Source organism: Antennarius striatus, chromosome 10 (assembly GCF_040054535.1).
Source record: "Antennarius striatus isolate MH-2024 chromosome 10, ASM4005453v1, whole genome shotgun sequence".
NCBI classification, from domain to species: domain Eukaryota; kingdom Metazoa; phylum Chordata; class Actinopteri; order Lophiiformes; family Antennariidae; genus Antennarius; species Antennarius striatus.
The window spans coordinates 6910898-7053254 of record NC_090785.1 but is presented as its reverse complement, the minus strand read 5'-3'; the positions used below and the strand labels follow the sequence as shown (position 1 = coordinate 7053254).

Below are 142357 nucleotides of genomic sequence, written 5' to 3'. Positions count from 1 at the left end.
AATCAAACAGACAATAGATTAATTGCAAGAGAACTTTTCTATTTAAATATGTGTGTCTTGAAAACACAATGTCAATGCTGCGGCATTGTGGGCTGCTTCTTGCTCCGTCATGCCTGTGCATTCAACGCTGAACCTCCGCCTGCGAAACAGATGGCAGGGAATAACACTGTTACCCACCCTGACATTGCTGGGCTAGGCCTCTGCCACGTACTTTGCTATCTGTCTGTTTATATCAGCTCTGAAATCCCCCCCTTATCCTCGCAGAGCTACCATCAGATTAGGAGACGCACAAGAGTGAAACTGACTGGACAGCTGAGGCCCATTAGACAAACCACAGGCTTGTATTTTATAATGAGTTCATTTACGCCGATTCTTTAAGTGGCCTGAGCAGGTGGGCCAGGCAGGGGTGTTTTGGATTCAGGACAACGGGACAGATGACCGCTGAGCCAGACCCCATGTGAGTTATTGAAGATCCAGAGAAGGAAGTCAAGTCTGCTTATTCGATGTCAGGATTTAAACTATTAAAGCATTTAACTAATTAAGAAGGATGAATTAGTCCTTGGACTAAGACCAATTATAAATGCTGAAATACTTCAGATTAGAAAAAGATTAAAATGTACTAATAGAGATTTGAACCCTACTGAACCCTCTGCCGCACAGTACATCGCACAATCTTGAGGGCTCATTGTAAATATATTCTCATAATTACTTTTTTTTGTACGTGTGTTTAGTTTTTATTTAGTTTTTGTTTTTCTAGTTTTGTATTTATAAATTACTTTATACCTGAACCTTTTGCACAGAGTTGGCGAAGAATTTTTGTCATACACTTGTGTATAATGACACTAGAGGGATTCTATTCTATTCAGATTGAAAGAAAATAAACATCCTTATGCCCAAGATGACATTATATAATGAAGTTCAGGGTCAAGTTGTACACAGGAATAGCAGAGGCTTGTTACAAATAGTATTATAAAAGGCCTTTTATGCATGACACCCTGTATTATTTATTATCTTGCATTTCATATGTGGTATGTGTTGAGTTTGTGTTACTACAGTTTTAACGTTTACAATGTTAACAGCATGTCAAAGTTCTATATTTTAAAAATGGAAATCATATGTATAACTGACTTTAGTAAAGAATAACAACAAAAGAATTCTCAGCCTCCTGTTTCTGTTTTTAAGTTTCACAGCTTGACTGTTTTGTTCTATTATTACCATTGATAACCACAGTGGGCAACAATTTCTAATTCTAACGTATGTCGAACATGCAGTATATTCATCAAATATCAAATTATGAATTAATCGCTTCACCGGATGGTTAAATAGGGAAATGTTTAAAAAGTGCATCAATGCAATATGCAATGATGAAAGGATGAAATATGTGACTGTTGTGTCTGTTGCTTGTTTTTCTTGTATGTAATCAAAATGTTCCATTGTCAAGAAGGTGACTTGTGAGAAAGTCAGAGTAGCCAAGTGACATTTTCCACATTTCATTTTTCTCTTGACATTGACTGGAGTCCCTGTGGAGTCTCATATCCCCAGGGGGAAAAAAACAAACACTACTGGTGATGCAGTCCACACCTGAAAACCCTCTCAGTCAGACCACCAAAAGGTGCCCTTGACCAAAAAAATGTTACTCCTTTTATACAGTATAAAATGTCAGAAAGGTATTGAGTCAAGAATAATCCTCTCTGCCTCCATCAGTAAACCAATGTGCCTTTTTCTACAGGTGGCTCCACATCTGGAATCTCCAACGCCAGGAGAGCGTGAATCCAGAAGGGCAGATGGATGGATGGATGCGCTGTGGCTGGGGGAAGACATTACTGCTCGTTCACGTCCCTCTGGAGGAGCCCGCCTATTGAGCCCTTAATCCTTGGCTGCTTCAGGGGTCATATGTCACCTCTAGTCCATCACTCCCTCGTCTGCCATGCCATCACGCGCGCGCACACACACACACACACACACACACACACACACACACACACACACACACACACACACACACACACACACACACACACACACACACACACACACACACACACACACACACACACACACACACACACACACACAATGTCTGGCAGACCCTGAGAGACAGATTTGTAGTGATGGTTCTGGGTTAGCCATGCGTGAGAAGCCAATAGGATGTTTTTATCTCCAGGAGAGGTGCACTGACAATGGAGTGGTAACCTCAACAGGTCAGTCAGACTCATCTGCTCTATCTGCAGCTTGCAGCATGTCCTTAAATGATGCAAACCCTGGAGAGATTATTTAGAGGCCACAGTTTTCTCTCCACACATTTCTGGCACAAAGACTTCCAGAAAAAAAAAAATCTTAATTTACTTTGTTTCCCTTTTGAAAACAGATATGCTCTTATCATTCTAATAAGAAGCATGGGAAATGTAAGAACCAATTAAGCTTTTAAGGAGAGTAAAATATATACAGAAAGATGAGAAAGATTCATCAAAATGTCACCAAGTCAGGTGGGAGTGAAACACTACAGGTCTTGAATTCTGTAAAGAGCAGAACCGAGTGATGATAAGCGAGAAAGTGTGTCATCTTCCCACAAACAGCTCTGACTCAATGCTCTTTGGAGATAACTTTACTTAGATGAAGCATTAGCTGCTGATGAGTTAGATGTAAATGTCAATGATGGGGATAAAAAGTTTGCTTGTCACAGGAGGGGTTTTTTCAAAACTTAATATTCACAGGAAGAAATCTATCTTATGGTATTTATATATCATTGCATATATAGTTTATTAAGCCTATAAAGACTGCAGCTTGGCCTGTGAGTATATTCTTTTTAATCATAGTACCATTCATAGTGAGTCAGAGACAGTAAAAATCCATTTTTGCAACATCAATTGTCCAGACAATTTGCAAAACCCCTCTACAGAACGATTGTTTAGATAAAGCTTATATGATCAAAAATTAGGAAGGAGTTGTTATGATAGTTTATCTTTAGTTGGTCTTACTCCCTGCAATAGGGAGTCAACTCAGGCCTAATTTAAAGACCAATTTGCATTTAATTAGCTGACTAGATTATTTTGTGGCCTTGCAGATAAAAAGTCCTGATCACGTACAGTACATGGGGTGGGAACAGGGCTTTCAGAAAAGCCCTTCAAGTTTTATATTCAGAAATAATTTCATACAATACAAAGATACCTGCAAAAGTGTATCTAATGACCATTCATGCACACCAGGCTTGTGACAATTATTAGATTATAGGACCATTGTCTTATACTGCATGACATTCAAATTAAAATACTCCCAAAATTTCAAAATGTGTGTTCTTTTACACATTTACGGTCTAAGTTCAGCACACAGCCTGTGGGCGAAGTTAATGAAGGATGATCTGGACAAGTTTTTTCACCATTCCTCTTCAACCACAGTTTAATTGAAGTAATTATTCCACATACTGGTTCTTCCCAGTTGCCTCACTGAGAGCTGGGCTCCATTCTGGGATCATGCTGCACACAAAAACTTTATCAGATCTCAAACATCAGTTTAAATTCAGCACATGTAGTTGTCATATCATAAAATGCAAAACTTAGGTGCACAACAGCTGTTAACATAGACGCTGAGGTCAACATTGCCTGTAATTCATTAACCAGGTTAAATTTCCACCAGTAGTTCAGGTTAATGTCTTTGTTTTTCTTCTACGAATGGGTCACGTCATAGGGCCATGACGATGTAGGGAAGGAAAAGACAGCGTCTTGAAGGAAACGCTCCGTCTCGGCATCATTGTTTCCAAAAATATCTGTATCTGTTCATTTACACAAAAATACTGAATTTCCAAATATTTGGAAGAACATTTTTAAAAGGTTTCCCCTACAAAAAAATGACAAAGAATTTCAAATCATAACAAAGCTCAACTTACTGATGTGAGACATTCAAACAGTGTTGGCCACAAACAAATACTGTGATGCCCTCAGACTACATGAATTATGGCTGTTGCAGTTTTTTTAAAGGTACTTACAGTGGTATTGTGGGTTGATAAAATACACATATGATGTTGTTGAATTTAAGCCTTTACAGACAGTGTTTGTCAATAGAGATATATTGGAAAATAACATTTACCACTTTTACCACAGCAAATATTTGCAAACAGCACCAGCACATAAACATTGGAATCTACTTCATTATAGCTTCCTAAGGCAACATTACTGTAGTCCAGGCGTGAGCAAACTATGGCCCGTGGGCCATTTACGGCCCCTTAGACCTTGTAATCCAGCCCATCAAATATCTTGAAACTATATCACTAATTTTATGAAATAAATGCAGTTGAAAAATGATCTTTATAATCAGCTTTGCATATAAAACACCAAAACCTTTTATATAATGGTTTTACATGTTATTTGCATGAGATAAATAAACATTCCATCCGTCAGCTCCTCAGCTGGCCCGCCTGTCAAATTTTAGAACTCTGTGTGGCCCACCAGTCAGAAAGTTTGCCCACCCCTGCTGAAGTTTCATGCCTGTTTGAGGTGAACAGGACAATTCAGGGGCCAATCAGAAGTCTGCTGGGACCAGTGACCCTCTGGCATCGCCCCTGGATCCGTCTATTAGGAGTAGAGATTAAATACACCTGAAAAAACTATTGAGCAACAAGTGAAAGTAATCAGGGCAACCACAGAGAAATATGGTATAGACATGAAGTGTGAATAAATAACATCAGAGGACGATTATAAAATAAAACTATTTTACTTTGATTACATTGTGTCTGTGTGTGAAACTAAAGCTTAAAGGAGACAGTACTTGGTGAATAAGTAACTATTTTCTAACTAATTTCTGACTAATAGAAACATCATGTTTCGACCAGTTACTGAACAACACAGCAGTTCTCCAGCAGAATCAATCTGTCTCTGGGGAATATGAAAGCCAGCAAAGTAGTGATGAGTGAACCAGCTGTCCTTTCTTGCCTCTTACAACCCATGCTGAAGTGCACACAGGCTCTATTCTCATCTGCCTTTCTGCTTGCCTGATCTCCTTCTTGTTTAACGTGACTCTGCTCGGAGGAAACAGAGAATCTCACTTCAATGTCTAAACATGACACATTCACTCTTATCTGTCTCCCCCTCCGGAGTGTACAAGATACTGTCTTGGGGAAACACAGAATTACGTCAAAACAGCAGAAGTACAAAAATAAGTTATGGGCTTAACAACCCTGGGATCCCTTGGAAGTGTTCAGTGACACATGAAAAAGATGACAGTTCTCTGTTTTCTTTTACAGCGGGGAGCTGCTCTTGGCCTGTGACCTTTGAGATAATTAGTTTTGTTTGCAGGTAGTGAATCATTTTTTCATTCCTTTTTTTTTTTTGGCACAACTGTGGTTTAATATCTCTCTACAGCTCTGTGACTCCAACAGGAAGTATCGTCTTACCAACTCCTCTCTTTTGTGCAACAACGTGACACACACATATCTGCATGTACTCTATGAGCAAAATCATACACCGACATCCTGCTATTACCATGAATGCAGCTGTTGTTATTTTATCCCTTTTGGAATTTGTCTCAGTAATTGCAGTGTTGCCCAATACCTTCCTGAATGTCAAACCCATATTCAGATTTTTTAATTGTATAATTTCCAGAAAATTACATATTTTTTGGGGTGTTATTTTTCCGTCTCTCTGGGTTACAGTGAAATGTTCTGTTCAGGAAGTTCCATCAGAACTTTAATGCAGGTTATAAATCAGCAGTTCACGGCTGGATTATGGAAGAACATCTTATGAAGCAGGAGTTTGGAACACATCCAACTCGTGAACAAAGAGCCTATATCTCTTCCTCTGTAGAGCAAATGTTTTTATTACAGTAAACCCTCGCGCATTCCCGCATCAACATGTGTGACTTCATCTCTTCGCAGATTTTTAGTAGATAGTCACGTGATACCGTACGCCATTCTATTGGCTGATGGCATCCCCAAAGTGCGCTACGTTCCGTGAGTCTTGGACTTCCATGAGACACAAAAGAGACACACATGTTTAAATTACCGTAAATAATAAGATTAAATAGTTTGTCGCTTTATCGCGGAATTTGTTATTTGCATTTGGTCCCCGGAACGCATTACCACGAGTAATGAGGGCACACTGTATACTATGCTTGGTATTTTCATGGTTCCTACATGCTTTCCATTTTAAAATTTCTTAATTTTCCAGACTAAAATTTCTAGAATTCTCTGTAGAATTTTCAGATCATATATGATATGTTTATCTCCAGTACATGTGTCCCTTTACATTTGCTATGTTTTCTTCTTCTTCCAGGAAGTCACCCTCACACTGCAACCAAAATTTAACTCTTGTTTCATAAAAGTCCTTTTTCCCCTCCTCTTCTTTCCGTCCCTCTTTCTAATTAGCTGTTAAGGTTTAGAAACCAGTCAAGTGGGACTTTGTCAGTAATTGGAGAATGCAGTGACTGCCTTCAGCACCACCCTGAACGATGCACTGGGGAGGCTTCCTATGGAAAACTCAATAAGCTCTTCGCACTTAAGTCTAGTCATCACTAGGACTTTTTTTTCTCTGTACTGTGCACTACTTGTTGGCAATACCATAAGACAGGCAAAACTAATCAAATATAGACCTTTTCAAATCTCAAACCTTCATTTTAAATAATCAGTTTATTTCCTACTGCTCAATTTTATTGTTTTATGTGGGTCCTTTCATTCTCATATATTAGAAGACACACCGACATTATTTCTGTTCATTTTTTTTTAGATAATCTGCCAATAGTATGCCTACAACCAGGAAGGAGTTCCAACTAGAACATTTTGGATTCTAGAAGTGACTTAATTAGATACCATTTGAAATAAGGCCTGGTGTCTCACAAAGCAATTCTATATTAATAGCATTCCAGGACAGCACATACATAAGTGAAGGTACAAATAACATGCTCAACACAGGGAATTAGATGATAAAAATCTATGATCTATTTTATATTGTAGGTCTTTCTGAATGGAAGAATAAGTGTCCAACTAGCATCAAAATTATGAGTTTAACTGCATAATGCTCTACAGGTTTACCATACTGGTACATTCATGATGAGAGGGGGTGATCAATCACATCTCATTCAACAATGATACACAACCTGAGAGCTCAGTCACATGTTTTGGGAAATTCTGATGCTTCCTTTCCCTTTCTCTGCAGTCCTGCCCTAAGGTGTAGTCACGGATAACTCATGTTTACTCAATGAAATGACCTTTCTCATCTGCAGCTCTCCATTCTTAAATCAACCCAATGAAGTAATAACCCTGTTTTAAAGTACTGCTTTATGGCATTTTAGATATCAAAGTTCTTTTCCCTGATGGATCATTGGTCCGCAGGATGGAATGTATTATTGAAAGTGTTCATAAATATAACATGTATGATATGGAAACATGCCTTTTGGTGTTTGTATTTTAATCCATTTACACCATTATTTTATTCAATAATGGCAAGATCATCAGTCCACTGATTTCAAAATTAAACTTTGAAGACATTTTCTGAAAACCACTATTGTTTCTTTTGACATCCAAGAAAATATTTGGTCCTTTGAGAAAGTCGTTGCTGGCAAGTAAAACCAAAATGTCAAAATAAATGAGCAAACTAACCCGTTCTTTCACTGCTAACCCTCGTTGGCTGACATTACGTCAAGCCTTTAATATTTTGAAGACCTTTCTTGAGCAGATTGACCTTATATCTGTCTAACCTTCCCTGCTTTGACAGAGATATTGAGTGGACTACACTTGAGTAATAAAGGGCATTATACAGTGATGCCCCCATCCCACTTTAAAGATTATGTGCTTACCTCAGGGTCCACTGGGTACCAAAGTGAGAGCATTAACAAAGTGTTAATTGCAAACATGGATTCGGTGCCATGTCAGCAGAATGACAGCACTGCAGCTACTCCGCAAACGTCTAACTCCATCTGGCTGACACAGGAAACAGTCTGCAGATTTCGTGTGAAGGCAAAAGATGAAAGGGAGTTGAGTATAAACTGGCTTTCGAACATTTGTATTATTCTGTCTCTTGAGATGTGTCAAACGTCTGTAAAGTGAGTTGAGGCCTCCACTCTGTAGAGGAAAAACATCCCATAGGTGCTAGTGTTGTTCTCATGAGTGGAAGTATAAATTTCATCCATAAGATTCTGCTTCTGCAGTGCAGCTCATATGGTATGACAACCAGACCACACTATGAATCATGACTAGTTGGGATCATTTCCTGATTAAGAGCCCCAAAAATTCGGATCCCTCACACACCTGGTAAAGCACCCTGAGAGTCCTGACACACAGGCGCTTGGGTGACATTGTGATGAATGGATAAGTGATGAAACACAGAGGCTCCATGACCCTCCAACAAACAGTGCCTCTGCCCCCCAAGAGGAAAAAAACGTATTACATCCACAAACTCCAGCCTTGGATGGATGTCAAAATGATGTAGCGAATTTACAATGAGGGGTGCACGATGCTTGATTAAGTCTTGTTTCTCTCACCGGTGCTGACATTTTCATGCTGGTTATTAAATAAGGGTGATGTTCAAACTTCCTTAAAACAACTGAAAATGTTGTAATTCAAGATGCTTTTCACCGTCTATACACTTCCTCATCTGCCGTCATTGCAGGAAAGGAAACAGATGATTGGCTGCTGAAGGGTCCATGTTGACCAATTAAAATGGCAAGAGCAATGATTCAGCTCATCCTCATTTTCCATGGGTCTCACAACACTGTGACTCAGCTCAATTAGTGTTCCTCCTAGATAGCGAGCTCGTGGCTCCTGTTTCCTGTCAGGACAGTTCCTTGTTCAGGCGCTGACCGCTCCACGTCATCAAAACACTGAACAATTGATGTGATGATGCAACTCTAGAAGCAATGCTGCCTTAAAGAGTGTAGACAAAATATTTGGCTTTCACGCTAAACATGATTTAGCACTCTGAGACTGAGTTGCATCCTGCACAAAGCAGTGAGCATTTGTTTAGTGAATGAGGCGCAAAAAGAATGCTGCTTATAGAAAATGTCCATAATTCACCAGCTCTTTAACGGCTGCCCTTGGTCTACTACATAATGCTTAATGAGTTAGGGTGTATTTAAACAGGAGGGTCAACCCAGTCACATTAATGCAGCCTATTGCTGGTAGCATTGAACCACGAAACCTGACATTAATCCTGAGGGTAATGTGGTCCTTCCTGTGGCTAATGAAATCTGAAGCTTTTAAATGGCTGCACCTAACGACACTACCTGACAGTTTTTGAATTACACAGCCGTGACTGCTGGGACTGGACTAAATAGCACACAGATGGCCCACACCAAAGTTTTGTCCACCCACCCCCATTATTGTTCGCCCTCTGGCCATTCGTATTCGCTTAACCATTAAAGGGTTATAAAACATAATTAAACAGCAGGAATGTCTATTGATCAGTAATAAATACATTATAGAATAATTATAAACAGTTAGCCGTGAATAAGTTTAGGCCTGACACATTTACAAACCCAACTTATATAAACTGAAATCTGTGAAAATGTTTTGTGAACAAATTAGTACATATACAGCTATATCAATAAAACATTAACACTTTTTTAATGCTTTTTCTTTATTGACAAAGCAAGTGCAAGATTTAAATCCTCATAAATATTTTTAGATGCGTACTAATTTTATATGATTGTTATTCAACAGACAATTCTACACCCTTGTTGGTCAATCGTAGCAAGGCTTGTTTACCATGTTGTACATGTTACTATTCCCTTATTCCCCTTCCTGTTTTTGTTTTGTTAATGCGTCATAGCTTGCGTATATCGCACATTTTTTAGTTATCTGAGTGCACGTGCATCCTGTTGCATGTGGCACAAAAATGACACATCAACAACAAAAAATTAATGACATAATTAATCATCAAGTATTCTTCAGGTTTCCTTTTTTTTTAACATTAAAGAAAAAGATTCTTGCAGACACTTACAGGTTCTCCACCAATAGATGCAAGAAAAGAGGGAGTCTACTTCAGGTTTTCTTTTCTCATGAAGCTGTTATATTTTTGTGTTTTAATAAAATCAGATGTACAGCATACATAAAATGTATTTAGTGCATACATTTGCACCTCAGTGCTGCTTGAATAAAGGTGAACTTTATTTACTCCATTTGAAAAGCTGAATGACGGAATATGTGAACTTGATCATAACCTACATGAGTAATTACTTTGTGATAATAACAATATGTGGTTCTCTTGCACCAACAAATGATTGTTTTGAATTATCTTTAGTTATGATGCCAGAAAAACAGCCTTTTCCCTTAGAAAAACTAAATATATTTCTCTTGAGGACAGATCAGATTGTCACAGCTGGGCACAAACATTAAATTTCAAAGTACATAATTGCTGATTTGATTGCTTTGAATATATGATGCATGCAATCATTCCAAAACAAATAAATCAATTCATTTAGAAAGTGAAACCGCAGGGAGAGCTGGCTCTCTTGGACTTTTTCTGAGGTTGTGTCACAGTGAATTAACATCTGCAGAAAACAGATCAGACTAATTTCCTTCATGTAGAACGCAAAAAGCAAACCATTCCAGCAACCCACAGAGACGCGCTGCAACTGCTGCCAAGTGACACAGAGCAGAAAAGTGACTTAATATGGGTTGATAATGTGTCACAAAACCAGAAAAAATAAAACTTATTCGTCACACAAAACATGATATCAGGTGGGTAATTTTTTCAACGCACAACTTCTTTTTCTAGATGTCTATAATACTGATCCTTACCCATTCTCTTCACTAACATTTCTAACAGCTGCCTCTCTGTCGTTGCACTGTATGCTCAAACATGCCAGACTTATCTGAGCTGAAGAGCCTCACACAGTGGGGAAAGTGTCCAGATAATGAAGGAGCACAGATTGACTACTCATTTGATCACAAACACGTCAGGACAAGAAGGGCAAAATTCTTCACCCACCCTCACTTAAGTCAGCTGGCGAGGCGATCAGACTGTCCACCTCATCTTATTTAGAATCATTCTCTGTTTGTCTGCTGTAAAATGCATCATAAATTCCCTCATTGTGTTTCTTCCCCAAAGATTCCCAGTTAAAACTATAATGTATAACTTTAAAGAAACACCATCTAAACTCAGTCTGATGAAGTCCGATAGAAACACCAGACAGACCTTGTGAGTTTTCCAAAACACGGCCAGTATGAGTAGGAAGAAAAATTACTTTATTGTAGGCCTCTTGACATGCAAACTCACTTGAACAAAACTCAGGCATGCCACACACTCCTCCAACACAACAACCTCCATGCCATTACTTTCCTCCTCGCTCCTCCTTGCATGCTGGATAGACTGCTTCCTGCACTGAACGTTGGCATTAGATGTAAATTGAGGAGTGAAGGAACATCAAATATAGATGTAATTCTTAGGTGGATTGTGCTGCCCAACCAGACGGCCAAATCACTGTGATAAAGATGACAAAGTCTGTGGGTTCACATGTCGCATTCGTTGTGTGTGGTAAGGGTGTAATGGGAATGTTAGATGTCTCCAGCAGTTGAGGCGTCAATGGAGAACACAGCCAAATACTTCTCAGAGAAGTCATCAGAGTCACACCCCAACACTTTATAGCTTAAACAAGCCAAATGAGCAGCGAAGAATTGCTTTAATTTGAATCTACTGGTCACTTTTCAGGTGTCTAATCACTAAACTTGTCTTTTTCGTCTTTCAAAGTACTTTCCTTGTGTCTTTCTTGTATCCTATTCTTATCAAATTAATCATTACTTATTCAGCTTCAGAAATGTCATATTTATCTGCTGATATTGTAGATGTCCTTTCAAAATAAAGCTTCAAGAAATACTGTAGTAATTTGTTACCGTGGAAATGTGTTCATTGTATGCCGCTCCATGTTGACATCACGGCACTAAAAGGATTAGTGGCAGTGTGAAAGGCTCTCTGGCCTCCAAGTGTTGATATGCTGGAGTGGTTCAGTGTGTATATGCATTCTGTGGGTCGGTGGGGAGAGTTTACACTAAGGCATTTGTCATTTGTTGGGATATGTCAGATCTAATGCCAGAAAAACTCTGCCAGTCACTTAGTAAAGACCAAATGGCAGGAACTGTTCAATTGACCCCAAACTTAACATGAAGAATTAAGAGCAAGAGAGTTAAGAAAATGTTATCCTTCCTTACTGGATAACACATCTGCTTTAGATTTATGGCTTTTGTGTATTCATTGATAAAAATTACGTGAAATACAATTCCCAACACAGTTGCTACGTAACCAAAAGAGGTCAGGCGTTCACTACGAGAAGACAAGGTTCCTTCAGAGACGTCCATTCATCAAGTGCTGCTAACACACCAAAAGTACAAAGGACAGCATATCTTACGCTGGCTCAATTTCCCTCTTTGTTCGTCTCTTTCTTGACTCTTTTCTTTAAAACTCTTTTCACAGTCGTATTTAACTTCTTTCAAATGGTTACAGAACAATGAGACAACCATATTTCTTTCTCTCTTCTTTTTTTTAAAATGGAATGTAGAATTTGTTGGAATAGAAGCATCAATAACTCTTTCACTATTTTAACTTATCTCTCCACGCCATCTATAAATAACATGTCCTATATGTATCAAGCAAGCTAAACAAATAGAAAAGAAAAGGAGCAAAGAGGAATATGAGCTTGAGCTTGTCTGTTGCTCTCCATCTGCATTTCATTGGGGTATGTATAAAAGCCTGTTTAATGGGTCTCAAAGCTCATGTCGAGAAATGGCCTTCATCTACCCCAACCGAGGCAGGTGGGGACCAGGGTGGCTCACATAAAACAGAAACAAATTATGCTCAGGATACTTGAAGTTCCAAGTACACCATTAAATATAATGTGTCATTAATGAAGTCGCCTTTTCTTGCCCTGTTCCTCTTTGTGTTCATCAGAACAGCAGCTGGGGAAATAGTCACCAGATCGGTTTAAACTTTATAGTCTGCACTGCTATGAATAATTTACTTTGATTGCACATATCAGAAAAATAAAAAGAGAAATTTTGAAATGCCATGTGGAAACTTCTCAGAAAAGAAAGAGAATTCCAAATGTGGAAGGTGACAAGCCATCAAAGAGAGATTTTACTGATAGATCAGCCACAAAAGAAAAGTAGCTTCAAAATATAGCCTGAGTTTCCATTGTTCTTTAAGCTACCCTCACTTTTCTTACAAACACCCACAGAACAGAAAGAGTCAGTCATGAAAGTGTTCTCCAATCATATATATATTTAAAGGGCTATTTCCACCATCTTTAAGAAACACTGCAACTTTACCCTTTGTACCTTTGTACTTTTCCATAATGTATTAAACTATTTACTGATGATGTTATAATTAAGCTGTCTCTTTTGTTCCAAGTCTAACCTGTCATAGTTTTTTCTTTGAGGATAAGGTTGGGAATATGATTCTGGTTCATTCATGGCAGAAAGCATGCTCAGTCACAAAATACACACAATGACCCCCAAACATCTTTATAATATACTATATGTGGTTTTAGAAGCCTGGTGACATGGTGGCATTACTATGCTAATGCTGTTAAGTCAGACTCACTCTCCTGAGCTTTGTTATATATTTTTTTCCTGTTTAAGTCCCTAAGAAATATTGTGTTTCCTTATTATTTCAGTAAAGGCCCATGACAAAAATGAACAAGAATATAAGATGACACAATTATACAATTATACAAAATGCATTATCATAACTTCCAGTAAACTACTGTTTTATGAGGCTGTATTACTTCATCAGCAGCTATGTAAATACAATGTGGATGATGCCAATTTTGACTTTCAACATTTGCAGATTCTATTGACATTAGTTCATTGTTTGGCAGTATTTCATTGTTTCAAGTGCTGACATCACCAGATCTTTGACCTGGTGAGATTCCAAGTTTTCCGATTAAAAACACATCTTGTAAAAAGTGTGCAGCCAAAGGTCAAATAAAGTTGGACCTGCAAACCAAAGATAAGCTGAGAAAGGCAAAAACCATGTGCGGGCCAGCTCGGAGAAACAGCTGGGGCTCGAAACGTCCAGTGGAATGACCCTCTCCAAATCTGCTTTACTCATTAGAGTGCATCCTGACACTTTCTCCCCTATGCAAACACTTGCAGAACATCTTCAGTCTTTCCTTACAGGTAGTGGTCGCCCATTCATACGTTGTGTCCCTTTAGTCTATCTAGGACCAACTTAAAATGTTGCCAATTTATCATCCGGGTTTGAAAGCCTTGCCATCCTGATTCATTTCCCTTCTTTCTTTTATCTTGATTTATATCTAGGAATGACAAAGAAAATTATCTCCAACTTTAGCAGTCTGTAAGTTTCTTGTGTCATGTGACTGGCTGCACTTTTGATGTTTAGTTTGATATATAAACAGGTACACCTTAATAAATGAAATGAATAAACTGATTACTTTGGTTGTTTAATATTTAGTGGTGTCAAGTTTGTTTATAAATAGAATTTGACCATGAGCCTAAGATTGGGAATTAATGCACTCCTCCATTACTATGCAAAGTGAAATACTGCTTCAAAATGTAATTCTCTAGGGTCTCTGTATGTGGAAGTTATGGTGGAAGTACGATATTTGTTTAGCTTTGGAGTTATTGTGTTTGAAGAAAGTCGCGACAAGCCCAAAAGGATAATCCGGAGGAAGTTTTAAGCACAAAGTTGGACAAATGGAAACATGCTTCTATAGAAAAAAGGTTTTCAGAGTTCATGATCTTTTGGGGGAAAAAATATGAACCTGCTTTCAGAGGAATGACTCTGTTGCCCTAAACATCCTGCAACTTCAGAGTTTTGCAAATAGTTTAGTAACCTGAGTTATGGGCAGTTTCTGATCTCCACCTCCTTCCACACAGCATTGTGATTTTTGAAATCCTTTCAAATCTTCTTAAAAAGTCTGTCTTCTCCACTAAGAGAAAAAAAAAACCATGCCTTTGAGACCAAGACGCAGCATGCAGAAGCTCTTAAAAAAAAAGCATCTATTGGGAACAAATCATCCATTTCCAAACCCCACACCATTCTTCGTTCAGATTAAACCTTTGATAACAGAAACAATATTAGCGCAGATGAGAGCTGTTATACACTTTGGATACAACACCTCCTCTGCTTGTTTTGACTTTGTTTGATCCCATGTTACAATAAAGGAAGAGTGGATGATCCTCAGATCTTTTGCATACCGGGAAAAAAAATCCTGCAGAAGAATGATGCATTGAGAGACCAGTTCAGTATCTTGTAGTGCATCAGCGCGTGCAAAAGGCTGGCACGCCTCCCCTGACTCCCCTCTCTGCAGCACATACCATACAAATTCACATTAACAAGTACGGCAATGTTGAAGGCAAGGAGTCAAAGTCAAGTCTTGGAATATTAAAGTATTGAAGAGGCGCTCAGCACTAGCGATGAAATATAGGGGGGGTTGCTATCACCTGCCACCTGGAGAAACCCTCTCAGTAGATTGTTAATGCTGATTAAAGAGCAGAGAGTACAGAAAGATTCAAAAGACTTCCCTTATTTATTCTTCTTCAATATCTTTTGAGAATCTGTATTTGGCAGGCTTATGAGGGTGTTTTCTTCATGCTTTTTGGGTTTGATCATAACCTTGCGGTAAACCAGACTGACAAATCTACAGTAAAAAAACAAGACCATTTCATTATTTGGAGACTTATTCTGTGATGTGAACAAGATTTTTTTGTTAAACGTACGTCCTGCAGGTGCAGCAGAATATAAATCTGCTCTCACTTCCGTAAACCTGCTAAAATAGAAGCCACCTGACAAGGATATTATGATTAATAAACGTAGAGGTGAAGAAAACTCCCTGGAAGTAAAAAGTTGCTTTTTTAAATCCAGGTGGTTACATTGAACTGTCATCACATAAGAATCTTTCTCAGATCTTCCAGCCTCCAGAGACTGATCAGCCATGTTGCAGTAATTTTAGACACAACTGAATGAGAACCATGCAACAACACAGCACGTAATCCCAGGGTAAAATTTGTCTGGATGATTCAAGGGAAAAAGAGAGAAAGAAAACCCTTTGAAAATCCATGATATTACATTTTTACGTAATAATCTATTTGCTTAAAATGTCATCACTGAGGTTGAATCTGTAGCGGGAAGACGCGGGTGGGGGGGGTGGTGATGAAAACTTAATTTGTATTTATATTATTACTGATGTATAAATGGTTTTTCTCTCCAAGATGACAGTGCTATGATGTGAAGGGTTTGTGATTATTCCCATTTCATGACTGCATTAGATGAATAAACTCCAGCTGGTGTTCAAATTTAGAAATGAGCAGACCTTCTGTCTATCATAACTTCTTCCTGAAAAGAAAGCATATAATAACTCACTATGTCATCGGCACAATAAAAATGCTTCTCAGAAACTGTTTCAGATAATTAACTCCTACATTTCACGGCAGAAGCAAGGCTTTGTTTCGATGATTACTAGAAACCGCATTCATGCGAGTAGGAAATTTCAGAAAATGTGTGGCTTCTCTAAGGCAACACAACAAAATGAAACCCACACACTGGTAGAAAATTGCTGCTCTATCTTCCAGGGGGGTTTTCATAGCTGAATCTCCAGTACTATTGATAATGTGGCGTTTAAATGCAGTTGAAGTAATACACAACCAAGCTTCTGATTCTTGATATTTCATTATGTGAAGTACAGGGTGCCTGAGGGGAAGATCACATTTGTTTAACGCTTCAGACGAGCAACACACAGCTCAGATTCTCTCTTATCTTAAATAACAGACACTTTGAAATATCTTTAATGAAGATGACACACTTTCTTTTCTCATTGCCGATCTCTAATTAGCAATCAGGACCTGGTCTCACATTGACATTCTGCATTGACTCAAGCTGTTGACTCTTATCTTGATGAAGGTTTGATTTGTTTTCCATTTTAATAAAAGGTGCGCCGCATCTGATTGACGCTCTGGAAATGGAAGCAGAGTGGAAAGTATGGACTCTTAACCACAACACAAGTGGCCTGCCACTGTTCAGTCAGCCATCAAAACAACAATACAAACAAACATCCGCAAGTGTAATTAGCATGACACCAATCAAGCGCTTGAAATAGACTGATAAACCGGCAATACATTAATTGTGAATACAGTAAATATTGCGGCAAAACCTTCCTGTGATCAGGGGCTCAATTTAGCCACAGCTGAGAGGCCACCTGTTGATGATGTCTGTCCTGCTATCAGGGGGATATTTTTGAAAGGGACGAGTGAGTCAAAGGAAATGCGAAAAGACACCTATTCCATCATCTGCAGTACACTTATCACTGGAATGTCATGTTATTAAAAACTCAGGAATCAGGAAAAGTCGTCACCAATGACCGAATCCAGACATAGACCGCATTCTTTTATTCAAGCACTTCCTGTAAACAGCCAAGTGTTTCCTGTGTTGAGGCTCATGTGGATGTACTGCTGCCGACCGATTGTCGTTGACCGTGTCATGTTGTTAGGTCTCGCTCCACTTACTCGGACTGGCTTACATTCGCGTCTGAGCCCACAGTTCAGTCATATATTCTGTAGAAGCACCATCTGTTACGTTTGTGTCACAGGCTTTGCTTCAAGCTAAGACAATTAAAGCTAATAGAGTGCAAATGTTTGAGCCTCTACCACCAACTATAAAATATCTAATAGATACGTATAAACATGAGCACTTAATGTCTGGAAAATCTACAGTCGTAAATGATCGCGTGTAGTACCTGGATCGTGGATATTTGTCTCAGTTTTGAAACCCACATTAACTGTTAATTTAAAGTAACTCTGCTAGCAGCAATCCCACATTACTTTGAAATTATTCCTGAGTGCGCTGGTAATGGCGCTATAATCCTCTCTGTCTCTCATTATGCTCAATTGGAAAGAATTGGTCATGCTTTCTGTCAGTGATCAGTGAGCACCACTGAGAAAAAGCTGTGAACAGATTCCTTTAAAGGCACTTGGGAGAATTATCTTTCAGCTAAAAAAAGGACAGGCTTGGATAAGCATCTTTAGCCCCAGAGGCTTGGCCACCCCTGAGGTGAGAGGATTTCTTCTCATGAAGCGAGGGCTTCAAGTGCCGCATGTAAAAATGGAAGGTGCTCTTGTTTGTCGGATCTCAAGTGGGTGGCACAGACATGTTGCCCTCTGGGTCTCAGGGCCTTATGGAGACAATGGACAGGCTGTGTGAAGCTGAGCAGCAGAGTCCAGGGTCACAGGGCCCCTTTTCTCAGGTCTACACCACTAAAGTGACTGTTTAGTGACAACACATAGAAAAGAGGTTCTGTGGAAGAATATGTTGTGTGTGTGTGTGTGTGTGTGGGGGGGGGGGTTGTGTCTCGAGGTTGTGACCAAAGGCAGTCCATCCATCATGTGTCACTCCAGCCCTTTGCGGATTCCAAACTATGGGTCTAACGTGAGCAGAATATTGAATAAAATATCTTTTTTTAATGAAGTGATATATTTCCTTCATATATTTTGACATGCTGTGTAGGATTTGAATACATCATAAGTTCTTCAGAGATTTGTTTGGGCAGATCTTTAGACTTCACATAATAGGGCAAAGGATAAAATGTCGTAACAGGGTGAAGTGTAATGTCTCTTTTCAAATTTTGCGTGCATAGTTTAAAACACATAAAATTTATTACCCCTCCAGAATAAATGTCTTCTCAAGTGGGGATATAGAAAGTCGTAGCATTGATGCTGCTTTATGGCTAAACGCGATAAGGACTTCTTGTACCTACTTATAGTTCTCACAATTCACATCAAGACACGTAACATTTCCTGTTTATTGTGCAATAAACAAATGAAAAAAAAAATTCATCTGATTTATGTCTCAGCCATGCAAGGGACGTAGTTTTTGTGTGGCTTTTGTTCGGCCAAAGAATATAATCTGAGCAGCAAAATAAAACAAATGACTTCAGGGCAGTTGAACAAATAGTTCAAGAGATGTGATCAGGCAGAGTCTGATAAGTTTTTTCCTGCGGTTACTCCCAATGCCACGGACACTAACTTCAAACAGTGCGGATGATTTAAGTCATACCTTCCTTCCAGACAGGGCTGCCGGAGCCACTGAGGTAAAGAATAGCGATGAAGAAAAGGACTACACAGCTGGCGTAGATACAAAAGCAGGAAAGCATGAACCTCATCTCACACCTTCCCTTCTTTCATCTACATCCCCTAATAAGCTGGTATTTTGATTCCTGGATTCCTGACAAGCTGCCCTGTTTGCGATTCAAAGACTTTTCAACAAGAGCATCTGTTTGGGTATTATCATAAACCTGCATGCTCCCACACCCTTCACCTCCTCACCCCCCCCACCCCCCACCCATCAACCCCCGTTTGCTATCTTCCCTTCTCTTTCCTCTGTGCATGTGCACTTACATGTTTGTGGAAAAGGGGAGGAGATGGTGGGTGATGATGAGGAGGAAGAGGGAAGGGTGGGGGGCCAGGGGGGGGCATTTCCATGGTCCACAGTGTCAATGATACATAAGCCACATGACCAACTAGACACACACACACCGGCAGACAGACCTGCAAGTGGACTTCCAACACATTCACAGCTCCACTGAACTTGGCTCACGTTGTCGTTTCTCTGACAGAAGAAAAGAAGACACACATACACACACACAGCCACACACATATACACACACAGCCACACACAGACACACACACACACACATGCACACACACCTCTGTGGAGGAGCTCAGATAGAGACGTGCCTTCAGTCTTGGAGTGCTGCTGTCGCACACTGATATACAAATACACATTTAGATAAATACACAGGCAAAGTCAGGCAGCCACCACACACACACACACACACACACACACACACACACACACACACACACACACACACACACACACAAACACACACACTCACACACACACACACACTCACACACACAAATTCCCACAAATTGACACACTCACTTCTCACATACACACACAGGGTGCAAACAGTCTCTCTCTCTCTCTCTCTCTCTCTCTCTCTCTCTCTCTCTCTCTCTCTCTCTCTCTCTCTCTCTCTCTCTCTCTCTCTCTCTCTCTCTCTTCTTGTTCGCTCAGCTGCTCTCCCCCTTCTCTCTCTCTCCCCCTCTCCCTCCCATCCACACACACACACACACACACACACACACACACACATACACACACACACACACACACACACACACACACACACACACACACACACACACACACACACACACACACACACACACACACACACACACACATACACCCACCACTACAGTATATCAGCGAGTGACTAGCAGAGAGCCAGAGGGGAGTGCAGAAATGAATGTGAAGATCCTGACGCTGGTGATTGTGCTCTTGGTGTCTCTGCTGTGTTCTGCCAGTGCTGGTGAGTACAGGAGCGGCCAGCCCTGTCGCTGGCCGTCTCTTTCTGCTTTCTATTTCTCTTTCTGTTTGCCTTGGGCTTGAGCAGGCAGCTATAGTTGATCAGTTACTCAGCATGGTTAGCTTTGTGTGGGCTCTAAAAGGCAGGAATATCAGCACCTGGCTGTATACAGTACTGCACTGCAGTGGTTATACTGTCTGCTATTCCTCTGTCAGAGCTGTTATGGTAAACTTGAAGGTGGTTTTCTAGCTTACCTTCATCATTTTCCTCCCTGACTCACCTTGATTTAAGCTAGTGAGACCTGGAGATGTTGATGTTGATGGACATTCATGTGTGGAGCTATTCCTTTAGATGTGCTACACCTATGGGTGACTGTTGTGGCTGTTATGAAATGTAAGATATGCATGGCACATGTTCTGTGAGGTGGCGTGAACCCGACAAATCAATGGCTTGATGTATTCCATCGTAGCCAAGTGCTGTATGATTATTGCATGACTGTGGTTGTGCAGCGGGGTACGGCTGTACCTATACATGTGTGTGTGAGCCTCCTGTGGTGATGATAATGAGGACTGTAATTGTGGTGCACATTGATGAGGGGAACACAGATCCCAGATGCACGGAATGTCTCGTGAGGGGCTCAGTCTTGATGACTTGTCACAGTAAATTTCCGTAAAGTGCTGCCTGCTGCATCTCTGGAGCCATTGTTGAACTGGATATTAATTCCAGAGTGGATTGAAGTCATCTAATATTGGAACAAAATATTAACTTGGGAAAATATGACAGGGGCAAAGCATATTCCCTCCAATGGGAGCAAACGGACTGCGAGCAATGGGGTTGGGGGGGTTAGTTTGGAGACCGGTGAGCAGCCTGCAGATGTGATGCAGGTAACATTGTGGTGTGAAAAAACAACAGTTAGGCCTGTGTAAATGTCTGGACCATTCTTGGGATTTTCACCTACCAGCTGACACCAGTAACTTAGCCAACACGCCGGCAGAAGCTTTGTTTATAGTTAAAACACGTGGAAGATGCTGCTCAGCCTATAAAATGTAGAGAATATAAGATGCAGATTGTGTTAAGATCATTACAAGGTGTTTTAATAGTAAAAAAAAAAAGAAGATAATAGGGTCTGTGGTTTAAAGATGCTGCGCAGACTTTATGTTTGGAAGATGCTGTCCACTCTGTGTATCGATCCACGGCCACAGCACTCACAGTTCCCATGCTTCCCAGCGCATTCGTTACAGTGACATGCTATTTTAGTCTGAGGTTCTCAGCACATGAGTAAATGGGAAGCAATTATCTAGCATCATTGTCAGTGTCGGTTTTCACACCCTGCAAGTGGCTAAGCATGTTCCACGCCTGAGAGCCCACCGTGCTACACCAGAGACGGGAGAAAAACAAGGCTGCTGTGCCTCAGGCTTTCATGGGAGATTATCCCTCTAAGCATTGTTTAAGTTGCACCGTTTATGCGCCTCTGTGTCGCCCGGCTGCTACTGTAGTGTCAAAATCTTCATTGACAGATAGAAAAAGAAAGGAAGGAGTGAAAGAGAGGAGGGGATGCAAGTGTGTTGCGGCGTTGGTGGGTGTGGGGAGGGATGCTAGCTGGAGTGTGTCTGCGTAGCACAAGCCTCTGCTACAGTATGCGCTGTCGCGGGAAGGTGTCGGAAGAGGCTCTGCATGTAGGCAGTGGGTGTGAAGCCTTTCATCTTGAGACAAACGATTTTCTAGTTCAGTGGGCTCTCTCTCTCTCTCTCTCTCTCTCTCTCTCTCTCTCTCTCTCTCTCTCTCTCTCTCTCTGTCTGTCTGTCTCTCTGTCTGTCTGTCATATCTGTCTGTACATGTGTGTCTGACAAATACAAGAGATACCCTGAAAGTGAGACGGAGGGTGATGTGTGCGTGCACTTGCAGGATGCATTGAATATAGAACTACATCGGACTAATTTACATCAGGGAGTGGAAGTGTGCATGAGTCTTGATTTTATTTATGGGCGCATTTGCATATTAGCAATAACTCGTAATGCAACAAGCAACCCTCCCCATCCACCTAATACTACTTACAATGTTCATTCAGTACACTAAAGGATATACCATGGCTTTTTCGATGTAATATTAGCATCCTTTAGCAGCACTTCAATTACCCATCTTTGAAAGGCACTCTGACTCAAGAGTGGGCTCCAGCTTTAGACATGTGGTATCCATAATTCATTTCCAGGCCGATCACTCTTCCTACTGTGTAACTCTCTAGACTGGTACATAAACAGTTCTTATTCTCAAAACATTGTCATATGTGACACAGCCTGTTAGAAGATATCAAAGCTTCATTTTTTTTTCTTTTCGCTATGGAAACACCTCGCCAATTTTCACCTAGGGACACACAGGATAAAAACAAAAGCACAAAAGCATCTGGCTCAGACACACACATATACCTAGCTCTAAACACACACACACACACACACACACACACACACACACACACACACACACACACACACACACACACACACACACACACACACACAGCCTCACCTGTTCAACTCAGACCCGTGTGTGTGTGTGTGTGTGTGTGTGTGTGTGTGTGTGTGTGTGTGTGTGTGTGTGTGTGTGTGAGAGAGAGAGAGAGAGAGAGAGAGAGAGAGGGAGAGAGAGAGAGAGAGAGGGCCACGAGGCCCAGATCAGTGCCATTATCTGACATAGGAATCGTCTCCTCAGGAAGCGGGGGTGATTTTATGAAAGCTGTCAGCAGAGCTATTATTCCGTATTAAACTTTGATGTATTGTTGGGGCTGGTTGCACTGCAGGCACCATAATACATACACTGTGCTGTCCGCCTTGTTCAACCAAATGTTATGGGTCACAGGACACTCAAAAGAGGAGAGCTCCGACACATTCAGCCACCCATTAAAGCAAATGGAGGCATTAAAAAGCCACTAGCTAAGCCTGATTACTTTGTTAGCAACATCTATAGAACTAAATCAACCAGTAACAGGAAGCTTTAAAATGTAATCTGGGGTTTTCTAATGTAAAAAAGGTGTTTGTAACTGTGGACATGATTATGGTGGCCGGTGAGTGAACAACAGCAGCTAAACTTTTCCAGATGCCATGGCATAACATAGTAACTATAGGCAAACATTTGTGTCAAATGGGTTCAGTGGAAAGGTTATTAAGGGATTACGGAGAATCACAAGGCCTTTCCTTCTTTCCTTTTTTTCTTGTGAGCACCAACTGGCTTTGTGTTGCTCACACACACAACAAAACACACACACACACACACACTCGAACAATGGGTCAAATGAAATACATTTTGTTACTGTACTTCTTGAGTTTTCAGGTATTTTCAGACTTTTTTGATTTTTCTTTCCTATATTTTAACACAGACAAAACGCTCCTCCTCACATTTGCAGAACAGGCTCGTCCCTTGTCAAATAATTTTTGTTTTTGCTTTTCAACATCATGATTTCAACCAATTCCAACCCAGATTGAAGGGATGATAACAAATAGATGGTCCATTGTTGTATCCATCAATGACAACTCAGTCAAGAAACATATGAAAGAAACTCAACCACGAAAACAGATGTGACATTGTGATTTCTGACCTGAGGTTCAGTATGGTTTGCACAAATTGCAAAAAAAAAAAAGATGTCCCTTCAAAGGCTACTTCTTTATGCAGTATTTTGAGTAACTGGACTTCTTGAGTTAAAAATGCTCATACTTTTACAACCTCTGTGGATTTCTTGACTTTCCTCTTCATGCAGGAGACAGTGGCAGCTGCCTACATTATCTCACACACACACACACACACACACACACACACACACACACACACACACACACACACACACACACACACACACACACACACACACACACACACACACGCACACAGCTTCAACACTCTACTGCTCTTGATTTTTTAACCCTAATATTTATGTTCATGAATTAGTTAAAGCAGAAATTTCTCTGCAGTTATTTTATCTACAACTTGTGAATCAAAGCATGTTTCTGTAATTACATATAATTACTATGATAACACATAATTATATATAACCTTTCTCCGTTATAAGATTTAATATACATCGCCCACTCCTTTAATTTGATAATCTGTTACTCGGTTTACCTGTAAATTATGATGACATTTCTTGAAAAGATGTTCTGTGATAACACATTTTATATCACCCAAAGAGAGCTTAAGGAATGGCACTAGATTGTTCTGGAGTGGGTGGAGGTTGAGGAAGAGGTTTAGTGAAAAATCACAACTCATTTGGTAGGGATATAAGGCTAACCTTTGGGCTAACACTCCCTGGAGATTTCAGCTGTTGAAGACTTTGGCATATGTGACTGCTGGGCTGCTGTAATGTAATTCAGAACTCTTTGAATGAATAAATCTACTCACTTAGGCATTCCCTTGAGAGCAAACGCATTGAAGGGGGGAGTAACAGTTGGGCCCAGGGACAGAAAAGTAAATGGGGGGCCAGGAAGAGAGGCTATCTGGGAGCTCAGAGGTTGTGTCAGCTTCCCATGGTGACGGAAAAAACAGCCAAATCTAAAAGCAGGTGATTCGGTCTTTCTTAAGAAAATCCATGTGTGTAATAATGACACTTCGCTGTCATGTAAGTTAATCTGTTCAGTTACATGTGCTACAAGTTAGATGCAAATTAAATTCTGACTCTATTATGATCCTTACATACGCACGTCTGTTCCAGTCCAGATCCCACTTTGAGTTTTTGAATACAACTTTGAGGTTTGGGCAAAGGGGTCGCAAAGGTGTGGAGGGGGGTCCTGTGTTAACCAGACCCTATCCTCAAGCCTGGGGCGCTCCTTACAACTTAATTAGTGCCAGACATTTTTAAAAACCACTCTGTTTTCCACCGGTGTCCAATATTAAAGTGATTTATGACTCTCTTTTTGCACAATAAATGTTAAATTTATAATGGTAGCTCAAGCAGATCAGATTCATGATCAAGATCTGAGTGGACATTTTTATTAACAGGCTGCCAGACCATAGAATAAATATTGTGGTCTTTAGGAATGCAGGTGCTTTAATTACTTTCATGCTCAATTTGTAAGAGCCAAGACTCGGAAAATATGACTTCTACATATCGCTTTAGAGGTGACATTTGTGGTAGTCACTCATACATTATCAGTGAAATTGGTCTGTAAATATATAAAGGAAATTTTGTAAATATAATAAATATTGTTTAGGTTAATGTCACATTATGTGGTTTCAAATAGACAGCCAACTCATGATTTTATTTTAAAGGCTAGAAAACTGGTAATAGTAAGATCTCTACCATCTTCCACAGATGTGGGGCCCTTCTGTGACAACACAGAAATCATTCACAGCTTAAATTATGCATTATTAATTACACTAGCTCTGTCTTTGATCACAAATGTTATTCTTCTTGGGAAAATATTCCTCAGATACAAGTCCACGCTCAAACACAGGCTAATCAAATGATCTGCCGCTGACTAGAAGCATGGACTGTTTCCTGGATCAGGAGGAGGCCCCTCACTGTGTCCCTCTGTCTCAGACACTGTTCACCAGAGGCCACTCTGCTCTCAGGGCCCCTGAACACGAACAGATGTTTGTGAAAATGGAAAAAAAACAACAAAAAAAACTGTATGGATTTCATAAACATGCATTCGCACCACCAAAGCTGTTAAACCTAAGAGCTGATGAAAACCTTGTAAATGTACAGGGTCATTAGAGACTAACATTTTACTGACTTACAGCCCAGAGCAGCTGAATCTGTCGGTAAAAATGCGTCCTGAATTTTATGCCTTTACTAAATATATAGGACAGAAATGATTACTGCATTTCATTGCACAACTTAAGCCAGAGTTGTTTATATACACACTGTTTCACTATAAAATTGACAATAAACAATTTATACATCATTTATGTGCATCGTTGCTCGTTAAATCATTCAAAATAAACTTAAAAATAAAACGACAAATGGAAATTTAAAAGATAAGTATAATTTAATATTTGACATAAATGCCCCTGACACAAATCCCCTGTGTCTTCACATTTTTATTATTAATTTATGTCCATCTGATATTATGTTATATACAAATTATATTTTATCATTTTATCATTATATTTTTCTAGTTTGCCAAACACCTTCTTTTAGCTACTGCTTTCAGAGATGTCAAGTTAATGTGGTTGCTTTTGTCACCATCTCGATTCTGTTTTGTGGTTCTAAATGTTCGTACCATATGTCTGACTGACCACCAGTCTATCCATTTATGCTTTCCTTGTTGGAGCCATTCTTCTGTTTTCTCTATTGAGTTAAATGTTCTAATGCAATGCTAGTTTTCCTTAAATAGTACTGTAGCGTATGAAAAGCTGCAGTCAACCCAGCGCAGTGACGTCTCTCTCTCTTTCTTCCTCTCTTTTCTCCCACATCTCAAATTGGAGAAGGCATTCAGGTTCACAGCATGAGGGCAGTGATGACACAGGAGAGGGAGGGGCTGTGTTTCACATCTGATTAACGTGCCCATGGAAACTGATGGTTGGAGCATCCTTTGCCCTTGACATACAATCTCTAGAGATCAGGGCAACAGTTGGTAGTCTTACCAACCTACAGTACCGGCCATGAGCAAAGATTGGCCAGAAACAAAGCAAGCATGTCTTGAAGCCATTTTGACACCCACAAGAAAAGTTGCAAGTAGAAATCTCCCTTTTTATTTTACATTTTCTTCTCTGCTGCTCGTTTTCACTACGTTCTAACCTGCAGTAACCTTGTAGACACAAATTCATCTCTTTAACTGGAGTGGGATTGTGAATAAACCAAAAGGCAGTCAAGTGGCGAGGAGAGTCAGTGGATTCATTAGTTAGTTCAATGCAGCTGCGGCCCTTTGAACTCACACTACTCTGATCATAGCAGAGTATGAAGTCTCAAACATCATTTCATACACTCTCTAACTCAGGAGCATATATAACACCACATTCTACAGAAACCTGAACCTGCAGAAAACTAGCAGGCAGAACGGGTTGTTTTTAATTTGTTCTGAACCTTCTGTTAGGCTGGGGGCAACTTTCACAGTGGGATGGACAAGAGGTTACGTTTTCAAGGTTGCAGTAATGGGAACAACTTTTCATGCACTTTGGTTTCCTCACAGGAGATTGCGTAGACAAAGCCAGCCTTCATCTCAGCCACAAGCGTAGCATTATCACAGAACAACAATGCTGCATATCAAACACCCCAAGAGGAACACTCAGAGGCCAAGTCCCATGGCTCCCAGAGGAGGTTAAAAACACCACAGACGCCGTGAGATTGTAGATTCATGCCTTGCATGAACTAAGTTCATATAAAAATGTCATTAATTATGTTTTAAATGCCTTTCTTGATGGCTGCAATGGTAACGTCTTCAGAAAGTCAGCAAGTACAGTAATTGCTATCAGTTTCTGCCAAAGCCCAGACTTACTGGGAGGCAATGTGATGAGCATTCCCTCTGACCCTAAATACTGGATGACATTATCTCTTGGAACTGCCTTTTTAATTAGTTAATATTCAATATGTGATGGATGAACGTGTGTGGAGGCTCGCCTGCAGCCAGCAAATCTCCAGTATGATGAATGCACTGGTATTTGTTTAGATGCTAACAAAGGATCGTTTGGCTTGTTTCTGGCACAATCAAGACATTTCATGCTTGGCTAAATAATCCTGATCCCCTAATGTGCTTATGCAGTGGGACGCTTCTCTGCCCATTGCACGTCTGTGTCTGACTGAGTGGGTTAGCATGTCTGTGGTAATGGCATGCTATAGATGGATTCATTAGCTACTTTTAGTGAATGAAGGAAGGATGCACACCATAGAGACAGCAAGCTGACTCCTCCAATGTCATGGTAATAACCATGGATACATTCATTAGGGTATTTATTCTTGCTCTCTCCCACTAGCAAATATTAAGTTATCCACAAGGATGCTTGTACACGCACACACACACAAACACAAATGCGCATAATACAATACGAAATCCTCCCATGTGGACACAATTAATGCTCTTATCTATAATTAACTGCATGACTAGCAAATACTACAATGACAGTCTTGCTGTAGAACAGGACAAGAGAACATGCTTTGACATATGATGTTAGAATCAGATTCAGTAGAAACTGCAGTATGCAAATTTCACAAATGCTTACAGGAACAATTAGGGAGGGCTCAGTGCCAGTGAGCTGAAAGTGGCACTGCACGTTAGCATTCTAGCTGCTGTTTGACAAGTATAATGTTTGTTGTGTTCTTCATTAAGCATTGATAGCATGATAGCAAGTACAATGTAAATGTAAATATAATAATATTTGATTGTAAAGCATGTAAGTTAGGTATTTTGACCTCATAATTGGTATGGATGAGCTCAAAGTAATCATTGGAACATTGGCTGAGACAGGACACAAAGTATTGACCTGTGAAAAAACCTGCGCTCATCATTTATGAGATTTTTGATGCAAAATTGTGAAATAGAATCCCTTTCTGAGCACAAGGGCTTCATTTCTCTCATTTCAATGTTAACCCCTTCCTATTATTCCAGCTGTTTACACATTAAGCAAACTGCAGCGAGCAAGATTATTTATTTAAGTCATGCAGGACAGTAAACAAACAAGTACAAATTAAATGCTATTGAGATGTTCAGCCATCAGAGAGAACTGATCAATGAGATTGTGCAAAATTGATTCATAATCAGCATGACTATGAGCGATGAGCAAACACGAGTCAACACACAGATAAGATTCAAGAGGACAGCAAATCAATCTGCAGCAACACAGAGAAAATTAAACATATCAAGGATTAGATTTTTGGTGGCCATGCTTGAGTGTGTGTGCTTACGTTTGACACAACAGCCCTGCGCTGGCGTATTGCTATAGTTTCATCTCTTATGCCCTAGTGGCAGAAAAACAATTATGCTGTGGCTGCATTTACAAGTGCAGACATTTGTTATGTGGTCATTTTGGCAGGCGGTACACACAAATCAGCTTTACAACTTTCAATAAGCAGCTCTGGTCCATTTGCCACGCTGTCTGTGTTTCTGCATTAACACACAGCGCTGTGATAAACAGTTTCCTCTTGCCAGACATGAGGGCAGTTGATGAACTTGGTATTAAACCAGAGGACAGTCATTCCTCTTCTCTGACTGGATAGACAAGTGCTGGAAGATGCATTTCCCTCCGGACTCCACTGATGGACTGTTGTAGAATCAACAAGAATAAGCTGTCAGTATTCCACCTTCCGCCGGGCCATAACAAGATGGAGAACCTCCCATTTAAAAAAGACAACGAAACCGATATCAACTTAGGAAGCGGTGCTGTAACTGGGCCAGGGAGTTAGGGAGCAGTCAACCAGTCATTACTCATTGGTTTGGAGATGGGCCAGTTTGTGACACTATAAACTATTCCCTCCTCTCTTGACCACTTCCACTTTTCTTCTTGTCATTGAGGCACCAACAGCTGAACTAGGCATTCCTGAAATTCTGACTTTATTAAACTTAAATTAGGAAATTACTGGGCGGTGAAATAAGTACAGAAAAGGACTCTGAAGTCATAAATTGAGATAAAGTTCTTATTATTGCAAGACATATGCTATCCTGGTATTTTGCTGTTTTACCAGCTCAACACAAACACGAACATTTCTCATGAGATAAAATCAAATTCAGTACCACAGAGAGTGAACCAAATTTCAGAGCAATAAGGTAGCTGCATTATCCAATGATAGACTTGCCATGGAAACAATCATAAAGGGCATCTAGATGCAACAGATGCTGCCACATTTAATCTACTGCATGTGAGTTCCAGTACAGATGGATAGCAATGCATAGCCGGCTCTGACATCTGTCACATGGCGATGCTTCCTCTTGCGGACAGAAAGAGTTAATCTATACTTCCAGTCTTATCGCTGGTGGATGGTTTATTTTTAGCAGCTTTCATTACACTTTTCTATCCTGTAGTCAGATTGCATCTGTTGAGATTTGTCAGGAGAGATCTTCTGTGTTCAAACCCCAGTATTGTGCAGTGGTGGACAGGAGACATCTTAATTGTATCATTATGGACTTGGGTTATGACAGCCTGAGCCACCCAGAGAGGAACAGCAGATGAGTTGCATGAGGGAAAATGACTTTACCACCTTGCATTGCAGTTGGAGTATGTGTTTATGAGTAGTGGTTCAATGTAATAACACATGTTTGCAGCACCTATTACACCTACTACACCAGCACCTCCTAACTACACAAGTGCCCAAGGCACTTATGTAGTTACTTCTGTTATAATGGTGACAACTGACATATTAGGATTCTTTAAAAAATGACTTGTTCCATCGTCGAGTGAGAATTCAGTCTGAAACCTCCTCACTTATAGGAAGGAAAAGCCAACAGTATATTTAGGTATGTAGATGTTAGTAAGATGGCAGGATTTTAACAGTTCCCAAGTTTTGTTTTCCATATGTACATGTCTATCCAATATCATATGATCGATATTATTTGATTTTTGATATCAAATATCCAATATCATGTTGGATTTGAACAGTTAGAACAGCTAAACTTCTGGCTTCAGATATCCAGTACAATAAGAAACCAGTCAGTCTTGAGCATATCACCACCCCAGATAGTGAAGAATGCAAAATGATTTTCGGGAGAAGAAACAGAAGCAGGTGTTTCCTCAACTACTACTAGTACTACGACTACTACTATGAGTACTACTACTACTCCAACACTGGACTTATAACAAATGAGCTGAATGCCCTCGGACTGTGTCAATGTCCGTCTTTCATTGTACCGTATATCTGGAACAATAACAAAAGGATAATGTGCAGATTAGAGCTCTTTGGGGTAAAGATCTGCATTAGATGTGGAAATATGCAGCACAGACTTTCCTTCCTGCAAATGAATTAGCCCACTGTTCATGCACAAATGCAGTGTGTAATGTGCTTGCAGAAGAAGATTAGTGTGTAGATGGAACTTGAGAGGGTTGGCATTTAGGGATATATATACAGTACATTGAATACATTCAACAAGATGTCTTGCTCTGTCGTGCATAATTTAAGCATGAAGGATAGCAACCTTTCTCTTTGTTCTCTTTCTCAATGGAAGGCTGTTCCTTTAAAAATATCTTTAATGTGCCAGAGCTGAAGGTCAACAATTAAGACTGCAGAGAGACTTAGCCTTCCTCCTAATGGCGTTTTGAATGTAGCCGTTGAAGATAGTTGCCTTCCATTCAAATATAATTGATCTTGGCTATTAGGGAAGCATTTTCAATCAGATGATGTCCCCGGGTGCAAAACTGTTCATATAACAGGCTTTTGTATCACCACTCCCCCACAAGTTAATAAATGAACTGATGAAAAGCAACTTGAGGACCTAGGGAACCTTGTAAGCTTGTCAACTTTTGCTTTTTCACATTCCGCTATTCCAAACGTCTGCAGTCAGTGTCCTAACTAAAGCCCTCGTAAAGTGAACGAAGGTCATTCCCTTGGGAATTCTTTGAATTGTGCCAGTGTCTCTGAGGAGAAGAGGCTGGAATGTCATGACCCTCTGTGAGTGATGTCAGTCAGTTGTATGTCAGGAAACACCCAATGAGGATTTGTAGGTCTTTGTGAGAAAGGGAGTTTGGCTCTGAAGACATCTAGGAAATACTGAAGGGATCATAGGACTTTCAATCAGAGTTTGAAAGCACAATCTTGATGATGTCATAAACGTTATTACTGGTTGGTCTTGACAAATATTTATCGGTTGATGCTTGTGTTGTACTGACACTAATACAACATCATGTCGGTTTCTAATCAATGCCTTTTTATGCTGTCAAGTTTGTCAATATCATTGGGTTTTGGGTTAAACTTTTTGCCACTGTTTTGGCTTGGAGACGGGGGGTTTCAGGGGAGGGGTGTGCTATTTACATATTAGCAAATGAATGACAAAAAAATCCTGTCTTGTCCACTCCTGTCCTGTCCTGTCCACTCTGAACCTGACAAAGACAGGCTTTCTATGTGGAAGCTTGCTGGATTAAAGTTAACTTGCAATTTACACGGTCTAACAGATGATAGTTGGAAGTAGCTAATGTCAGCTGTCATAGCAAAACTAGCTAATAATTAATAACTAATGATGGCTTGTATAAGTAAAAACACAAGCAGGGAAAAACAGACTTTGTTATCTTTTGGGAGTTTCAGATGAACTATTGAAAATCATCTGTATGCATCCATGTCAAAGACTTGTAGTTTCATAGTTGTAGATGCCTGGCATTGTTTCAGTTTAACGTCACTGGAGATAAGTAGAGTCATGAAGTTTTATGAAATCTCAAATATTAGGAAATAGTCAATATTTCATAATGTCTCTTGAAGTCATTTTTCCTGTAAGAATACAGTGGCGTAAAATACCTCAAATATATGATCGAATTAACATTCTAACCAAACAGCCACTGGATTTTTCATTAAAATTACAATTGAGACAAATTATTCAACATAGAACTGCTTTGGTTGCATCAAATATTTAACAAATTGTATTTAATGATATAATATGATATGATATTATATGATAATATAACAAGCTATTAGGGTATTAAATGATAGCAGCAAACTTGTTCTTTCTTAAGTGAAGAATTATGCTTAAGATCATCCATGTCAATCCTATGCATCACCATTTTTTTCATGCCTTGGTTCTGTAATTTTTTATGTAATAAAACATAAAGTTAATTTTTGAGTAATCCTGCTGACAAACATTCACGCTAACTCAAGATCAAAAGACAACTCGTATTAGTAAGAATCTCCAAGTAGGTCTTTCAGTTGGTTGGAGGTTGAAAGGGCATTGAAACACTTGAGGTGGACCAACCATTTGTAAAAAGGGGGGGGGGGGGCGCTTAAAAGGATCAGGCCACCATTGAAAGATGACTGAAAACATCTGGGATTACTCTCAAACACACTTGTACTCACAATTACCCAAAACATTCACACACATCCTCCAGGAGGCACACATCGCTATTAAACTAATCTAATCTTGGATCAAACACTGTGACGGGATGCACCTCCACAAGGTCTGGTGGTGAGCGGTGTTTGTAATCTTGAGCGAGAGTGACAGAGACATGAGACATGGGGTTTAGGTTTCTGGCTTCAGCCGGGGTTACGTCTATCTGCTGTGTTGATTAACTGTTGTGCTGGGTGGGCTTAATGAGGCCCACACACACTGTCTCTCTCCTACACACACACTCTATACTCGTCCCTTGTTTCCTCATCCATTACCATTGTTATCATGCAGCGCTGATGGCCTTAGCTCATAATCAAATTTTCATACCAGGGATGAGAAGAGGGTGTGAAATACCAATTATCGAAGAGTGTTTTTTTCGAAGGGGGGGTCTAAATGGTCTTTCCTCTATGCCTGTCCTCTAGGTCCCATGGCCTCCACGGAGCATGGCAGAGAAGTGGAAGAGGTGGCTCCGGTGAGAAAAATGGTCCAGCAAAACCCTGTAAGGGGCGGTCAGAGCCACAGACCATCCGGCTGGAAGAGGAGACGCCCACGGCCACGTCTTTCCCACAAGGGGCCCATGCCGTTCTAGAGCAAGGTAAGTTTCTTGCTGTCAGAGGTGAAAAGGCACTCATGAGAATTCATCTGGCAAAGCGTACCACTAAACCTGTAATAAAATAGTCAGCATCACACAGCAAAAGGCTCATACCCTCCGTGGATTCTTTTGGAATACAATGTGCTTATCTTTGCTGCGTTTGCTCATCAGTCTGACTTTCTGTTCAACTTCTCATTAAGTTAGAGCTACGTGTTTCTCAAGAGAATATGAGCAAAAGCACTTTTGGATATATTAATTCATAGCTATTGCTGCTGACGAGTGAGGAAACAATTTCATCAAGGATTTTTTTTTTTACTGAACATGTTTCATTCTGAAATACTTTGTTGGCAGAATCAGTTCAGATGCTGTCAATGATGAATAAGAAACTCAAATACTTAAAGGAACTCTGGAAACTCTGTTAGTAACCACTGCAGCCAGACCAAACTCCAACATGAGGATGTTATTGTTGGCACAGAAAAAGTGCATGCCTTAACAGATTATTTTCTGTTATTGGACCTTTGCCTACCAGCTTGCATGCCTTTTAAGTACGGCAGGAGCTGCCTGTAAGGCTACGTCATGAATTTCCTCATACCGGGGATAGTTGTACTTAAGTAGCAAGTATCTTCCTGTACATCTGATAAAGTCAATAGACCCCCTCCATCTTTGTGTGTGTGTGTGTGTGTGTGTGTGCGTGTGTGTGTGTGTGTGTGTGTGTGTGCGTGTGTGCGTGTGTGCGTGTGTGCGTGTGTGCGTGTGTGTGTGTGTGTGTGCATGTGCGTGTGTGTGGAGTAGGATTTCCTTCTGGCACCAATTTCTGAAAAAAATGATTTAGTTGCTTTCAAAGATTTATGTAAGAACTGCTTCATCCAAAATGTGAGGTAATATTTTACCTTTCAGCTCAGTTAACTAGTCTTTATCTAAACAGAATATTAAAATAGACAGAAAAAACAAAAAAAACAAGTCAAGGTACATTGAGAAAGCAAAACATATTTCAGCAAATTTAAAAACTTGAGAAAATTTATAGCAGCTAAATTATCTCTTCCAATTTGATGATGTTATCACAGAAGTGTAATGAAGTCCCCCCACGAGGAAGTCAGGAACCCACGCATATGTTTCTCCAAGACACCGCGAGACAGGAATACTCAAAAAGACACAATATCCCAGCAGGAGGTGCGGACCATACAACACTGACCTGTAAAGGGCCTCTATAATTTAAAGCCAAAGTGAGAGGAGGCTGCAGCGAGAACGTGTCAAAGCGTTCTTCAACCGTCTGAAGGATAAGGGATCCAAGAAGTGTGGAAATTATTTTCTCTGCAGCCAGACAGTTTTGGAATCTGCAGTGTAATATTAATCATTATTGTTTTGTTTTGGGGTTTCTTTTTTTTTTAATGGGTTAAACTTATTTTGAACTCAGTCCTACATTGTAAACTCTAGAGGGTGAGAACGATAAATGGAGGACCAAGCCAAGGCAGTTAGCGCTTAAAGGACAACATGAGTCCTCTAACTTTCCTCCGTCTGCCAAAAGAATGTGAGAATCCTCTCTGTGAGTTGAGCGGTCAGAGCTTGTGCTCAGTGCCAGAATGCTGGCCACACAATATGGCGAGCTTCAGGAAATTGTGAATCTCTGTAAAAGTGAAGGGCTCAGTGAGTCACTATGGTGTCTCAGCAAACACCTCTTAAACCACGATCACACACTTAAGTTTTCCTTTTTTTTCTTTCACTTCCCACTCAGTCTCCTCTCAATCTGGTTAAGTTCATAGTTCAATGAATTCAAGGGTTTAAAACGTTATTTCAACCTTTCAAACAAGCTTCGCGCAGAATTCACTGCAATTAATTCCCTTCTCTGTGATTTGGCTTGTCCATTCTGGACTGATCCATGGCGCCACAACATCACCTCCGTGTGTCTTCATGATGTTCCACAACAATTACAAGCATGATGTGCGATACAGCAAGCATGAAAACTGACAATGTTTTACTATCTCCCCATCCCCTATAAACAGAGTTGGAACAAACTGACACACCTTTACATGTTCATTGTTTTTAGAAAGAAGATGGGATGGAATAAAGGCAATCAAAATGCTGTCTGATTGCAGCTAGTAACAATGCTACCAATCGTCATTGAGTAAATGATCCAAGGAACTAAAAAGTCTCAACTTCTTGCCTATGAATGGTGTGTTCTAACTGGGAGACTCAAGTCTTCACAAGACACGATGTCTCTAACATCAATCCATCTTGGCTGCCTCAAAAGTCTCTGTTCTTCCTCACATGTCATGCTGTCTTCAGTTTGAGCTGATGATGGGAAAAGCACCTCTGGAAGTTGCTAGAGAAGCTTTTTGTTTGATCAAAGCTAGACTTCAATCGAGACATCCTGCTGAGAACTGGTGAGATGAGTGTGCTGTATGTGAATGTCATTATTGGCCCAAACTAAATCACTGCACTGTAGAGAATCCAAACTGTGATTGATTTTATTGTGCTCATCCACCAACTGTACGGTGATTAGCGACATCGCCCCATTTCAGTGTCAAAAACAGCTCATCCTTTATACCCTGAGACACCTGAGGCAAAGTGATTCAAAGACTTTTCATCATTACACATTCCAGATGTTAGCAACCCTGAGAAGAGAGATGGCGACCTAGGTCATCCACTTAGAGCCTCTCAGTAGACTTGGATCTGAATATGCAATTAAAAGTCTTGGATCTAAGCCTACCAATGACAGACTAAAAGACAACAGGATATTACAGATTTAAAGCCATGGGCAATCTATGAATATCCCCTTGTGGTCCTGAGTGTGAGCTACGTGAATGAGTCTACTGAACGATTTGCCATCCAACAATGGAACAGTGCTACAACTCTTCCTATATTTTTACTCTCTGATGTAACATGCAGGCTGCAGCATTGACATCATTCTGTGAACAGGAAAACATGAGCTACAACAACAAACAGCAATGCAACACAAAAGATGCAGAGATACACCATACAATTCACAAGGAATTGCGTGACCACAGAAATATGCCATCTTGAAACAAATGCAGGCTGTTTTTATTGAATGGACTGGTGTTTCTGCACTATACATCTTGACTGCACTACTCATCTGGAATCTTGGGAAATTATCAGCGAACAGAAGAAGATAAAAGCTGGAGGAAGATAAAAGGTATCCTCATTGTTAAGAAGTGTTCCAGCGCCCTGAGCGCAGTATAATGTTGGGCTTGTGTTGTGCACAGAGATATAGAACTGTTTCACTTCACTCTCACGCACTTTTCTATCAAAAACCAAGGAATCTGGTTGGAACATGTCTGGAGCAACCTTTCGTTGACTGTTTTCTAGTAGTACAAGCGCAAGATAACATCAAAAAGAAATCTCATACAGAAACTCCCTGAGGGTCATCCTTATTGGAACGGAAATTGAAATGTCTGCAAGAATCATTAAACAATTCTTTGGAAACTAATAACACATGCTGATGACACTTGTTTTGTTGTTTTTTTCTTTTCTTACAGGCACTGCTTTGAGCGCCTTCCCCCGGGTTCTGATTTCTATGCTCTTCCTTCACCTTGGGGGGGCTTGCATTGAAGGGCCTACACTTGCCCAAACCTGAAGAGTGATGTCCATAGCACCTGCTGGGTCTCCAAGCAACTCTGTCCACAAAAATCAGGACGAGCCACTCATCCTCAGTTCTAGGAGGAATTGGGGACAGGGAAGGGGGGTTGGGGGGTAATGGAGCCCGTCCTATCAGACTCTGTTTCTCTGTCTTTCTCTTTCTTTCTCTCACTCCCTCACCACTTACCTAACTTTGTCTCCTCCAAAGGTTTTTTTTTTTTTTCTCAAATTTTTTTTCTACCATTTGCTTTATAGAGCCAATCCATAGCAATCTCCTTGACTGTCTGACACATTTTGCATGACATGTGGTGGAGAGGGATCCTGGTCAAAACAATCCGAGTCTCAAAGCATCTGTCACTTCTCCATGGTGTGGTATTCCCATCTCTCAGATCCAAGGTTACTGAAGCCACTGATTTAATTGCTGTGTAGCTACTTAATGACATTGAAAGTGGGAGAGAGGATGCTGATTTTGATTTTGGAAAGCGTCAGTTTCAATATTTGACAACAAATATTAACTTCACTTGTGATACTTTGGATGTGTGCTGCGAAAAAGGAATAGAAAGTTTTGTGTTTAAAATGGTAGAGCAAGGAACTTCATATTAAATAACATTAATCGCTTGATTATCATCATTAATGGTGCTTTGTGTCTCCTAATGAAGTAATATTGGGCTGAAAAGAAAGCACATATTGTAAAAACTATTTAAGTGACAGAATAATTCCTTCATTTGGGAGATTATTATTTTATCCAAAGCTATAGAGGTGTTTCTGAACTCATTGACACATTGTGGGGTTTACTGATGCACTCAAGGTTACTGTAACACGTCTCACCTTGGATGAGTCCTTTGACCCCAAATCCCAATCCCAATCCTGTCCCCAATCCCTTGTCTTCTCACCACGCTGCTGCCCTGCGCAGCTCTACACGACTGTTAACTGGCAGGGGCAGTCTGCTCCACTGACAGGCTGCCTTGCCTTTTAATGAAGTGCCAAATAATAACCTTCTCCACAATGCTGCCAGGAATGAAGACATGAAAGGTTAGGAAAAACACATTACCTCTCGTTTGAAGTCTGAATACGCTGACACGTTATGCATTTTAAATTTCTGCAAACAGAAATCCCATGTGATACAATGTTGGCAACGACGACAGTTAAATTAGACCAAAAAAAATATTTCAAAGTGAATATCAGCTCAGTTAATATACCACCACGATCAGCCTACCACTACTTAAAGTGTTTTAATAATCAGCATAAGGCTGGTTTGACCCTTTGACCGATATCTTTCACTAATGAAATGCTATGCCTTTCCATCATACTGGAATATATTACTTTTTGTTTATTTCTATGTTTAAGTATTTTAATTTCTTTTTTTTCTCAGGGTGCTGTCATAGTGGCATGAACTAGAGGAGTCTATTTTGTGCATTTATTTAACAAACACAAACATTCAGTACATTTTAAACTTATATGAGCATATTTTCATATAGTGTATCTTTACTCTTCCTTTTATGTATTCACCAATATAGCCATTCATCCAGACTCAATCCTTTCTAGTCACATCACATTGGGTACAGTTGCCTTTCTAGTCCGCTCGACCGCAGCACAGGTGGTCGTGGCTTTGATCATTATGCTCATTAAATCCAAGAGTTAATCTTTCTCAGATGGATCTCCCCAAGGCTGGCCAGGGCCACTTAGTCTGAGCTCATTGTTAAATTGGTTTAGACTGAAACCACACCCTTCCCCCTTTCCAATCCTCAAACCCCTGTAGATTCAGCATGGAACCATGTAACATACTAGGACTCTAACCTGTAGAGCAGCCACCTTGCAATTGTTCATTGTGTATTAGGTGTGCGGAGCAGCTTACTAGTTGTTGTTGTTTTGTTTTTTTTTGAAGTGATTTAAATTAAAATCTGAATTAAAGGAAATGAAATTCAATCATCAAACACTTCTATTTCAAGTCAGTTACGACCATGTAAACGACTGGCAGGTTAACCTAGATTCCAACATCATTTCCCTCTCACCATGTCTCATGCAAATATTATAATAAGGGTAGAGGCTTCTACATCCCAGCATGAGGAGCTTTTATTAAGAGAGCATCTAAAAAATCACACTGGCAATCCACCAAGCCAAGATCATCCTGATTAAAAATGCATTAAATCCTAGGGCACTGTGAAAAGTAATAATTTCAGTTCACCCATTATTTTTTCATACCTCCTCAGACAGAGATGTAGATTTCATTAATGTTCTTCTGGAGTGAGACAGCTTCGCTTGAGATGTCTCGTGTGTTACCGGGGAAATGATTTGGAAGATTTGAGCTGATGATGTTAGTTCAAAGCTGCAGAAGAAGTGGGGATGTTGGAAGCAGAATGGGTCATGGCAAGTGGTTTCTAATCATTATTCCCTCATCTCAGACGTCATTGTTACGGAGCCGAGCAACATCTGCATTGGCACTGTTCTTCATGAATGTATCCTCACCATCTGCAGCAGTCACGCTGCCCTTTCAGAGACCAGAGCAAACCAATGTTGATGTAAAGTACTCTTTTTACCTTAGTCTGGTTATCAGCTGAATCCAGAAATTAAAAGCCAAATATCCCACTGATCCAAAGCCTGCGGTCACAACAAGTTCCAACTTATAGACATGGCTTTGATCCAAGACTTCTCTGTATGGGTTTGCAAGGCTGCACTTTTGCAATTCCATAATGCTGCTGGAAAAATACACCCTGACAAAAAGAGTCTCTTAGTATGGAATGGTTTTCCAGTGTATTGTGACAATTTTTTGTCTTATTCTTGTCTAGCTGGTTGTCCAAAGCTTACTTTTTGAATACAGTGTGAAAAGCTGTATCTTTTGTGGATGTAACAAAATAGAAAAATAGTCTGCAGCACAATTTGTCGTGGACACGTGAAAGCTTTCATGCATTCTGTTCTTGTCGATGATAGTCCACAGTCCTGCCCTGCACATCAGGTTAATGGGCCTTGTGGTGTGGAAGGACAAGCACGTCCAGGCTCAAACTGAAATGATAAACCAATACATTATGCTCGGGGAGCAAAACCATTTTCCTTAATGGTCTTTTCCAGCAAGGCTTACACAAGAGAAATGATTCCTATCCTCTCAATGTTTCCTCTCCAGTTCTACTTCTCTGTGACCATCAGAAGGCCTGAGTAATGTTCCTATGCACTTGTTTTACTGGTAGAAAAATGTTTGTTCTGAAAACTTGCTCCTTTGTGTTAACTTCTTTTTGTCCAAATGCATTTGGCTGGGAGTGTGTAAAGAGTGACGGTGAGCAGAGAGACAGATCTGTGTTACTAGTAGAGACAACAATAAGCTTGGAGCCGATTTTAAAATATTCACTAGACCATTTCCCAACATCTTTAGACACAATAACCCAAAGAAAAATGACAGAAAACACAAAAATTTCAAATGGATTTTTATCATTTTATCATTTTTTTTTATAATTCCATTCTCTGCCAGGCAAGATGTCATCATTTTAATTAATTACACTGAACCAAATCATTTCACTCCTTGTGGAAGCGGAAACAGAGTTGGCATGCAACACATTCCATGATTTTACCTTGTGAATCTCAAAGCCCATCAAACTGCAACATGTTGGCCTTTAGAGTGGGTGTCTGCGAGATCAAGTGGCTGATATTCAATCCAATGCATTCACACATTTCCACCGGCTGGGCAATCCAAAGGATAACTAGATTTTTATCTCCCATGGGAAATGACTAAGGTCTGTCATTATCTTGGAGCCTCAAAATGAGACTTCCTGCACCCAGAATAGCACAGGCCCCTCCTGCCTTGATTGCGGCACATTCTCCATCTATGTAACCGCTGTATCCCAAGATCAGCTACATCCAGAATAATCTGAGGGGAAGTGCGGTCTGTAGGTTTACACGCCATTGCAGCAGTGTTACTATGTCTCAAGCAGATATCATTTAAAAGACAATGTATTACTCCTGAAACTTATATTCTGTTTATGGTGTGTGCTCATATTACTCACCAGGCCAAATGTACAGTCCCTGTCTCTGTTTTGATGTTGAACTGGGCAAAAATAAATGACATAAATAAATAAATAAAACAAGTGTATCAGAAATGGTTGAAATACTGTGTACATATTTGAACTTTTGGTTTCTAATTTATAAAAGATAAGCTTTAGCTCTTGGAGTACTTATTTTATTTTTTTTCCTTTCATGCGTAGCTTTGTGTTTTTATTTTCTATTTCTGTAAAGTGTGTAAATATATCTTTATGATAATAAGTAATATTAAAAATCTTATTTTAAGAAAATGTTGTGTCATGCTTTTTTTTACTGACAACTTAGTGGTAACAAAAAGTTATTTTATTGAAGAGTCTGCATGGAAATATGTAGTGTGCTTACAAATGTTAATGTCATTGGAAATGCTAATATGCTAACAACTAAATCTTGATTACGATCAAAACATCAGTTTATCATGTAAGTCATTAAAAACATATAGAATATCAATATTTTCTAATTATTCCTAAAAATAAATACATTTGCCTAATTACCACACTAAAAAGAAAGTCACCAACTACCAGCGGATTAAGGAATCATCCTGACAATCATATGAATTCATAAAAGTAAAGTAGTGAAGACAGTTAGATATTACACTGAATACATTCAAACATTTTCTTGATAGAGAATAAAGTCAGAAAAGGACTGTGGTGTCGTCCTCCAGGGATGTCCTGTGAATTTTCTAGTTGAGATGTCTCAATCTAGACCACCAATCGGAAAGATGTCCTAACTTCTAAAACCACAAATCAATTCATCCTATAGCTCAAGTAGTCATCACCAAAAGTCCACAAACAACCATAAACACGAGAGTTTAAAAGTAAAAGATGAAGTGAAAAATTAATACACGTAGCTGAGTGGAATCAACAAGCCACCTCAGAATTTTTGAGAGCTCCACTATCTGATATTTTTCACATTTTCATAGCATATTTAACTTTTATCATTGCACGCGCACACACACACACACACACACACACACACACACACACACACACACACTTGGTACACACTAGTCAAAAACAGAAACATGTTCAGCAGACTGCTGCTACCTTTAACCTTTCCTTTCAGTTAAATCTTATGTAGTATGCACATATCTTTGCAAAAGATAGATCAACTCCTCATCCATTAAGGAATACCGGTGACAGGTATGAGCTTTCCAGAGCTTATAGTGCATATTAAGCATGCGCTACATTAATGCATTACAGCTGCTGAGCATGCATGGAGACAATGGGTATGTCTAGATGCACTGAGAATCAGCCTTCATATATGTCATATTTACATACAATGGAAGCCCCTGCAGTCCTGAAGTGCTGATCAATCAGAAAAGTATTCAGTAGAGGTTTTGTGGGTTGTGCGTGTGTGCGTGTGTGTGTGTGTGTGTGGATAGCTGTGGGAATAACTCAAAGCTACAACCTCTGATCCTTTGATATTTTGTTTGTGATCAAATATGTGTAGATTCCTGTTTTTACCTTTAGCAGTCATGTATGATGTGCAAATCTAAAATTTATGAACACGATTTACTGAAGTGTGCTAGAAATGTTTAATTTACGAGCATCTTGCATGTCACTCACTTATATTGTTTGTCTAAAGAGAGAGCTTCAGTTACACAGTGTGTTGAAATATACTGGGCATAGCATGGGAGCCACTATTCCTATACCAAACCCCCACTGGGACCACTCAGGGAAGTGTCTGGTTAACGCAAAGAGCTGACATGTCATGATAGACAAGAAGTGCACCCCTGAGCCCCGGCAGCCCCCCAAAAGACGCCCAAGGTTATATCATCAAGCCTGGGTCAGCTGTATAATTGGGCTTGGGGTCATCGGGAGGATATGGAGCGTGACAATGAGGCTATAGAGTTACAGTTTGTGGCCGGGCACCAAGGGCCGCTGTGAAGCCAGACGGCTCTGTAAAAAAAGTTCAAGGTCCATCTGTGAGAATGGACCCAGTCCTGTTCAGTGTCACTGCTGGAATGTGTGTCACTGCCTGCCGGCCACCAGTACACTACTGGAGAAGTAGGGTTTCACTGAGGAGACTTCGGGTTTGTAAAAGAAATCCGAACGATGAGTGAGGAACTGCAGAGAACGAGTGATAGACATAAACTCCTGTGACAACATTTCTTCAGGTTTGAGTGAGATGAAAAGCAGAAGGCTTTATAAATAGCTAAAATATGACGATATGTTTGTCTTTAAACACAACGTAGGAGTAACATCTGGATTGCACTTAGCGTGGAGTCCCAGAATCAACTTCTGCCACATCATAAAACTTTAACTGCAGTTGGCTTTTCCACAATACCACCAACACAGCCCACAGAACCACTGACAAACCCACAGTGATGGATATTACCCAGCTCACCGCTGTCTCTCAACCGCCTGGACTCCATGGACTCTAATTATACACAGAGTGCAGACAGTAATCGTAAATGAAGCACACACACAAGGAGCAGGTGTTGGAAAAGATTTGATTATGTTTTATTGTTTTTGACAATGTTATTCTGTAGTTCTGTGGTAACAAGCGGAGGATTCAAAGGGTTTGTGCAGCGTTTGAGTCAAAACTGACGAGCTCCACCAAACTTCGCAACTATTTTAACCACCATAATTAGTTGATTTTTGTTTTTTATTTATTGCTGTGTGATGGAAATAGGATTTTTCTGAGGGGTGGTGATGTTGTCTAGAGTAAAATATCAGCCAAGTTACACATTTCTCCTTCCTGAGCTTAATTTATACATTTAATTTCCTATTTCGTGTAGTTTAGGTAAATCCTGAAGCTCTGTAATCTGTTTGGAACATTTGTCCTTTATCGTATAATCTACCTTTAACAACCTTCAAATGTTCATTAACTGAAGTACGAAGTTGTACCTTTGAAAATTTACATGTCTTTTCTTTTTTTGTTTTTTTGATCTTGTTAGTGTTCAGCCGCACTCAGCCCATGCACATGGCCGCCAAACAGCCGCCTGAATTCTAATCCCACAAGTTTCAATCATGTTGCATGGCCCTGAATCAGATAAGTATTTAGACAGTTCAGCCCGGTAATGTGAATCTAGCAAGAGCATTTATAGTTTACTGAGTGACAGAACCATCCCTGCCTTTCAGGAGCAAAATGAGGCAATTATCAGAATAGCAGAGTGGTGCTTCCTTTTAAACAAACCATCTGTAGCCAAGCATTGATCCTGTCCTTGATTTTATGGCAGACAATGGGGCGCATGGGGGTTGTATCTACATTTTAAGGCAGTCATTGTTACACGCTGTTTATGTGTGTGTGAGAGAAAGTGCATGGACACGTCTGCATCTGCTTGTGACTACAAAAAAAAATCCCCTTGACTGCAAACAGAGCCTGGAGCCAGGTAAGAGGCAAGAACAACAGTCTGAGTAATGCACCTCAGCTGTGTTAACACCAGTGGCTGTGCAGCAGCAACGGATCACTAGAGTGGTCATAAAAACAGAGGCAGCACAAACACAAAGAGGAGGAGCTGGGCAGCTGGCAGAGACATGCACATCGAGGGTGGGGCTACCATCATAAAAAGTAATTTGGTGGCTGTATGGTTTGTAAAGTGTTTATTTTTTGCATGTGTTGAGGGTTTACTCTATGTATTTAAAACATTGATAGGACAACATGACAACAACATCTCTCGTCCTGCACTTTTCTCTGAAGTGCTGTTGTCAATGAGCCAAGATTTCCTTGAGGATTATACCATATAGTAGGAGGCTTAGTTATATTAGCTATAGCTCAAAGGCCAGGAACAAAGTGAGTGCACTGGCCTGTTGGATAATATAATCAAGGTTGTAACTTTCCCATCATTAGAATGTTACACATTGATGAAAGATGGACTTATGGTATAAACTATTTACTTTTTAATCCCTTCCTGAAGTGTCCTCTTTTGGGGCCAAAACACACCGCCTTTCCAATTAGACAGGAAATCTTGGCACTCGTTCTCCCATTACACAAGCATGTGATGTCCATATAGAGGTAGAGCAATACAAGACAGACTAAATGTTTCCAGTCATATATTTGATGCTAAAAAAAGAAACCCTCTGGGAAGTTGTGTGGAATTGTAAAACCATGTATTGTGTTGTGTTGTGTTGTCATGTTATAAAAAGCTAAAACGTTTTATTGAGCAGTAACTCCACAGGGATGTTTTCTATTGTGTATATGCTTGTTAAACTGAAACATCCACTTGTATTGTTTAAAGTTAGCATTTTTAACAACAAAAGATGTCAAAAAAAAACCCCAACTCCAGCGAAGCAAGTGTCCATGTGCCCTTGAGTGTTTCTTCAATAATCCCACCTTTCCCACACTTATATATACATGTACATGCTTTCCTGTAATACATGGTGACTTGTTCATTCATGTGCACAGCCAGATGACACGATAACACAACATGGTGCATGTATTAGGATGTCCACTCCTCTTCTCCTCTGACCAAAGATGGTGAACCCAGCAGTGTTTTTTATCTTGTTAGAGCCAATTAGGCGGCCATGTCTCTGAGGGCTGATCTGACCCTGTTAGGAAAGGCGTCGCTTTGCGTCATGGGCTTGCATACAACCACAAAGGCGTTAACGGTCCGAAATATTTTGACATACTGACACTAAGTGACAAACACACATACAACTAGAAAATAGGCAGCCACAGACTGCAACATCCCTCGACACCCCTGAATTCAAAATTTTACCCTGACCTACTTTCATAGGTCAGGATAAAATTTGCAACGGTTGCGAAGATATTTGGTGGACAAACTAACAAACTAACAAACGAATGGACAAACACACGAACACTGACAAACACAATACAACACAGCTTTGAAGCGTGATGTATTGACAGATGACAGCATGAGCCAAGTTGAATGACACTAACAGCATTCTTGATATTATGCTGTGTAGTTATGTTTATTAAAAAGAATGTTAATGGCAGTTTGCTTTCCACACATTGTGACATCACTCCACACATTGTTTAAAAGTAGGCAAAATGCTCAGATTATGATGATTTACTAAAGAAATTGTCTGTGTTTTTTAATTTCCTGCATGCACAGTAAACAAAAACTCATGCAGCTAAATGCTAGTAAGGCAAAAGTTATGTAACCTTGTGAAAATGTGTATGCATATACAGACAGTTAAGTCAATAATAAAGCCACAGAGAGAAAATGGGTGAGTATTCCTGCAGCAAACAAAGAAGAAAGTCAGTCTCCCAGCTTTCAAGGTGAAAGGTAAAAGAAAGGTAACAGACAGGGCCAGTAAAGTGGAGCAGTATCAGCTGGAAAGCTCATTTATCCACTTTTCTGTCAAGCTTAAATTTAACTAATAGTCATGAGGTAATTTTATGAGACTATTTTGAAATAACACCTTCAAATTTCCAACTTCCGTAACTGCATTTTCAAATATGATATCAATAACAATGGATAAAGAATGCTGACATGCAATGCTTTGATTGATGAGAACTTGGCAGTTTAACATCACACGTGGGAAGCCTCCTCTGATTGGTTAATCATTTCATATACAGTACTCTCAATAAGGAATGCCAGCTTCACCTCGCCAGCAACGCTAGTAGTACGATGAACTGTTTCACCCCACACTCAGCAAATAAAATCTGGAGGGGTGCCATTTCACTTACTGTGCAATAATCAATAGGAAAGTGTTGTTTTGTTGTAATGTATTTATAAAGGAAGACATAAGTGGGCCATTTGTACGTAATTTCCTCCAGTATAAATAAAGAATCTGTCTGTCTGTCCGTCTGTCTGTCTGTCCGTCTGTCCATCTGTCCATCTGTCAAGTTACTAAAGATTCAGAACCCCACCATTAAGTTTGTGACAGTTTATAGATTTAAAGTACAAGCTGAAGTATCAATCATACAAATTCAGCACGGTAGTGACTTTAGCGTGAACTTAAATACTTAGAACAACCATTTAGTGTTAAATTAAACCCGCTCATGTTACGCTGCTGCAGCATGTGTCCGATAATTTCCCATGACAATTTTCAAATTAATAAAGGCAGGAAAATATTTTAACTTTCAAGATGTCATCTGTAAAATGCACGATTTATGCATGATGATCATTTTTAAAAGCAGGAAAAGAATAAAGCTTCAATTCACTATGATTTTCTGCAATTTTTCATGACAACCCAAACAAAAATAATTCCAACAACATTGTTCATGTAGATACTTGATTTGTGTTCCAATTGAAATAGCAAAGAGAAAACATAACTGATTGCAGTGGGAGTTGGTACCTAGACATTCAAAGGGAAGACAATGATGTTGTGACACACACTGACCTATAATTGCCAACAGCAGAATGTGCAGGGGCAATGATTGGCTCGCTCGTACAAGCCCCTGTGGCCTTAGAGGATGGGAACCATCATGGAATTGCACAGGATCAGCAAATCACTGTCAGATGCCCACTGGCTACACCACTCCTCACTAGGCTGTTTTCCCATCAGCATCAGAGAATTCATGGGAAACAATAAGAGCACCAAATGGATTCAAAACAATCATTTTGGCCTTTAAAAAATAAACTAAAAAACTGCAAATGTTAAGTTTTTAAGTTATACAATAATATATTTCCTCTAAAAAATTAAATTTAAAAATCACACAATATGTAACTGTCTCAGCTAAACACAAGACTGCATTTCCGCATGTCTAATAAATACATCGATGTGGACGTAGGGCCATCAGTCAGTGAGGAAGCATTTGGGCAATGTCCAGGCATTTCTAATCTGCCAGCATAGATTAGGTGAACTCTATTTAAACCCTAATGGCAGATTTCCTTAAATCACTGCCAAACACCAGACTTTAACAAGCTAGAAGATGTGCTAGAAAACTGTTCCTATTAGCCCATCAGGCAGTTTCTGATGTCTTAATGCAGGTCAGCTCCCAGACCTGCAGCTGCACAGAGAACGGCTGTAGAAGGAGGGGGTTTTGTGGAATAAACCCAGAATCAGCAGCTCTCTCTCTCTCTCTGCCGTCTTTCTTATCTACTCACACAGAAGCACACTAGACACAGCACTCTGAGAAGCAGTCAAGCTTTCCTGGCATCTCTCCTCCCACTATGGGGAGATGATTTTTTTCCCTCCCATCCACACCTTTGTGTAAAGCCCAGCGCTCATCAAGCAGCAGCAGTAATGAACGCTTTTAATTGGCCAGCTGTCCGAATGGTCAGAACTACTAATTACTTCTGAAAGCAGTTTTTTCAACATTTCTAAAAAAGATGGGATGCTTTACAAAGCATAAAAAACACATTAGAGAGCAAATTAGATCTGTGCATGAAAGTGCAATGAGCCATATGCAAATATCATAGCATTGTCCTTCCCCTTACATGCTTGAGGAAAACTGCACTTTCATATCTCTCCTTTGGGATGTTCATGGATTAAAAATTCAACGTATGGTAATACAAAGCTTGTGAGTGAGGCACTGCTTGCAGGCAACTGAAGTCCCCGTAGTATATTTTATATCATCCTGATGTCTTATCAAGAGATTATTTCCACCATTTTTTTTTTTTTAAACAAAGACGAACCCTGAAGACTTTTCTCACCTTCACGTGCATCTCTCTGGATGACTTGTGCATGCTGGAGTAGCCTACTTAATGTGTCCTATGGCAGGTGACATGGCTCTGACTGTTTCATGGAGAAACAGTACAAGAGTCAGGAGGGCCCGGAGGTGAAGAAACTGATTAAGTGCCAGCAGGTCACCACTAAAAAAAACATATTGTTATTAGATGTAGATAGAATTTTAGGGTGTATTTTAATGCACTAGTACTAAGTGTGGTTGAAAATTAAATGTTGAGTCATATTTAGAGAAATCTATAGATCACCATAATACTATAAAACCAGAAGGCCACTTCGTAGACAGAAACCTCTCCAGGAGTTCTTTGTAAATTTCAAAAATTCAAATAAAAATTGGGTGTTTTCTGGGTAACTTCAATTTCTAATAAGGTGTTAAAATCACATCATTATTCTTCATTCCTCCACCTACTCTCCTGAAAATGCGTTGATAAAAATGTTAATTATTTGGAAAAAAATACACACTTGGCCACTCAATTTTTAAAATTTGTCAAAAATGTTTGCTTGACGAAAAAAGTCATGAAAAGCTCATCTGTTAATCTTCAGAAAAGAAGAAATTGATGACTCTAAATGTTTATTATACTGAGTTACTCTAGAGCAGTTCGTATACTTTGAAGAATCAAGATAAAACAAAACATAAAAGTAAAATGATACCATATCCTTTTGTGAATTAAATACTAGCAACCTGATGACCTGACATGACAGGACAAAGATGTCGAAAGAATGAAAGACTGAAACACTTTTTAATGTTATAGTGTTGTATTTTACATGATAAGAGGCCTACAAACATCTTAAAATAAGCATTGTGTAAATTCCACAGATAAATCCTCTTGCCTACTAAATAATCCAAACCGACAAACCCATAAAGTGTTTGACTGTACAGATCAATTAAATCAAGACAGGACTGGTTACTAGCTTTCCTAGACTATCTGCGTGCATCAGGTAAACAAAACAGATGATATTGATCAACCCACAGCCAACCAATCACACATCAGACAAACACAGAGCAGGGAAGGCACGGTGCATCCAGAGTACACATGCACTGATAAAAATGAAACACACACACACACATACACACATACACACACACACACACACACACACACACACTGAATTTAAATACAGACAGAATTTAAACACAGACATATTTTCGCTGCTCTCGGGTGAGATTAAAACAATGTCATACTTTTGGTCAGCAAATGTCCATACTTGCATTGCGGCTCAGTTGAAATGGTCAACATAGAGCCGTCCCATCACCAGCTACTCCACTCAAGCAAACATGACCTCTGTTAGACTAACAGGGGAAAAAAAGTTTATCTCATTCCATGAGGTCTATAAAACCAGACCAGACAAAATCCCCAAATATGCCTGCCTCTCACTTATGGCTTAGCAGAGATAGCAAGGGCAATTCAGTGGCACCTTTAAAACGCAGAGAAGAATCATTGGTCTGTCTGGATTAGCAGGCTGGAGGTGAACACCATGTGTTCCTGTCACCACAGGTTCAAAACCAGGTTCGTGACCTCTGCTAGACATCATCTGTTTCCTTCCCAAACTTCCTGTCATACTCAACTGAAGACTATCTGGTGAGGCAGAAGTTTTCCTGACCAGATAACACTGATAGAGATCTCCTTAGATCAGTTCTGGTGACAGGAAACCTGAAAAGAAACCCATCAGCAATCATTTATTATAGTGATAAAGCATGGGGGTACTGACAGAACACCTCAAGTAACACAAAAAAGCTTAAATTTAGTGTCAATCAAAGTCTGTTTATATAATTCCTTGTGAATGAATTTACTGTCTTCATTCCACTCCAGGGAAGATCCCTCATTAATATGTCAGTTTAAAAATTTCTTTGTCACACTCCTGTCTTCTTACACAGAGGATTACTGTTGGATGCCACAGCAGTTAATTCCAGGACAGGCTGCAAAAGTTGGTAAAATATTATGTGCTTGTATCACTGGGAGGTGATAGCGACAACCAGCAGGTGTGGAAAGGCCAGGACTTTGGCACCTGAGACCAAGGATTTAGGAACAAGAGCCTCTGGTTAAGGTTAGGTTGGGGTAAGATAGTGATTTTGGTTAAATGTTAACAAGGTTTTTCATTCCTTTAGTTGTTAACTTGTCAACTTCAAAGTTAACCAACACAGTGATTATTCTCTAAGCATGACCATGCACTTTGAAAATCCACAAATAACCATAAAATAATGACCATACAGTTTTGTTTTGTTTTTTTAAAAATGCTATCCTCACTGTGCTTCTAAAATAATATCAAGTTTACTGTATATATTCATGATCGTGTCTCTGTGGAGCTGTTCTTGTAGACATTGCTAATGGGAATGCTGTTGGTTTTCCATGTATTAGTTCACAAAGAAATAATGATAATTGTGCCAGCAGAAAGGTCAAATGAATAATCAAAATGATTACATTTAAATCTGAGAGGAACATGGATGACTTAAATGTAATCATTTTGATGTGCATTAATCTCAAAATGTTCTTGTTGAAGCATTTTAATTGTTTATTTCAAGAGTACATACCCACAGGGACAAGGGTTTGAACCCAAATCAGGGTTCAGTCTCTTTTAGCTACTGGAAATGGCTCTGACAGAATATTTTTACACATACTTTTTAAGCTTGAGTACCAGTCCAGTCCAAACCACAGTAGAGGAACTCAAAGAGAAAGTATTTTTGTGGTCACTGCTTTCTAGAAAGTCCATCAAAAAATGACCTCAGCTACTGCTGAGGCTCTCTTGCAGACCTTTGAACTTATGCCAACAACACAACTCAGAAACAAAAGGGAAGTACAAAAAAAATCTGGCTCTTTGACATTGCATTTGAAAAGTGCAGCTCTGTGCTCAAAGTGGACATTTGATGTGTTATTATCCCACTAGGTGCGCTTCATCAACTGTCCAAAACATTTATGTACAGACAACAGCAGCTGAGGCTCAGAGATAGAGACTGGCAGCTCCTGGTGGTGGGTTTTTACCAACCAGTGGTTGTTTTTGAGCTTGTTTTTGAATGTTTTTTTTTTTCTTTTATGAAAAAAATCATTCAAAAGTGTTGTCTGTTTGAACATAGAAAAATAATTTGAATCCTTAGGTTCTTTGCCAATACCCTAAATTTCAAGCCTTGTTCGTCCATCACACAACTTTACACAAATGATGGTGCTTGACTGTAAGTGAAATTGTCAAAGAAATATTTTTAAACTATTCTTAAGATGGGGCCACTGCATGTGTTTTCATCACTTTCTGATTATTTCAGTTGCAGCATGAGCAAACCGTTCCTCTTACCACGAATGTTAACAGACTGTCACCATCAAACAAGGCATGAGGTGGGAATGCAAAACATGTTAAAGAGTGTGGACGGCTCTTGGATGCCACATATCAACAGATCCTCATGATGTGTTTTGACATACAAGATGAGGGAAAGCCCAAAACCTGAACTTCACATAGAGATGGAAAAAGAAACGTCCTTTGGATCTCACTTCTATGGTTTCTAGATGAAAACATGACAAATAGATGAAAAATGTGAGAGAAGAACATGCCTCTGCTTGGTTTCATGATGGCAATTTAGGAATTTTATAATGAACTTATAAGTTAGAACCTGTGTACTAAGAGGACTGGGTGGGAGAATACATTCAGAGCTGTAAAAAGTATGATCAGCACTCATTCAGTGGTCATGGGTGCATTAACAGCTTCAAATAATACCACCAGCCGCAGGATAGTCAACTGGTGGGGATACCACCTCGCAGCGTGCTGATACGCTGGGGTCTTTGTCTGGAACCTATGGTATCGCTCTCCAGGGTCACTGGAACGCACAGGCCCTCTCGCCACGCCAAAGTCAGACCCAAGAGAGGGCCTAGACCCAAGAGAGGGACCAGACCCAAGAGTCAGACCTTTAGTTGTGTCAACCACTGAAATAGCATCCACTCAACAGGGTGGCCACATCCATATGTGAACAAGGTCACGTAATGTAAAATGCATTTTTATTGAAATAGTCATCTCATTCCCTCAAAAACAAGGAGTTATTGTTAGCTCCTTCACATGACGAGGAGTAAATATTCCCACACAACAAATGAATCACACTGAAGCAAACAGTGTTTGTTTCTGTTTTATTTTTAGCTCTGTGTGTTATTGCTTGATTATTTACAGGTCATATTATACCCTGAAATATAATATGGACCAAAATGCATTTTCTCATAGAAATAAGCATTAACAAATAAACGGGAGCTAAATGGAGGACAAAATGGTTTGGATGTTCTTTCTAAATTTAGCTGTGGGTTAAATACCTTCATAAGAATGCACAAGGATATTTAACATTATGGATCTAATCATCATTTAATGTCCTTTGTTTGTCTCTTCATATGGTCAGCCGGCGCATATTTTTTGTGTTGAAATGTGTGAAAGATACTGATAAAGATCCTTTTTGTCATTTCCAATAAGATTGTAATGTATCCCTGTTTATTGTTCATACGGTAAAAAATGTTTACGTCCTCCCATGGGAATACAAAAGCATATACTACATACAGTATAATGTAGATTTTGTGCTTTAGGCTACTGTCAAGAGCTAAAATCTTTTAGATAGAGATCTGGTGCTCTGACTGGCTCCTTCCTTAACAAATGAATCACACTGTGTTCATCTTTAGGATGGCTGCTGACTTTAGCCATGCTGACAGCTCCTCACTGCATGTTTGATGATTAAATACATTTTTGGCCATGTTGTAAACTTCCTGTGTGGTTGCAGCATCAGGGTCTGTTCTACTCTGTTGCTCCCCAAAGGCCTTGCGTGAACACCATTATTATCCCTGCAAATTAGGCCAGTTAACCCAACCCTGCTCCAGCTCACTCTTTGTTAACCCCTCATTTTTCACCGTGTCTGGACTACAGACCAAAGGTTTGTAGAAGCTAGTTCCCTCTCCCCACCGTCCCCATTCACCCTTGTCCCGATAGATCCTAACCCCTGTGAATATTAAACAGTGCTGCAGGAATGCCTCGGCTAAATTGGCAGCAGATGTTGGAGGGATTTGGTTGTGAGGTGTTTTGTCTGCAAGCTGAGCTGTAAAACATCACAGGCCTGGCATGTCCTCCGGTGTGCCTCCGCAGTGAAATGGCACAGGGTCAGTGTAGTCCTGTAGTAGCCATGCGGAGGCTCGATGGTGGTTGAACACTCAACCATCTAGTTAATGGACACTTACGACAACACATATCAGTTGACAAGCTGAACAAAGAGCCTACTTCAGAAAAACATCAAAGATTAGGGGTGGTCAAGCTACCTTGCTCATTGTAAACCGCATAGTAGAACAGATTTAATTCGCAAACAACCTCCTTAACATCACTCATAATCTCGCGTGGGTTTATATGTTGTTGTCCTTTAAGTGACACTGAAAGGTTTTCGTCAAAGCCAGACAGAGATTCCTGTTCAAGATGTGGAAATCATGCGAATGTACAATCAGGATGTATTGTAATATATGTTAAAATTTTTGTTTAAAAACCGACATATGGTCCATGTATGGAAAATGTTGCTTACCTGCTGGTCATGTCAGTTTGACAGGAAGCAGGTCTGAGATGTCTGGGTGTCTGGGAAAAAGATGAATGACTAGTGCGCGAAGAAAATGATTTCGTAGTTTGTTCCAAATTCTAAACCAGCCATTGCTCCAGGCTATAACCCTGATATACGTAAACTGTGACACATGTGATTTCTTACTCCCAGCCCAAATTATGATAGTTTGGACTACTGGTGCTCTGGCTTCAAGTCCAGGGAGACAGGCACAGTGAGAGGAATTAGTTATCGGTTCAAATAGGTCAATGAATGGTAACAGAAATATATTCTTGTGTGTAAATAAAATGTATTTTTGTATATTTTAGTCCATTATGTCAAATTTAAGACCCTTTTAGTGGTCAGAAGGAGCATGTTCTTCGCCATTCTACATCCTACATGAGATCACTGGATCTAATAGAAGTCAATCTAATTTATTTATAACCTGTATCCTGCATACCCACAAAGAGGTCATCCATCAAGAGAGAAATTCCAGACAAATAATCCCCTTAAGTGCTACCGTCGGTGGGAGGACATCTTGCATCAACAATGTGATATGATTTTTTTTTTCTAACTGATAAGAAACCATTACATCCTTGACATGAGTTCCTATATGTAACAAAAGTGCAGTGAGCAGGCCATTTGCTGATAAGGTGAGGCTTAAAATGAGAGCTAAATTCAAGGGTGGCCATGATCCACGCAGGCCATCTGCCAAGAATCCAATAAAGCAAACACTCTGACCTGTGTCAGGCCTAAGCTGACAATAAAGTCACTATGCTTAAAAAGATATTAACATCCTTTAATGCTATGAAAGCCACTGAGGTATAAAAAAAATGTTCCCTGTAGCCCAGGCTTTTTTCTGCTTCCATCAAGCATGCCTTGTGAAGTTGATTAATAGAACAGTTTGGGACAAAAGGGAAACTTTTAGCTAACTTTGGCCGTGACTAATACACTGCGAGGAGTCTGGGGAAATCAAAAGACTGTTTTGCTCTATTTCATCATCAAAAACAGGATGGTAGAGAGTTTGCTGAGAGATATATGCAAATTTTGCATATGTGGCCCATCATGATGACACATAAGTGGGTGTTTGCCACCTGCTTTGGGATGGGCATAGGGGAGATTTTGGGGTAAATGTGGGGTCACTGCTGTCAGCAGCCTCTCAGTTTAACAGGCCAAGCAGGACTGCCGATATGAGGGCTAGAAACGGAGGTGATGACAGGATGAGAGACCTGGGGGTTATTAAGTCACACTACCACCATCTTCATTCAGCATTGCATGGTGTTTAAACTTTGAGTTTGTGTGTGAGCATTCTTTTAACTAGATTTTTCTCAGGACTCTGAATCTGTCTTATGGGATGTGATGCTCCCATCATGAAAGCCTGCTCACCACCCCTATTAAAAGAGAAGGATGCCCACTTCCTGCTACCCTTAGGCATGCCAGACCTTTCCCAAGGGAGAGGGGCCCCATAATTTATTATTTGTTCCCCTCTTGTTAAGGAAATACTTTCTCAATAGCTCTTTCGCCTTTGTATATTTTTACTGTTCTTATTTTCTTCCTTGATTCATCCCCATCCTCTTGTATTTATTTGCTTTCTAAACACCACCTTGGTTCATTACGGCCAAACTGCCATGAAGAGACTTTAAAAAATTACCTTTGTCCTCATTGGGGACAATGTTTATTTGTCCATGTGAACCTGAGGGGAAAGGAATATTCTAGGGATACCTATGTGGAGGTGACAGCTGCGCAGAGTCATACAAGCTGACCTTGATCGCCACGACCTCAGGCGTTAATCAGATTCCTGTGCTGATGATTGAGGATATGTGGAATGACATAGCGAGCTCCGATGTCATAATTTATCAGCCTGGCCCTGCCACTCTTAATGTACAGACATTCCTGCACCATGTGAAGTTAATGGAATGTTGTGTCCACAGCATATGTTGTGTGAAATGGTTTCTTTCAACACAATCAAACCATCATGAAACATTCAATCTCACAGCAAACATTACCCAGAGGGACCAAACTCTCATTTATTCCTCACAGCGGCTTCGTTTGTTGATGTTGGTCAGGTTTTGCTGCACCCCCCTTCCTCTACTACCCCCCCACCCCCCACCCCCCGCACACACATAGAAACCACCAAGGCAAAAAAAAAAAGAGAGAGAGGGGAAAAAAGGATGAAAAGGCCAAGCTGGCTGACCACTGATCCATGACTCAGCTTTGAAAATCTGTGGCTTCAAATCAAGTTGTCCAGCTTCAAGGAACAGAGGTGACACAGTCCTGCCCAGGGCCACTCAATGTCACAGACGGACTTAGGGGGATAACACACATTTCTCTCAGTTGTCATGGATTTGTGATGGAGCAAAGGAAAACAGAGGAGTACGAAGGTCACCACCCTCACAAATATCAGGAGTCTTTGAAATAGTTCAAACACATTCAAACAAAAAAAGTCATCTCACATTGAAGCATCTGTAGAAACCATCTAGAACACCCTTTTAATTGGTTGGTAGAATTGCCTCACTGAATGACAGCCTGTTTCATTATATGTTCATCATATGAAAGACTTGTGAAATCTTTTGTGCTGAACTTATTTTCACATATTGTGAATTTTCTACTATAAGCATGCTGAATATTTTTAGACAGGCTAAAGGCATAGCTGCAGGGTTGTCAAAAACAGTTTTCTCATGACTTCTGAACTGCCTCAGCAACTATAATGATTATGAACTTTGACAGTGCAGACATTCATGGTACCCAGAGGATATCACTTTGGTGATATTCTTATTTGCCCTCTGGCACCACTATGCGGCTAACATTTTGTAAAGTTAGAGCATGTACATCGGATGTCCACATACCTCTAAACTTTTGTGACTACACAGCCCAAAAAAAGCACAGGAGTAAAATGCCTATGTTACATCAAGCTAAGGAATGCCCCCCCCCCCCCAGCTGACACCAGGTAGTAATGTAAACAGAGCTACTACGAGTCGGTGGATGTTCCTGTATGCACCCGTTTGGTGTAATCAGTGTATTTAGGCTTTTAGCTATGGTTTTTATTTGGTTTTTTTGTGCTACCGAGCTAACGTTACCATGCTTACATGCTGAACAAAGATGCCAAACACAATGCACAAGAAACCTGTTGAACTAACATGCCAACATCAATACAGAAAAGCCCAACCAGCCATCTAGTGGTGGCTAAAGTTGTTCGTTATGTAGTTTCAGAGTGAGAGAATTTACCACTTTATGGATACACACTGTGTTTAGATGTTATGAGACTATTTATTATAGGGCAAAATACTAAATGAATGAGAGAGAGAGAGAGAGAGAGAGAGAGAGAGAGAGAGAGAGAGAGAGAGAGAGAGAGAGAGAGAGAGAACCTGTGCTTGTACCAGGTGTGCTTGTGTTTGTATGCATATGATCTGGTTTTTATTCTATCCAGGAGTTGGACTAATCATTTACAAGTGTGACATCTTGATTTACAAAAAAAACCCCACCAGGACGGATGTTTTTATTATTCTGCTCCAGTCTGTCATATACATTCCCTTGCTTTCTATACAGTCAACCATCGCTCTCTGAGAGGAAAAGCAGGGAAAATAAAAGTGGGAAAGCATAAGACAGGTTTTCAGGTATTTTCACATTCACCACATGACAGACCAATCCCATGAGATTAGGAGATTCAAATGGATTGTTGATCTTTATTTTTTTAAGGAACAGGATGGAACAATGAAAGAAAGTGATGCTTTTCCATCTCTTCTTCTCTGAGGTCAGGATTTAGCTCAGAGAAAACAGATGTAAAGCCCTCTTCCTGCAGTGTTTTATGTCTGGACAATTAAACAAGTCATTTCGGCCAGCCAGTACTGACCCTTTCTCCAGACACTGAACTCAGTTATTACAGAGGCTAACCCCTGATCACCACAAGTGCACTGGGTGTAGCTAATCTTATCTGATCCGTTATTAGCTGCATTTTTCATCTTTATGGCTGAGCTAACAAGACTTTGAGATTGTTAATAGCTGGGAATGCACAAATCTCACATTATGCATGAAGTTGAATAAAGAAGGATCACAGAACATAAATCACTCCATTCTGCATCGTTTTATAGTACGGGTAAAGTCTTAAACCAAAGGATTCATGAGCATTTCTCATAAAACATGAGATTTTCATAAAAGAAATCATATAGCGTGAGGATTTCTCTCAAGCAAGTTTTATTTAATCTAAAGCATATTTTGATGCTTGTTTAAAAGCGGGAACAGAAAATGATTTGTAACAGACAGCTCAAAAGCCACGCGAAAAATAAGGAAAAGATTACAGAGACATGTAGAGCTAAATAGTTATTTCTGCAATCACAGTGAATTGGATCATTGAAATAATAACTCTTTTTTTTTTTTTGCAAAAAGTTCCAGGTGCTCATTTGGTAGAGCTACAGAAAATTTATGAACCATTTGCAAACAGTGGTCTGCACATTTGACTGTCAAAGCCATACATGACGGTAATGCGAACACAAGACTGTAAAAGCAAAGGCAAGGTGAGACGCTTTCAGTTTCCAAAGGGAGAACTGTCAATATATTTGCTAACAGCGAAGGGGTCAAGGGTTAAGAGCTGGTAATCAGACATGGTTTGAGTGATGTATGAGCTGCTCCATGACTCTGTGCTACTCAGCTGGTTGTTGTCTGTGTTCTGCGGAACATATTCAACAACGTGGGCACAAAACATATATGAGTCCTGACAGTGAAGATAAAACCCACTTAAGAAAACATCCCTACCAGACACTGAATGGATACACACTTAATACCCATCCTCCCACCACTTTTAGACTGCTTCATCTTCTGTGGAGTCATGGGGTCATATGCCAGTGACCTGTTATCAGTGGCCTAGCTTAGACGTCCAGACGTCTTTAATTTGTCATGATAAATTTACATCTGCTCAAACTGGAGCATTGGTAGCCTTTATCATAGCAGTGTTGGGGTAGCGCAGTATAGTTCACAGTAGCTGAGATTCAGTAAATAATGTCCAACTGAAACACTTTAGTTTTGCTGCAGGCTAATAAGGATAGAGCTAGAAATGGGACAATATATTATGTCATTGGAAATATATTAAGGAGCACAGTTATGTCTGAAGACCTGTAGAAGACCTCAGTCCAGAGTAGCTTTGGTTAAATGACAATTCAACTTTTTGAAATTCAAATATTTCAGGGCCATGCTGTTTTATTTTTTCTTTGTTTTTTGCAGTTACAGTATTGTTGTATTTAAAACTCAAACCTTTTCTTTCAGTGCCAAAAGTAAAAAAATTGAGCATTCTCTTCCAATGCTGCATAAACTTGACTTTACATGGTGGAAATATGACAGAGTGGGTGCAAGAAGGGGTTGATTTGTTAAGGGCAACACTTTTATTTTTCGCTAAGCGAGTTTTGGAGCATCGAGAAAATAGAATGTTCGCTTTGGAATGAAGAATCCTCAATATTTAAAAGTTATACAGTATATATCTTGGGGGGGTGGCTTCAGTGTAGTGAAGACTTATTTACTGTAGAGTTACTAGAAGCTTAGCTTACTTAGCTATACTATCCAAGCAGCACGGCATTGCATCTTCAAGAAGACTTGTTTGTTTGGTAATGCGTACCAGGGGGAGCATACAGTTATTGAGATTTTCTGGCCTCACGTCACATTTTGGACAGCCTCTCTTCCTCTTCCTCCACCAGACTCCTGAAAAAGAGAAACACACATTAAACACATGAAGTTTTTCACTGGTAGATGTTCCAGACAGATGTGGTCGTAGACAGAAATTCATTCAGTTTCAAAGTTCATTCTTCATGTTGGTAATGGCTATTGCCAAAACCGAGGTCAACAAAGTTGATTAAATGAGCAAGAGGTGCTAGCTGATGTTTCACAGCATCACAGTTAATTTAAAAACTCATTGTTAATATGTCTGGGATAGACATTAATTATAAGTTCCTGTGCCTTGATCTGTGACAATGCCAGAATGCGGTTACAATCAGATTGTATGGGCAGTGTGACGACTGTTTAAATCCAACATAATCACAACTATTAAATAAATGTTAATTATATAATATTTGTAATTAATCTGCTTTATTTTATATGTACATTCAGGGCAGCATGGTGGCGCAGTGGGTAGAGCTGTTGCCTCACATTCAAAAAGTTCTGGGTTCGATTCCTTTCTGGGGAGTGTTTACATGTTCTCCCCGTGGTTGCATAAGTTCTCTCTCGGTCACCCCACCTTCAAAAACATCCAGCTTAGGCAAACTGGTCACATCAAATTGTTTGTTGGTAGGTGTGAGTGTGCATGGTTGTTTGTTGTCTTGTCTTTTGTGTGGACGTCTCGTTTGGGGTGTACCCTGCCTTTTACCCATTGTCAGATAACATTGCATCCAGCAGACCTATGAGCCATAAAGTGGCTGTAGATGAGACAGTTACGATTGTGTCGTCTACAAAAAGATGGATGGATGTACATTCAGACCTCTGGAAAATGATTTTATGGCCACTTGGTGGCAGCACAGCTATAAAAACCGCATTAAAATCCACACTGACATATTAACCCTCACCCTAACATATTTCTGTCTTGCAATCGATATAATGTATTGGCTAACAGGTAAGAGAACTTATGTTTGAATTTTCACTCTTTTCATTTATCCTGACTGGAATGTCACAGTTAGCTGTTTGTTTCCTCTACCAAGTGCTTACAGAAATATCTTTGTCTGCTAGTTAGTCCCTGACTGTGTTATTCTACCATTTAGAACTGGGCAGGTGGTGCACAGTGGGCTTTTAAAAGTAATTCATTGAAAGGAGTGACCTGCTGCTTCTCAAAAGTGGTACATACAACAGAAAAAAATTAAAAGAGTGAATGCTCAGTGGAGCTGAACCAAACCAACCAAAGTCTATTGATTAAAGCCGTATTAAAATTGGAAAAACTGCACACTAACCCACTTTATGATTTGCCTTAGGATCTTGTCCTGAGTGGAACTACTTGTTGCTGTGTCATGAACCAGCGTGAACAGACCATGGCGAACAGAATGAAGTATGACATAATATGGTTCTCATTAGCAGTGAGCAAAAGCAGCGAGCATCTGCCTAAACTGTGCTGCGATGCTTTCACAGGCGATAAGCCACCCAGTAATGGCATCCAGTAGTCTTTATGATCTGTAGTGCAGACAGTTTGGCAGGGCATAGAGAGAATAAACAACAACCATTTTCACTTCATATTCATGGTTACCATCACGGATGACAAAACATCCAGTAAAGAAGGGGACAAACTTGGCATCTGCTGTTTGCCATTCCTGTGCCTTAAATGTCTTTGGGTCGGTGCGTTCGTTAATGAGAGGGAACTAGAACTGTGGCAAATTTCGAAATGTGTGCAAGGGGTGGGGGGGCTGACATTAACAGGCTGGCATAGAGAAGAGCTGGCAGAGCACCAGGACACAGCACTGACAGCGTGAGGTCCTTTGCCCATTCTAATGAGGTTCTGAGGATCTGTGCTCAGGTCTACAACAGGGCCCCCCGGGTGGGTGGATGCAGTTGGATCGCTGATGGAGGAACAAATAAAGAGTATGTGGTAGCAGGATGAGATGGCTTCAGTGCGTCACTCCACATACCAGGATGGCAGATGGATAAACAACCTCAGTGGAAGGAGGGAATGACATCAAATGTCTTCAAGGTCACATTCAGGAAACTGCATCCTATTCAGGAGCTTCCTGTGACCCAGGCTGGCCCCAGGATCTCAACCCTTTGTTGGCAGGAATATCTTATTATGGACATTGCAGATGTCAAGGTGATAATAATCAACATTTCTTTGGATAATATTGTGCTTCATTTGATTATGCGGAAATAGCGCTTGTGTTATCTTGAGCAGAATGTTTTTGTTTATAAGGAAAAATAAAACATGTAATGAAAGACTTAAACATTACATACAAACTCATCATTGAAACCACCTGGTACAAAGATTTCACTGGTGAGAAACTCCCTGTCTATCCCTGCCCCAGGCTGATCTGTCCCCAACTGCCTTTATGTATTGTGGTCTGCTGGTATCACATTGTGCAAGATATGAAGTGTATTTTAAAAACTGTGGCTTTCATTTTTTCATTTAAAGAACAAACTGCAATTAAATTTAAGAGGGGAGTCGGAGTTGTGAAAGTGTGGACAGCTATAGCGAGAGCTGCATTTAAAGTGGTTCATAATTACAAAACGAGTCAGCACTTGTACATAATGGTCTCTTTCAGCAAATAGGGTCTTTAGGTTAAAGTGCAATTACTGCTGGAAAATCAATGCCAGAAAAAAAGATTACATATATTTTCCCAATTCCAAAACACAGCAATCTATAAAGACATTGCAACAACCGACCCATCAATATTGGATAGAATGTAAGGTGATCTGTCTAGTGTGTGTTTTTTAGTAGTGCTGGAAAAAACATAAATATGTGACATAAGTTACTTAGTGGTAATGCAGTAGATGCATGCTTATCAAGACTTACCTAATATTAAGTTTTTTTGTCTTTCAAATGTTTTGTTTGCAACTTTTCAGATTCTAAGTTTCGTTGTTATTTATTCAATATACTTATTAGGAATTTAATAAAGCAGCTACAATGACATTAGAGGACGCATCACTAAGCAAGCTTTTAAGAAATTGCTTTATTAAAATCCACAATTCATCCCTTTATTTGGACTAATACCCAACAGATGCTCTCCTTTTCTACGCCTCAACATTCCACAAAGTGTCTTGGAAATTTATACCCAACAAATCAACAGGTGAAAATATAATGAAAAATTCCCACCACTGCTGACATTTACTGCATGAAGCTATCCTGACCTGTATGCAGCTATTTCCATATCTCTGGCCATCTTCTCACTGAGCAGCTCCTTGTAATCTTCACACTGCTCCTTCATCTGCACTTTTAGTTTGGCCTCCTGGTGCTGCATTTCATCTATAGTACTCTGCATGCACATAAACACACACAGGATGGCGGGCTTTCAGAGAGCAACTGAATGACAGTATTAGTAGAAAACACTGATTTTGTTCAGCCTATGATTGCATTAATCAGTCTCAGACCTCCAGCTCAGCGATCTCATCCGCGTATGCAGCGTTCCTCATACTGAACTCTTCCTCCAGCTCATTGTTGTACTTCTCAAGCACAGCAAGCTTCTTTTGTAGCTTGTAGGTCTGAAAGAATATAGACAATATAAGACAAGAGTTATTTAAAAGACATTCATATACATGTCGTGGCCACAGAAATGGCAGACATTTAAGGACATGAAATGTTGAACATTACGCTTGAACAAGATTTCTGAATATGTAGTGAACATCTGATGTGATTGCTGTAACATTTGGTGCACAAAATGAAACTTTTTTTTTTTTCTTTAGATTGTAGAATTAAGCAGTTACCTGTTCTTCCACATACGTTCATTTTAAGTCATATTTTTGGACAACTTATAAACACAAATCTCACACCATAGTCTTGCAGTTCTCTTTCTGTTTTACCAATTCATGATAATACTCCCAGGGGACATTGGAATAACTTGTAGACCATCCAACTTCTCATGTAGCACCATTTAATTCTGTTCAATACATTGATATTGACCTTAAAACTGTATCAATGCTGGCATCTTAATGTGTTAAAAGCTTAAAGTGAGTGTTCTGAACATTATATAAACTAAAAATCAACATATTAGATTTGTTACTGTGTGAAGGAATCAATTTTTCCAAACTGTTAGCACACATTAAGCCTTCCATGGTATTTAGTCTAGCAAAGTGGGAACCTGAAAGCATGAACCAGTTCAGCACACAACTTGGGTGCATAGGATCCTTTAACATGTTCCCATTATGTGCCATTTAAAGCTGATAAAAAACAGCCTTATAGAGACATTACCATAGTTCTGGACTATCTGCTTTGTGTGCTAACAGCTCTGTACCACGGGTGGAAGCAGGGATGATTAGGGCAGAAATTGGAGGGGGGGGGAGCAAACTCAAACAATGAGCTGGAAGAAAGAGAATCGCTTAGGTTGTCCATCACGTCCAATCAACAGCCCTATCTCCGGCTAAACAGAAGTATTTCAACCGACCCAACTTACACAGATAAACAGAGAACTTGCTCCATCAAGTCATGCATGAGTATCAACCTTAGTTTTTGTCTGAGGCCTCAAAGAAATAACACCAGTCACAGAAGTTCAACAACTAGCTGTCATGGCCAGATGGTGATCCTAGCAGCCATGCTCATCTGTCATTGAGATCATGTGACCAGAGGAAGACCCCAGTTAGAGGCTGATGATGACTCCTGGACCCGGGTGAATGCCTGACTCTCCCATTCTCCCAGGATGATAAGTGAAGCCTGGATGGCTGCTCTTTGTGAGTAGTAGTGTACAACCAGATGACTGCCTGCTCTATTATATACATTTCTGTGTCAGGGCTGATTTCACTGTAATCCGTTTGTTTGGCCACGTAGTGTCCCAGTGAGAAACCAGACCCGAGGCATCCATCATGGGTAACAGAGGAAACGGAGATCGAGCCGTGGTGTCCATCCGTCAGGCTGGAAGGAGCAGAAGTGGGGATTGTGTGTTGCATATAAGGGGGAAGTGGATGATGTTAGAAGACTTCTGCTGTGTGGTTTATTTAAAGAGTTGGAGGTAGAGCTAAGGCCACGGTAATGAGAACCAAACCACCGTGTTTGTTACAGATGTGGTTAGGTGTCAGCTGAGATCTGACGGATGTGGAAGAGACTGAATTAAGATAGTTTCTGCTTCCTGGAATCAGTGTGTGGTTTTATTGAAGTCATAATCGCCTGGTTTCTGTCTTTATTGATGCTGCACTTTGCTATCTATTCCATAAAAACCCCTTCTTCCTCATCTGGGACTTTTCTGAGATGAGAAACATTAGCTGAAGGTCTCTAAACTTTCTTCCACTTTCAGAGGAAGTCTCCAGTCAATGTGTGTGCGTACATATGTCAAGCTTTAAGACGTTTATGACACCACAGGAGCTCTGAGAGACTGTACTTAATAACTGAGGACACGGAGGGCAATAAATCCTGTCTGAGCTGAGGCCTAGCCCTTCACATCTCCTGCTGAAATTGTCTGTAAAGTAAACACTTTGGTCAGCAGGATCTCCCACACTGTTGCTCTGCTGTCACTCAGCTGTTCTCCACTCCCTCCACCTGCTGTGGGGTACCATTCATTTTCACCATTATGTGTGATTTATGCACTGATGGCCGATGCAGAGCCAGTTGTAGGCCATCAGACTCCTCTTTTCTCTGTCGGTAAAGATGTGGGAAATGTATTATGGGAAGATCTCAATCAGTGGGTAGTAAGTGGAAGACTTAAATGGTGTGTGTAACTGTGAGTCCTAAAGGGTGGGTTCAACACATAAAAATACACACTTTCTTGCTTAGCAGTACGAAAACTTGCCGTGCAGACCATTTTGGTTTTATTTGTAAAGGATTACAGCTCTCAGTGGGATTTATATGTCTAACTGATGGTGTTCACGGCATTACAAAAACGTAATATTTCAACTGCAATATTTATTTCAGTTACTCTGTATTATCCTTTTAAAAATCAAATCCATCAAAAATTGTATTGAACTAACCATTTGCAAATAATATAATATTACAGACATCAATCTCCCATAATGAGCATCACAGAGCTGAGATTAATCCGGGAGATAGCTAACATGCTACATCGATCCTTTTGCAAGTCACTAAGAGAGTCTGAAATGTCCCTAAATCTGGTAAGAGTCGCTGACTTGACAACGCTGCTCTCACATACTGCTTGAGGAACATGGTGTACACGTACAGATCATGCAGTTACATCCTATCCTTATTTTTCTTTCTCATTGTGTAAGTTTGTGGAACTGACCCTTTAAATAGTGGTCAAAAACGTGTTAACTTACCATCATCTTCATCTCACTGATGTCTTTTGACTTGACAGCTCCTTCCTTGTCCAGTTGTTTCCTGTAACCGTTGCAAACCACAGCAGAAGACGTCGCGCCACAGTCAAACTGCACAGAGGATGAGCAACAAAAAACATTCGTGAAAGTTTGCACATGTAAAGAAAACTGTCTGACCTTTGATTTTCTGCGTGCAGGAGCACAAAAATGTGGCGTGTAACCGTTTTCTTTGGGGCAGTTAAGTGCTGCTCTCATACTGGCTGATGTTCAAACATCTCTCTGTGTACTCTGCAGCCCTGATTAGATGGAACGAACGCACCCAAAACGAGTAACAAGAGGGTGCACAGGTGTGAGGGAGTCAGCCAGCAATTACCATTACTGTTCAGACCCCACAGCAATCATTTCAGTATTGAAACAATTGTGTCTCAAAATCAAGGCCAGGCGCAGACAGCTTCGTGTCCAGCTGGCGAGAGAGGAGACCAAATGAGAAGCAGAGAGTTAGTCAATAGGGAGGATTTGGTGAAACAAGGAACGCACATGTGTATACAGACACACAAATTTACAAAAATGTCAGCCATGCCTCTAAATTCAAATCGCACACACACGCACACAGACACACCAGCGTCCACTCCAGGGCTGCTGAGAAGTCTGGGAAGGCGGCCAGTAGTCTGATTGCAGCCGTGACCCCTGAACTGAGCAGACATCCTCACCCCAGAGAGGGTCAGACCCACCGGAGCTGCAGTCTGACCCCGGTGCAGCACCTCTTTACTTGGACTACACACATACCTACACATATGTACGTACACACACACACACACACACACACACACAGCGAGAGTTGTGTCCATCACTTTTGCCGAAATCACATAGATTATATTTATGCAAAACATAACACAACTTGTCTAACCATTATCCTTACCCTAGACTTAAACCAAATGCACATCGTAAAACTGAACAATCTGCTTCACAGGGACTTTCCCACAAGAAAATACAGTCATCATGATGTGACTTTGTAAAGATGTGAGTCCCCACTCAGACTGAGTAATACAAGTCCACCAAGGTGGACAAAGGCATTCTGTTGAGGTCCAGAACTGCAGCTCTGTTTCTCAAGTTCTTCCTTTGTGTTGTGTTAAGAGGTAAAGAACACAAGTGGGAGTATCGTTGTGTGGTTTGTGCAAGTTGAGATTTACATCTGGGCCTGACCAGGCTTCCTCAGAGAACGAGAGAGAGAGAGAAAGAGAAGCTATTGCGGTGCAAAACTTATGGTTCAAGCAGTCAATGAGAGGATGAGAATGACAGCTGCTGTCTTGAAAGTGTGTATCAGATATACAAGCATCAATACAAACAGTTAAAGAAAAAAGAAGAAACCCTAAATAAATTTAAAAAATCCTACTTTTATGAAACAAGAGAACTAGTAATTCCAAAAGTTTCATTTAAAGTAGGTAAAAGTAGTGCTTCTAGTACTGGCCCCTGTGCTCGAAATATATCATATAGGACTCTATTTGAAGTTGTATACTGATGCAGAAACATGGAATTTCACTGTTGTAGCTTGTCAAGATGGAGCAAGTACTTCATATGAAGTTACTAGCTTTAGTCCAGGGCTAATCTAACCTCGGGGTCATGTCCCCTCTAAAGGGTCACAGGACACATCTGAGGGGTCGCAAAATGATTAATGAGTGAAGAAAGAAAAAGAAAGGTTAATATAAAACTTTCTGCCACACAAGTTTGTGTCAATTCTTTCATCTTTTCTTTGCAGGATAGGTTGACTTTAACAAAGCAACGCTGTAAAAAGGGAAGATGTTCTAGGTTTGATGCAAAAAATCTAAATATAAAAATATTACAAATTAATATAGATATTTTCACCCGAAAATGTTTTATGCATCTTTTGGTGCTCATGAAGTGGAGAAAAAAGTCAAAATATCTAAAAACAACATCGCAATAGAAATAGATTTTTTAACTGATCATAAAATATCTGAAGCCCGTGTTTTAAAATGTACACTGAAGCTTTCACCACATGAAAAATGGCATTATACAAAAACACTCGATCTGTGTGGGCCCAGCATGAGATCAGAACCTTCCTCATGTGAAAGCATTAAGGAAATATAAATGTCTAACTAAATTATGTTCTTCCATTGTTTTTCCCACCAGATTTTATGTGACATTTGGATGAAAACCTGAATGTTGAAGCTGGACTGTTCAGGTTGTTAACACCTAGTGTTTGTTAAGCTTATCAAAAACAGACCTCATGTAAATCCACATAGTTTTTTTTTTACACTACAGGTGCGTTTGAGACCATTCATGTGCATGTAAGTGTACCTGAATGAAAAGCCACAAGAGCTGTGGTTCTTGGAATGCACACAGGTATGCTACTAAAGCTTTGGCATGGAGAGGTGTGTTTGTGTGTTTTATGCTACAGTATGTTGTACCTTCAGTCTCTCAGCCAGCTGGCAGTAGAACTCCTTTACATCCAAAGCCGGAGCGATGTCAGGGCTGCCATATTTAATAGCTGCCAGCGCCCCCGTAATCCCTTCAACTGGCTCCAGGAGACTCTCCAATGCCTGCTTAAACACAAAATACAAAAAAAATACACAACAATCATTTAACTCAGAGGTGCAATGTAAAATGTAAAACATTTTTTTAAAAATTACTTTTGTGGTACTTGTGTATTGCCCAAGTATTTTCATTTGTTATTCTTCTTGAAACTTCAATTCCACAATATTTTAGAGTTAAATATTGCATGTTTTATTTCACAGTTGTAGTTACTCTACTGAGCCTTTTCTTACAAATAGAGTGCGTGACTAGTTTTTTAAAACTGAAGTAATTATTTCTGACCATTACAAGTTAAAATGAGCAAAACAATGTCAATGAATAATTCAGCATTTAAACAGTTCTTTATTCATAGAGCATACTCTTTTGCACTCAAAGGATGTTTTACTGTATATTCAGTAAAATATATTGAAAAAATACTGAACTCAGCAGGCATGTTTCAGTGGAATATATTTACTTTCTGTAAGTAAAGAATCTAAAATGGTTTTATTATGTTGTAGCATTACCTGCAAAATATATATGATATGATGACCATTTATTAAAAAGAAAAAACCTCCAAAGACAACATGAACTGCTTTAGAGCCACGGTAAGAAAAACACATTTTTCTTCCTATCCTTCAACCTAAATAACAACCTGCCTGCCGATTTGTCAGGGGAATATGTGGCATCTAGAAGTCCTGATAATAACAGCAGTTAATAAAACAAAGGGAACTTCTGTTTTCATTTGGTATTCAGCTGCATTTCCCAGACGGGGTTACTGAGCGTGTCCCAGAGGGAGTGCGTTAAACGGTGGGCAGCTCGGCTTTGCAGAGAGAAAATACAGTGTGATGCAATTGATCTGCTTCAGCTGCCTCCCTCTTTGCCTACAACCTCTAGATCTGATGCTGTTGTGCTTCTGTCATCTCCAGGCAAGGTGGAACATTTTGAAGACAATGGAGGGGATGGAGGCGCAGTAAAGACAAAAGTTTAAGATTTCAGGAAAAATGCTTTGTCATATAAATGAAGACCGATGTCACTCCAATCTAATTGCATTCCAAAAGGAATTCAAATATTTATTTATCCCCAAAAGCCAATATACATATTTTACAATAACCCAAAACCGCCCAGCAACAGATACACCAATCATGTCTGACTATGCTTGAATGTGTGTATCTAAAGCTTAGCCTCTGAATGATCTCTGCACAGACCAGAAATCTCGGTTCTCTTATTCCATACAGTCTTTCTGCCCTCTCTTTTTTTTTTTCCTGTTTCTTCAGTTGAAATATTTTCATTTCCAGATCAATTTTTGTCTGGATAGACTTCTTTCATGTCTATAGTTTACACACATTTATCATCAGATGGCTGCCTTGGATAACAGGTTGCTAAGATCCATCCAAAGGTAACAAATGTCACCTAGCAACACCTCTTAAGTTCACTGATAAAATGTTATACTTCATGTGTTTAATTTGCACAAGAAACAAATTTCATATGAGATAAGTTGCGCTTTATATCATGGCGGTAGCACTGATCTATTCTTGGATGGGAACAGGGACTCACAAACAGTCTGGCACATAAAACCCTTGAGATTGGATTGTGCATGAATTAAACAAATTAGAGAGACGTTAACATAATGTAAGGCAGGTTTGTTCACCTTTGGGTGAGACAATGCCCACCAGTTGTTTGTAGTCTTTGTGCTACTTAAAGCAGCTTCCTGGCTATAGAATCATAGGCATGAGAATGGCTCTCAGCCAGTACTCAAATAAGCATGTTTCCATGAATTGCTGAACTATTTCTCTAAAATTGAAATTTACTAGATTACATGGTTTGTATTTTAACCCACTCCCTGTGTGCGTTTTTTTTTTTTTTTTTTTGACGCAGCCATTCTTGGCTCTTGAGCAAGAAGAAAGAGGGTCATTGCAGCTGTGTTTATCACCGCCGATCTGGGAATCTCTCCAACACTCCTGCCTGACCTAAGTGCTGCATTTTGAGTCAATTTCGTTGCCACCCCCGCCCCCCCACCCCACCTTCTGTGCCTCCATGTTGTCCAGCTGCTTCTCATAGATAGACACCTGCTCCCTCAACGCCAAGCACCCGGCTGTCACGCCGTCCACTGCCTGCAAAGGAAATGAAAGTAACAACAAGGCTTAACATAATGAGGTTCAACATAATTTAAGTATGTGAGAACAACATTACAGTCTGAGATCTAAATTACAGCGCAGATTGAAAAATAGGTAAAAATATTTCTTTTCTTTCCAGTCTGAGCAACTGTCTAAAGAACCATCAGAACATAGAAATGAAGGTAGATTTGAAGAAGGTAACCTAGACATAAAAGCTCTGACCACCAATACAATTGTCAGCAAGGGTTTGCATCTAATTTTAAAGGGCAGATTAGTTGGGACTGGATGCAATTATTGTGGTTTCATGCATTTAAACTTAGACACATGCATTGAAGGTTTTGTGGTCAAGCTGTGGAGCCCTTCTTGCAGGGTGGTTAGACTGTTGATGGACAGCAGTAAACTAAATTAGTCCTGTCCTGCTATTGCTGATGTCTGTGTTTAAATGTCAGCTGCCAGCTGGAGAGAAACTTGTAAACAATATGCACTGCAACTTCTAACCGCATTAAACACAAGAAACACTTCATAGAGTTGAGGTAAGCTACAGTTTTAGGGTGATAAATCTTTTGTTGTATTTTGTTTTCTTTTATTCTCAACTGCTACTTTTTTGTTTTAAATATGACAAGTAATGATCTTAATGTTTTGGGTTTTGTCACCAAATGTATCTGTGATTTTGACGTTGGTCGCTTGAAGTTAAGCACCTTGAGAAATAGTGGGTAGTAAAGGCCAATTCTATTCCCTTCGCCAGTCCAGTATACCATGGTTGAATCAGATAAGAAAATACAGAAGAAAACAGAAGATGTCTGTTTCGTCGAGATGGTTTTTATAAGAGAGAAAAAAAGTCAGTAAAATGATGACGCAAAATAATTGAAAATAATGACAATCAAGGGATTTTTAAAAAATTACTAATAGGTCTCCTCATGTGACAAACTTGTGAAGGCGTCAAAGCAGCTTTTAACCAGTGTTAACACTATGTGGCCACTAGGTGGGAGTAAACCCAAGTAAGAACACTGTTGACAAATCATCTTTTAAATTTTTAACATTAGACTTATCAGTTTCTCTCTTACACATTACACAGGAGCAGGATGAGTGTTCATATAAAATCATCTAAACTCTTGTGTCACTAGTATTCACTCTCTTTTATCTGTGTTTTCTGCTTCTACAAAACAGACATTTTTGCCGCTAAATGCTCCACAGTGTTCACCAGTTGGTCAATAACTGTGTCTGTCTGCCATTTGGTAAGCACAGTGCAGAGGCTTTATAGCTTTGCACTGAAATGTCAGAGCTGATGAGACCAGAGAGACGGAGACAAAACAATAAATTCAGAGGATGGGGCCATAAAAATTGGCTTTAAATAAAATTAATTCTCTGTTATTTTAAATATTAATGATCAACAATGCAAAGATCTCATTTAAAAGGCAAGAAAAAACATTCAGGAATGATTTATGAAGCATTTGACCAAATATCTATAGTAGAACCAGGAAATGACCATTATATTTGCAGGATACCAACTATTTCCTCCCAGTGAGGTTGTAACATTTTAAGAATACATCTGACAGAATTAGAGCTTTTAAAAGAACTTCTTGTTCTGTTTACGTGCTTGAGAAACATTCTCTCTGTGACCACTGTGGTCATGTTTAGGAGTACTTTTAATGTTCCCAAAAGCTTACTCCAGAATGTATGAAACAGGCAAAGACAATGATTCTTGTGTTTGCATTTAAATCTGGTCAATATGTAATTTAATCTGTGCTGCCATGTTCCGCCACACCCAACAACAAAATAGAGCAGCATAAAATTACTGAGAAATTGAAGTAAGTAGGGAAATTTGGGAATCTTGAAAATTGCCAGGGTAGTCAAGAGTGTAAGAAATGAAAACCTGTCTTGTTTCATCACTGTCAGTCTACCATTATGTCGAGAGAGCTGCAGCTAGTTGTGGGTAAGAGCTGTGTAATATTCCCACCTCTCCTCCGCATCTCTGCTCTTCCCCAATCTGCTTGTCGATTTACCACCAAGTCTTGTCGCTCTGCAGCTGCTTCCAATTCAGAACCAGAGAACTAAGCCAGCAGGAACATTACAGCACAGTATTACAGCCTGCATTACATCTGTACAGGAGAAATTAAAGCCACCCTCACATCTGGCCTTGTTGGAGGAGATGGAACTCATTTGTGGTAGACGGAGAGAGTGCAGAAAAACTTAGTGGCTCAGGTTGCAGTGGGCCACCAGCCCAGATTGTGAGACTGCTTTCTGACACTTATCACCAATTTGGTGGAGCTCCGCAGAGCAGCTGTGGAAAAATGCAGCTGATTCACATGAATGGGAGGAGGAGCAGGGAAAGGTTTTGCAACACTGCCACCTAGTGCTGAGAATATATCAGCGCAGGCATTTAAAAAATACTGCCTGATTGAACTTCAGGGTCGATATTTATTATATTATACGGGTTTTTTTCCACTGTATAAAAGCTAAATGTTATTAAACGGTTAATGTTGCTCACTGGATTTCAATTTATGTGGAGATTGGAGGGTGCACCTCAACTTTGACCACTCTTCACCTACAAAGAGGTAAAACTGTTTTTGTGTTGTGTTTAAATTGTTTATCAGTTAAGAAACAAATTATTTGTCATTCACACAGAAAGCTTTTCTGGTTGTCATTTTGATATTGATCACCTCCAGCAACAGGTAAGCATTATAATCACAATCTTATGTGTATTTTACTGTTATGTTGATTAATAAGGATGAATGTGTAAATTTTCCATTTTTAATAAAATGGATTGTGACATCCTGGCTGCAACTCTTGTGTACAATCTCAGTTACTCCTGCATTTAAAATTCCAGGTAAACTCAGTGGACTCTGTACCTCTGCGCAGAGTGATTCAACTCAACCTTTGGCCAACCTTTTTCACAGACAAGACAAATAAATCTAACCCACTGAAATCCACCTCCCTGTCAGAGGTCAACTATTACCTCAGCAACATTTTGCTGCTCTCGCTGCAGGAGGGTCCGACGATGTGTAGCGTTCTCACAGTGTTTCATCAAACATTCAAGCTCCTTACGCAGTTCTTCGGTGTCATTCAGAATCTCATCCTGCAGAGAGGAGCAATGAAGACGGTGACGGATAATGACGATGTTACAGATCAGGCCTGCCTGTCACTGTGGAAACCGAAATAAAATTGATGGGATGGGATGTGACAGAACTGAAATGGCTTGTGTCTTCTGAGACAAATTCATTCCATGCTTCTCCGAGTGCTTCTCTGTCACGCCCAGAGAAGCACGCAGGGACACACCCAGCTGCAGAAGCATCCTACCCTCTCCCTGCGTAGGTTCTCCACCACTGCATCCAGACCGGATTCCGGCTCAGCTGCAGCAGAGGTGTTGCTGAAGGAAGCTTTTCGTCTATACAGCTTCTCCTCTAGATCATCAATCTGACATTCAAGAGACTCGTTCTCCTCTTCAAAACAACGGGCCTATGGTGTGCAGGGACAATACGGATACAGTCTTATGTGTGTGTGTGTGTGTGTGTGTGTTTATGTACACACACACACACAAACACACATATATCAAGGCCTGGCATTGCAGAGGTATAATAGACGGCTGATTTGTCACTAGTTTTTGTCCTCACCAGTTCAATAAGCCTGACCAGACGGTCATTGAGGCTGGTGATGACAATGCGGTCCTGAAGAAAACAATTCAGACCCTCTATGTTGAGCTTCTTTGCAGTGGCAAAGTCTAAATTCTCACAGTAACGCTTGTCCGCAGCTCTGATGGGACAAAAGCAGCATACACAGTAAGGAATTAGGCATCAGAATACAGTAGGAAATATGAGATTTTTTAAAAAATGTTTCTGTTCATTTTAATTGTACCAAACATGGTCAAATATTAGGGTTTTTGCTTTTTAAGTTACTGGTTTTATCAACATTCAAGAACTTTGCATAAACGTAGCCTGTGAATAGATATACACAAAATTTTAAACAGACCTGATGGAGGCCTGGTACTGCCCGGCACACCTCGCACTCAACCCTACATTTCCTCTCCAGTGATCATCCTCGAACAGCTTGCGGTAAGAAGACACCCTGATAACGGCCATGGCTTCAAACTAGGCTGCACCACAACAGGCAAATGTTGGTAACAGGTCCAAAGTGGGGGAGTTTATATTCACAGATAATCAGAATGTAGCACTGAAGTGAGGAATCCCCCACTGACCACTGAACAGACTAAGTATAGGATGAACATCAGCCGGTAGTGATTTCACACGTACCAGAAGAAGGAGCCCTGAAAGCCAGTTAGCTCTACAGACAGGTTTATTTCTATTAAATAAATTAAAAGGAACAAAACAAAAACTGAAAAAGTTGAAAACGCATTTCTGCGTGTACCTTTATATGTACCATAATTTTATGAACAGATTTTGACAAGACTGACACAAAAAGCAAAATGAATGCATAAGAAATGCTCCAGCTAATTCACTGGTATGATAGTAAAAATCAATTCACAGATTATACTGATTTTGACATGATCTCGATAATAAAAATAAATAAATGGCTATCACAAACCATTACTTCAGAGCCAAGACACCTGTTGATTAAGACCGAAAGAGAATCTAGTGTGTTGATGGTAAGAAGACAGAAGAAATGATGCAAGACTCAGAGCATCTTCAGCCCAACAAATATTTCTTTGAATGCTATGATTGTCAGCATCATATTACATCACATGCTCACACTGCGACCAAACATGAACTCTTCTGAACATTTTAACATCACTAGTTACAGGAGATACGAAGCAAAGGAAAATAAATTTACAAATGTAAATATTTTTTCCACTTTTGTCCAAGGGAACATGGTTCATTTTACACAGCGTAGAAGTGCTTTTTTTGTTTTTCATTAAAGATGACAAAGTTCTGCGACATAAATGGTATCATAAATGGGAAAGGTGCACAAAGACAGCACTGTATCCCACAGAGTAATGAGCCATTACATCTTGCTGAACTCGCACTCAGAAAATGCTGCATCACTCAAAACAAGAGTATTACTGATCTGCGTGTACCATGAGGAATACAGCAGCCTAGTCTTGGTACCACACGGGCCTGAAACAACAAATACTGAGCTATATGATGTGGCAGAAGTAAGGACAAAAGACAAACAGACATTCATAGTACCACCTTCACAACAAGCATGACAAACTGTAGACATTACAGAATTGCGCCACCCTACCGACACTCAAAAACCCATGAGGCAAGGGAGATAACTGCTATTTACATATGACATCAGGAATCACAGAGGCAGACTCATCGTTCTTCCGGTGGACGTTAGTATGTTAACAGATTTCTTTTGGAATTTGAGAGGAACTGGCAAAATAACACATAAGGCACACTAAAACACAAAAAAATGTTCACGTTTTCTGCTGTATGACAACATGAATGGATGTTTCTAGAATATGTTACAACAAATGCAGAGCTTTAAAGAAACAGTGGTAAGAAACAAAAATTTGGATGAAAGATATAAATAAAATGTAAAATACAACAGGTATATTAATGCTCCCAGAAATCTCAATATTGTCCCCTCAGTTAAAATGCTGAAAAGCTGATGATTGTCATGGTTAATCCTACCATAATCATTCTTACACAGATACATACAGATACATACTTCCACTTTAAAATTATCTACTGCTTTTGCACCATATACAAGTTTTCAGTCTGCATCTTAAACTTCAGCTATTTGCTTTTCTTTAGTGTAGTTGCATCATTTGATTAGCATCTACGGATATGTAGCATTTTCACATTCAGTGTTTCGTGGGTGTTTTGGCATGAAGATCTACAACAAGGAGGGTCAACTGAGAAGAACAGAAGTCTAATCTGGAGGTACAGGGCCTACTTCATCAGAAAGTGCATAGATCAGTTTAAACCTCTCCCAAGTGCTTCCAATTGCCGCGAACAGTCACTCTGCGATTGACCTGAAGATACGCCACTGGTCGTCTTCAGAGTGATTCCTCTTACATGAGAGTTTGTGAGAAATGCGGTGCAAAAAAAAAAAAAACTGCACTTGTCTCCATAGATCAAAAAAACGCCAAAAGAATTGTGTCCTACAGGTTCGCTGCTGACATCGGCTAAGTTGGACAAGAACTCCAACTCCCGCTGGCATCGTGAGTGAACTCAGTTACTCCTCATCCGCCGCCATGAGGAATCCCAGAATGAAGTCGATGGCTTTCTGCCGGTCGTGTGGCGTCTGCCTGCGTGCCAGGTTGGGAGGAGGTCGGATAAGCAGGCTGGCAAAAAGCGTTGCTAAAACACAAAAAGGAGACAATTACCATTCTCTCCTATTGCTTAATCACCAGCAATGTCTGTAAGACTGGAGTTATCTGTTTCTTACCTATGAGGCTAGCTGTAAGGTTGTTGTTGTGTGAATGTTTCAATAGCTCCTTCAAAAAGGCCATCAAGTAGCGAAACACGTTGCGATGAGCCCGGGGCAACTGGGAGATCAACTGTCAAAGATAGAAAAAGATTATATTAACCTCATTTTATAAGAAGTTTAAAAAGAACAATTAATAAATACACATAGTCCTTCTCTGCCTGATATGCTTTTAGAGAAGTTGAAATCAATGACTAGTAGCTATACATTTAAACATTTACCTGTTTGCAGAGGCGGCTGTCGTTAGAGCAATCTAGGCACCTTTGGTAGAGTTCGTAACACATCACCGGCTCCGGCAACGCCTCCAAGAAGATCAACAACACCTCGGCCACTGAGTGGTTACAGCCAGCTATGAGAAGAGTTAGGGAAGAGCGCTACTTCAATGCTACTAGATGCTACTTCAATAAGCAGGAGTGGTCCAACTGGATTCAATGGAATCGGTTGGGGGTTTTTTTTTTTGAACAAGTCTCTTCCTCTCTCACTCTGATTTCCTGCGATCACAGCTCGTAGGTTGTGTTTAGAGTACAACTATTACCATAACAGGGTTGATGTGTTCAATAATTTAATGTGTACAGATGTATTTTAATGCTTCTTGTGTCTGTTTAGTCTACATTCATAATTAAGGATACAGACAAAATCTGGGATGCTGGTGTCCAGGCAGTCGATGATGTTTTGCAGTTCCTCCTGTAGGCCTGGTGTCTGAAACAAGTCCTCCTGGAAGACATTTACAGGCAATTATGGAACATTTAAAGCAGTCCCCAATAAGAAACAAAGACCAAATCTTGTTACTCTCATTGGTTAGTTATTGTGTCACAAACATGCACGCACATGGTCTCTTAATCCACAGTAGAGGTTGATTCACTGAAATAAACATTACTTCACTGGAATATTATTCAAAAATAAAACATTTATTAGTGTTTATTTGGAGTTGAGGAAATTGTTTTAATACCTTCAGAGTTTCTCACAGAGAATACGGTTATTAAACTGTATTTGGTTCTGCATTCCTGTCTTTTTTAAGGGGGTCCAGGGCACATGTTTAACCAGAAAATGTCTCTGGGGAGATTCTAAGTACAGTAACTAGCATAGATAAAGTAGAGATTATGAAATTATATTAAAAATCATTTGGTTCAGATTACTGTTATATCCTGTCACAGTCCAAGTGTTTTGTTGCTGTCTTGTTTGATCATTCCATTCTTCCATGTAAGCTGTAGGCTCCCACCTGATCACAAGACTTGGTGAAGAGATGGTTGACAAGAATCCACATTTCCTTGGGGATCTTCAGAGGTTTGTCCTCAGTGCTCGCACTATCCACCATCAGGAAGTTCACCCTCATCCTTTCCTGATGACACACAGCACAGTAATTTTGTTTTACACTGACGAATTGCAGCAATAAATATTTTTCAATTGACATGTTGCAAGGAAAATAAGTGGTATTCCTGGTATTTCAATACTATGCAATTAAGAACAGCAGACAGGTCGAATTTACCTCTGGGGAAGATTTTTTCAAATGAAAAAATATCCAAAATGAAAAACAAGTTAAAGAGAATGCATATAAATGAAGGTAAAACTGGACTGGGGCTTTAATGGAGACGATACTAAAATAACACACAGAGCTACGACATTCTGTACAATTTTAACTGTGGGTCTTTACAGCATGTTCAGTCTTCCATGAGGAGTTCAAGAAATAAGTTTTAACTTAGGACAAATAAAAGGCAACACTATAAAGAAATATAACCAACTGGGAATATATCTGTCTCCTCATGCAACTATTCAGTTTCACTAATCAATTCATGAATCGGAAGAGAAGACTCGTCGTTTGACTTCAGAGGAGTATTTCGGCTTCACAGACTTTAATACTGCTCATTAGTTTTAATCATGTATATGCGGGAGCTGTGCAGTCAGGATGTCCTGCTGTGAAATGAGATTAAGTGTTGGTGGTGTGTGTCTGAGTCCATGGAGCTTTAATGGTTGACTGAGTCGCACCATATAACTAAGCTAGCTCAATCTCGCCAGTGATTTGACAACTAATTTTGAGGTTAGCCAATTTTTTTTTCTTCAAGGTTACGCACTCACAGGGTGTTAATATGTTACCTTTTCCATGTAGCTGTCCTCTCCCTGAGCAAGAAGTCAGCCCAAAACCAGAGTGAAGAGTGGGAAAGGAATGATCAAGGCAAGGAGGGCGATGAAGGGAATCAGAAGAATAAGGTAGATAGAAGTTGAATGCATCAACACAGAATCAGAAAAGTAGCATACATCACGGATCAAGTACAATCAGGAGAGAATAGACAATAGACCAGAGAATATATATTTATATGAAGAATCAAGATGACCCCAACTTGAGTCAGTTTTCCTTGTTTTTATGAGTTCTTTTCCTATGGTTTTGCCAGTTCCTCATCAGGCACCTCGTGACCAAGAATTTATAGGCTTTCAGTGTGGCCAGATTCCCTTAAAGAAGTAAATAAGTCCTCAAATGTTGTGTGCAGATGAGGGGCTACAATTCATAATAAAGAGTTTGAACTAATCTGCAGAAAATATGTCACTGTTCAATGATCCATGCATTTTATAATGGTGTGATGTCCCTATTCATAACCGTGGATTAAATTTCCCTCACCAAGTCAATGAGTTTGGTGATGGGGATCTCTCTGATGGGCTTCTTCATGCGGCACAGCGTCTCTAGCGAGGTGCCAAAGCAGCTGGGTAAATAGTTTCCAGAGATGGTGATGAAGTAGTCCTTTCCACGGTCCAGATGGAGCACCAGAATATCCTCTATGGTGTCCTCTCCAGAGTTCAGCAGCGTGACTGAGTCTTTACTGACATACACCTCCAAATAAATCTCCAGGGTCTCATCTGTTCAAAAATATAATGAAGTTTGGACATAAACTTTTAGAGGACCTTTGATGAGAACATTGACAAAGAGCTGCTGCTGCAATGTTAATTTTATTTCCCACTAAAAGGATGACAAAAACTAAATGAGTGTTGGTATGATAGGAAATATACTGTAATCATTAACTATGGCTCACCTTACTGTTATCTAGTTATTCAAGCTATAACTATTAATTCAATTTTACTTGGCTGCCTAATTTAACGTCTATTGGTTTTATAGAAAGAACCGACAAGAAAGAAACTACAGTAAAAACAGAGAAGGAAACAACTAAATGTGGTTGGCAAATGCACCGAATTAAAAAATGGATGTATAAACTTAGTTAAACTTATAGTCTGTCTTTGTCAATGCAATAATCAAACAAACAACTGGGAACTTCAAACATAAAAGGACTTACTCGGCTCTAAGAATCCATCACTTGGCTCGGCACGGAGCCAAGACTTGCAATACTGAGAGTCATTCAGTTTGGGGATGAAGGCAAAGTGACAGGGGACCTGCCCGTCATTTGTGATTAAGAAGCGTTCCTTTTGAAGCTGCCGGAATTTCACATTCTCAAATGTAAACTGTAACACAGGGAAAGAGCGGCACATAAATTACAGATTCTTCGTCCAGCAAAGGATAAATGACAGAATTACTACTATCTTCATAAGGTTATTTGTATTTAGTTTATTTATATATGTGAGGACTTCAGCTTTACCTCTCTCCTGCTCAGAGTGACAGATGGAAGGAAATCATTCTCCATTCTGTCCATCACTCGGACAATCTCCTCAAACACCTTTTTGTGGCGTTCCTGATTCACCACCTTCACCTGTTCACCAAACCAAATGATTGTCAAAAAAAAACATTTCTTACATCAGTGACACTTGTTGACAACATTAATGCTGCATGTATGACAGTGATTCTAACCCCAACGTTGAAGACGGAGCTGACAGGCTTGTGGTCACTAGTTTGCAGCTCCATGTGACTCCGATATTTGAGCTGCTCGATACTGTTACCCCTCCACAATATTCTGTCACACCAAGCCGGAACCCGGCACTTTCCACTGTAGGAAACATTTTCAGAGATAACGTAAATGCTGAGACATCAGGGACACATTGAACACTGCTGTGACAACAGGAATGTAATGAAAAACTTCAAAAGAGCTTCTTTTCTAGGTAAATTTAAACTTGAAAAATTAAGAATGAAATGACATTAGTGATAAAATCCTGGAGCCAGCTCATTGAAATAAATTAAATATTTTTTTACCTTGAATCCCATCGATCTGTTTTGGGGTCAAACTTATACGTGGGGATGAAATTAATCTCTCCTTCTAAGAAGTCCGTGAAGGCTCTCTTTGTTTGCCTTTGGATGTTCAGCTGCAAATGAAGATGTGACATTTCAATAACTTATTCATTCAGGAATCAAAAATGATTTTTTTGTCAACACCAAAATAATACACATAAACTACGTGCATCAAAATTGCAACATAGTTTACAGTGTGTTTAGTATATGCCCAATCTTTATAAATCTAGGAATAATATTTAGGTTAGTTAAAAAAAAAAGTAAATTACAAACGCCGATGAGTTACTAATACTGCTGAGCCGAATTTTGTTAAAAACTTTTCACACAAAAGCCAAAATATTTTTCTAAAATGACAACAGAAGAAGCAATATGGCATTATGACACTCTTGAAAGCAATTCAGTAAAAGTGGGGGCAAGTTTTCTCTGAGTTGTCAGCAGTGTACGGCCAACACTGACTTATTTACAGTTACTTACCTGATCACATTCCTGAAGTTTTTTTAGCTCATTCTTTGCCAGGTGCTGTTTGACCTCAGCAGCGTCATACATGAACAAACGATAGTTTAAATCCCCGAGCCAGACAACGACACTGAAACACGAACAGAGACGGCAACGACTGTAAAAGCAAAGCGTGTTCTCCAACTGATGTTCTGAAATTTACTTAAGCGAATTACAGAGTCAATTGACATAAGATGAGCTTTCAAGTGAAGAATCCAATTTTTTAGTTAAGATAGCTGGAAATCAACAAAGACAAAATGAAAACATTAGCATTCGATTACAGTTTACGAGAAAAAAAACCCTTAATCTTATTATACAATCATAACAAATGAGTGTGTCTTTTCACATTAATTTGACATGTTCTCACTCTGGGTATGGGTGAATGAGGAACTCACTCATGTTTGACGATAGTGAGAGGCGGGTGGTCCAGTAAGTGGAAGGTCATGCGGGCACATATGTCTTTATAGTCCTGATTGCGTCGCTCAAAGTCTTCCACGTGTGCTGCTAGATGGGAGTTGACGATGCAGACGCTCGTGTTGTGGAAGACGAACCTCACGGCCACTCCACCTTTGTTTCCCTGCAAACATTAACGAACATTTTTTAAAAAGCATTTAGGCTGTTAATTTGACATTTATAACGCTCCTTTTTAAATTTGATTAATAGGAATAAAGTCTATAGAACATGTTCATAAATTCAAACTGCGACGGGTCAAAATGTGAGGAAAAGAAACAGGTACAGTAAGCAAAGGGAAGAAACATTAGTGAATTGAAAAGCACAGGACTGTATTTGAACAGTCAAACTGCATTCAGTATGAACAAACCATTTTTCCCATTATTCCAGTCCCCACATGTTCTGCAGCCACTTCTTTTATGTGAATCTCGTGTGCTGAATTGACAAGAACCACAAGCATCATCCCAACTAATCGTATGATCCGGACCTGTGATCAGGAAAAAGCCAAAAAACAAAACAAAATCAAGTCAGTACCTTTTGTCCCTGTGTTTTTGTGAAAGCAAACAGAATGCACATGGTGTTATATAAATAAACACAATAATCATTGTTCAGTCATGGTCACTCAATGTTCAAGGTATTCTGGAGAAACAGAGGTTTTCAGTTTCTGTTCACCTCAGCTTCACTGTGAGGTGATGCAATAGATAACTGATTGTATAAAGTCAGGAATAAGATGCAGTTCTTTTGGAATTCCATTCCATGCTCATAGCAGACATGTGGTAATGGCCATATAATTACATCAGCTGATGGGCCTTATTTGATTTAAAATGATTACTAACCTCATCAGTATGTAAAGTTATTTTGGCCGTCACTGTGGCGGCGGCACTAGTTAACTGCTGTCCCTCAGTGATACATTGTTTTTTTCATGACAGTAAAAAAATTCTATGACAATAGAGCGGTAATGATCAGACAAAGTACTTCTCTGAACATTAGGAACAATTTGGGCTCAGTGACTTTCCCCGGGGACATTTTAACATAAGAACGATCTGGAAATCAAATCAGTAATAACTTCCCCTACCTACTGAAGCCCCTTCACCTGATTCCTGCTTAAGAGGAACTTTCTCTACTAACCCTCTTGTACTTGGCTTTTGGGTGTAAACTCCTCTCCACAGCTTCCACCCATAACTGCTCCTTGGATGAGTCCATGTAGAAGAAGGCTTCAGTGCTCAGGTCCAATTCTTGAAACCTAGACTCATTAAACAAGTCGTAACTATTAAAACATTGACGCAAGGGCAAAGAATCATACATGAGAAGAATGCATTAAGGAAACTTCTGACGGACCCCAAAGCATAAATATCAGGAGGTTCTGCATCACAGCAGAGCCACGGTTCAAGGCTACTGTCTGGTGACTGGCCATTCACATTCCACGTTCCAGTGAAAAGCCTGAAGAGACAAACAGACTTTATGAACAGTGGATTGTTAAATTATGCAAAATTACAATTTCAGAACAGGATCAAAGCAGAATAACAAAGTATAACAAAAAGCTCTTCTTACTTGAAAGTCTCAATGTCCACATATTCGCTCTCCTTTTTACCCAAGCGCTGTTTGATGAGGTATTCTCTTTGTCCTGCCTGGCTGGACATAAAGGCCTGTCTCATACTGTTGCTGGTGGGGCTTTCACACCAAGATGGCGGCCTGTCCACACGGCTAAATCCTGACACGAAACTACTGGAATGGGATAAAGTATGGGAAACTGAGCGTTCAGCCATGGAATATCAGTTCCTGTGCTTCAAGTGACCTAGTTAACTTACTCTGGTTTGGTGCTATTTATGAAGGAGTTGTCTGTGGCCTGCAAGGAGGAAACTCTGTCTTTAGGGACTGGTGGGGGAGGCGGCGGATGGGTTGGCGTGAACGAGGCTTTACGAGGAGGTAGAGGAGGGACAGGAGGAGGCTCCCTAGAGGCCACCATGCGGTTTTGATGGTTCTTCTTTTCCTCCACTTTGAGTGTGCGGTTGAAGTTTTCTTCAAAGCCAAAATCAGAAGCCAGTGACTGAGCAGCAGCTTCAGAAAAATTAGAACAAAAAGCAGAGAAGTCAGTCTAACAGCAGCAGAAAATTAATTTGAAAGACAAAAACAAATGATGAACTAAAATGCATATCTGTCTTCTTTTTCCTTAGCTGGGGAACTTGTAATACAAATCGTGCAACTGTAAAATTACCGGTATTTGTCTGATTTGTTGATACAGCGTTGTTGTGGTTGGGTGTAGTAGAAGGTCTGGGTGGGTTGATTCCAGAGTTCACAGAGTTAGCATTCTTGCTTGCTCTTTGCGGTGGGATGGGGACTGGACCCCTCGGAGCTGCCGGCGCAAGGGGCTCCATTGTTTTACGTTTTGTGGCGTTGGATTGAGCTAAGAAAACATAATAAGTATTATCAGATGAAGCACAGTACAATCCTGGCTAAACATCAGCTGTTTCTGAAAGAAGGGATAATATTTTCAGGGATTATTTTAAGATTTTGCATATGGAATAATAAAGGTCCAACTGCTGATTTGATTGAGTACAAATAAAGAACCAGATAAAAGATAGCAAACGTGTATTAAAAAAACCCCAGGAATAACAGGACACTAGTACGTGGCTTGTTGATAATAAGTCTGAAGTTGATGTAATCCCTCTGAAGTATGGCTCATTACTAAAGAATGCCACAGCAAAAATCCAAGAACTGGTTCTGGATATTGAAATATGTACAACTCACTGGCTTAAAATCAATTTTCATCCAAATATACATCTAGCCAATAAACATCTAGCCATTACTACTACAAAGACAAATAACATAATGGAAGCGTTTGTAGAGACTTGGAGCATTACACAAGCCAGTCAGGACATGTGCCCACATCAGCAAATACTTTCTCTCGCACCTCTCACAGCTCTTAAATTACAGACCTGAGTCAGTATTTCACCTAATCCCACAATGTGACGTGGCATAGTAAAGTGAAATCGTAGATGTCTGATTGACAAAAGTAAAACAAATTACTTAAAATTCCTAGACAACAAAAAGCACTATTTGGTCAACATGTGTAGAAAGTGTGATTTCAACAAGTGCATCCAAATATGTTTTTCCAACACTGCTGGTGGCAAGAATTCAATGGAAATCAGTAAACAGAGCAATCCACCCTTCCCGAATAAATGTTAGATGAGATGACTAAATAATTGATTATCCAACTGCTTTGTTTCAGAGAGCGAGGTCTTACCTTGTAGCTGAGCACTTTTCACCTGCGTGAGGAAAGTCTGAGTCCGATCATCATCCTGAAGTTCCAACAGCAGCAGAGGTGCTTTTTCTCCTTTGATTCGTATCCTGACAGAGGCTTGAGAGAAAACACACATATTTACACACATGTATGGACTTTATAAGGCTGTGCAAATGCATTAGAAATGCAGACTGTCTAGACAACAAAGGAGAGTGATTTAACACCGAGACAATTAGGCATTCTTTCAAAGAACCTTGGTTACTCATGATCAGCCTTTGCTGCTAAATAAAGAATGTAGACATTTGGCTAAAGGTATATGCTTAAAAATGTTGTATAGTTTGTGTGAGGCCTGTATATGAATAAATGTCTTGTCCTATTTTGTTTCCACAATATTTTATTTCTTTCAGGCTTGCATATCAGTTTGGAACCAGGTAAAATAAATCAAAGATGAGGTTAAAAAATTAAACAAATACAGTACTGTATTTAAAAAATACTTACAATCTACTGAAAAGTTAATAAGAAGGGCCTCCTCAGCCTCTGAAATGAAAAAGGAAAAATGAGCTTGAATGGTACAAATACATATCAAAGGTCTGTTGTGGGTGTGAACCAGAGGTGTCATAAATTATTTCAATGAGATCTAGATCAGAATGCAAAGGGTTGGTCATCTTTGCAAAAGGCGTTGTTGGTAAATGAGAAGTAGAAGCATCTAATGTAAAGACATTTTCGCAGTAGGTGGTTTGTTAAAATACCCTGAGCAATTGGTTCAAATTGGCTAAGAGAATTCAATAGATAAAAAGTTCACATACCTCGAACAATTTCAAAATAGCCATTAATGGGTATAGACAGCTGAGCAACTGGACGAGACACAACAGCATCAGGAGTGGCCAAAACACCCAATCTGTAGGGAACAGCAGAGTCCAACTTAGCATCAACTCTGTGATGTTATAATAAATTAGCACAAACACACAGTAATTGAAGAATTGTTTTTCATGCACAGCATTTAATTTGAAAATATGAAAATGATTGAAAATTTGAGATGCAATATGGATAAACGTGCCATTAGTAAGAGTATAATTATCAAATGATAAAAATATGTAGTTCAGATTGTCAACAATCTATAAAGCACGTGCACACATGCAAAGGTTTCTCCACTCTGGGAGTAATTAGTCTCTTTGTTCAAAGTTGACCTGTCCTAATGGAAGTCTGAGCTCTCTGACTGCTGTCTAGTTTGCCTTGTTGACAGAGTTACTATAGCTTCATCTGTCTACAACAATAACCAGGTGTACATTCAGAGGACCTGCATTTTGGATCATTACATGTTAATATAAGCGGCTTCCAATCCAAAATGGGTCACTGTGGCCCGGTTAATCTTTCACTTTCTAACAATGGCTGACAAAGAGCCAGGGTCAAAGAAACATTCTTGGCACTGCACATTTCCCCTACACATTATGATAACACTGATAGCTGTTGAAGAGAAGAAATGATTCAGCATTGCCGGACTATGTGTCAGAAGAACTCACAGTTCCTCTGTATCAACAACAACCCCACCGCTATGCTAAGCAAGCTACATGATAATCACCAGATAAACTCCTTACAATACAACAGACTTACAGTAATGTTGCAGTGAACATTGTGATGTTCAGGTTAAAGTAAGATGGTCAGAAATGTTCACATATGTGTTAACACAAAGTTGGTTTCCTACACCGTAAATGCTTCCTTACTACATTTACAGCCTTGTGCAAGGACAGGGAATTGGCAGTTATTTTGCATAAGTGTTTTCACATTTCCATTTCCACAGTTTGATATTTGACATTTGTTGGTGACATTATCCAGCTGTGCTATTTTGCTGTGCGTTGAAAATTAAATCTAACCTTTCGCTACAAAACCTCTTCAACTCTTGATGAGCTTAATTTGAACATCATGGATCATCAATCTGGCAACCCCAAATACAAAGTAACACCAAATGGTTATGGGTTGTTTTTTTAATAGTTTGTAGGTAGATAGCAACCACAAATCAAAAAACACATCAAATAACACCACCCAGCTAGATTCAATGAACCTGAACAGACAACAAACAGCCATCCAGGCAATTATTACTGAAGTTCTCAGAAGTGCTTCAAGTTGTGCATACTGTATGTATTGTTAAATTTGTAAATGTTAAAAGGAACCTCTGATGGTGGGCTAAAATGAAATTTTAAAAAATTAAATTGTCAATCAAAATAGTTTGTGTTATAATTAATCACCAGATAAAATGCTATGATCATGCTAGCCTAAGTTTGAACTAATATTGAAAATAGTTAGTTTCACAATATTATATACTGTCTACAGTTGATCTGGTAGGCCCTGATTGTCACAATTTCTCCCCATATTTCCCCTGTCAGAAAGGAGTTAACTGTGTGTTGTTTTAACAAAGTCAGCTGATGATCAAGCTTGTGTGCCCATGTGAGTCTCATTATAGTCCAAGAGTAAGTAGAGGAATTCTGTATAATGTGAAGTGAGCAGGCTGCTGTTGGTGCCATTCTTTTCCCTCTCACACCACACCATGTCACGACCTGCCACGAACACAAACAAGCCTGACAGTTTATCACGCCAACTTCTATCACATCTTTCACTACACAGATGCTGAAGTGGGCATGTTCTGTATGAAAGTCCTGGTGACGCAGAACCAAATTAAAACAGCTCCACAGGCAACATTGTCCTGCAGCTGGCTTTCGAAACTTTAAAGACGTTAATGCAATGTTGTATACAACAATTATTTTCTTTCAGTACTTTTGACCTTTTTGATTTAGCCATAAAAATATACCTGAGACAAAACCAATGTTTATGCAATGTATTATCTTATTTAAATCTATTATTCATACTGTGCCATGTCTCTACCCCTCTTTCTCAACGTGACACAAAACATGTAGCTCCCATAAACTTCGTGTAAACTTCATTTGTGTAAAAAAAACCCTAATATCACTATCACAGTGTTGAAGAAAGAGAAATAGTGATTGTCGAGCCCTCAGCGGCCCAGGATTCATCTCTCAGCAAAATTTCATCAAAAACTCTTGGCAGCTCATCAAAGTAGCTTGCAGACAAACTAACAATTAGCAGTGAGTGAGGTTCTTGGAGGTAAAATTAAAATACATTCTGAATCCAAGTAATAACTAGGCCAACGTTTAAACATACCACACACAAGTACCAACTCCTAACAAAAAAAACCCCCACATGTTTTCAGTAATCAGATTATCTGATACTTACATAAACTCTCCATTGCGCTCAATTAGAGACAGTAGTATGGGCTCCTTCTGACCAGCCCGCAGCTCTTGACCTTTTACAGTGTAAGCATTACAATCAAGGAATTATTTTGAATCTGAAGATGAGACATGTTTGTGGACATCAAAAGCCCTGTTATTCAAACACAGGATCTCACTTCAATTCACTTGTTATTACGATGCGTGCGGTGAGAGTGAAAGCAGAAGCCGTGGTTATTGTGTAGTAGGAAGCAAATTAATGTGGCAAATACCGAGTCATAATTTCTGGGGGGGGGGGGGAAAGAGAGAAAGCACTTGAGTGGATTATGTGGTTAGTACAGCCAGTGCAAGAGCCAGGGACACTTAAAATATGAAGTTATTCTGTTCAACAAGCCGATTTCACCCGCTCTATGTTGTTGGTTCTAGTGAGCTGAATTAGAATTCAAGTGTCGCTATAAAAGAATCAGTTAAATGACTCACAAGTTATTCACCTACTTATTATAATAGACGTGGTGTTCATGAATTTTATTTCATCCAAATACTTTCGTGCTAGCGAGAACAGACATTAGCTAAGAAAATGCTTCAAACGCTAAAGTTAGCCAACAAGCTAAAACAAGCAGGAAAAACATACTTTAAAATGCAGTAACTTTTTTCAAAAAGGATATTGCCAGGCACTCCTCGCTGCTTATCCCCAAAGAGGTCTCCATTCTTACCGATATGGAATGAACAGCTTTTTATCATTGGCTGACTTTTGGTAGGTTTAGTCCAGACACGGACAATAAAAAAGTTAAATCCCCACCCGGTGTGGCTGCGTCGGCCTTCCGGGGTGACAGCTGTTCGGCTGGCAGCTGCTAATGCTAACAGCTTTTAGCTTGTTAGCCAGATGTTACTATTGCTGCTGGACGGGGTCACGAATGTTCAGTGGAGCCGAGATGTCAAAATGTCCCGGTTAATGTTCGCCATTGTGTCCGAAACTTGGAACATCCGGCTTCTATTCTGTTCAGAGGCCAGGGTGGTCAGATTACATGGCTGACGGTTGGTGGATGATTTAGCTAGTTAAACTCCTATAGAGAATTGACTGTGTGGACTCACTCCTGTCTTCCCGTTGGCGATTTAGAAATACTACTATGACAAAACCATGACCCTTTTCAATTCTAGCCAATAAGCACTTGGTGACTTCCCCGTAACATACCAAAACTAGCCAATCAAAGAAAGAGTAGGGTGGGGCTTGTCTTCACCATAGTAGATGTACAAATCTGACCGGAACACACCACACACTTCCCAAATATTTGAAGTTCCGGTTTCATCTTCTTCGTTTTTTACGGTGGCACTTTGTTAAGTGTTCGATCTCTAACACCACCTTCTGCAGAGGAGGCCTTCAGGCTTCTATGAGCAGTGGAAGAAATTATGAAATAAAGTACAGTACAGGTACATCCAGTAAATTCGATATCTGTATGTCAAAATGCAATTTTTTTGGAAAATATGCCATAATTAAATCCAACGGCGTAGAATAAAGTTCTGCACAGGCACTTATGTTTCCAATGTCAGTTTGTAAGAACCTTAAGTGTATCCAAGACAGTGTGATAGTCATTATATGTATTTATATTATATATTATAATATACCCATACTGTACTTCACTACATCCACTACTACGTCAAGAGACATCCCGTGAAATATCCAATAAGTCACATGTAAAAGACAGGTCAAGGGGATGGCTAACCTACCTGTAAACTTTGATTTTAGGTTATTTATACAACAATAACCTAACCAATAACAGGTTAAAATTTTGAATTCAGCGGTGTCGCAGGATGTTGCAGTTTGTGACTGCATTGGTTCTTGTTTTCTTTGCAAACAGCAGTTTTCTATATAATGTGGGAGATGCTCAGAGCGCCTCGCCCTGAAACAACTTATTATTCCGGTGTGTCAATTTCCCTGAAGATAAACCCACAAGAATCACCACAGAGGATTGCACGTGAATGATGAAGAAATCTGATGAATTAATTTTAAATTATATTCTCTTAATGACATTGTGTTGCAACCTCAGAATTGGATTAGTAACTTAAATTTCTTTTAGGATTTCCCAATGTAAATGTCTGTATAGATGGTACCCACATTCCCATCAAGGCTCCCTCATATAATGAAGCTGTGAATAGTAAGTCCATTCACAGCATAAATGTGCAGGTACATGTAGATTGATTACTGTGTCAACATGTTAAAGACTGCATCATAGATAATCTAACATTTGTTCAGATCATATGTGACGCTGTAGACTAAATTTATGATGTGATGGCAAAATGTTCTGGGTCGGTTCATCGACTCACGGATGTATGATGAGTCTTACCTGAGCAGCAGACTTGGTAAGTAGCATAAAGGTTTGCAATAACCCACTTGTGTCTGTCCTTTAATCCACTTTAATGTATCCCAAATATAAAATACTGTACATCACAGGAGACTTTGATGTCCTTCATCTGGAGGACAAGGGTTACCCATGGTAATCGGGGCTGCTGACTCCGTACACTGAACCAGCCCCCCCCCCCCCCCCCACACACACACACACACACACAGAATTTACACTGGGCTCACTGCAGAACGAAAGGCTTGGTGGAAATGACAGCAGCCTGCTGAGAGCCCATTTCCAGTGCTTACGTCACCTGAGGATGATTCCTGAGAGAGCCTGTGATATAACTGTGTTGTTCTCCATACTATTGCTACTATTAGAGGAGAACAACACCCTACCCTACAACTGAAGACCCCAATGATGACCCTGTCCACCTGTCTGCTATCCAAGATGGTAGAGCAGCGAGAGACAACACCTGCCAGAATCATTTTAAACTCTAAGTCACATCATCACCGCCATACCAACAGAATTTGATGTGGGTGAGAGCACATTTATGTGTGTAATGAGCATTATTTTGGCGATAAAACAACTGAACAGTCAAATTTCCACTTATCATTTACTGTACAATGACAAACAATCAAAATGATGAGGTGCAGTACTCTGACTTGTGTGAACAATGTTGTTATATGTCATTCTCAGCTGCTACAACGTGTGCTTCTCCCCCACAGGATTATGCCTAAAAAAAAAATAAAGAATTATGTTTAAATGTACGCATTCACTCCCATGTTATCTCCCTCTCATTTGCAGCCACAGCACTGTTCCTATTTCTTACAAACAGGTACTGAAAGTCTTCATATACATAGATTGCAATCTGTACTTCGACTGCCGTAATGTATGAGGTGATAGAATTCTGGCTGTGTTTCTTCTCCCATGAAAGAATTGAATGCTTTTTTCAGTATTCTTTACATTAAAACCACCCCGACTGACATTTAAAAAAATGAGTTGACCAATGTAAAGAAATAGGTATGATATTTCAATTTTTATTGTTTAATATCACTTTCTCGTGAATGATGACATGAATGAAAATAGGCACAGTTAATCTGTTACACAACCTCTATAGTAGTAGATTGTGTCAGCAGTTAATTTCAGTAATAAAAACAAATCTATGAAATGTTGTGGGTTTTTATCTTGTGAATGGAGTAAGGGCTGGAATTTGGATGTGGCCACATGTCTCCATTGGGCAGCTCTGTCCTCGGCTCCATATTATATTCAACCATCTCTATGGTCAAAGTGGATGGACTGTAGGTGTCTGTTTGGTGGGATTGTGTGAGGGGATGGAAGGATGAAGTGTCCGAGATGTCATCAGCCTCCATAAGTTCCTTGTGGTGTCTGTGAGTTTGGTTCAGCTCAGAAACCAGATCTTTAAAATCCCTCATTAGTGTGGAACGTAGACCAAATATGCAGAGCAAGAAAACCAAACCAGCGCTGATACCGGAGACGAAGTACAGAGCCACTCTTTCTGGGAAACCTGGAAGAGATTAACGTAAACTTCATTTTAATTTAATGTCTGAACCCTACTTAAAAGTTGTCCATCTTTTTAAACATCCTGTCATTCTCCATAGATAATCCTGGTGTTTTATATGTATTAATCAAATGAATACAAACTGCTCATTCTGTGCATTCCTTTTGCATTACAATACAGTTTTTGCATTATATAATGTGGTTCCTGCGATATGTGCAAAAATATCTCAGGATTGAAAATATTTCAGACCATAGATCAAAGCACTAGCTTTGGTCTTAGTCATACTGGACTTCTCCTTCGTCTTTCTATCGTATCCGGTGCCAGAGTGTACAAAAGTTGAAATTTGACCATGACCTAGTTTTCTCAAGGTCAAGGTCATCATCTCATGTTCATCCCCTTTGCTGCCCGAGTAATGTGCTTTTTGTTTCATCTTTCTATCTGCAACGATTGAAGATATTTGGTGGACGGACGGACAGACACACAAACACGCAAACACTGACAATTGCAATACATCACCGCTTTGTGGGATGTATAAATCTTTTGACATGCTTCACAAAAGGGTCAGGGTCCATGGCGAATATTTCTGCATGTTCTATTTAGTGAGACTGACATGAAGGAAATGGATTATATTGCAAGATGATCAATTTGTGAGACACAAGACAAAAAGTTCACAAAGTGTAATCAGTGTGCTCAACTATGACATACTATGATGTAAAATGAGATATGATAAATTATTTAATGTCCCTTTAAATATGAGCTATGACAATAGCATACATGCAGCGCCTGAGGTCGACAGGCATCAGTGCACATACCTAATATTTTTTCAATCATCTCCAGAGAGTTGGTTAAGAGCACGTTTTTAGGCCTGTAGGTGGGGCCAGTGTACCATCCACCTGCAGGTGAGACGGTACGGCCTCAGATGCCAGTCAAAGTTTGTGACAACAGGACCCAAGGGTTTTAAATTTGACTCTCACCATGTGTGTAGTCTGAGATCATGAAAGGATCCACTGACTCACGGCCGACATTTTCAAGAAGATATTGGGGCACTGAAGAGGAAATGAAAGCTTAATTTTTTTTCAGGATTTGGCATCAGTCATGAGTCGTGACATCCTAATCATCACTTACCACATGTGAACGACACTCGTAGGTGTTTCCTGGTGCCAGGGAAGCAGGGGTCCCCAAAAGTGTGAGTATCGGCCAGAAGAGAGCAGTTTGCTTTGCTGTGACATCGGCGAGACACCTTCCTCAAAGCTGATGGTGATAAACATTCTGGAATAAATGAATTTTAATGAAGTTAACTGCTGTTATTTTATCATAACCACAATGCTCAAATGTAATATCTGGTTAACAACATTATTTATAACGATTTTTTAAGATGGCTCAATGAAAGCATTTTTTTTAGATAGATATATACTGTATATACTTTTTATACAATTGTACTTGTTATATTCCTCATTGTAGTACATGAACACACTCTGGCATTTCCTTCTATATCTATAGAAATTGTAGCTTGGTTCCTCTATTTGTAGTTAAATGACAGTGAAGCGCTCTCTTTCAGACCCATGTCCATATGTGACAAAGTCTCCTGGGGGCAGTAAGGATTTCCATGGAGCAAGTGTCCAAACGTGGCAGAGTAGATCATGAGAACAGTTTGATTTTTACAGATCAGCCTCAGACGCTCATTTTCACACACCAGCCTGGTGCGGTGGTGTTCTGAGAAACAAAAGAGACACACATACATAAACCTGTGGTAAACATACTGAAAGGAAGCCACTGCAAAATAAAAAAGTTTCGCACTTGGTCTGCACTTGAAGGAGACAAGAAGGTATTTGCTGGTTTGGGGACAGGGATCCTGCCCAAACACTGGACTGATGACAGGAAAATGACAGGATCGACGATCATGACACTCTGAAAACACTTTCTGCAATGATAAGAAAACATGTTGTGGCTTCACTAATCTTCAGCATGAGTCAGAAAGCAAAGTGCTTTCCTGAAACAAATTGTTTTCACATTCACCTCACTGAGGCTTTTTATACCTCAATAGCAACTGGGGAAGAGCATTCTGTGTCCTCCACCGCAGTCTTGTTTGAGTTGGAAGACGGGCACAAATGCTGGTTGGGAACAAGCCGTCCATAGAAAGCTGATAAGATGGTCACTGATGTCCTGAAGGGACATTCTATGAAGAGAGTGTCTCCTTCACAAGCATGAGCAGTATGGTTCTTCAGGATGGTTTGGAGATACACTAACAGATGACACAGGGTAATGCTAACTTATTTTGTAGATTATGGAAGCTCATTAGAAACAAAGATTGATGCAGCTAATAATTTGTTTTTTTAGATCCTCTGAACTGGTTGTTGACTGGGCGGCGTCCCAGTTACTGGGTGTAGTTCTTTAAGACAATATTTGAATATGATCTCAGAAGATATAAACAGTTATATGAAGTCAGTGAAGCCTTTGTGTGTGTGTGTGTGTGTGTGTGTGTGTGTGTGTGTGTGTGTGTGTGTGTGTGTGTGTGTGTGTGTGTGTGTGTGTGTGTGTGTGTGTGTGTGTGTGTGTGTGTGTGTGCGTGCGTGTGTGCGTGCGTGTGTGTGTCTGTGTGTGTGACAGAGGCAGTTTGAAGAGGTAGTGCCAGGCAGTTCTTGACAATGAACTATTATTAGGCCTTCAGAGCATGCAGCTGCACAAAAAAATGGAAATGAAATCTGACGATAGAGAGTAGAGGCTAGAGACGTGCACTGCATTGTTCTCAGTAAAGCCAAAATTGGCTTTGACTTCACACATCACCGTTACCTTGAGGTTATCCATCATGTCATTGACAGGGGTGAAACTACTCCAGCTTATTTAACGCTTTATGATTATCTAGTGCCATTTGATAAGGACCCTGATTCTGTTTGAGTCACAACAGCAGACATGAACATGAAGAGCAGAAAAAGTAAGAAGACACTCTGGAAGCTTTTGACATCGACATCTGGATAAAGAATCAATCAGCTTGTTCATTATGTCCTGAAAAAGTCAATAGCAAAGCACTTACAAGAGACATCAAGAGCCGAATGTGTGAAGTGGACCTTCTGAGATAAAAGAAAAGCCAAGAAGAGGTGAAAGAAATCCATACTATCATTGTGCAGATCCTGCACTAAAAAAAAACAAGGCTTGCGCTAGAGTGAGTTGTTGTGTTATCGAATGGGGGAAAGCATTTAGTGGGTCAATGGTGTCATTGTTTTACTGGAAACAGCCAAACCCCTCTGGTAAAAAAACAAAAAAACAAATCACAATTGACTGCTTTGAAAAGAACCGACAAATGTTTTCCATCTTCCTTAAAACCCTTACATTTTGGATAGTTTAATGTAAAAAAAAAAAAGTGAAAAAAGACATTTATTCCAGTACAGACCTGCAGAGGTGAAAAAACATGCATGTTTTATTTACAGAACATCATCTTGGCCTCGAATGTTTCTACACGTGTGTTTGTGTGTAATGGCAAAATCAACTCTTTGTCTTGGACTAGGTTGTCAATCAAAAGAAAGGGTCCTGTTTATGGAGATAAGGCTCTTTTTTCCAAGAGGTTGTTTCCAGCTGCTAAAGGGAGATACGTGTGTCTCCCTCCAAGAGATCAGGCTTTCCTATTTTTTTTGTGCATGGAGGAGGAAGTAAAAGGTCTTTGGGAGGTTATGAATGTCCACTTCTGCCAGTTCATTTCAGGAAATCTATCTTCCCTGCACATCCCAAAAGTTGGTTTTGCTTTTCTTTTTTGTACGAAGGCTGTTGTCACACCAACCAAATACAAAATACACTGAAATTGATTCACCGGGGCATTATCAGTAATAGCAGTCATTAATGATGGGAATCACAAGGTATCAGATTTGTTCAAGTCATTTATCACAACTCCGACAAACACTCCCTCCAAAGTTATCTACGTAAGAGAGTATCATAAATGCGATGTTTCATTTACAAGAAATTCATGTTTTGGGCATGCTTGTTACCTAATAGTGAACCTCCCTACTTAAATAGCTTACTCAAGTTAAATTCCATTCATTTTTAACAAGAAATGTCAACAAATCCTGATCATTCCTCAAAAATGGCTTCTCTTCTTGAGAGATGGTACATCATGTGCAAAGGGAGATAATGCTGAGACAGTGGGAAAAGATAGGTTTAAAGTAAAGAAGACATTTTTTATCATCATTTTGGACGCACTCTGATGTTCATCTGTTATTTATCAAATTTCCATGATTTTCAGTGGTCTTTGTTTTGCTGGTTACAGAGCCACATTAAACAGTGTACGCTGCTCGTATCTTTTTAAATTCCTTGCGAATGATTGCTTAATCCTGGTTGCATAGCTTGCTGCATTTCTTCAGAAACATGTGAGGATTTTGCAACAAAATTTCCCTTCCCCTTATTCCTGGAAGTGATACTATATTACAATACAGAGCAATGACATGAGTCTCCAGACCTTGAGACTGCAATATATGAGATTAAGTCATGTGAAATACATGCTAGCATTTTAAGTACTCTACTGCTATCATGCACAAAGTTTGCAAACTCCAACAGAAATATTTTTCTTACTGCTTCTAGAATGTCTCACATGTTGTGAGGATGTTGACACACATAATGAAATAATAGCAAATGTGAAAGACTTTTTTTCTATGTAGCACACAGGTCAGTCTCATGTATCCATCTCCGGCTAATTCTGTAGAGAAATTAAAAATTATCTACAGGTGGATTTTATTTAATGCCTAGTTTGAGGAGTCGATAGGATATGGAGGTGATGTCCTGGTCATGAGAAACTGGCCCCTGGGGTCAACTTTATTTCATAAATATTACATTACTGTATTCTTATGAGAAACTGGCCCCTGGGGTCAACTTTATTTCATAAATATTACATTACTGTATTCTTATTATTATACTATATTATTAATATTAATATATTAATCAAAATAAAATCTTGACCTGGTCACAGTGGGGGTTTTTTTTTAAAGATTTTTGAAAATTTTTATGAATTGAAAATGAAACCATATTTTTCCAAAAACACACTGCACATTATTCAATCATTGAGACACAACATTGAGACACAGCTCTGCCTTTACATTAGATTTAGTGTCTGCTTTATTTAATGCCCAAAACCACACATAGTGAATGCAGCCTTTATGTGAAATGTGCTCCTGGTCTATTATTCCTTCAGAACAGAACAGCGTTGAATCATGAATAACCCAAATTAATAGTTTCAATTTTGAGTCACATGCTGTTATCAGTTCCTGCTTTGTGCAATATGCAAAGAAACCTATTTTAAGCTTTCTCCTCATAGAGTTTTGCTCTGAGTATATAAGAGTGTGTGTGCTACCGCCCATCTCTCTGGTTCCTCCCTCTACCCTGACTAGTTAAGTATGTTCAGAGCGATAGCCTCCAAAGAACTCCCAGACAAAACACAAGCAGCTGTGAGGGGTTACAATTCATCCTGACTTCTTCTGCGACCACCAAGATACAACCAGAGCCGGACTTGCTGAATCTTATCAGCTTTCTCTCTCCAGCTCTTTGGATTTCTGGTGTTACAAAAGGCTGAGGGAGAAACTTTGACTAAAGGAAGTGCTTGGAATAAAAAAAGAAAATAAAAAAGAAAACTCAATTAAACCGTTCTCGGAGAACATGGCACTTCGACAGAACTCAGACAAGGAGCCAAACATCGAATTATTCATTAAGGTGAGCCATTTCTTCAGAATTCTCCAGTTGCTTGAAAGACTGCATCAAGTGGGTTAAAGCCAATGACATCTGAATTTACAAACATATGCTATGTATGCAAAAATTCTACTTTTACTTATTTGCCTGTTTTATTCTTTGCATCAAACAGGCAAGTAAGTATAGAGGAAAAGGTAAGAAAAAACAAAGGAATCACTGAATTGCTCCATGCTCACTTATCAGTAATATATTGTTAAAGGGCAGAGAGCATCAATCAGAAGACAGCTTTCATTTTGATGGCTGCCTTCTAAAGATGCTGCTTGCTACAGATGATGAAGTGTTTATATCCCCCTTAAGGGTCCTGGCACAGGTTTATCAGTAAATGCCACAGGCAGACAGAAAAAACCCCTTATCAACATGTATCCAGAAGGAGCGAGGAGCATGGCCCCATGACTAAAGCAGGCACACCCACTTTATATACACACACGTTTATAAATAGATGTGTACTGAGTAGTCTCAAGCACACCGTTAACTGTTGTATAAAGTCAAAAACTCATTAAAACTCATTATTAACCTGTTGTACATGCTGTGCTTTTGTGAAGATTCTTGTCTACATTTTTGAAGGTTAGACAAAATCGACACTCATGCTGGTATAGAAAATATGATGATATAACCAGCAGAGATTTAGCTTAGCATAAAGTGTGGAAATAGCGTACCTGCCTCTAGTGAAATTAGTTTACCTTAGAATAAAGGCTGAGAACAAGGGGATGTTGTTAACCTGTCACTACTGAAGTTTAGCTTAGCTTGGCATAAAGGGTTATGCATCGATTGGTGCTCTTGAAGTGGATCAGTTGTGATCCAATGCTGTAAATGCCTCCCTGAATCTGCTTTAAAATTTATTATGACCGTCTGGAAAGCCTTGTTCTTTTTTCAACATCTGCCCCTCAAACAACCTGAGTCCGCTACTGCTTCTAACTGATGGATAAAGTGTGATTATCAAATGCCTTTAAAGTGCAGTGATTGAGATGATGAGATGTTTGTGAATTCTGTAAAAAAAAATAAAAAATTAAAAAAGGTTACGATCAAAACTGTTATAACTGTTATGACATGGCCAAGATTCCAGGAAATAATCCATTAGTCAAGCACATTAAACCTCAGAAAACAATTAATTCTTGATTCATGCTTCAGTTTTAATACTGATTAACCAAACCAACTCTAACGGGAGTGGCAGGCAGATTTTGTGCAATAGAAGCACAGCCAGGTTTGTTTGGCCACTTTTTATGCCAAAGTAATTTAATCAGTTGATGACTATAGATCCATCCTGGATAGGATTTTTTTTAATCTTCTCATCAGAAAAGAAACAAGATCAGCAAGCAAGAAGACAGTTAAATGCATATGTTAGCTGAGCAAATTGGTTTAAAGCTGGATTAACGAGTAGATGTTAAGAAATATTGGCATCTGATAAGTGCCTAATTTTCTAATCTGTGCAAGGAGAAAAAACGGCCTCATCTCCAAAAGTTTCTCAAAAGGAACATGAGTTGCTTGTGGGGTCTCATAAATTATCTACTCCTTGTGTTTTTCAGGCTGGACATGATGGTGAGAATGTGGGGAACTGTCCTTTCTGCCAAAGGCTCTTCATGGTTTTGTGGCTGAAAGGAGTCAAGTTTACAGTGACCACTGTTGACATGAGGAAGTAAGTCCCCCCACCCACCCCCCACCGCCAAAGACACTTCCTTAACATCTGCTTATGGGGACTTTCACACAGTACTCTATTAAGAAGCAAAACAAGAGAGAAAGTGTGTCATTTCTTTCAGTAACCCACACGGTTTCTCATTATCAATAGGTGTGTTGCTAAGGCCATCTCACAGAGGTTAGAGGGAGGGGCCCATAAAGCCAGAGTGTACAAAGAGTTCTGTGTCACCTTCGAACAAACACCTTTATTTTGGGCAGAGTTGTACAAATTTCTCAGGGCTATTATAGGAGAGCAAATATGCTCAGGAAAGTTTGAAAGGATTCTGATAATGTAATGATTCAGAAAACACACAACAAGCCTTCTACCATGTGACCACACCTAGCGCTGTTTGTTCTTAGAGTTAAACTAAGAGCCAGTGTTGAATTAATCCATAGTTCCACTTAAGATTCCGTCACACCTCTGGAACACGACATGCTCTCAGTTTTGGTATGCTGGATAAGACTGCACTTGTATGAAACGGAATGAAATCAGATGTCTCATTGCTTCCCGTCCTTCTTCCTCCCCATTTTTCTGCATCCTCTCCAGGAAGCCAGCTGAGCTCAAAGACCTCGCCCCCGGGACCAACCCTCCTTTCCTCCTCTACAATGGAACCCTCAAAACAGACTTCATTAAAATTGAGGAATTCCTTGAACAAATGCTGGCCCCACCCAGGTAGTCGTTGCACTTTATGACGTGAATATTGACTAGAAAGCACTGAGAGAGTCCATACTTCCATCACCGCTACTATTGTTATGTGAAACAATGCATGCGGTTTCTATTTTATTTTGTAAATACAATCTGGATCCAATTCTGTCATAAGGTGTCATTCAAAGGAGTTTTTAATTTTTGGTGGATGTATTTTTCATTTTATAAAATCATGTCTTGCCCATTGTCCACTGCCACACAAAACTGCACAAACTTATCTTGACAACTTTGCAGTATTGTGTACAGCTCATCTTTCCCTTCCCTGCAGGTATCCTCATCTCAGCCCAGTAAACAAAGAGTCCTTTGACGTTGGAGCTGATATATTTGCCAAGTTCTCTGCTTTCATCAAAAACAGTCCTAATAACGCCTGTAAGTTGTGGCTGTTGTGCTCAGATGTCAATGTATTTGACATCTGTAGTAAGTATAATAAATAAATAAAGGCTTTATTCACAAAATGTTTGATCAAGCTCTAAAATGTGACTGTTTTCAGTAAATTAGACTGTTAACATGTAAATGGCCATTTGTAATGTGTATGACTGTATATTTATTTTCAAAGCTAAGGATTTAAGGTATCTATCTTAAATTATTGTTATGATTATATCATATACTGAATATTGTAGTGTTTATTGATGTATAGGAGATTTTTATATTTTATTCAAAATTTTACATAAATGCAATATTTGAGAGAACATACCCCCAGTGTATGTTATAAAATATATACATTTTATCAAACAGTTTACTTCTTGTTAGATTACATGACAGACACTCACAGACACAAACTCAAGCCATTTCTACTTTTGACTCTTTAGTCCAAGAGAAAAATCTGCTCCGGGAATTCAAGCGTTTGGATGACTTCCTGAACTCCCCACTGCCAGAGGAGATCGACCATAACTCTGCAGAAACCATCGCCGTCTCCAAGAGGAGATTCCTGGATGGGGACCGCCTCACCTTAGCTGACTGCAACCTGCTGCCCAAACTGCATGTCATCAGGGTGAGATGGTGATCTATTATTGTAGGGTAACTCCCTGCTTGCAGAGTTAATCTTAGATGTCTGAACACAGATTTTGGTATATTTTCTCACAAATACTCTATAAAAGTAGAAAGAGAGTTTTGATTCAAGACCATCTTAGAAATCTAGTCCAGTACATCTTGGAGGAAATGTTTACCTGGACAAATTAAAGTTAGTGTCAGAAACAATTTATTGTGTTTCTATAGAGAACGGTCTTTGCAAGAGAGCTTCTTTCATCTGTGGTCTTCCTGGTCCTCATGATGTTCAGTGTTCATCTATTTTTCCAATTGTTTCAGATTGCTGCCAAGAAGTACTGCGACTTTGACATCCCACCCCAGTTCACGGGCGTGTGGAGATACCTTCAAAATGCCTATGACAGAGAACAGTTCAAACAGACGTGTCCAGCTGATATTGAAATTGAGAAGGCTTACTTTAGTGTGGCCAACAAGAGGAAATAGTGCTTCTTATTCTCTGTTACTAAATTTCTGCTTTGTCCAAGTGTAACCATGCATTTAAGTGTTCTGTAGAGGGGATCGACTCTGATAATGAATCCGATACTATTCCATCTTTAAAACCTTGATCAGTTAAACATTGCTGAAGCAAAGTCTTTTAATTGGTAGTATGCAGTGACTGCTTTTATTTACTGTCAAATGTGTGTGTACCATACTGAAAAGGCCACGTGTGCAATTGACTTTTTATGTTTTTGTTTATAGTGTAAATATCAATATTTTCTGATATTTTTTGTCATTAATACACTTTCACTGAAATACATGTGAATGTGTTAGTGAGAGAAGCAGCTGCAAAAACCTTTACAAACAGTTATTTTTTACAGAAAACATTCATTAACATATGGATTACTTGTATGCCCTTAGCTTTTACAAATGCAGTTTGGTAGATGAACTTGTCATACAAATAAAAAATATTTAAAAAATTCACTTTTCATCATCCTGGTTTTGAAAATGATTCAAATAAATGATTTACTGTATTTCAATGTCAAAGAAGATGGTCAAATATATGCCATTTCTGACTTTGAAGTTTATTTTCAGCCACAAAATATACACAAAAAAATATTTTTTCTGTGGATCCAGAGTCAACAACAAAAACAACAACAGCAACAACAACAACAACAACAACAAAAAACGCTGTTGAAGAGTGAGAACGTCTCCATCCAGGTGGACTTGAAAGGCTCTAGTTGGTCACACAATACTTCCAGAAACACGCTGCCGGGACATCAGAGAGAAAAATAAGGAGCCAAGCTGAAGGAAGTGTAGTTGTCCAATTTGTTGTAATCCTCACTGGCCTGCCTAAAAAATTTTTTTGTTCCTTATCTTGTCACACTACTCATTTGCTATAAACTCATAAAAAAGTTACAGCATAACATGATGTAGCAGTAAATGTAGATTATTATTATTATTATTATTATTATTATTATTATTATTATTATTATTATTATTATTATTATTATTATTATTATTATTATTATTATTATTATTATTATTATTATTCATTCATTCAGCAAACCACTGTATCCACATCACTTTCAGATCTTGTGCTGATACTTTAACTAAATTTAATGAGAGAAGCAACAGGATCCTGAGGCTTCATGCTTGCTCTCTTGCTCTGTGCTCTCAGCTGCCTCATTGATACTCAATAATAGTACAGTAATAATAATAATAATAATAATAATAATAATAATAATAATAATAATAATAATAATAATAATAATAATAATAATAATAATAATAATAATAATAATAATATGCAAACACAGAATTTTACAGAGCACAATAAAATGTGCTTATATTCTTCTTCAATTAAATTTTGTTTGCTGTAAACCATGTTAATTTCTTACATCATTCACCCATTGAAAATTGATATTATTTAGTATAACTACATGGAATTGTTCACTTTTCACTCTTTAACCTTAAATCTTTTAATTCTGCCTGTTGTTTTCACTTCAACAGTGTTGTGAATTTCTGCTTAATCATTGAAGTAATTTATCAATCCCCAAATTAGATTATTAATAAAATCAGCACAAATATCATACCATCTATGGTCATGTGAATGTTTGAGTTCTGGTTGTATACACCGAATATGAAGAACGGGTGTGGTGACAACTTAAATAATAATAATAACTCACCTCTTTTGCTTGTTTTTGGCATGTTCTGCTCTGATCTGAGAAAGCCTTGAGAGCGAATCCTGTCAGCTGCAGCCAGCTTCAAAATAGCTTCCCTGAGGTCCACCTAAAAATGAAAAAAAAACAAAAAACATTATGAATGCCAAAGCAGATGACTTGAAAACTCACCAACAGTCCACCAGAGTAATAAAACTGTTTTCCTTTTTGAACCAATTACATTAACTCACCAGTTAATTTTTGACTACACTTTGCAGCATCAGTTTGCATGGTGTGGTTTTTGAATTTATTTGGAATCTTTTATTCCCATGTGCACAGTCACTCCACTTCAGCTCTATCACTAATCCTCTGACATAGACTTAAAACTAAGAAGATTATTTTATTGTCAGAATCTGCGTATTCCAGAACAGCCTTAATGTTGGAATTTATACCAGTGACTGTCTTTTAATCTCTGATAAATACAGTATAATTGCCACCCATTGTGTTGTCTAATTTTCAACTTTGTGTTTGAACTTGGCAGCGGTTCAAATCTGTGTTTTCTTAAATATTATTTCTTAAATATGATAACATACAGAAACATATATTATTAGTCTTACCATGTTTGCAAATGTATCCTGCTGCGCTGAATCTTTAGCCCCTTAAAAATCATAGAAATAAATCATTATGACGACTATACATGGCGACTGTTCAATACTTCACTGCTATTTGTACTGGTTTTACCTTTATTCCAGGAGTCTCTCCCTCCATTATGCTGCATCAGTAGAGGATATAAATTATTCCCCTCTTTCTGCTCTCCTTCAGTGATTTTGGGTCCATCGTCTACTTCTGACACTAATTTCTGAATAAAGTCTGAGATTTAAAAAAAACAACAAAAAAAACAATTCATGCTCATCAACCTGTGATTGCGACACTAATACTCCTGCAGTGAACTTTATAAAATGGATTTTTGATCCTTATATTAAAAGAAAAAATAGAAATTGTGTATAACATGATGATATTTTGATGTTATAGAACCTCACTCAATTTAATGGGAAATTATGACCAACATGATGGGAGTTAAATCTACAAGGTGAATTGTTAGATTTAGCAACTTTTACAGTTAAATCTAAAAAGGTTAATTGTTAAGCTATTCCAGTAAAACTGAAGAAAGTACATCTTACCTGCCTGTGGCTCCAGATTGGTATCAGAGTACAGAGGTAGTGCATATGTTCGTCTTGCAGAGCAAATCACAGCAATGAGGTAAAAGAGAGCTGCAGAAAGCATGTTGTTTTAATCTTTAGATGGCTAGATGAAGACTCTACTTCCACCCAGCAAGGAACTTCACTTATATATCCTGCATGACCATCAATCACAATCTGATCAATACATTATCAACACACCCAATCTCTTTCTTAATGGTTTTGACGGGATGGATCATGCGTCATAGACACAATTTAGGTTACCCTGTCAATTCAGCAAGAGCCTATCTATGCTTGGACAGAGACGCCTAACAAATGTTTACTCTCCTGCAGTAATCAGCAGCCGTCCAGCAGAAGGCTGATGGTTGGCGTCTGACAGCATTTCTGTGTGATGGACTGTTCAAACATATCATTGCTCATGTCTGAGATCACAGGTATCTAGCTGCTGGAACTAATTCACTGCGGGTTGCTACGTCATTCTGTGTATTATGACTAACAATCTTGAGACTGTTGATCGAAATTGTCTGATGGGCCAAACCGGTCACAATATGATAAATGATCATGAGTTAAAGACAAACAATTAAGGTGATTATTGTACTTGCAGTTTCCCTCTTTAGTTTTGAACCTTTCATTCTTGTATTTTAATTCAATCACAGTTAACTATAATTTCTGCTGGTGTCATCATGTACCTGTGTGAAAGATTTACAACGTGAAGCCAGGATTATTTGTGTATGAATATGTAAAATCCCAAGAAATTAAATCTTTATTATTATTATTATTCAAACTGAAGGGTCATAAATGCTTTTCAGATTATAATACAAGGTACAAGATGATTTGTAGTTGTCTTTTTGTCTCTGAAATGGATTTTGATTAAAGCATTTGATACACGTGGATACTGAGTACTCAATCAGAACACACAAACACACAGCAAAGATTGGACTGAAGCAATGACTTAAGTCACATAGACACATCCCTCTTCAGGAAAGCCAAAGAAACTACTTGCTTTCTAATAACTTTTGATTACTATCTTGCCTGAACTACTTTCAGGGCTTTTATTGTTGTGCTACTTGTGATCAGAGAAAACATGAACTTGAGATTGTTAGTCATGCATTTAAAAGCCCTTTCAGGTGAAATGAGCCAGCAAACGGATGGTGTCACAGCACCATTAACCTTTTTCCAGAGGTCCGAAACGCCAACTTCAACAGAGGAGGTATTTCTATGTTTCACAAGCTCTGGAAGTTGTAATGGGTGTGATTGGACCTAAAAAACAGGACACCAGGGGAGAAGTCTCAATTCAAAGTTTATTACAAAACAGAGTTCAAGACCAGGTAGTCAGAAGATCAGGCAGCTTAGATACTTTATTTATCCCGAAGGGAATTATGTACTCTCTCCTCTCATACATTCATACTTTCCACAAGATCAAACAGCACAGTGAGAGAACAATAAATACAGATAACCAAGAGAAAACAGCACGTTGAATACACAGCACAAATGCACAACTGAGAACATATAAATGCACACTTGGACAACACATAAGACCACACAGAAACATACACGTGATTGCAAAATGTCTAGCAAACCATAAGTACCGAGCAAGGAAAAATATAAATACAATAAAAATACGGATGCACCAATAACAGCATGTAATACACACCAAGGAAACATGAAATACACAACTGAACAGACATACAATACTACACTAAACCTGCAAAATGTAAAAGCAGAATTGTACAGCAAACTAGATTACCACATTGTGGGCAGGCACATCCCACATAACAATCAGGTTGTCATCATTCCATGACAACGGGGTTCCACCACAACAGATCCCAAGTCCATCTCCTAATATTCATTTGCTGGTTAGTGACCTTGCTGACCTGGGTATACCCCACCAGGCTGGCTGGCTGGCTGGCTGGATGGATGGATGGATGGATGGATGGATGGATGGATGGATGTTTGGACAAATATGGGAAAACGTAGATCTGTAAATATGAAGACTATTCAGCTGTGTTTTTGTAAAGTGTGTCATTTTAGTTACTGATTGGACTATATTGGATAATTATTAAATATTGTTAAGAAATAAAATACCGATTGTTGCTTTGCCACGACATAAACTATCTTTGTTTCTACATCCAGCATGAAGCAATTAAATTCAGGGGCTTCGTAAGTAACAACACACTGTTATTTCCAAATCTATTTAGGAACATGTCTACTTACATATATTTATTCGTATGTGAAACTGTAATAAACGCAGCAGTCAAAATTATGCTGACTAGGACTCAATGGAGTCACGTGATCCCAGAACGCGGAAGCTGGTGCTGTAGAATGCACACCACGGAGCATTTGGCTTGTGCTCCTGGTTTGTTTATTAACTCTCCCAGCCTGGTTTATCTCACCAGACAGGAAGCGTGGAGACTTAAAGTCAGACGTAAACGGCAACACCAGCTGGCACGGCAGCATTAACCCAGACAGGTAGAGTAAAGGCTCTTTACACTGACATTGCGAACAAAACTTTCGAGTTAGCCGTGTTGTTTGTGGAACAATGCGAAGCTAGCAACTAGCTAACAGTTGATAATGAGTGACTTCGTTTCGACCGCCTGACTTCAGGGCAGTCCTGAAATGTGAAGCGTTGACGTTTAGCATTTAGAAACAGATCACACAGAAGAATCTCCACGATGTTTCATGGAACTTGCACCACCGTATCATTTTGTCATTCAAAATTCTGTATAACTTCAACATGTTACCGATTGTTTGTTCCGTGCGTTTTGTAGTGTTTCTCGAGGAGCATGGCAGTAATGTCAGCTCCCCAGCTGTACTATAATATTTGATCAATATTCGGGAAGGATAGGATGAGGTTTTGGTTTTTTTTAAGCTTTGTTTTATTCCACGTTGGGACACTGGTGCTTTTGCTATGTTGCCAGTATCATTGAAAAATAACTGTTGGTCAATCAAAATGTAAAAATACTTTGGGATTGACAGTCCATGTTGTGGTAAACATATCTACATCCTGATCCGGATCGTAAGCCATACATAGGAACACTGTATGTATACTTTTGAAGGGGGCAGTGTCTATTACCCTCACTGTGGTAATAGAGAGGGTAGTTACAAGGCGCTATTGTCATTATGTGGCTGAAATCATTTAAAGTCACTGAAATTATTCCCGTGCCTTCCTGGAAAACAATCTGTTTTTCCAGATATAAGTGCTTAAGTTCCCACATTGCGCAAAATCATGTTTTGGTGATAACTTGTAAACTATTGATGATCATGACATGATTCCAAAAGCTCAAAATTTGTACTGGTAATATAGTTAATTGCATTTGTAAGAATTTGCAACCAATTCTAAATGAAGTTAGGGACCATTTTGGGGATGACATTCTTTTTTCTCAATTTTACTCCAGTTTGTACTCTCCCAAAAAGCACAAACTCAGACACTTATGTTGTGCAGGTTTGATCGTTTTGTTGACAAATAGTCCAAAGATCATAGCTTCTGAATTTTTTGTTTCATGCCAAAGTAAGACAGCAAATTCTCCCATCTTATGTGGACATGAGTCAAAGTTTTGCTTGAAAAATAACTTCCAATAAATTCATCATCAAAAAAAATCTTGCTTATTCAGCTAATAAATTCAGCATTAATAACATCATTACTTGTAGCAGTTTTGAACAGTAACTGGAATGCATTTTATCTCCTGCCCAGTGTCTGCTGCCACAATGTTGTCCGAAGGAGGCTCTTTCATGAAGGGGATGATCATGGGAAGTATTTTCTGTTTGGTTCTGTCGCTCCTGGGTAGTTTCAGCCCTGACACAGAGTCCAGGACAGAAGATCCACATCGTCATCATCATCATCACGTCAAGGCTCCAAGTAAAGATGAGTTAAAACAACTTACTGACAGTCAGATGCAAATGTTGACCAATCAAGTCCGGGTCTTTTGTCTTATCATGGTCCAGCCCAAGATCTTAGTTTATTGGGCAACTGCTGTCGACACATGGAGCAAACACTGTGATAAGGCTGTATTTTATACCTCTGAGTCTTCCAAAGCACTTGAAGCGGTAGACTTAAAAGAGAAGGATGAGTGGGCGAGGTTCCGCAAAGCTCTAAGACATGCTTATGAAAATGCCGGAGACCTGCTGTGGTTTTTTGTTGCACAGCCCACCACATTTGCCATAATTGAGAACCTCAAACACCTGTTGCTCACAAAGGATCCTAGTGAACCCTTCTACCTGGGCAAAACTATGAAGTCTGGGGAGCTTGAGTTTGTGGCTTATGATAGTGGCATTGTTCTAAGTTATGAAGCACTGAAAAGGTTAGTGCATGTATTCCAGGATGAAGACAAATGCCCAGAAAGAGGACGTGCTCTGTGGAAGCTGAGTGAGGACAAGCAGCTGGCCGTGTGTCTCAAGTATACTGGTGTTTTTGCAGAAAACGGAGAAGATTCACATGGAAAGGGCCTATTCAACAGCAAGAGTTTGAACAACCTCATAACTGAGAGCATGAGCAACAATCCCACTGATGTGGTGGAGGGCTGCTGCTCAGATCTGGCAGTCACATTTAATGGAATGTCACCGAATCAAATGCAGGTTATGATGTTTGGAGTTTACAGACTTCGTCCTTACGGCCACCGTTTTCATGACTCATTAGTATTTCAACCTCCCGAAGGTTCAGATAATGATTAAAGAATCGCACCTTCAAGCGGGATGTCTTTTTAAATTTTGTTTGCTTCTGTGATTGCAAACATAATCTGGGGAAATGATTTTGTTGTACTGTTTGTAAAAATGGATTCCGGTTGGGAATATTGTAATATGTACATTTTGCACTTGAGCCAATTACCACCCTATTGTTTTGTGATGTATGTATGGGTATATACAGTATATCTTTTCAAAGACATGGCTGCAAAATCAAATGTAACTGGAGATTGTATGTTATTGGTTACTGCTATATTACTATTCATCTTAAATGTTGCATTGGTTACAAGGTGATACTATTTTGTGAATTATATTTATTTAACCTTTCAAAGTACTTTGTCATGCTAACCGCATCATGAACAAACATGTTTAGCTGTGAGAATGCATTACCATTCATCAATATTGACAATGAAAAATAATATGGTATACCCAAGCTCTAAATGAAGTGTCACTTTTGGTTATTTCAATACGGATATGAATAAGTGGTCTTCATGGCCGAATTGTAAAAAAAAATGCTTTGTGGTTTAACTATTTTTTGTCACAAATTTTAAAAAATGCTATTTTTAAAGACATGATGTCACACTGACCAAATTACTGTTTTTGTAAAGTGATTTTTGGATAATAAAGCTTGATTAAACCTGATGTGTCTTTGTGTTGAATGATTTAATGAGATCATTAAAAAGAATTACAGGCAACGGAACAGCATGTTTATTTTTGTTGGATCAAAAGCAATATCAATGGAGCTTTAAGGTTTGAGGCAAGATTTTTATTTGTAAATGATGGTAAGTGAATTAAATCTTCCGACAGGTTACACAGCTAAGTCTGTAGGCGTAAACAGATGACTGACTCAGCTCAGGCCTCACCCTCAGGAACCCTACACTTTTCAGGTGGTGCTGCAAGTGTCAACATCATCATTTGTAGGTCTTCATGTGCCACAATCCATCATTCAGATAGTGAACATTCTCGATGCCAATTCCCTTGTTGACTTTTTCTCTGTTGTGAAAAGAGATTAAGTGCATTATCTTAGGAGAAGTAACAGTACTGACATTTTTGCTTCTCTAAAATATTTTTTTTTAAATGAAATCTTACATGCTTTCTGCAGACATCTTCATAACACCAACACAAAGTGCATGTTGTTTTCCTTCTGCCATTATGGCCTACATCCACTTGTTAAAGACATACTTGTGTAATAGATTGAAATGGTGGATGAGAAGTTGACAATTACAGTATATGATGTCCTTCACAATCTATAAAAGGATACAACTACTGTGTCAACATCAGCAGGATAGAGTTTTGCACCTGGTGATGTCAGTCCAGGACACATGATGTTAGCTCCACTTAGGACAAATTTAATGGCTCCTTTGTCTACTTGCTGGTGTGGAAGAATGAAAGGATCTATGGAAAGAAAACATGTTCTTAGTATGAAAATATTGAAACAACCATAAACATACTGGCATCAGAAGATCTCACATTTATGTAGCAGTCTAAGGGTTGGATAGAAAGGCCCTTCTCTTTGTCTGAAGAACAGCAGTTCTCCATTCACTGTCAGGATTTCAATGTGTTCATGGCTATAGAAAAATTTTTGTGAAAAGCAAAATTAAAAATGGAACAGTATACTGGATGTCAAAACTGTGATGAAACAAAAGATAAGCCGTACCATCTCACTATTTTGACTGGGTCTTTTTTTGGCATTATGTGATTTAGCCATGTCTCAATGTCCGGAAATTGATCCACCAACTGATTTTTGATGCCTTTGATCACAGATGTTTTCAGTTGAATACAATTGGACACATTTTCTTTCTCATCAAATCTGAAACAGAGTAGAAAACATTTTTTATGTGTTTTTTTTCTGTTAGACAACAAAAGAAGTTATCAAGTAGAATGAATCTTTCATGAAGTTCAGTAAAATTTTTATTATTTGCCAACTGTAGTGTACAACATATACCTTTTACTTCACTTTACTTTTAAATTCTCATGATTGGAAAACCAAAACAGTTTGTCTTAATGACACACAGATGTATTTTAGCATAAATATAATTTTCAATGTCATCACCATTCAACCTGAAAAATTTTTTTTAGAAAAGCTTTCTTCGAAGACTTGTTCACTTCAAATACTGTTTATTCTTGGTTCAAATATGTGATCAAATCAGAATCAGCATATGCTTCTGCCTTTGTTGTACGATGACGAGAATGTATACTGTATGTGGTTTTAAGGCAGTGATGTTCAGAGCAATGAATAAATCAGATCGTACAGCACAGACGGGGTTTTTTTTTTTCAATTTAATAACTTATTTTTTGCTGGAACGCAGGTAAAAGTTTATTTAATAACATAATCTCATAACGCAGAGTTCCTCAGAACACAAACGATTTCATAAAAGTATATATTTACGTATTATTGTTGGGCACATAGAACACACTCAGCATGCAAGATGGCTAATCAGTTAGCGCTAGCCCCCAACACACTGTTAGCGTTAGCTAACGATACAACATCAAAATAATTAGCGACGTACTTCTTAAACATCCTCGTCGGTTGCTGTTACGACGTTCTTCTGTTGTGATAAAGCTTTCCCCGCAAGACTGTTAAACACAAGTAAAAAAATATTTACAACTCATGTGTGAAGTAGCTATGGTACACCCACGCCTGTCTACGAGAGAAGGGCCAGCTTTATAAACGTTACGACATTTTACGTCGGTTGTTCACGTTATACGGTAGGTCAGGTGTCTTTTAATTGTGATAGGTTCCAGCCTGTCCTTTCACCTAGGAAACGTCAACCCCGCTTCCTATCGTGATAAACAATGCAGTATTCCTACTGTATAGATAAATCAGAAGGCGTTTCTCAATACCAAGTGCTTGAAATTGTGAAACACTGATAGAAGTTTGGCAACAGGTAAACTAATTTAAGCAAAGTACTGTAGTGGTATTAAATATGTTTTTTTACATAAGCGTTTTAATTATTCTTTTTCAAAAACACAATCTTTTGAGTAGTATTTTGTACATTTATTTTCTCTTAAATTACTATGGTATGGTGTGAAATTTTCTGTCATTGCATATTGACATTGTGTTTTATGATACATACACACTTCACTTCAATATTCATTTTTAATTTCTATTTTTCTATTTGAGCTTGTGTGACATTATTTTAGTGCTCTAATTTGCTCTTTTATTGATGACCAATCTACTTTGTGTCAGATTTTATGACAACAAAATCGTCCTCTGTAGATCCATATGATGTCACCTGTCCATCTACTGGTTTACAGTATATTGGGCTAGTGGTATCCACTTTTTATACTTGCTGCCTTTTCCAAGGTATGACATAGGTATGATAGAAATGTGGGGAACCTAAACTTAATTCAAATACAAGTCAATTTTTCCCTGTAAAAAAAAAAAGTTGATTTCTTCTTTCATTTCATTTCATTTTCATGTACCGCCGCTGTATCCGCCGTAGCGGGTCACAGGGAGCTGGAGCCTATCCCAGCTGACATAGGGCGTGAGGAAGGGGACACTCCGGGCACGATTAAAAAAATGTGATTACAGTAATATGAATATTTTGAACAAGCCTACATTGAATCAAAAGGGACCGTTGGGCCCTAGCAGCAGTATCCATTTATCTCTTCGGTCAATAATACATACATGTATATGGATTCAGCCATGCTTTATGTTCAGTGACCAACCATAACACTCTAACCACATACTGAATATTCTGTTGTCCCATCTTAAAATACCACAATACTTAAAAAACGACATATAAAAAAAACTAATTATTTTTATTATTACTATTATATAGCAAGAAACTATTTAAAAGATGTATTTAAAAAAGATGGTCAGTTAAATGACCCTCTGAGTCGCTAGCGTTCACATGGCGCCCTCTTGTGCCCATGGGGGGTTACAACACTACTCGGTCCATAAAAAAAAACATGCTGGAGAAAAAGTACTTTTGTACAAAGTACTTCCGGTGGGGTCACTGACTAGCTTTCACGAAAGAGATTTTTTCCCCCCGTGTCTGCCAACGGCTGTTTTGCTACCGCGTTAAATTATTTTAGCTGTGGCTGCATTTTGTCTTTTACATTTATTTTTTTTTTAAATCTTACGGCCGCTTTACTTCACAGCTCCCAGTGAACGACCGTACAAACGCGGTTAGACAAGCGAGGCAAAAAGAGGAAGCAATAGCCAACCATCTTTCTTCTTCTGCCAGCAATAACAAGAAAGAGACCAGGCTAGAGACAAGTGGAGCTGTGTAATTTCCAATTTATTGTGTGTTTCATACTTGATGCAGGACTTGACTAAAGCCCCTGAGTGTTGAAATAGATAGAGGATTTCGGAAACTGAGCTCATCCCCCCCCGGCAAACCTGAAAGTTTCGGATTAGAAAACTGGCTGTTAAGAATTAGTATTCCAGTTTTTTCATGTTTCCAACAGGTTTATCTTCCCCTAATCCCCCACCACCGCCAACCCAGGAGGCTAGACCAGCGGCTACTGATGTCAAAAACGACAGCGGTAACATCACATCTCCGAAGAAGAGGAAAATAAACGGATCAGAGAGGGAAGACACTTCTGACACGATCTCCTCTTCGCCTCCCAAGACCCTGAATTCCTCCTCCTCCTCCTCTTCCTCCTGCTCTCCCACGTCGCTGCACATCCAGAAGAAGTTGAGGTTTGAGGATTCGGTGGATTTCATTGGACTGGATGTGAAAATGGCTGAGGAGGCTGCTGCTGCTGCTGCTTCGTGCTCCAATAACAAAAGCAAAGCCGTGTTCTTGACCGGCGGCGTGGGGCACCACGCGAACGGACTGACCAAAACCGCAGGATCCGCTACCTTCTCCAACAGTAAACCTGGTTCTGCCAAGAAACTAGTCATCAAGAACTTCAAAGGTAGCAGATCTACTCAAGGACAACCTGATTCAGGCTGCTAAGCCTTTTTTTTTTAATCAACAGCATGCAACTTAACCTGTCGTGTTCCCTCAATACAACCATGTGTCAACAAAACGACTGCTGGGTCAGTCATGACAAAAATAGGCAAGAGTATTAAAATGAAATTATCATTTGGTTACGCAAAGCCACTCTTTCCCCCACAGATAGATTTAACTATTCCAAAAGTCCCATTAAGGAGTATTAATAAGGTCTTACGATGGTTAATGTGTTGTCAAATTTATGGACAAAGTTGTGATTTGAACTTGCCTTTATTCAAAAGTCAGTAGTCCAATTGAACTTGTTAAGCAATCATTTAAAAAAAAAAGAGCAAAACATTATTACATGTGATATAAATTTGGACAAGGCAATGCATCAGAATGTACCTCGCATTACATGTTTGTCATTTATTGTTTTAGGATGATACCCAGATTTATGTTATGACAATGTGTTCAACTGTATTTAATTAAGTTTTGATGACATCGAGAACAACATCGATGCAGAGAAAAAGCCACAGCATCAACAATACATATAAAAAAAAGTAATAAAAACACTCCAGAGGGTGAGAATGAAACAACATTGCATTCAAAAAGATGTATGATCAAGTGTCTGTGTAGAGTAATGACTTTTCTTTGATTAGCATGTATTTGTGAAGCTTCATAGGAGAGCTTCTATATTCATACATCACAGTAATACAGTATTGCAGGGGTTATACCTTTATATTGACGTGCCCAAAATCTTGAGCACTTTTAGAGAAACAGGCAAAACTTTTTGTATTTGAAATCCACTGTTTTTCATTAAGATCTTGCTCATGTTGTTCGATTTTTTTGTTTGTTCTGGGGGTTTTGTACACAGAAAAACCCAAATTGCCTGAGAACTACACGGAGGAGACCTGGCAAAAATTGAAGGAGGCAGTCGAGGCCATACAAAACAGCACCTCAATCAACTACAATCTAGAAGAGCTCTATCAGGTACCACTTCAGACCTTTTGACGTCTCTGAAGAAGCCATTCACTGATAGGGAACCTGTCCATTCTGATGCTTTCTGTTTTTCCTCTCAGGCTGTTGAGAACCTGTGCTCCCATAAGATATCTGCCAAGCTTTACAAACAGCTAAGGGCTGTGTGTGAAGACCACATCAAGGCCCAGATCGATCAATTCAGAGAATATCCTTCATTTTCTATTCATTATTGTTTTCAGTCTTTGCTTTCTGTTGTTAGTTTCACGTGGACTAGTGTTGCTGTGCAGTTAGATTGTTAGGAAGGTCTTAAAGTCCATTCTTGCCTTAACATCATTTATACGGATGCCCTGGACAGTGTACTTTTCCTAAAGAAGATTGACAAGTGCTGGCAGGATCATTGCAGACAAATGGTATGTCATAATTTTAATAAATCCTCAAACATCCTTAAACATAAGTTTACTTTCATCCTTAAACATCTTAAGAAATCATGAAAAGGCAAAAAAAAAAAAGCTACCGTACTTCTTTTCATAAAGAAATCACTCTCAGCATTATAATTTGTATTGTTGCTCAATTTGTCATCTGATGCCTGTAATAAACTAACATCAAGGTGCTGCTTGTAGAGGGAGACACAAACGGTGACACAGAGGAAGAGAAGATAATTTGTCGCCTATTCTTATTTCTGATTCTGAATTTTTCCATTTGTTTCACAGATCATGATTAGGAGTATATTTTTGTTTTTGGACCGCACCTATGTTCTACAAAATTCAATGCTGCCATCAATCTGGTAAGTGACTAGTGCTGTCAGCGGTTTATCCAAAGGTAGTAGTAGTAGTCTCTGAAAAAACAGGTGTTGAAGGAGCTGCTCTGGCCTGCAGGGACATGGGTCTGGAGCTGTTCAGGTTCTATATCATCAGCGATCTGAAAGTCCAAAGTAAAACTATCGACGGGATTCTGTTGTTCATCGAGAGGGAGCGAAATGGTGAGGCGATAGACCGCAGCCTGCTGAGGAGCCTGCTGAGCATGCTCTCTGACCTGCAGGTAACTTACCGTTTCTTTGTCTTAAAATGCATCAGCTGATGTAAATTTGTTTTTTTTGTTTTGAAAACCTGGATCACCTGAATTTTGTTTGCACCTCAATAAAAGGGTTGAAATTTTCACCAGCACTGTGGTGTTCTGAGCTGTCTGTGTGTGGTCGACAAAAGGCTTAAATAAAACTAATGTCTTGTCCTTCATTGACAGATTTACCAAGACTCCTTTGAGCAACGCTTTTTGGAAGAAACTAATCGACTCTACGCTGCAGAGGGGCAGAGACTGATGCAGGAGAGAGAGGTGATCTGTTGGACCCTTAAACACTTTATACATTTAAAACATTAATGGCAGCTCAAGGTCTTGATTTTTACATCCTAATTTCCAAAATAATTTGGAATGTGAATAACAACATTATGTAATGATTTGCTAATTGTTGAAAACACATGTTATTGAAAATAGCACAAATTGTAGACACATAGAAATTTACTTGTTTTTGAAAATTATATTGGCAATTATCCACGGTTGGATAGATGGATATTGACATTTAGAATCTGAGGCCAGCAACCCATTTTTAAAAGAAATTGTGTTGCATCACCAACAGTGTTCTGTGAGTGTTTGGGAAGGAGAAAAATTGCTCTCATTTTAAACTGGAATGTTTTCCCAATTTTGTCTGATGTTGGGTTTCAGACGCTAAACAGTTTGGCATCTCCTTTGTTGTCCCCTATACTTTAGTGGATGAGAATCTTACAAGCCAATGGCTTCTACCCGTCAACCCTTTTTTTTTCTTTTCGGATGTTGCTGATGATGTTTCAACACTGATGAAAGTGAAATATGTTGTAATAACATGTCTGGAAAGAAGAAAAATAAACTGAATAAATAAATACATGTTTGATGGTACTTCAAACATGTTCCTCAGGTATTGAGATAGGACTGCAGGCAGGCTAGTTCAGTGACTAGTCTCTGACTACGGAGCCATGCTGTAGTGATGTGTTTGGTGTGGTCCGGTTGATACAAACAAGGCCTTCCCCGAAAAATAACATTGTCTGCTTGGCAGGTGTAGAAAACCTTATATGGTTCCTTCACGAGTGTGAAGGATACCTTTGCCACGTGCCCCAATGCACCCTCATGCCTTCATGGATGCTGGCTTTTGAACTGTGTGCTGATAAAAAGCTGAACTCTCCTCTTTAGTCCAGAGGATGCAGCGTCCATGATCACCAAAAAAGGTGAAATTCTTACTCGTCAGACCACTGGACAGATTTCTTTTTCACACAAGTCCACAGAGAATGTGGTGGCATTTCTGGATCTAGTTTACAAACGTTTTCCGCTTTGGATGGTAGAGTTTCAGCTGTTATTTGTGGACGCAGAGACAAACTGTTCACAGACGGTGACTTCTGGATGTGTTCCTCAGCCTAAGAAGTGATGTCCAACTCAGAGTCTGTCCGGTCTATGAAAGACGGGGAACCCACTGTAACTTCAGTCCAGAGAGGCTTTTCTTAACCCCAGTCTTGTTATCAGTTAACCTGATTCAAAGTCAGATGTTCCACCAGATAATTTTAGAATCTCATAACTTTTCCAGACTCATGTTGACACTGCTTGAACATTTATGAAACATGTTGATGTAAATTCAAAATGAGCACATCATCAAAAAGACAAAATAAAATTATGGGGTTACAGTGTTTTGCAAATCAGCACATTCTTTTATTTCCATTTAAAGTTTTAGACGTGCTGTATTTTTTAATTGTTAGTTTGAACATCACAATATGGCATAAATTTTAATGTGTCTAATTTTGTTCCAGGTACCTGAGTATCTCCATCATGTTAACAAACGTCTGGAGGAGGAGGCGGACAGAGTCATCACATATCTAGATCAGAGCACACAGTGAGTGTCAGATTGTAGTTTTCATTTGACAGGTAAGTTCTACAAGAGATGTTTGATTTGTAACCTGAGCCCCCTCCACCACAGAAAACCCCTCATTGCCACTGTGGAGAAGCAGTTGCTGGGTGAACATCTCACAGCGACTCTACAAAAAGGTACACAACAATTCATGTTTAATAAAAAATTACATGTTATACGTATATATGTAAATATACGTGTCTAATTATTGTTCATCCTTTAACTCTCCTGCTTGTCAGACTGCATCCGGCTGCCTGAGGTTTCACCTCTGACCTCTCTTGTAATGTTTCCAGGTTTGACTCACCTGCTGGATGAGAACAGAATTCAGGAACTGTCTCTCCTCTATCAGCTCTTCAGTCGGGTGCGAGGTGGTGTTCAGGTTCTCCTGCAACACTGGATAGAGTATATAAAGGTGCGAATGCATTAACAATCATCAAAGTTTGACAGTGGTTACTTTGTATGTTTTGCCTCTAATTGTTTTCCAAAATCAATTCCTAGGCTTTTGGAAGCACAATCGTAATCAATCCAGAAAAAGACAAAACAATGGTGCAAGAGTTGTTGGACTTTAAAGACAAGGTGGATCACATTATCGATATCTGCTTCATGAAGAATGAGAAGTTTGTAAATGCCATGAAGGAGGCTTTTGAGACATTCATAAACAAACGGCCAAATAAACCAGCAGAGCTCATAGGTTAGCAGCTTTGCTTTTTACTGATTCATGTCTGCTGCACCACCGTTAAATGAACATATAGTGAAATAATGCGGTCTATGTATATACTTTTGTTTTCAGCAAAACACGTGGATTCAAAACTGAGAGCAGGAAACAAAGAGGCAACAGATGAAGAACTGGAGAAGATGCTGGATAAGATCATGATTATTTTTAGATTCATTTATGGTAATTTTTACAATAACTTGTTTTATTTATAATTTGATACCAGGTGTGGACGTTTTCAATGGAAAATGTATTTTCATTATAGGAAAAGATGTTTTCGAGGCCTTTTACAAGAAAGATTTGGCTAAGAGGTTGCTGGTTGGAAAAAGTGCGTCTGTGGATGCTGAAAAATCAATGTTGTCAAAGCTGAAACATGGTCAGTTTAACCCACTGCTTCTTAACGCACTCAGTGTGAGATATATGACAGAAAGGTGACTTTGGCACTGAATTAACACTTAGTTGGGGTGTTTTTGGTGTTTTCTCAGAATGTGGAGCAGCATTCACGAGCAAACTGGAAGGGATGTTCAAAGATATGGAGCTTTCTAAAGACATCATGGTCCAGTTCAAGCAGGTAAGAACAGCAGCGGTAACACTAACAAATGTGTATCTATTTTACTTCTTTTTATTCCTCGTAGCAATCAGCGTGTCTGTCAATCCCTGTGGAACAGTTTTCTTTCTGTAGCCTGACTCAGGCTGTTCATTTTTTTTAAATGGAACTTAATTCACACATTTGCATGAGCTGAAGAGGTGCTTTTTGAAACTTATGGAATTTTCAAGATTTTAATATAAAACAAAAATTTATTAAAAAAATTTAAGGACACAGCTGACCAAAGAAAAGACTAGACAAAAGACATTATGATGTATATTTATACGGCCCTAAAAATGTATGAAATATGATTGGGTTCTGTCTCGGAGATTTGGAAAAAAGGCAGCAACAAAAATATCAAATTTTTAAAAAATGGAACAAAGGATTATTTATGTTGGCATAAATATTGCCTTATACCAGTCAACAAAATCAAACCTGGAATAATGTATTTCTGCTGATTACTATCCAGTGATTGCATTGAAAATAGGTTGAAGGAAAGCGACTGTTGCTCTGAGAACTTTCCACATTTAGCTGTACTGTATTCAGACTGGGCTTGGTGACTCATATTTCTTCACTTCACAGATAAGTGAAGCAAAACTCCTTCATAAACTCATCAGCCTTGTAAAAACTCTGTGCCGGCAACACATGTGTCTTGTTTGTGTTTCTGTAGTATATGCAGTGCCAAAATATTCCTGGCAACATTGAGTTGACAGTGAACATCCTCACAATGGGTTACTGGCCGACATACATCCCAATGGAAGTACATCTGCCCCCTGAGGTCAGTGCTTAGAAAATATTGGAGATTTTAGGACATACTGTTTGCTTTACCTTCGATGCCGTAAAAATTCTGTGTTGCTTTGTTATCTTATCTTTGTCCAGATGGTGCGACTGCAAGAGATCTTCAAGACCTTCTACCTGGGCAAACACAGTGGCAGAAAGCTGCAGTGGCAGTCAACACTCGGTCATTGTGTCTTAAAAGCTGAATTTAAAGAGGTAGAGTCCCAATTTCTGGTGTGTTCTTTGTCCACTCATTTGCTTCATTTTAATTATTGCCTTTGATTTTTCTATACAAAAGGGTAAGAAGGAGCTGCAGGTGTCACTTTTCCAAACACTTGTGCTACTGATGTTCAATGAAGGAGAGGACTTCACTCTGGAGGAGATTAAAGTGGCAACAGGAATAGGTCTGTATGAGTTTACTTCAGAGTTTGGTTGGCAGCATTTGGATTAAGAAACAAGCACTTGCTATGCAGCACCACTTATCTAAAACACTGTCTCTATGGCTGTTGGTTTGCAGAGGACAGTGAGCTGCGCCGAACTCTGCAGTCACTTGCTTGCGGAAAAGCGCGTGTTCTCACCAAAATTCCAAAAAGCAAAGATGTGGAGGATGGAGACAGGTTTTCCTGCAATGACGACTTCAAACATAAGCTCTTCAGGATCAAAATAAATCAGATTCAGATGAAAGAAACGGTACAATTCTTACACTGTACTAATTCTTCTCTGTTCCTTTGAGGTTTTTGGTGATTTATTTTAACTGTATTCTTCCAGGTGGAGGAGCAAGCCAGTACCACAGAAAGGGTCTTTCAGGATCGTCAGTATCAGATTGACGCTGCCATTGTGCGGATCATGAAGATGAGGAAGACTCTGAGCCATAATCTTTTGATGTCTGAGGTGTACAACCAGCTCAAGTTCCCAGTCAAGGTAATGCAACACTATAGCTTTATTTTATTACCTAAATGTATGTGGGGCATAAAATCATTCAAAATCTCTTTCACCCTAGCAATCTGATGTTGAGTCATCATCCATCCATTTCTTATGTGACCTTTGTTCTGAGAATGGTCACATGAATCTTTTTACTTCCCTGCTGTGTGAATCATTGATGAAACAGGATTACAGCCCAACAGATAGACAGACAACATTTAACTTGAAAAAATAAAATAGGGATTTTATTCTTTCTTCTGTGCATAAACAAGAAACAGAAAAGAATAACAAAACACAAAATAATTTCACCTTCCAGGACTACCATGACCTGGGTGAATGAGAAACAACACAGTCGGAACCTTCTCTTAAATTGCTTGAATGTTTTATAAGAAGTATTTTGATGGACTTTCAGTTTGGTTTATCATTCACACTTGGAACGAATGAATTTTACAGAGGTCCAGCAGTGTACAGAATAAATAACATGTTTCAGAATGATAGCTAAACTAGATCTCATAATGAATGAAATAAAAATCCCAAGCTTATAATACAATAAAACAGTTATAAACAGTAAAACAACAATCTGACATTTTTTGACTGAATTAAATATGAATTAAATATGCATAATAAACTCTAGGTGACAACTGTTCAGTTTCCATGGAAACCATAAAAAGTTTGTGTGTGTGTGTGTGTGTGTGTGTGTGTGTGTGTGTGTGTGTGTGTGTGTAAATGTACATACCATAGAGCTGCCATATTTAATAAATTTCAGTGGACTAATCAATAATCGATAACTTGTTCTCCTCATTTTCAAATAAAAGCATCAAGTGTTTCCTTGTAGTAATAGCATTGGCTGTTTCCTGCTTTTTTTTTTATAGAAACCTTTTCTACTAGAATCATCACTGCTCTTAGATGACTTTAGAGTTGTTGTTAGACTTAAATTTAAAAAAAAATACTGAATTAAAACAGATCTACAAAGATAACATCTACTCGTAATTGTACAAGAAACCCTTTTAGTGTGGCAGGTTATTCTGGGGAAGTGGCACAGCTCTTATGAATCAGGGTTTCACTGTGATTACCTTAAAAACCAAAAATGCTGGCATTCACCTCAGTTGTTAACCTCTGCCTCCTCTCTGTGATCTGCCTTTTCAGCCTGCAGACTTGAAAAAGAGGATAGAGTCTCTTATTGACAGAGACTACATGGAGCGTGACAAGGAGAACCCCAACCAGTACAACTATGTGGCTTAGAAAACAAAAAGACATACAGATGGTCCAGTAAGGCTGAGATCAGTCTCACTGTCTTTGGCTACAGTGGACGTTAACCATTATCATCTTTAACCCAGCGACCGACAAGTGAATGGATACTGCTCCACAGGATTTTTGTCAGGGGTCTTGTCATCCTGTGGACTGCATGCCCATTTAAATGAGAATATTGTCCATATGTCTCAGTGCCTCTGAGAAAGTTGGGCTACCGCAGACAGAGAAAGAAGACACAGATGTATTTCCATTTGCTCTTTTTTTTTTTTTTAAAGGAGAGAAAAATATTTATTTACAAACTTGGATTCTTTTTTTGTCCAAGTTGAATCAATATGCTCTTTGTTATTAATAAGTCACTTTTTTCTTTTTTGTTCACTCAGTATCCCAACCAAATGTTGATGTTGACACTTAACTATGCTCTAAATGTACCACACATTGTAGAGAAAAGGAAAAAAAAAATTAAACTGATTCTTGTTTCTTCAGTGTCAGATATGGGACTACTGGACTAACATTCACAATAGGGACTTGATCATTTGGAGGCATCTGTGTAAAATGTGTGTTCCTGCAAATAAGTTTTACAATTTCGGACATGTAGCCATTTGACGAAGCTGTGATCATTAATACACAACCATTCAAAGTAGTTTTTTTTTTAAAAATTAGTATTTCTGACATATTCAAGCTGCTAAAAAAGTTTCGCATTTGTTCTGTTTTTGTACATACTTCACAAAAATGATATTTCATATTGTCTCATCCGACAGCCAACAGCTTTTCAGATTTTTTTTTTTTTGTTAACCAGTAAAAAAAAAAAAAATCAGTATACTATAAGCACAATGACATCTTGGTTCCTTTCCCATCACCCGGTTTCATAATCATACACACTATTTTTTTGTATGTCTTCCTCTGGGGCTTGCAGGCCTTGTTGAAAAGTTGCGTATTGGGAGTGGATTGCCTCAACGCAAGGAAAAGTGATTGATTAGTCATGCCCTTTGTATGAGTCTGTTAGATTTATTGCTATAGATTAAAATAGCTGTTTCCATCAAGGTTTCCTTTTTTTAATCATCGATTCCCTTCCCTTCCGTCCCATTCATTGTCTTCTGTACAATGATCGATCGGTACAAGGGGACGGGGCGAAAGCTAGAAGTTCGGCACTACTTGTGGTTGACACTTTGCTCCCTGTCATATGACTTCCATTTCCTGGTACAGAGAGCTGCGGTACAGTAAGGATCACATGCCAAACACCGCTGACTGAGTCTCACCGTCCGGCTCTTCGTCCTTTCTCCGGTGGCTGACACTCCGATTTACCGGCGATCATGTACCGACTTTCTACGTTCATGTTATTCCTCGCCTTGGGAACAGGTACGAAATCAGTTTCTGCAAAAGTTAGAAGATTTAACTTATTGGATATTATGGGCCTGACGCTTGTAGGTTCAGACTAACTGCTTCCATTGAAAATACATTTGAATTATATCTGTTGATTGTATAATAACTTGAATTTATTGTCAGAAATAGATTATTTTGTCGTGTTTATTTAAAATAAACGTCCAGAGCTGCTCTGTCGGGAAGCAGTGATTGTGTATTCCTTGTAAAGCTAGCTTGCTCGCTAATTGTTACCTACGTCAACAACATTAGACTCTACCCTCGCAGAATGTAACAAGAGAAATTTAATCCACGCACTCAACTAAATCTATTAATTTATTCCCATCGAAACAAGGCAATGAACGTATGATTTAAACATGACCGTCAATTAGTTTTAACGTTATACCGCTATTCGACGATGCTTTGAGCAGCCGGGTTAGCCGCTAGCTCGCTGGATAGATAACAGGTCTCAGTATTGGCTAGCGTTAGCCGTTAGCATACCAGTTAGGAAACAGGTTTGAGGTTGTTGTTGTTGTTTTTTTGTTGCTATAAAACATTTGGTTTGTTGAGTCATGTCGGCTGCTAAATAAAAGTTAACCACTAATAACAAGATTAAGAGTTTACCCAAAATCAAACTGGTATATCACAACTGTTAGCGATAGCTATGTGTTTCAATTCACAGCACGTGACCGACTGGTTATGATGAACTGCTGTGAGGCTAACGTTTGATTAGCAAACGAGCTAACCCACAGCGGGACGAGCAGGACGACAAGTGGACAATAAAGATTTAGTGGCGCGTTTTAAAACCAACACTCTGCTCTTAAATCCTGCAGTATGTCGTTTCAAATACATTTCAGCTTCGCTGTCACTACAATCACTCGTTATAAACATAATCTCAGATCAGTTTCGTTTCTCCCTGTGTCTGTCGCTCTCTGAAGTGAAGCTACAGTAGCGTTTATAACAACACTATCACAGATGAATTTGATTAAATTTATGCTTTAAATGTTTGTTACTTTCAGATTATGGAACACTATTGCTGTCTTGATGATAGTGCACACAAATCAGCTTTATTATAAATCTCGTGGACTTTGATCGTGTCCTGTTAAACTATATGGAAATGGATATTTTTACTTTATTTGTGCTGTCTTTTTAATGTGTAACTCTTGGCTGTTTAAGTCAACTTGTGGTCATGTGACTCAGAAAAAACTCAGCAAACATAAAATGAAAGAGTTTTTCTTTTCTTCCCCCCCCCAGTGTTTCAGCAATCACATGGCATTGAGGTGAATGTCACAGACAAAGACAATAAGTTATGCCTGTATGCCAATCTAATGGTCAACTTCTCTGTGTCATATGAAGTGACTGGTAATAAGGTGAGTGTCTCCTCTCATCACTCTAACCGCAGTGTGTTAGTTCTGTGTCGTCTATCAGGCTACAAAGCATCCTGTGTTATTAACTTATGAATACAGTCTAGCAAACAGCTCGGCTGTTATTAGTGTAAAGCAACACAACACAGATCACTTCTCGTGTTAACAAACACAAAAAGAGGGTGAACTGATGAATCGCTACAAAGTGAAGCAATTTTTTGAGAGTCAGCATTCCGGTGGAATTTCCTGGTACATGTCCTGTTCTTGTTGTGTCCTGTAGATTTACTTCGTTGACATTAAAAAGAATTTTAAGAGATTATGGCGTCTGTATTCACGGGGCCGATTCAAGAATACAGTACCTTGTAATCATGACCCTTGCTCTGTCTTTGCTTGTTGTGATCTGAGCCAATCAAAGCCAATCATGATACCATCAAGTGTTACTAGTTAACCTGTTTATCTGGGGACTCTTTCTGTTGGCTGTTTTGTAACATTCCACAATTTTTCCAGTCAGCGTTACAGGCATGCTAATTTTTTTTTTTTAACAATTTTAACAATTAAGCAGTGATCAAATTAAATAGGAAGCATATATTACTAAAATTGATGAAGTTGACGAGGTGAAACATCTGTTTTTTTGCGGGGGGGGGGTTTCAATTCAGTATGTTATGTCAAAGACAGAAAGCAAAATTTTGCATTCTGTTTCCTGTGTTTTACACAGAACTCTGGTTTTATTAGAAACATGATTTTATTATTTTTACCTCTGATGGATTGATCATATCAGCTGTTTGCCTATAACAATAACTTTACTACCGTGTTTACAGCAAAAATATTTCAGGTGTTTTGAAACAACATGTTTGTGAGAGATTTTATCATCAAACGTATGTGAGCATGCCAAGTAATGTTATTGTACACTCTTTTGCTTCCTCATAGAGTGCGACAGTCAAGTTTGAACTTCCTCTTGAAGCTGAAACAAGTGGAAGTGTGTGTGATACCACAACTTCTACACTGAAGCTTGATTTTGGGGATGGACACTCCTGGAGCATAAACTTCACTAGGAGTGGGAAAATCTACCAAGCTGACACCATCGTCTTTTCCTACAACCTCAATGACACGAAGCTGTTCCCTAATTCTACATCAAATGGTGACTTCTATGACTTATTGTGAAAATAAATCAAATGCACACTTGGACGAGAAGCTTGATACTAATGCTGATGTGTTTTAAATGTCTTTCAGAGACTGCCACTGTTACTGTGAAGCCCCACATTATTAATGTAGGTGTGGATACCTGCTATTCATGCAAGAGTGATGACCTGATTGAAGCTGATATGGTCAGTCAGACTCTGTCGAATGTGCTCATACAAGCCTTTGTCAGTGGCGGCAGCAAGAGTGACAACTGTGAGTGTATCTGTGGGGTCATTTCTCATTTTGCTAGTCTCTTGTCTTTGCATTATTTGACTTTTTTTCGTTCTCCCCCTTATAGTGACCACTTGTGCTGCTGATGTCCCAACAACCACTGTTGTCCCCACCACCACTAATGCCACCAGTACTACAACTGCAATTCCTACCACAAATGTTACTTCTACTACCCCTCCAACCACCAGCACACCAGTGCCCACTATTCCCGCGCCTAGTACTGGGAAGTATAATGTCACAGCTAGTGACAACAAAACGGTCTGCCTGTTAGCTACCTTTGGGCTCCGGATTGGTCTCCTCCAGAACAATGTATGATCATTATTTTACATTATTATACATTATTGACATGTTGTCATCTTGTTGTTACACAGAATATCATAACCATTGCCAATTTTATTCCTCTCTCTTCTCCCTGGCTTAGAAATATGAGGAGATGAACTTGGACCCTAATGTGACCACTGCTCATGGATTGTGTGGCGTCAACATTAGTGACCTGGTGTTGGTGTCGGGCCCACTGACTCTCATGTTCACCTTCACAAATGTAAGTCCTCAACAAGATGCTTTATGCTTTTGAAACCCTGTGTTCAAGGATTTTGTTGGTAGAAGAAACAAACAGGTCACAGAGGCAAAAATTAGTATTTTATTTCCTGTGTATGCATTTTTTAAAAATGATTTACCTCCACACAATAAATGCATGACTCCAATAGACTTCATGAGTTTTAACTGACAATGGAGGCCCCTGATCAGTGCACCACCTTATTTTTGACATTATTAAATGCAATATAGTGAAAATAATAGGTCAATCAATTTAATTTAAAATACAAAACCCCCATCTGACATGATGGACTTAGTTTGTTGTAGTCTAGATCTTTTTTTTTTTATAGTCATGATTTCTTCTTATCTCTGTCTTGTTCGCCATCATTCATTGACACCTGAAATCCACAATTCAAATCCACATGTTTCTCTTTTTGCCCTTGTTCTTCCCATCGAACAGGACACCAAGAAATTCCACCTGCATGCTCTGAACATTACTGGAAATACAGGCTCTGGTAAAGACACAAATTATATCTGAACACATAGAGCAGACACAGCACAGAGGGACAAGCTATCATTAATGTGTGTTTTCCCATGCAATTCTCTTAAGGTGTCGCATTTTCTGAGGCGAACACCAACCTAAGTCTGTGGGAAGCCGCAATCAGCAGCTCCTACATGTGTAACAAGGAACAGAACTCCACCATCACCGACGCACTCACTCTTTTTACCTTCAAGCTTCAAGTGCAGCCCTTTGGAGTCGAGAAAGGCCTTTTCAGCATAGGTGAGTTCCCCTTTAAATAAAAGATGCTGTTTTTACAAGTGACGTTGTGTGACACACACATCTTATATCAGTGTGCCACCTCCAATTCATGACCGCTTCAAGCGCTCCAGTTTAGAGAAGCAACGAGAATATCAGCATAGTAACTAACCAGATTTGAAAAAGAGGCTGAGTCACTTTACAGCTTTTTGTTGTCTCCCTTTGGCTACAGAGGAATAAAGCTGATGAGCCATACAATGAAGTTATGGGAGAGAGTAGTGGAAGCTAGACTAAGGGCAGAAGTGAGCATTTGTGAGCAGCAGTATGGTTTCATGCCAAAAAAGAGTACTACAGATGCAGTATTTGCTTTGAGGATTTTTATAGAGAAGTACAGAGAAGGCCAGAGGGAGCTGCATTGTGTTTTTGTAGATCTGGAGAAAGCTTATGACAGGGTGCCCAGAGAGGAACTGTGTTATTGTATGAGGAAGTCTGGAGTGGCAGAGAAGTATGTTAGAGCGGTGCAGGACATGTATGAGGACTGTAAGACAGTGGTGAGGTGTGCTGTAGGTGTGGTATGATGTTTGCAGATGACATTGTGATCTGTAGTGAGAGCAGGGAACAGGTGGAGGAGAAGCTAGAGAGGTGGAGGTTTGTCCTGGAAAGGAGAGGAATGAAGGTTAGCCGCAGTGAGACAGAGTACATGTGTGTGAATGAGAGGGACCCAAGTGGAAGAGTGAGGTTAGAGGGAGAAGAGATCAAGAAGGTGGAGGATTTTAAGTACTTAGGCTCAACAGTCCAGAGCAATGGAGAGTGTGGAAAAGAGGTGAAGATGTGTGTACAGCCAGGATGGAACGGGTGGAGAAAAGTGTCAGGTGTGATGTGTGATAGAAGAGTTTCAGCTAAAATGAAAAGAAGGGTGTACAAAACTGTGGTGAGACCAGCGATGTTGTTTGGTCTAGAGACAGTATCACTGAGGAAAAGACAGGAGACAGAGCTGGAGGTAGCAGAGATGAAGATGCTGAGGTTCTCTCTGGGAGTGACCAGGAAGGATAGCATCAGGAATGAGTACATCAGAGGGACAGCACATGTTAGAGGTTTTGGAGATAAAGTCAGAGAGGCCAGACTGAGATGGTTTGGACATGTCCAGAGGAGAGATAGTGAATATATCGGTAGAAGGATGCTGAGTTTTGAACTGCCAGGCAGGAGGCCTAGAGGAAGACCAAAGAGGAGGTTTATGGATGTAATGAGGGAAGACATGAAGGTAGTTGGTGTGAGAGAAGAGGATGCAGAAGACAGGGTTAAATGGAGGCAACTGATTCGCTGTGGTGACCCCTGAAGGGAAAAGCCCAAAGGAGAAGAACAAGAGTTGTCCTTTTGCATAAAAGATTTCCATTAATTCAATCATGCAATTATTGTTTTTTCATTCAACATAACATGCAGTTACCTGTTTAGATATTAAACTATGTGCTGCTTTTCAAGTTTTACCATAATTAGTTGCACATAACAGTGAGAGAAATGACACTGGTTACCGCCTTAGCCATAGCTAGCATTGTTTCATTCCACCCATCACGTACTGGAGACTTCTATTTTTATACACTTAAAAAAAACATTTTTCAACCCTTTTGGCTTCCGTGTTCATAAACTCTGAAAACTGATTATAATCCCTCATTAAAGGTTGAAGGTATAGCAATTTTAGATATTTTAACTGAAAGTATCCTGAAAGAACAAAAACGGAAAGAAAAAATATAATTGTGTGAGTTGCCCTCAGCGCCGTCTTCAATGTTCAGTGTGTTCAATTGGAGACCATTTTCCTTCAGATGTGTCATAGGTTAAACTTCATGGTAATAAAGTCTGGTTAAAGTCCATTTCCCTGATAATGTAAAACACATTTAAATATGAAGGCAGCTGACTATCATCTGTCAACAACATAAAGTAACACGATTGCTTTAAGGTAGAGTACATTACTTTAGAAAGATGACAAATAGAAATAGTGATTTCTGTTTGTCATCTTTCAAATGGTTTGAAGTATGACAAATAGAAGTCACTGTTCACCTGTTGACTGACTCTCTTTTCATCTGCAGCCCATGAATGTTCAATGGATGACGTCAGCATCTTAATCCCAATCATTGTTGGTGCTGCTCTGGCTGGCTTGATAATTATTGTAGTGATCGCTTACGTGATTGGTCGAAGAAAAACTTATGTCGGATACCAGACCCTTTAAATCCAGTTTGCAAATGATCTTGATATATTCATGGGGTCCCCAAGGATGGTCCTTAGGTTTAATGTTCACGTTTTATTGGCAAAATAATACAAAACTTTAGGTTTTGCATTATTTAGGTCCTAAAGTAACATCTGGTAGGAATACATGACAGGCAGTTTTATAATGACTGTCAGAAAAGTAGACCTGTCTGTCCAAAGATAAGTGGATTGTTAAAAATGAAACGCACAGAGTGCAACTTTTAATTCTAGGGTCTTCCATGATGCTATAATAAAAGTAAAGTCCACACTTGGTTGGATGGTTTGTTGATTTTCTCAAGGACCAAACTTGTTCACCCCTATTGCTTGTGTTCCTTTTTTAGTTTCCTTGATGTTTTGTCTGTTTTATTGTTGTTCTTTTGTATTAATGAGCAAGTGTAAGATCCACACATTGTTTTTAATTAGAAATTAAAAAAATTAATTACGTCACAGTAAAAGTGACATCACAGTACAACTGTTCTTGTACAGTTTGACATCAACTTAAATTTCTGTCTGAAGATGTGTGACCCCTTTATGTCTAATCCTGTGGATTCCTCCACTTGCTCTGCAAACATTCCCTTTTTGTTTTATTTTCTCATTATTTCTTTTTTGCATTTTTTATTTTTGTTTTTAATTAGTCTATGATTTGACCTTTCATCCCTTCAAATCTAAATGTCAAGACATAGAAGATGATGATTTTCACGGCATATCCTACACATCATCAAAGGAGAATCTGTTCAGTCACTTTAGGGTCAATCTTTCCCTCATGTTGAGCAACAAATAACAAGGATGAAGGTTTATTGTGTTGGAAATCTGTCAAAGGAAATGTGGTTTAGCTCTTGTTTGTCCCTGCGTGGCAGGAGAAACGGGATTATTGTCTTGGATATTGTGACATCAGATTTTTCGTTGTTAAATATTAATGGATGTATTCAATAATATTGCAACAAATGACAGGTATTCAAAGTTCAGGTGGAAGTGATGTTAAAGATGACTATCCACAAATTTGACAAAACTAATTGCAATGATCCCATTTATCATTTCTTTACCTGTCACAGGATAACATGTCAAAAGGTCTGATATTTGCACATGAACCCATGAGATTATAGGTCTGAATAGAAACATTAATGCCCCCTCATCCACACACACATTATACTTTATGGCATTAGGATTAGAAAAGGGAGAGTTTTGTGGATATTCATATTTAAGCACAGACAAAAATCTCAAAGGAGAATATATGAATATAAATGCACTAAGGCTTATTTTACATTTTTTGTGTTGAGATTGTCATGTATGTGTCAACATGGGTTTGGCCTCAGCTTTGAGGACTGCAGCTGCATCAGGGGATGTGGAAGTTCCAGAAAACTGTCAAAATAAGTAAATATTTACAAAACTTAAATTAGAATTCAAGGCAAAACCTGTTCAAGGTATTTCCTCATAATATTTTTGCGGGGGTAATCAGACATTTTTATTCGCTGCCCTGTCGGGACCTAAGATGTCACTTTCATGTTATCTGGGTGAAATCACATGACTTTTGTGGATGTGGTTTTGACAAGGTCTGTTCTGAGAAAAGCAATCAAAGGCCATTCCTGTCTTTCAATTTTGATTCAAAAACTGCTAACTCATAAATGTATGTGCTATAATTAATCTCAGGTTACATGCACAATGATGTTGCAGGTAGATTATGTGTTCATTGGACTGAAAGTTAGTTTTCAGGAGCTTGTAAGGCAGTCAGTGCAAGATGCAGGAATGCGGTTTCGGGATTGAGATGTTGTAGCTGCTTATTGTTGCATAATCATATCTATCAGAGTGCTGTGCTGTTAGCCTTGTTCCAACCTTTAGCACTGGAACAATGCCATCAGTGAATTTCATTGAATATGAGATTGATGACAAATATTTACTTCTTCTTCTTTTTTTTTTTGTCTTAGCTGCCTATGAAATTTAATTTCCCCAGGATGTTGTACATGTTTATGAATAATAGCAATGAATCAAGTCTTGGCTTTGATTTTGCTCATGATTGTTCTGCTGAGTGTGTTTCAGTTTTTATCAAGTAAGCTGCCTTAATTATGACGATGGCTTTGCAGCACTGGTCTAAATGTTTGTTTTTCTCCAATCTAATATCCTTTGTTCTCAATAAATCATCTAAAAGTTAACAGCCTTGTTCAGTGATTTTCTGTTTTGTACATTCAGTAACTCGGCAATGCTGTTGAGATACCTTTCATGATAACCAGTTATTTGTTTAATTATGTAGTGTCCTGTTACTTATTGAGAACCTTGCACACACATGTTCAGCAAAGGGAATTTGTGCTGCAAGACCATCGTTTGAAAAATCAATCCTTGTGTAATAAAAATGTTAAATGATTTCATCTCTGTCCTCTCTGGCTTTCTGCTATAAATTCTAACTTGTGTGTCAGAATGAAGTGGAGCATTTTAGTATTTTAGCAGTTTTGAAAATAAAAACGTGTTGCAACCCTTGACACTGGAGTAAATGTTTATTGATTTATAAACTTGAAAATAAAAGGTTCTAATTTGCTTCCTGAAGCGCGTTAGCATGCTGCTAATGTCTTTCAGATGTTGATGCATTAACCATGTTGTCTTTATTACTTAATTTTTTTCTGTTCTTCCGATAAGACATTTACTTTTCTGCTCTCTTCACTCTTGTCTAGCTGAGGATTGCCAGGCTGATGCAGAGAGCTTCCTTGTTCCCATAGCTGTTGGAGTTGCCCTGATTATTCTCATTCTTATCGTTGTGCTGGCCTATTTCATCGGGAGAAAGAGAAACATGTCCGCCGGCTATGAGTCTTTCTAGATAAACTTTCCTCTTTTTCTTCTTTATGCTAACTAAAGGGTAGTCTGTAAATTACTGCCTTTAACTAATTGTGGTAAACCTTTGTTGTGTTGATTTTTCTATGTTGTGTTAAGTGCTGCTGGCTGCTGGACTATTTGTAAAGAAGTAGTGTGACATCTTGGGAAACATGTTCAATCCAGTTCAATGAGAAGATCAATAGCATTCATATTGAACAAACAAGATGATATGTGCTGATATGAATTTTAATATGAATTTAGCTATTTGCTAAACTTTGGAGTAGCTATTTTTCTTTTTACATTCTTAATGCTAAACGATGCTCTCCAGCTACTGATCGATGCTAAACCGACCGATGTCGTGTTGATCTTCTCCTACGGTTCATGATTTAGCATTTAACTTAGATTCCCAAAATGTCTTTTACTCCCTCTAAACATTTTCTCTGACATTAATATCCTTCTACAATAATGAGTAATAACACTTGATTGTTTTTCCGTGATTCTTTGATCTATGATACATAATTTCTTTTCTACTTTTTGTAGGTTCTGATGTTCATTCCTGCTTTTCTGCCTCTTTCTTGAAGTCTATGTGGATGATAAATACCCTAAATCCTTGCCCCCTTCACTCGCACTCCCACTAAAACACTAACCTGCTGTCTGTATCCTCTCTGTCTGTCTCTCTGTCAGCTGAGGAATGCTTCCTGGACTCTGATTTGAGCTTTTTGGTGCCCATTGCAGTGGGCGTGGCGCTCAGCTTCCTTATCATCCTTGTGCTTATCTCTTACTTGATTGGCCGGAGGAAGAGTCGCACTGGCTACCAGTCTGTATAATCCAACTTACTTGCTTCCGCCTATTGCACACTTTCACCCCTCCCAGCTCTTAAAAACATGCCAGCCTCTCCGCTGCACCTCAGTGCATCAATATCTTTCCTATTTTGTGCTTTTTCTGTCTCCCTTAAAAATAACTCCCAGCTTTTTTTTCCTCGTACCATTTTAAATTTATGCCACCCGAATTGTTTGCTTAGTTTTTATTGACGCCAGTGACTGAATCAAGTACCAAATAATTTCTGATGAGTCTTGTATTGTTTGACTGTAGATTGCATGTTTTGAAAATTACATTTATGGCTGTGAGTAGCAGTCCACCTCCTCCTCGGAGAGCACTAACTACCCACTACTCCAGAGAGGCCCCCGACACCACCACCACCAATGGTGGGTTTCTCTGCTGCACAATAACGTGTGTGTAAATTACTACCTTGTACAGAATGAATGACAATGACATTTGATGACGTGAATGTACGAGCAAGCTAATAGATACATTTTGTTGTCATTCATATCTCACACACCTCTGTTTTCATTGCTTTAACATCACGCATCATAAATTAACGGATAAAAGAAATTGCTGTTGCACATTTTGTCACAGTTCTGTGGCATAGTTCACTGAAAGGGAAGCTTCATCATTTTTATGACACCAGCACTGCACAAAATCGTTTTTCTTGTTTTGGGAAGTGTGCATTCAATGTTTATGTTTCTATTTGAAAGATTCAAGACTGTTTCATTCCTGTGTGATTTCACAATGCATATTTAAGCAAATGGATAATGTATGTGATATGCGTTAGATGTAAGCCTACATTAATCACCAAATTCAAAATTACATAGAATGTGCATTCATTTATTTTCTTGATGTGACAACTAATGACTACGGATGACATTCCTCATTGCCCTCGTCGTGACAGTACGGTAATTCAAGCACTTGGGAAGCTCAGTGCAAACAATAACTAATATTTAAGTTGCATAAGTTCATTCACATGATCCTCAGATTTGTGCACCCATGACAGTTTTGTGCCTTTCTGTCCGTCACCCCGAGTTGCTTGCTTGAAGCTTGTTTCCATGTGATGAAGAATGTGACATGATGAGTTTGTGTAACACAAGTGGGGAACAAATTAAATAAAGTTTCTTGTTTCATAATCGCTTTCATCCTTTTGGCGCTTTGTGTTTGCTTCTTGTAAACAGCACAATTCAAAGGTTAATGGCTGTAAAAAATGTTCACACCGCTGAGTGACTTGCTCCAATGGTTCGCTTTCATCAACAGCATGAAGTTTTACAACTTTTGATGTTACCCAGAGGGCAAACTGCTGCTACCGCTCCTACTGTTGACATTTACCCAGCGGTTTACCTAAAACGATTCTTACAATGGATAACATTCATTTACTTCTAAATACCATTACCCAATACTAAATCTTGAAAGATTTGTTTCTCCTTTTAAGAAAAGTAAGACAAAACACATTTTTGTCCTATATGTGGAATAAATCTTCTGTTGCACATGGGAACATTGTATTTATTGTAGAGCTATATGAATAAATACAACATTGATACCAAATTTAGTTACATAGTTCAGACAGAATTAAAACTATGACAAAATAGTTATTATAATGGTACAGATCTTTTACAAACTATTTCACATTATAGTATGTCTTTACTGATCAGTCTGGTGTAGTATTTCAATTTCAAAATCAAATATTTTTTTTAGAAAAGAAGGCAAGGAGTGGCTTAGGATGCTTTATCGTAAAAGTGTGATACTGCTATTCAACGAAAAATAAAGGAAAGCATTTGCAGTAATTATATTTTTTAAATTGTAAGTACAAGTCCTGGTTTCAATGTTTACATAATATTCTTTGAATTCTTACAATATACATGTCTCAAAAATATGATGCAAAACAAATTAGTACAGTTTATCAAACAAAATGTGCACACAAAACCATAATCTAACCTAATTGTCTATTATTTTTTTTAACTGAATTTGCATAGCCAGAAATCCTACCTATTGGTAGAGTGAAATTTAGTTTGATTAATCTTGCTAGTCATTACAAAATATCAGGAAGTGAACTGTAACTCACTGCTCGCACTAGTCTTGTGCTCAGCACTGTTTTTTGTGGATGCATGTGCCATTAGCATGCTCAAGGTAAAAAATATAACAAAGTAAGTATCTAGCTTTTGAGGAATTTGTTTTACAGCAGAAGACATAAAAGGTGAGGAGAGCGAAATTACACGTTTCAGGGGGAAACAAATTTCAACACTTTTTTTTTCTTGTACATTTTCCTGCCTCATTATCTCTGATGCTTCCTGCTGGCAGCCTTATGCTCCGACTTCCAAGGAGAAGGTCACGCTTCCCAAGTAGCGGTCATATGGCGAATCATTAATGATGCCTTTTCCGTTCAGTTTGCATTGTACTTGGATGTGAGTGTCATACGTCACTCCTGAAAAGCGTACTGCCACCATCGGTGAGGAGTAATTTACCTGAGGCCAAGACAAGAATTGACTTTAGACATTAATGCATTTACCTGCATACCTCACCGGTCATTCTCAAGTTTAAAACACTCACATGTCTATGCTTCCCATAGTACGGATAGTACTTCAGGTCAAAAATGTTTTTAGGGAAAAAAAAGATTTCTCCCAAAGCTTCTGGAGGTCCTTTCTGAAAGAGGAGGAAGTCGTGTTTTCTATAGTGTTACATGATACAATGTTATGAATTGTTTGTTGCTTATGGATGAGACAAGTTTACAAGCAAGAGAGTGAGATTGTTACTGAACCTTAACTCCACAGGTCACGTTTATTGGTTTGCCCTGGCCAGGTAAGTAACCAAGAATCTGTGAAACGTAAGAAAAACATGTAAACAGAAAAATCAATGTAATACATTAACTTCTGCATTATCATTATTATTATTAAGTCGGCTGAGATAGGCTCCAGCTCCCCGTGACCGGAGACAGCAGACAAAGCTGTTTAGAAGATGGATGGGTGGATTACTGCCTTCAACCTAAACTCCAATTGGCCAAAAAAAATTCCCTTTAGGTCAAAATGTTTTATCAATTCAAATTTTGCTAGATTGCCAAATTTAGTGAAAGAATCCTTTATTGATCTACTCTGTTTTGATGAACACACACTTTCTTTGTTTGCAAAATGAAGAGTGCTTTCACATATCAACAATAAATATTAAAAAACGGTGTAGTTCTATTTAAACTGAGTTAAAATTCAGTCCTTTTATCAGGACTGAAAGTCCTGCATTGCCAGCTTCTTCATTCTCCCCTTCAAATGGCCACAAGGTGTCATGCTGATATCGTTTCATGCTGATAAATATAACTGGTTTTTAAGTGACACCGTGTTCAAGGTTTTGTTGACTGACACTCATCTTACCCTGTTCATTCGAAGAAGGATGCATGGCCTTCCCTGAGAATAGCCATAGTGGGGGTCCTGCAGCCCCGAACAGTCCCCTAACCAGGATCTCTTAAACTGGCAGGCTTTCCGCTCTGCGCTCTCCTCCAAGTCGTCCTGCATGAAGTATCTGTCCTGTGTGCAACGAATATTCTTCCTGTCCTGAGCGCCATCGTTATAAGCTGAAATTGGAGAGCAGAGAGGAGGCAGAGAGGGAGTGATGGCATAAATAAGTCCTTGCTACAGCATTGACCTGCCAGACTTAAGGCTCTGATCAAGGGTACTTGACAAAAGCGGGGTGTGAAAAAAAATTCATTGAATTGCTGCGCTCTGCCCACAAAGAAGCTTTCTTTCCCAGCACGTTATGCAGGAAACAAAAGGAGAAGAAAAGGAGACAGAGGTAGGGAAGATGAAGTCCAGTTCATTGCATGTCTGTTTTATTTTAAACAAACTCAAAAACCCACTCAGACTGCCCCACACATTAAACGTCATCTGCCAGAATCCCTCATGACTCACATCGTAGATATTCATCCATAGACCTCGCATACTTCTTCCAAGATTTGCGGTCGGAAGCATTAAAGGCAATGTCGTGGCCTTCTAGGTGTGGGGCCATCGTCAAACCTGCCAGTGGAGATGTTGAGACAATCAACTGTGCTGAGACTCAAATAAAAGCAACAGACAGGAGGACGTTGGGGCACAGAGATGACAAGAAAGAGGCAACGGAGGCTGCAGTGACTGTAGGATTATATTTACCTGGTGGCATTACTCTATCATTGAAGGTTGGATGGTACGGACTAATAGACCACATCAGGCAAAACAAACAGCCACCAAACATGGCTGCAAGAAAGATATAAAGTGCGGCATAGAAGAGGAGGATGAGGCCTGGAAGAGGAGTGAAAAGGGAATTGTTAGGGTAAATGACTTGCATGTAATATTTGTACAGACGAGGGTCACATAACAGGCAATACATTCTGTGGGTTGAGTTGACAAAAAATAAATCCTTTGCACTTTTGCTCAAACTATGTGATCGGTCTGGACTCCAACTCCTGTCTTTGATCAGGACAGCAACAAATTAATTTATTAATGCAAAATAACCAAAAACCTGTTTTTGTCTGTGGACTTGCAAATAACCAACAGTCCTTGTCAGATCTACTGTTTTGAGCAAACATGCAAATACAGTAAAAAAAACACACCTTGAGAGCTATCATGGTTATGCAATTTTCAATGATCAGTTCATTAGCAGCTAATCAAATCAAACATGCTCTAAATTAAATGGCTAATGCTGTGCAGACAATTTCACAAGGGACTAGCTGCAGCCAGCCCTGCATCCCCAGAGCCACAAAGACCTTTCTGTTTGAGCTCAGTGAGAATTCTCCCAGCTGTCCTTTCACTCAGGGACAGAGTGAACCTCCGGTTGCCATCGTAGTGAAGGTCTTTTGCAGCCATAGAGGCTCAGCCAGCTCCAAGGAGCCTCAATCACCCCACTCTGGTATTGTGTCCTCTCTTAAACACTCGTCTCACAGGACTCACAGCACAGACTTCAACTCAGGGCCTTTCTTCATCAGACACATGGGCCCCACTCCTCCACAAGTGTGCACACACTGGTTATGTCGCTGAAATGAGCTCTTGGCCTTCCTTCGGATCCAGCATGTCAACTATTGCGAGCCGAACACATTTTCCCCGGACATTCCCTTTTCACAAAGTTGTTAAGCTGGTTCAGTGTGGGCAGTGGAGCTGAGAGAGTGAGCGCAACTGCGATACAAACTGAAATACCGGAGGCTGCTCCATCATCCTTGATTCAACAAAGTCATCCAGTCTTCTGGCAAAATCAATCATCTGCACAAATATAAACCTCTGTGGATAAAAAAGACGAGCATCTCCACTGCAACTACGTGGCCATGAGCGTGTTCAGTTCAGCAATGAGGTCGCCAAGGGTTTGGGAAACAGGCAGTGGAGAGCATGGTAAGATGTAGAGGAATGTGATTCTAGCCAATGTGAGGCCCAGAACAGTGCCTTCCCGCTGGGGATATGTCCCCAGGCAGTCTGTTTTTGTCAGGACACTCTGATTTGTCCATGCACCTATGTAAACATTGAGCCTAAGGACACACACTTGCAGCAAAGTGAAGAGAGTCACTGAACTACAGTGACAATTCTTACCCTCTAAAATTTTGCAAAGTGCCTCTTTTTAAGGTATCCAAACATCGAGTCTGCTTCTAAATTTGATACAAGGGTAACACACTCAAAGTTTGATCAGCAATCGTTGAACACAAGCACTAAAAAAATAATTTTCAAACAACCCAAATGTCCCCACCCACTACCCGTTTTACAAAGAACCCGTCTTTCTTCATCAACTCACTCCAGCTCTTTCCAGAGCGACCCATGAATTCGTTGGTTTCTGCATTCCACAGGTACGTCTTCAAGTCGTCTATTTTCTGGTGGAGCGTCCTCTTGGGTAAAGGCCTGCGCTTCCATCTCTCAAAGTTCAGGTCTTCCTGCTCTAGAGGTTGGTGCTCGGCCAACTCCTCCTGCTCTTCCTCCAACTCTTGGCCATGTTTGAGTATCACTTTGTGAGGCTGGTGGAAAGAAGGAGAAGAGAAAAAGCCCTCACCACACATGATCTCAACTGCAAAGTTCAGCAGTCGACCTATATTCTTTTCAAGTGGCTACAGGAAAAAACTGGCATGCCTTCTGCTCCAAGTATTACGATGATATACAGTAAACTGCTGAGAGTGCTCTGCATATTAATCAACTTCACACTGCTGGTCCTGTCCTCTGTTTCTGCAAATTATAAACCCACTGGTGACCTTTCTGGCGCTCATTGGGAGAGCTGACCTCCTCTGTGTGGACCCTCCTGCTTGGAGCAGCAGCTGCAGACAGGGTCAATCTGACAGCCAGATGTTACTCACTGACATCCACAGGACAGGACACACACATCACAGAAGTACCAGGGGATACAAGATGCTTCGTCTGATATTGCTAGAAGTATTTTCTGTTAAATGTTAGAGATGCTTATTTGAGACCTGAGTCTCATTTAAAACAAAACAAAACAAACAACTCCATTTTTGAGTTAATGATGATTTTGCTGATGGAAAAAATAATAACTTTCATATCTACTTTGCTTAAAGTGACTATAAAGTTGTCCTTTATTTAATTCCAGCACTTACAACGCTTGGTGGACGACTTTTAATGAGCTTCTCCTCAGCTCCTCCCTCTGTGGAACTGGGCTCCATATTCTTCACAAAGGAAAGGTACTTGTTATACCAATCACATACTGCGTCCGTTAATTAAAGCAACACATCTTTACATCTGTAAACTTTTTAAAAAAAAAATTCGACAGCATAATCAGGCTGTTTGAACAACTTCAGTTAGAATCTTTGATCTTTAAAGAAAATGTTACTAAGAATAAAACATAGATAAAAGTTCTGACATACCTGAAGTTTTCTCAGCAATAAAACAACGTGTTAAAATGTTGTTAAAACCTCTTGATTCCCAGAGAGGAAAAAAAGTAATATTTGTCAAAAAGTGTCTAGAGAGTTCATTAGAAAGTTTTACGCATGCAAATGAGACCATGCATGGAGAGCCTGCTTCAGCTAGGCGCGCATCGTGGTGAATGAACGCTGGACAGAGAAAAACTAGGGGTGGGATACAAAGTGATTTTTTTTATGTCCCAGCGACGATTTGGCAGCAACCTGGACCACAGAACGGCATTCTGTTCACGCACGCTATCATTCATTGTCCCCAAAGACCGAAGCAAAGCCTGGGCACAATATTTATAGCTTATTCCAACTCAAGTCACTGCTGACAGTAATTGGCTGCATACCTGCAGTAACACTAGACCAATTAGCATATTATGTTAATTAACAGTTCTATATATGACAACCAAGAATCATTCATTTATTATTTGTTGTCCTTGCGCATGCATGAATACTGATCCGGTTGCCAAACGCCAGCAACCTCCGCACACTCCTGCAGGAACAACTGTTCAACAGAAGCTTCAAGTGTCCTTCTCATCCCTGAGTCCATCTGCACTCTGGTCACGTAACGCTATGTTACCGCGTATAAAAGTCGGAGAGGGGGGCTTTTGAGAGAGAGGGGTTTTTTTTTTTCTTCTTTTACATGAAAAGAGACATTGCGTCATGGAAAAAATCCCTTCTTTGAGGTTTGCGCGGCAAAGACGCACACGTGTTCGAGGGTTTGTGGGTACTGGGAAGTTCCAGTGGCTGGAGAACACTGGAGATAGGAAATAAAGTTAGGATTGGAAGTTGGAGGGCGGGGGGGTCAAGTCTGCCGACTGATTATTACTTTAATTCACTTAAATTAGCGGGCAAATATTAGTGTGTGCTCTTGGGCGCAGAGGTGTAGAATTTTCCCGAGTTAACAAGTTTACTTTTAATGGGCATTTAGCTCAGTTTATCATTGTAATAAACATTTTCCATAAATTTATTTTTCCTAAATAATATTTCACTTAAACAGGGCCAAAAATAGTTACAAATAGGAACATAGTGAGGCGTATCATTTGATTAGTTTTTTTATTTGTTCTTTAATTGTAAATTCCAACAACAAAGGAAGAGAATACAGTATAAAACCTTGCTGACGTGACTGATGAAGATGCAATCCTGTGAAAAGAAATAAAGGTAGCCTTTGTGTAAGGCAACTTTTTCCCCCTCACCATACCTTAGTTTGTCTAAAATAAATTAGA

General features: G+C 39.3%; 11 protein-coding genes across 19 annotated transcripts; 5 read left to right on the top strand and 6 right to left on the bottom strand.

The window, feature by feature from the left end:
* Positions 1-20155: 20155 nt before the first annotated feature.
* On the top strand, positions 20156-41711 carry apln (apelin). The gene is made up of 3 exons (XM_068326100.1): positions 20156-20310; positions 33671-33843; positions 37335-41711. The coding sequence occupies exons 1-2, from the start codon at positions 20244-20246 to the stop codon at positions 33835-33837; spliced, it is 234 nt and encodes a 77-aa protein (XP_068182201.1). The 5' UTR covers positions 20156-20243; the 3' UTR covers positions 33838-33843; positions 37335-41711.
* Positions 41712-60003: 18292 nt separating this feature from the next.
* Positions 60004-75235, bottom strand: vimr2 (vimentin-related 2). Its single transcript, XM_068326414.1, has 10 exons — positions 74997-75235; positions 74642-74780; positions 74328-74486; positions 73987-74106; positions 70938-71027; positions 68814-68945; positions 66391-66498; positions 63565-63675; positions 63325-63449; positions 60004-60210 (listed from the first exon to the last, which is right to left on the bottom strand). Exons 1-10 carry the CDS (start codon positions 75104-75106, stop codon positions 60168-60170), a joined length of 1137 nt encoding a protein of 378 aa, XP_068182515.1. The 5' UTR covers positions 75107-75235; the 3' UTR covers positions 60004-60167.
* A 129-nt stretch (positions 75236-75364) lies between these two features.
* On the bottom strand, positions 75365-90101 carry ocrl (OCRL inositol polyphosphate-5-phosphatase). Of its 4 annotated transcripts, XM_068325720.1 has the most exons (24): positions 89670-90101; positions 89012-89091; positions 86575-86666; positions 86267-86305; positions 85772-85885; positions 84743-84931; positions 84336-84585; positions 84079-84252; positions 83866-83967; positions 83656-83770; positions 82898-83014; positions 82473-82654; positions 82057-82168; positions 81547-81656; positions 81208-81343; positions 80999-81109; positions 80699-80864; positions 80032-80267; positions 79512-79535; positions 78640-78759; positions 78050-78134; positions 77642-77769; positions 77382-77493; positions 75365-77293 (listed from the first exon to the last, which is right to left on the bottom strand). In XM_068325720.1, exons 1-24 carry the CDS (start codon positions 89709-89711, stop codon positions 77169-77171), a joined length of 2961 nt encoding a protein of 986 aa, XP_068181821.1. In that variant the 5' UTR covers positions 89712-90101; the 3' UTR covers positions 75365-77168. The 4 variants fall into 4 exon arrangements, with proteins under 4 accessions (XP_068181821.1, XP_068181822.1, XP_068181823.1 ...); XM_068325721.1 differs by lacking the exon at positions 79512-79535; XM_068325722.1 differs by lacking the exon at positions 89012-89091 and having other exon boundaries at positions 89804-89846.
* Positions 90102-92371: 2270 nt separating this feature from the next.
* Positions 92372-96036, bottom strand: si:ch73-335m24.2 (protein eva-1 homolog C). 4 transcript variants are annotated; one of them, XM_068325880.1, is made up of 8 exons: positions 95897-96036; positions 94902-95107; positions 94663-94786; positions 94426-94578; positions 93991-94134; positions 93840-93911; positions 93678-93758; positions 92372-92871 (listed from the first exon to the last, which is right to left on the bottom strand). In XM_068325880.1, exons 1-8 carry the CDS (start codon positions 95973-95975, stop codon positions 92507-92509), a joined length of 1224 nt encoding a protein of 407 aa, XP_068181981.1. In that variant the 5' UTR covers positions 95976-96036; the 3' UTR covers positions 92372-92506. The 4 variants fall into 4 exon arrangements, with proteins under 4 accessions (XP_068181981.1, XP_068181983.1, XP_068181984.1 ...); XM_068325882.1 differs by having other exon boundaries at positions 93991-94116; XM_068325883.1 differs by lacking the exon at positions 93678-93758.
* A 2198-nt stretch (positions 96037-98234) lies between these two features.
* On the top strand, positions 98235-102910 carry clic2 (chloride intracellular channel 2). The gene is made up of 6 exons (XM_068326178.1): positions 98235-98553; positions 100113-100222; positions 100808-100933; positions 101235-101335; positions 101776-101957; positions 102272-102910. Exons 1-6 carry the CDS (start codon positions 98500-98502, stop codon positions 102431-102433), a joined length of 735 nt encoding a protein of 244 aa, XP_068182279.1. The 5' UTR covers positions 98235-98499; the 3' UTR covers positions 102434-102910.
* Positions 102911-103015: 105 nt separating this feature from the next.
* urp1 (urotensin-related peptide 1) lies at positions 103016-105503 on the bottom strand. The gene is made up of 5 exons (XM_068326413.1): positions 105270-105503; positions 104830-104958; positions 104706-104746; positions 104116-104218; positions 103016-103195 (listed from the first exon to the last, which is right to left on the bottom strand). Exons 1-5 carry the CDS (start codon positions 105370-105372, stop codon positions 103164-103166), a joined length of 408 nt encoding a protein of 135 aa, XP_068182514.1. The 5' UTR covers positions 105373-105503; the 3' UTR covers positions 103016-103163.
* A 2121-nt stretch (positions 105504-107624) lies between these two features.
* Positions 107625-110606, top strand: c1galt1c1 (C1GALT1-specific chaperone 1). The gene is made up of 2 exons (XM_068325691.1): positions 107625-107756; positions 108979-110606. The coding sequence occupies exon 2, from the start codon at positions 108993-108995 to the stop codon at positions 109953-109955; it is 963 nt and encodes a 320-aa protein (XP_068181792.1). The 5' UTR covers positions 107625-107756; positions 108979-108992; the 3' UTR covers positions 109956-110606.
* Positions 110607-110657: 51 nt separating this feature from the next.
* Positions 110658-112639, bottom strand: mcts1 (MCTS1 re-initiation and release factor). Its single transcript, XM_068325853.1, has 6 exons — positions 112475-112639; positions 111622-111774; positions 111435-111532; positions 111226-111359; positions 111054-111121; positions 110658-110957 (listed from the first exon to the last, which is right to left on the bottom strand). The coding sequence occupies exons 1-6, from the start codon at positions 112483-112485 to the stop codon at positions 110876-110878; spliced, it is 546 nt and encodes a 181-aa protein (XP_068181954.1). The 5' UTR covers positions 112486-112639; the 3' UTR covers positions 110658-110875.
* A 1308-nt stretch (positions 112640-113947) lies between these two features.
* On the top strand, positions 113948-124024 carry cul4b (cullin 4B). Its single transcript, XM_068325258.1, has 20 exons — positions 113948-114833; positions 115725-115840; positions 115930-116033; positions 116169-116238; positions 116539-116612; positions 116704-116866; positions 117068-117157; positions 118654-118736; positions 118821-118888; positions 119045-119163; positions 119250-119442; positions 119542-119646; positions 119729-119839; positions 119949-120034; positions 120720-120827; positions 120929-121042; positions 121125-121230; positions 121344-121516; positions 121595-121747; positions 122894-124024. Exons 1-20 carry the CDS (start codon positions 114368-114370, stop codon positions 122987-122989), a joined length of 2598 nt encoding a protein of 865 aa, XP_068181359.1. The 5' UTR covers positions 113948-114367; the 3' UTR covers positions 122990-124024.
* A 175-nt stretch (positions 124025-124199) lies between these two features.
* Positions 124200-135426, top strand: lamp2 (lysosomal-associated membrane protein 2). Of its 2 annotated transcripts, none has more exons than XM_068325195.1 (9): positions 124200-124354; positions 125609-125724; positions 126646-126856; positions 126949-127110; positions 127196-127437; positions 127550-127669; positions 128123-128177; positions 128273-128443; positions 133318-135426. In XM_068325195.1, the coding sequence occupies exons 1-9, from the start codon at positions 124309-124311 to the stop codon at positions 133458-133460; spliced, it is 1266 nt and encodes a 421-aa protein (XP_068181296.1). In that variant the 5' UTR covers positions 124200-124308; the 3' UTR covers positions 133461-135426. The 2 variants fall into 2 exon arrangements, with proteins under 2 accessions (XP_068181296.1, XP_068181297.1); XM_068325196.1 differs by lacking the exon at positions 133318-135426 and adding an exon at positions 130501-133128.
* Positions 135427-135566: 140 nt separating this feature from the next.
* On the bottom strand, positions 135567-141253 carry atp1b4 (ATPase Na+/K+ transporting subunit beta 4). Of its 2 annotated transcripts, XM_068325197.1 has the most exons (9): positions 141090-141253; positions 140823-140891; positions 140015-140231; positions 138412-138540; positions 138175-138279; positions 137641-137840; positions 137040-137096; positions 136832-136924; positions 135567-136746 (listed from the first exon to the last, which is right to left on the bottom strand). In XM_068325197.1, the coding sequence occupies exons 2-9, from the start codon at positions 140886-140888 to the stop codon at positions 136585-136587; spliced, it is 1029 nt and encodes a 342-aa protein (XP_068181298.1). In that variant the 5' UTR covers positions 140889-140891; positions 141090-141253; the 3' UTR covers positions 135567-136584. The 2 variants fall into 2 exon arrangements, with proteins under 2 accessions (XP_068181298.1, XP_068181300.1); XM_068325199.1 differs by lacking the exons at positions 140015-140231; positions 140823-140891; positions 141090-141253 and adding an exon at positions 139005-139611.
* Between the last annotated feature and the right edge of the window lie 1104 nt (positions 141254-142357).

Excerpts from the sequence above, each read along its gene's own strand:
- si:ch73-335m24.2 (XM_068325880.1), bottom strand. The coding sequence starts at position 95,975 with ATGGATTTCTTTCACCTCTTCTTGGCTTTTCTTTTATCTCAGAAGGTC. Across the intron at positions 94,579-94,662 it reads CTCCTTCAAGTGCAGACCAA|AACACCACCGCACCAGGCTG; the intron begins GTGCGAAACTTT and ends TTTGTTTCTCAG. Across the intron at positions 92,872-93,677 it reads GATGATTGAAAAAATATTAG|GTTTCCCAGAAAGAGTGGCT; the intron begins GTATGTGCACTG and ends AATCTCTTCCAG.
- atp1b4 (XM_068325197.1), bottom strand. The coding sequence starts at position 140,888 with ATGGAGCCCAGTTCCACAGAGGGAGGAGCTGAGGAGAAGCTCATTAAA. Across the intron at positions 138,541-140,014 it reads TCGCTCTGGAAAGAGCTGGA|GCCTCATCCTCCTCTTCTAT; the intron begins GTGAGTTGATGA and ends CTCCTCTTCCAG. Across the intron at positions 137,097-137,640 it reads TCCTTCTTCGAATGAACAGG|ATTCTTGGTTACTTACCTGG; the intron begins GTAAGATGAGTG and ends TACGTTTCACAG.
- lamp2 (XM_068325195.1), top strand. The coding sequence starts at position 124,309 with ATGTACCGACTTTCTACGTTCATGTTATTCCTCGCCTTGGGAACAG. Across the intron at positions 127,670-128,122 it reads TCATGTTCACCTTCACAAAT|GACACCAAGAAATTCCACCT; the intron begins GTAAGTCCTCAA and ends CCCATCGAACAG. Across the intron at positions 128,178-128,272 it reads TACTGGAAATACAGGCTCTG|GTGTCGCATTTTCTGAGGCG; the intron begins GTAAAGACACAA and ends AATTCTCTTAAG.
- mcts1 (XM_068325853.1), bottom strand. Across the intron at positions 111,360-111,434 it reads CCTTAGACTGCTACATAAAT|ATCCTTTCATTCTTCCACAC; the intron begins GTGAGATCTTCT and ends TTCTTTCCATAG. Across the intron at positions 110,958-111,053 it reads AAGATGTCTGCAGAAAGCAT|AGAAAAAGTCAACAAGGGAA; the intron begins GTAAGATTTCAT and ends TTTTCACAACAG.
- ocrl (XM_068325720.1), bottom strand. The coding sequence starts at position 89,711 with ATGGAGACCTCTTTGGGGATAAGCAGCGAGGAGTGCCTGGCA. Across the intron at positions 83,771-83,865 it reads CCTGATATTTATGCTTTGGG|GTTTCAAGAATTGGACCTGA; the intron begins GTCCGTCAGAAG and ends TAATGAGTCTAG. Across the intron at positions 80,865-80,998 it reads TCACTCTGAGCAGGAGAGAG|TTTACATTTGAGAATGTGAA; the intron begins GTAAAGCTGAAG and ends CCTGTGTTACAG.
- apln (XM_068326100.1), top strand. The coding sequence starts at position 20,244 with ATGAATGTGAAGATCCTGACGCTGGTGATTGTGCTCTTGGTGTCTCTG. Across the intron at positions 20,311-33,670 it reads GCTGTGTTCTGCCAGTGCTG|GTCCCATGGCCTCCACGGAG; the intron begins GTGAGTACAGGA and ends CCTGTCCTCTAG.
- urp1 (XM_068326413.1), bottom strand. The coding sequence starts at position 105,372 with ATGCTTTCTGCAGCTCTCTTTTACCTCATTGCTGTGATTTGCTCTGCA. Across the intron at positions 104,219-104,705 it reads AGGATACATTTGCAAACATG|GTGGACCTCAGGGAAGCTAT; the intron begins GTAAGACTAATA and ends TTTCATTTTTAG. Across the intron at positions 103,196-104,115 it reads GCCAAAAACAAGCAAAAGAG|CGTGTTTCTGGAAGTATTGT; the intron begins GTGAGTTATTAT and ends ATGTCCCGGCAG.
- clic2 (XM_068326178.1), top strand. The coding sequence starts at position 98,500 with ATGGCACTTCGACAGAACTCAGACAAGGAGCCAAACATCGAATTATTC. Across the intron at positions 98,554-100,112 it reads ACATCGAATTATTCATTAAG|GCTGGACATGATGGTGAGAA; the intron begins GTGAGCCATTTC and ends TGTGTTTTTCAG. Across the intron at positions 101,958-102,271 it reads CCAAACTGCATGTCATCAGG|ATTGCTGCCAAGAAGTACTG; the intron begins GTGAGATGGTGA and ends CAATTGTTTCAG.
- c1galt1c1 (XM_068325691.1), top strand. The coding sequence starts at position 108,993 with ATGTTGTCCGAAGGAGGCTCTTTCATGAAGGGGATGATCATGGGAAGT.
- cul4b (XM_068325258.1), top strand. The coding sequence starts at position 114,368 with ATGTTTCCAACAGGTTTATCTTCCCCTAATCCCCCACCACCGCCAACC. Across the intron at positions 119,443-119,541 it reads TAAACCAGCAGAGCTCATAG|CAAAACACGTGGATTCAAAA; the intron begins GTTAGCAGCTTT and ends TTTTGTTTTCAG. Across the intron at positions 120,035-120,719 it reads TCATGGTCCAGTTCAAGCAG|TATATGCAGTGCCAAAATAT; the intron begins GTAAGAACAGCA and ends GTGTTTCTGTAG.
- vimr2 (XM_068326414.1), bottom strand. The coding sequence starts at position 75,106 with ATGGCCGTTATCAGGGTGTCTTCTTACCGCAAGCTGTTCGAGGATGAT. Across the intron at positions 74,781-74,996 it reads CAGTACCAGGCCTCCATCAG|AGCTGCGGACAAGCGTTACT; the intron begins GTCTGTTTAAAA and ends TTGTCCCATCAG. Across the intron at positions 71,028-73,986 it reads AGCAGCAAAATGTTGCTGAG|GCAGTGGACGGCGTGACAGC; the intron begins GTAATAGTTGAC and ends TTTCCTTTGCAG.